The 117,491-nt window shown below is 37.8% G+C and overlaps 9 protein-coding genes across 15 annotated transcripts in view; 3 read left to right on the top strand and 6 right to left on the bottom strand.

Moving 5' to 3' along the window:
* Positions 1-5,189: 5,189 nt before the first annotated feature.
* tspy (testis specific protein Y-linked) lies at positions 5,190-8,870 on the bottom strand. Of its 2 annotated transcripts, none has more exons than XM_082187955.1 (7): positions 7,556-8,870; positions 6,945-7,022; positions 6,737-6,848; positions 6,484-6,638; positions 6,271-6,347; positions 6,022-6,164; positions 5,190-5,887 (listed from the first exon to the last, which is right to left on the bottom strand). In XM_082187955.1, exons 1-7 carry the CDS (start codon positions 8,408-8,410, stop codon positions 5,721-5,723), a joined length of 1,587 nt encoding a protein of 528 aa, XP_082044081.1. In that variant the 5' UTR covers positions 8,411-8,870; the 3' UTR covers positions 5,190-5,720. The 2 variants fall into 2 exon arrangements, with proteins under 2 accessions (XP_082044081.1, XP_082044080.1); XM_082187954.1 differs by having other exon boundaries at positions 6,022-6,167.
* A 133-nt stretch (positions 8,871-9,003) lies between these two features.
* On the bottom strand, positions 9,004-23,648 carry foxp3a (forkhead box P3a). 3 transcript variants are annotated; one of them, XM_082187958.1, is made up of 14 exons: positions 21,805-23,648; positions 18,945-19,013; positions 15,789-15,949; positions 15,471-15,545; positions 13,950-14,031; positions 13,710-13,866; positions 13,492-13,599; positions 13,311-13,398; positions 13,007-13,075; positions 11,752-11,905; positions 11,534-11,610; positions 11,346-11,447; positions 11,045-11,166; positions 9,004-9,529 (listed from the first exon to the last, which is right to left on the bottom strand). In XM_082187958.1, exons 3-14 carry the CDS (start codon positions 15,945-15,947, stop codon positions 9,436-9,438), a joined length of 1,287 nt encoding a protein of 428 aa, XP_082044084.1. In that variant the 5' UTR covers positions 15,948-15,949; positions 18,945-19,013; positions 21,805-23,648; the 3' UTR covers positions 9,004-9,435. The 3 variants fall into 3 exon arrangements, with proteins under 3 accessions (XP_082044084.1, XP_082044083.1, XP_082044082.1); XM_082187957.1 differs by lacking the exon at positions 21,805-23,648 and adding an exon at positions 19,639-21,641; XM_082187956.1 differs by lacking the exon at positions 21,805-23,648 and adding an exon at positions 19,639-21,641 and having other exon boundaries at positions 18,868-19,013.
* Positions 23,649-25,925: 2,277 nt separating this feature from the next.
* On the top strand, positions 25,926-43,546 carry LOC309512396 (uncharacterized protein). Of its 4 annotated transcripts, none has more exons than XM_082187949.1 (4): positions 25,926-27,158; positions 35,836-35,876; positions 35,995-36,083; positions 40,953-43,546. In XM_082187949.1, the coding sequence occupies exons 1-4, from the start codon at positions 26,320-26,322 to the stop codon at positions 42,297-42,299; spliced, it is 2,316 nt and encodes a 771-aa protein (XP_082044075.1). In that variant the 5' UTR covers positions 25,926-26,319; the 3' UTR covers positions 42,300-43,546. The 4 variants fall into 4 exon arrangements, with proteins under 4 accessions (XP_082044075.1, XP_082044077.1, XP_082044078.1 ...); XM_082187951.1 differs by having other exon boundaries at positions 25,926-27,152; XM_082187952.1 differs by having other exon boundaries at positions 25,926-27,152; positions 35,998-36,083.
* Positions 43,547-43,765: 219 nt separating this feature from the next.
* On the bottom strand, positions 43,766-54,142 carry suv39h1b (SUV39H1 histone lysine methyltransferase b). The gene is made up of 6 exons (XM_082187959.1): positions 54,002-54,142; positions 52,501-52,682; positions 47,197-47,850; positions 46,897-47,043; positions 46,573-46,702; positions 43,766-44,973 (listed from the first exon to the last, which is right to left on the bottom strand). The coding sequence occupies exons 1-6, from the start codon at positions 54,018-54,020 to the stop codon at positions 44,840-44,842; spliced, it is 1,266 nt and encodes a 421-aa protein (XP_082044085.1). The 5' UTR covers positions 54,021-54,142; the 3' UTR covers positions 43,766-44,839.
* A 340-nt stretch (positions 54,143-54,482) lies between these two features.
* On the top strand, positions 54,483-57,452 carry tmem9 (transmembrane protein 9). Its single transcript, XM_082187962.1, has 6 exons — positions 54,483-54,567; positions 54,921-55,021; positions 55,128-55,219; positions 55,322-55,430; positions 55,921-56,052; positions 56,401-57,452. Exons 2-6 carry the CDS (start codon positions 54,926-54,928, stop codon positions 56,530-56,532), a joined length of 561 nt encoding a protein of 186 aa, XP_082044088.1. The 5' UTR covers positions 54,483-54,567; positions 54,921-54,925; the 3' UTR covers positions 56,533-57,452.
* A 454-nt stretch (positions 57,453-57,906) lies between these two features.
* cacna1sb (calcium channel, voltage-dependent, L type, alpha 1S subunit, b) lies at positions 57,907-85,476 on the top strand. The gene is made up of 45 exons (XM_082187948.1): positions 57,907-58,339; positions 60,119-60,224; positions 62,689-62,828; positions 63,037-63,170; positions 63,445-63,597; positions 63,769-63,974; positions 65,621-65,724; positions 66,045-66,184; positions 66,330-66,414; positions 66,498-66,658; positions 66,814-67,039; positions 67,479-67,686; positions 67,764-67,884; positions 68,121-68,235; positions 71,587-71,680; positions 71,860-71,929; positions 72,266-72,398; positions 72,538-72,667; positions 72,764-72,823; positions 72,907-73,013; positions 73,748-73,835; positions 74,039-74,146; positions 74,235-74,287; positions 74,382-74,528; positions 74,659-74,860; positions 75,000-75,158; positions 75,883-75,993; positions 76,081-76,164; positions 76,689-76,736; positions 77,118-77,144; positions 77,266-77,391; positions 77,775-77,840; positions 77,960-78,051; positions 78,232-78,391; positions 78,533-78,660; positions 78,781-78,877; positions 79,308-79,410; positions 79,484-79,585; positions 79,667-79,794; positions 80,433-80,555; positions 80,641-80,864; positions 80,944-81,029; positions 81,782-81,867; positions 81,959-82,045; positions 82,129-85,476. The coding sequence occupies exons 1-45, from the start codon at positions 58,134-58,136 to the stop codon at positions 82,357-82,359; spliced, it is 5,565 nt and encodes a 1,854-aa protein (XP_082044074.1). The 5' UTR covers positions 57,907-58,133; the 3' UTR covers positions 82,360-85,476.
* A 137-nt stretch (positions 85,477-85,613) lies between these two features.
* taf10 (TAF10 RNA polymerase II, TATA box binding protein (TBP)-associated factor) lies at positions 85,614-88,502 on the bottom strand. The gene is made up of 5 exons (XM_082187961.1): positions 88,179-88,502; positions 87,852-88,009; positions 87,703-87,767; positions 86,046-86,160; positions 85,614-85,924 (listed from the first exon to the last, which is right to left on the bottom strand). Exons 1-5 carry the CDS (start codon positions 88,312-88,314, stop codon positions 85,835-85,837), a joined length of 564 nt encoding a protein of 187 aa, XP_082044087.1. The 5' UTR covers positions 88,315-88,502; the 3' UTR covers positions 85,614-85,834.
* Positions 88,503-89,040: 538 nt separating this feature from the next.
* On the bottom strand, positions 89,041-108,053 carry efhd2 (EF-hand domain family, member D2). The gene is made up of 4 exons (XM_082187960.1): positions 107,496-108,053; positions 92,674-92,821; positions 92,387-92,521; positions 89,041-92,166 (listed from the first exon to the last, which is right to left on the bottom strand). The coding sequence occupies exons 1-4, from the start codon at positions 107,780-107,782 to the stop codon at positions 92,035-92,037; spliced, it is 702 nt and encodes a 233-aa protein (XP_082044086.1). The 5' UTR covers positions 107,783-108,053; the 3' UTR covers positions 89,041-92,034.
* A 6,687-nt stretch (positions 108,054-114,740) lies between these two features.
* Positions 114,741-117,491, bottom strand: part of opn7c (opsin 7, group member c) — a 7,068-nt gene continuing 4,317 nt past the window's right edge. The window contains 5 exon segments of the mRNA XM_082188570.1: positions 114,741-115,471; positions 115,474-115,531; positions 116,619-116,814; positions 116,904-117,042; positions 117,086-117,150. Of these exon segments, the coding sequence (XP_082044696.1) occupies positions 115,041-115,471; positions 115,474-115,531; positions 116,619-116,814; positions 116,904-117,042; positions 117,086-117,150 (889 nt within the window). The 3' untranslated portion in view covers positions 114,741-115,040.

Below are 117,491 nucleotides of genomic sequence, written 5' to 3' on the forward strand. Positions count from 1 at the left end.
GTTCTCATGTATGGTCAGCAAGTCAATGGGTTTTTGTATTTGGGAAATGATTGTCTTTCTTTCACCATTATAGAGTGTATAAACAGGGATTGTATAAACAGGGATTTGCAGGCTCAAAGCAAGAGTTACAACAACACATTTATCATCGTGAGTTTGTGGCGCTCATCAATCCAGGCCGCTCTTCTATGAAGCACCGCAGGCTATGTGTCAGTGCATGTTTTGGGTTGGGGAGGGATTCATTTTTAAAGTAGACTTCTGGGTCAATAAGATATAAGAGTCTTCACAACAAATGAAGGAAATAAATGTAGTTTAAAATATGTTTTACAAGTTCTTAGAAATTGACTATTTGTACATGTTGGTTTCATATGGTTTATTATTTTCAAAAAAGTTTTCTCATGGATTTTTTTCAAGCAACTACAAATATCATATGAATTCACAAATATCGTTACGTTTTTGGGGAGTCAACCCACATGGTATTATACAACCTGAACTGACCTTGCCTTTTCATAAAAAGGTCAAATTATCAGATATTTTATTGAAGAGAATTATTGACCTTGGTACACAGTTTTGCGGGTATGCTGGGGTCCTCTGCGTGATGTCATTTCCTTTTTTCCTGCGTTTTATGCTTGTTAGACCATGATTTGGCTGACAAAATAAGTTAATAAGCTGCAGTTTTGTTTAAGTATTATTCTTTGCTATTAGAACAGTTGTATCACCCTGACATGTTTTACTTTATGATACACTGTAAAAATTGAATTGTTTCAATTGAATTGTTTAATTGTTAAGATGTTTTATTTCAACTTAAATTACATTAAACTGACTTGAAAAAACTAAACTAAAAAGTTGCTTATAAGAGAATAGAATATATTTATAATAGAAAATTGATGAGTTAAAGCAATGTAAAATATATAGGTTGTCATAACTCATCAATCATATCATTTTTTACAGTGAACAAAACAAAAAATAATTTTACTTCAGATATGAAAATATGCTTATTTGAATTATTAGAGCTCTGCAGTGATGACATATCTTTGTAAGCCAACCCAAAGGTTCCCTCGACTTTCCATTGGCTTTTGGATTATTGCAGAAAATAAGCTCTGTGACTGATAAAAGTTTACGATTCTTACATGTTAATCTTCTCAAATTACACAAAGTGACTACAATCACAAGAAGTAAAAAGCTACAAGTATAGGCTATAAATGAACTATAGCACGCGGTCACATGACTTCTAAGTCACAGCTTTTTCAATCTTTATTTAAAAACATTTTTCCTAAAAGTTGGCATAGTTTGCAAGAGTGCGATTATAAACACAATGAGGCTGTATGAGGCTTATAAAAAGACATAATCTCGGCACCCGTCTGTTGTATTTTAATGCATTTTCATGTCATTAATGTCATGTCACTGACCCTACAACCATTTAACTCCATTAAAGCAAAATGTGTCATTTCCTCAGAACAGTTCTCTCCACCTCCAATAGATTCCCGCACGAGTCAGTATCCAGGGCAGCCCTAGAGCTAACCTCCAAAATGCAGAGAAAAGGAAAGCACACCAGGAACCATGGAAAAGTTAAAAAGCTGGAGGGGTGTGGGAGTGTACAATACATCTGTCTTAGGAGATAAATCTGTCAGCACCTTAGCTGCAGCCCACGGGATGCCCAGGATGGATGAGCGTATAAGCGCCTTGCCTCATCAAAGATGGATGCAGTGCCATGAGATTTTGGGATGATAAAAGTCCCACTGAGGTGCCTTTTCCCTTTTTTCCCAGTGCATTTTCGGTTTCATCTTGATTGCAAACGCAATCGCCCGAGGCGTGATGTTCTTCTAAGAATGGGTAATGGGCAATTTATACACAAAAGCAGAGAAACATGCACACACACTTTGTTTAGCCAAAAAGGATGTTTTTGATGAAATAACAGAATGCACAGAATACTCATATGTCGCCACAGAGTGAGTCAAAACACATATTGGAGAGCAGACGGGTGGAAAGAGTGCAGGGGACGCCTGAAGGCTGCGACTCCTGCTGCCACTGATGATCTTTCAGATAAAAACCATTTATCTGCTCGCCAGGGCTGTCAGAGGCCCTGCTAATTAGCTTTACCATTCATCTCTCTCTTTCTTTCCTTCTGTCTTTCTCGCACTCTTTCCATTCCCTCACTCCATCACACTCTGTCTCCTTCACTCGTTGACCTTCTATATTCAGTTCTGCCTGTTATATTTGAATATTTTAATGCACTTTTTAACCTGCAAGTTATGTGACAGATGATTTTATATCAATTTAAATTGATCTATTTTGATCTAATGGTCTGGTATTATGGATACTTTACTGAAATGTAAAGAGAGACTAATATAGGATTTTTTTTTTAATTATTATTATTGTAAAGGGTAAAAAATTTTTAAATCAAGATATTTGTTCCCCACATATTCTTCCTGACTAAAACAGCGACCTGAGTTATAACTTATATGAGCAAGAGTCTCAACGCTCCCATGATCAACAACATGGAAATAATGTATATAATTAATTCATGATTTGAATGTAAATGGTTTTGAGATTCACTGCACCTACAATAAACACACAAGAAGAGTATGAATGTGGAGCATATTCAGAAAAATATCATAAAATAAAATCTTGCTTATGTAACTTTTTTTTTTTCAATTGAATTGTAAATATTTTTTTATGTTATTATAATCATATATATATATTATATTCAACATATTTTGAAATTTAACAATACATATTTAAATAAAAAGTAAATTAATTATTTTTTTTAAATAACTAATGAAACAAAAATTTTACAAATTCCAAAAAATTCTAAATGACAGCCCAACCTATTTTCTCGAATGCTGATTATAAAATATTTTTCAGATTAAGGGGTGGGACAGTAGCTCATACTCCATGGAAATCACATTGGGGGAATTCAGGTTAATTGGGACACTTTTTGCCATTGAGATGACTGGGAAAAAGTGTCCCACTCAACCTGAATTCACCCCAACTTCCTTCAGTCTTGATAAAGCGTGTGGTATCTAACAGTAGTACGGCTCCACACCCGCTGCCTGCATTTAAAAACAGGGCAGGCCTTTGCTAGTGGAATATTTATAGCATTGCATTAAGCATGAAATCAAAGGTTTTAAGTGTACCATTGCAACATCGGCACTCCTCTGTTGAGGCCTGCCCAAAAATGCCTGCCCTTGGGCTGTTTGCAGTGCAGTGCTGTTTCCATACGAATCTAACCTTCATTACACATTGACCTCTCATGAGTCAAGATCTAAGCTACTGGTTAACATGCAGCCAGGGTGACGAGGGCAAAGTAAAGTTTACCTCATGGACCACGTATTTCCATGTTTTAAAGGAAATATGTGTTGCGTTTAATCCATGCATTTCCTAAGAGATGTGTGCTGGACCTCTGAAGGTCAAATCTCAGATAAAGACGCTTTCGACCTGTAAGAACTGTTGAATTCATCATGAAAACATGAAACGCATCAGTTCACGTGATCAAGCACAGCACAGCTGTCTGAGCACAGGCATCTGAATGGAGATAAGAGCATTTGACAATGACATCACTCTACGCTGCGCTCGGAGGGCTTATCTCATCGCCTTTGCAGTCCCACAGACCCCCATAACTAACCAAGAGCTTGCTGTCTGCAGGTGCTTCACATACACAAGTCAAAACAACGTCTCTATGGGGGGAAAGGCTGGAATCCCAATATTTTGCACCAGAGTTGTTGTTCCGTTTAAAATGAAAGATATTAATCTTGGATATGAAATCCATAAAACAGATTTCTTTTATTAGTCTAACAGCTGAAAACAGAATCACTTCTAATTCAATTATTGTCTTTGCTATACTGCCCCCTTGTGGATAGACATGAAAAACAATGTCTTGAAATGTGTGTGTGTTTTAATTTTTTTTAAAGCAGACGTTCCAGTGTAATTTATGAACAGTTTGGTGCGTATTATATAATTTCTTATTATAGTTTCCAGCTTAGAGGAATTAGAGATGAACACTGCTAGAAATGAACACTAAATATGTGTGTCATCAGGACACAAAGCTGTATTAAATTTAATACATTTTCTGGAGAAACTAAAGAGACAGAATGCCACATTGTGAATGAAAAGACAAAAACTTTATTTGACATGGAAAACAAAAAAACAAACAAAAACAAAACATTTAAAAATTGTAGTTCTCTATAAAATTTAGCACACAAAATATAGCTTTTCTTTGATATTGTAGGTCAAATCTACCCTAATAATTCAATAACATATTATAAACCCTTCATAAGGGAAAGGATTATGTACAAACCACTGGCCTTGCAGGAAAAACAAGTACAATCCAGTATACTTACAATGAGTTAATAGCTTTTCAAATTTTTAAACCAAGCTTTTACAGGTCAACACTCAAAATCAATGTAAACTAAATATGTTTAACACAGTTTCCTTATTACAGATTCCTATGACAAAGATTTTACTCTAATAACTGACTGACCAAAGTTAAGGAAAAATATATTATTGCAAAGGAGCAGAAGTACTAATAGAAAAAAAAAAAAAAAAGATGAATATGAAAAGTCAAAAGGAACAAATGTGTACATACATATTCACTATCTTTACATTATCTAAGCATTTAACTGGACACAAAAAAGTCTGAGTATTGAGTGCACACATCATGCTGTCAAAAGAAATAACACAACGAGATGGCCTTTCCAAAAATTTCGCTCATTTAAATAACATTACAATTGTTATTCAATGCAGTGAATAAATGGTAACGTGCATGTGATGATAGTGTGTAGATATCCAACTCAATTCCTAGAAATGACAAGTTGTTTGAAGTATCACATGACACTGAACCTCATAACAGAGGAATAGTGTCAGGATTTTTAGCTGCTTATGTAAACATGGTGGAATAAACCTACAATGATTCAAATGTTCATCAATAAACAAAATTCATAAAGGTATGTATTAAAGACACAAAATTGAATGAACGCAACTTATGAAGGGAAACGCATCTATAAGGAGGGTAAAAAGAGGAAACATCCCTGAGTTATCTAGTTTTGGTTCAGAATGAAGTGCATTTGAGAATGTTTGACCTTTTCCCTTATACTGTAGCTAAAATGTGGTGGTAGAGTTTATGAACAATAAAAAGATAAGACTATAACAATGCCGTTCATGATGCTAGAATTCTGTAAATGTGGATTTTAAAAAAAAAGTAGTAACAAACAATAATTAACCAAAAATATTATAGCAATGACTGACAAAATATTTTTATAACTGGTCATGATTCTGTATCCTCCTGCAGTGAAAATGTACTTGTTGGTGACAGACGATGTTACTGTATTCCATACAACAAAAGACAACAACAACCAGGACTCTAAACTAGCCAAAAACAACTAAATTAAGTGAAGTCTGTAATCCCCAACTTTAAACAGTCAATTCTGAGATAAAAGAGGTGTCTTATGGGTATCAGTAGCCCTATCTGTGAATTCTGTTAATGCAAAGTTACGTGTAAAATCGTAAAGAAACTACGTGTTTTTGGAGGAGTGCACACACTGAATCTGAAAATTCATCATCTCTGATGTATAGAAAGTACCATCTACAATGAAGATATGGTTAAACCATGATCATCAAGCAACATTAACACTTGTTAATTTATCCAGAAAACAATCAGTAAAATAGATCATAGAAAAATCTAATGATGCTATTCTGCATAAAAAGAAACGGAGACAACACCACACCTAACTCTTCTCTTCATCGACATCAATATCTTCTTCTTCCTTTCCTTTCTCTCTGACCTCACAGCCACTGGAGTCACGTGACTCTTCTACTTCCTCAACATCCACTTCCTCTTCATTTCTCTCCTCATAGGAGGATTCCCCCTCATCTCTGTCATTCTCTTCTGAGCCTGGGAGAAAAATGTGATCAATCATAATTGTTTAGAAATGAAATCCACTTGGGGGGAAATCCACTTTTTTATTGCTTATCATGAAACACTTTATATTACATAATGTGTGATGATTGTGAAAAGGAAAAGCTCACCTCCAACTTGGTCATCACGTTCATCATCATCATCATCATCATCCTCCTGCTCCAAGTTTTGGCTGCTCTGCTCTTCATCTTCGTCTGAATCTGAGATGATCACACACTCGTCTCCGTTATTGCTGCCCTTAGGTTTGGGAGCGCTGCTGGCATGGAAATTGGTTAAAGATAATTCAAGTTTAGGAAAACCTAAAAAGACATTTGGGAGAATCTGGAGGAGGAAATCAAATGTTTTATTCTGGCGATTACCTGCCATTCTCTCGTGGCTCCCACAGTGGAGTCAGGTAATACCTCAAAGGGTTTCTGTACAGATCTTCCTTCAGGATCTAGAGCCAAGGAGATGGAGTCAATGGGTTTATAAAACATCATCCTTACTGTGTGTATTTATTTAAGGATTTGCGTTATAGTGCTTTTTTGTTCATGTATTTTCATTTCCTATACCTAACCTCATGAGAGATGTACCTGTGCTATGTCATCCCTTCCTGGGGTGCTGTGATCACTGAACCAATGGAAGAAGCTCTGGTAGACTCCCTGTGATGTTCGACGAGGTTCTCCACTCCCGACCAGATTCTGTCCTCTGTGCCACAAAATTGGGTTTGAGAAGGACACCGGAGACCCTGAGCAAAAAATAAGCACATACAGATGATAATGCATGATTATCTTATACATGCATACACTCATGAAAAGAGAGGTGCTGTGATAGTGGTCAGCTCACCTCCCATCCCAAGATGAAGTTCTTTCACTATCATTTTGTTTTGAAAGAACGGATTTCGCCGGAAATGGAAGCAGATGCGGTATCCAAGTTTGTTGTTCTTGAAAGATTCAATCTGTTTAATGATAAGCATTTTAAAAATACAAATAATTAGCCATTTTGAAAACAGGTTTAAGCCAAACAAGGGAAAAAAGGCGGGGAAATGTTTTACCTCTAAATTAGTCATGTAACTGAGAGCGTCTTCATCAGACTCGTCGATTTGCGCTGATAGATGTGGGTGATTCAGAAGCTGATTGGTTCCAAGTTAAGTGCACATAGTGTAAATGAAGACGTCAAACTTCTAGAAACCAGCATCATTTGGTTCAAACATTTTGATGCAAATGGAAAAAACAACAACAACACGTAAGGCATATACAGTCTACACATAAACATTGCTATACAAGTACCAAGTGTGATCTTTGGTGGAAATTCACCAGGCATGGTAAAGTGGACATCTAATAACATCAACTTGTGAATCTTTTGACCAATTAAATTCCTTGATTTTTCAGTGACTTGTTTTTGAAAGGTTTTTAAAAACATTTTATAGAGACTGCAGTCAAAATAAGCTTGTTTTTACAAATATATGTAAATACATACATATTGACAAAAATCTATATCTGTATCGGATAGTATATGGACAAAAATAGGTACTGTTACTACTTATCAGACCATTAAGATAAACACAAATGCACAAAAGTAGTTGACAGCGATAGGGCCCACAATGGACGACCTCAGTGACTTCTGAAAGTCATTGAATAACTCGCACACTGTGTTAAAGGATACAGCAGTAACCCAGAAGCCTGGGATCGCTTGCGTGATGGCGCTGCGCTGGTCCAGGTGAGGGCGTCGCTGGCGGCTCACTTTCATCTCCAGACGTTGATGAAGACGCGCGCCTTTCTTCTCCAGCGCATCCAGACGCATCTGTACCTGCGCGAGCAGCGCGACGGACTGCCGCACCTCCGGGGCCATCTTCACCGACACTATGGCACACTCACCGTCCTCGTTATCCTCGTTCTCAGAGGCGACAGACGAACTAGCCGTGGAGGAAGAGCCAGGAAGGGAGTCTTCTTCATCTTCTTCCTCCTCCTCCTCCTCCTCATCCACAAACGATGCCTTCTCTGGATATTCTCTGTTCTCGCGGATCAGCAGGGATGAAGAGCTGTCCGCCGCGGCTGCCTCCGTCCTTCTCTCGCTCTGAGAGCAACCTGGACGATTGGACTTATACCTTGATTTCTCTCGGCTCGGTTTTTTGGACGAACAGGGCATTTCTTTACAGTCTTCGTCCCCGTCTCCGCCGGTCAGACTCGCGAGCGCCTCCGCTGCGGCGATGGCAGCGGAATCTGACGGCTGGCGCGCGCTCTCACCTCCGTCAGCCTGTCTCGTGCTCTCCTGTGCGGCTGCTTCATCCTGAATTACCACCTCCTTCTCTTCAGTTCCTTCAGGGAGCTCAGCTCCGGGTTTTGGCTCACCATTCCCAACTTTCTCGGGTTCTGCATCTTCATGAGACTCCTTTCTTGGTTCCTCGTCACTTACTTTCGCCTGCTTGAGCAGCGTGGTCTCACACTCTCCACTCGGACTTGCGCTTCTTTTCATCTGGTTAATTTCGGACGGCTGGCTGCTGTCCGAGTTTGTACTCATTATACTAGCTAGTTCTAGATTTATCCGACGTATAAGATGGTTTTAAAACAGATTCTAAGTGATAATTGTTAACTGTGCGGGTCTCTATCCCTCGTTCGCATTACAGCACTTCCAATATCCAATTCTGCGCAAATGTCAGCAGGCCTAGATAGCTTCCCAACGCTGAATGAGGCTAGTTCATATTCTCGCTGACTATCGCACATCAATTGTTTCCGTTTGATTTTAACACAGTATTCCCAACTTTAAGCTATTTCTCTCTTAAAAGTCACAATTGGTCTAAAATGTCCAGTTCTGTAGTATTTGTTTACAGTTTGCCCTTCCGTTCGCCATTTATCTGAGGCTTTACATACGAGCGAGAAAACAATGCTCTGATTGGCTGAAATGCACCGCGCAAAAATCTCTCCACCAATCATAGACGCGGTATTGCAGTTGGTGACGAGCCATTTCATTGAGAACATCACTATCGCGTTGCAATTACGCATTATAAAATATTTCTTACTGAAACTGTTTCATATTATATTTTAGTTTATGAGAAGCAAAACTTGATTGTGTATAGTGTGTACAGCTCTGGAAAAAAGTCTAACAGTGCTGGATTACATTTCAGTTTGGATCAAATATTTTATTTTCAAGGAAAATAATGTACAGCAGTCGTTTTACTGTAGCTTTCAACAATAAGTACCATATTAAATGTATTTACATACTTTACGTTGTCATTACTATCATTATTGGTGTACAAATGTTGGTATTTTAAGAGTTATATACTTGTGTGAATTTTTATTACATTTAAATGTGAGAAGGATAATGAAAATTGGCTGAACTTCCATTTCTTAACTTTATCTTTGGATGAAGTTACATTTATATTGATTCTTAAAGAATTCGTTACACAAAAAAGAAAAAGAAAAAGGTCTGAAATAGACTGTCTGCTATACATTTAAAACCACCATGTCTGTAATTTATATCACATTGACTATTCTTTCTAAAGTTGTAAATCTTGTTAGTGATTGAATGTTGTTGCAATCTCGTAATCAGTGTCCATTTGGGCCAGACGTCTGGTAAGTTTCACCTTGTGGAGTCAGGGGAAACAGGTGAAAAGGTGCCATCCAGGCCATATCCTGGTCCCTAGAGGAAAAGGTGCTGTAATTACAATCAATCTATTATGATTCAGAACTAAACAGCATGCCTTTATTAGTCCATGAGGCTGAGGTGTCTCCCAGCTCCAACAATAAAGCCAATTTATTAGATCCATCCAAAGAGCCCAAGGTAGGGTTTTTTAATCTTTACTACTCAGCCATCTTTTTTTTTTTACTTATATTTATACATACAACCAACTCTGTTTCTCCACATGATTTTTTGAGACTGGTGGGAGGACCTTGGGTGGTCTTGGGGCATTCAAATTGTCAAAGTTATATAAATATCTATAGCATTATATAAAGTTAAACTCATCAATCTGGTGCACTGTGAGTACAAAATGAAATGCTCCAAACCATGTTCAGTGTGCAGACTGAACAAAGAAAAAGATAAGTCAATGAATTGACTTGTAGGGGACTCAAACTTCTTTTAGTTGTGATAGTGGCCCAGTCTACATTACATTCACACTGTTGTTTTAGGAAGCCAAACAATTAGAATATAAAATATAATAATACATTTTTATTATTATACCTATGACAGTAATAGTCATATATTGTGAAATAAATGCACTGTAAAATAAATAAATAAATATTTCACAATTATATTATTTTACTTTACAGTAGGGTATTAAAATACTTTTGTCCTAATTTCCTGAGCTTTCATTTTGATGGAAAACTGCAGTTCGGCTTTTATTTTGGTGGAAAACTGCAGGCAGTTTCTCTGAAAACAGGTTTACAAACGCATCTCATTACAAATCTAGTGAAATGTTGTAATCATCTGCCCATAAAAATGTTGGAAATTATGCAAATGTCAAAAAGCATAATTGGTGCCTGTTGCATTCCCAAATCCACACTAAACTCACATGCAGAATGGAGTTTACTGCATTCATTCACTGTGAACCGAGTCGTTCTGAGATGCGGAAAACGAGAGGCTGCTCACTGGAGAGCAATGTGTGAAGTGTGAAGTCCAGCTCCCCCTTTCTGGATGTAATTTGGGTGTAATGGGTGGAGCTTGAAGATAGAGAGAAGATAGAAGAGCTAACCACACCATAACTTTATCCCTCCGCCCCTTAGATCCACAGAGGTTGAGCTAGACTCGGTCAAGGTCAACTCATTTGGCTCTACAGTGAGCACCACTTGCGGAAAACACCAGATCATGAGCTGACCACGTGAACAAAGTGCGCGCTTCGCTTTAAAACACGCAGCGCAACAGACTTAAGTCACAGCCTTTTGTGATTTGATCCATATTGGATTTGGATTTATCCATATTGTGCCTTTGATTTTAGATCGTTTGACAGATACTTTGCATTAGCAATGGCGCAAAACAACATTAAAGACCTTTTATGTTATCAGAAGTTTAAAAATATTTTTGGTTCATAATGAATGGGCCGCCACAGTCTAGTTAATGAACGGGTAAACACTGCAACGATCCACAAACAGTAAAAAACGTGTAAGAATTTACACAAAATTATACTGTCATCCTTACAGAGCAGCAAGTACAGTTTACCTGTGTAACTTTTGTCCTTTTCTCCTGAGAAATTCCTCTTCATCTACAGTCCAAACAGAACCTTTCCTTCCTTCAACGCGCACAAAGCACTTATGAAGACTGAGGTTATGCCGAACAGCATTCTACACACACAAAGCAATAAAATAATGACTTATTCTGTGATTTCACAGCCAGGTCATCACATTGTCATTGATGTGCAAGTTGTGAAAGTTTTCTGGTATGTAAACGAGAGGATGTGGCTTTCAGGATTGGCTTGTTTGTGGGCAGTGAGTCATGGAATGACAAATACTGTATCTCATACCTTCCATGTGGCGGTGTTGTGACGGAAGTAGAAGAACATGCGGGTAAACCAGTGATAGATTTCATTTAGAGTAAGCTGCTTCTCTGGGGATTCCAGGATTGCCTGGCATACAAGACATCTTTAATGTGACTGATAGGAAATTAAAAGGTAATATAGGCCTACAGGATATTTAATTCAGCAGTGCTTACCCATCGTATCATAGAGGCGTAGGTGAATGGTGGCCTCATGTTTGTTAACTTATAATACTCAAAACTGGGGATAATCCCTGTGGACAGAAAAAGAAAAACATCATATGGTGTTGTGTTGTGTGTGGATAATGTTTTAAATTGAATATACACATGTTCAGTTTCTGAATCAGTTTTTGAAAATATGTATAGAACAACAGTGTGTTTGGCTGCTGAATGACCTGGAATAACTTGTGAGGTAGAGATCTGCCAGTATCCTTGTGTTAACGCATCAGCTGCCACTCTCTCACTTTCATAGAGACCATTTGTGTTCTGACATGCTGCAGGTTCCAGGAGTCCTGACAGATGTCCCGGCTTCTCCACACCGTTACCACCCTGAGATCAGAAGGATAAAATTACATCAATACATCATTTTGGGCATAAAACATCTGGACTTCTTCAGGCCCTAAAAGTAGGTTAAAAAAACCTCAAATGACAAACAGAACATAGACAGACCCTGCTGTCATTATGGCACAATTCGATTAATGGCATAATGGTTTTGGCTTGGCTTTTCCAACGCTCCCTTTTTCAGTTTTGTAGCTCAGTGGTTTCTAACCCCAGTCCTGGAATGTCCCCAGCACTGCACATAATGATGTCTTCCTAATCAAACTCACTCTTCCTTATTCAACTCATAAAGACTCCAAGACCTCAAATGGCTGATAAGACAGACATATAAAATGTGCAGTGTTGGGGGTACTCCAGGACCACTACTGTAGATTGGCTGAGGATCATTGTTGTCTGGTGTGACCCAATTTCAGCTCAGATTTAGCTGGCAGACAGATGGCCTTGCATTTGTCTCAAGAATACACTGGTGTGAAGAAAAATCCATAAACCAGTTACAAATCAAGATATCCCTTCATCAGCACGCTTGATGGTTATCTGGTAGAAAACGCTAGTGGGGACAATATTTGGTCCATACTTTCCAGACTTACCATTTTTGCCTGGCTTCCTTTCTATAGCATTATATTAGTTCGATCTTTAACATCGGTTAAATCGTAACATCGGTTAACAACCGTAAAAAAAATGTAGATCAACTGATTACGCTTTTCTCAGAGCAATACCCATCCTTACCGTAGTAAGTGACACAGCACATTAAAATGTATTAACAATCTGTAACTTTACCCAGACAGAATGAGTAACAATCACATTTCTGAGCTTTGTGAGAAGATTATTTTTCCTTTTTTTCTTTATAGAGAATGAACCATTCCCTGATAATCGTTTATCAAGTGTATGTAATTACTAGCACCTGGCTGCTAATTAACGTCTCAACAAGCAATGGTATACCTATTTTTTAGTCATCTGGCTTGGTTAATAATTTTGTTATTGTGTGTGTAAATATATATATATATAGTTATATTGTTATATATTGTTATTCGCAATGCAAACAGCTATATGATATATTTTAAATATACTGTAATTTAACATAAGAGCGCTTACCTCAGAGGTAGATTTGACATCAAACAGGTGTAGCTGCATGGCCTGCAGTTTCTGTCTCTCTGCTGTCAACTAACAGTAACATTTACAAAGTAAATATAACACAGTGTCATAAGCAAGCATTCATTTATCATCCAGTTAATCTTATAACCTCCTGACCACCATGTTCTTTATTTTCACTCTGCATTTATGTACCATTAGCCCCTGTGATACATAATAAATGGGTTCTGTGTTTCCCACGTAAGCTGGTTAAATGTAGAACAAGCCGTTTTCAGTATGTTGATCATGTTTATATATGGTTATTTACCTGATTCTCCATGTATTGTACTTTGTCTTTCTGCACCCTCAGCTGGGTTATACTTCTGTCCCCAGGAGCATGGTCAGTAGAAAGGTGTCTAGATTACGAAAAACACATAAAGATGTACAGATATCGGGTATTGTTGGAATTATTTATTAAATTATAATTAATTTAAATTGTTTTGTCTCACCTTAAGAAATGTCCATATTCTTTGAACACTTCCCTGCTCTTTGAGCACCCCGGCCATCTGCATTGTCCTTTAATACACAGAAAACTGCCTGGAACACTGAATGGATGCCTAGAGATTTATAAAAAAATGCTTAGTTTAGCACAAAACTGAGACCATGTGGACATAATGTATTTTTATTTTCTTGTTTGTGTGTTTGTTTACTCAAACCAGATACTCACTTCCCAGAATTTTCTGGGCTTTCAGGCTGAGGACTTGACACAGAGGCACTGAGTCTGTTTTCAGATTGGCTGGTGTAAAGTTGGCCCAGGTCTGACAGGTTGCTGTCAGGTTCTGTCTTACACACAGTGTCCACAGCCCAGTCATGAACACCACATCCTGTGGAGCATTATGAAAAGTTTAGTTTCAGAGAAAAATTATGTTATATTTTTAAGTTTTGATAGAGTCTACAGTACCAGTACCTTGTGGGAAAGGCTGGTTGCCTTTGCGTAATACTGATGGTCTGTGCTGTCTAAAACACTTGCTTGTATTTTCACTGGCACTCTAGATAAAGACAACAGAAACTCATCATGCATAATTTTTATACTACCCAATGCTACATGTTTCAGTTTTTAAAATGCAATTGTAATGAGACATAATGAGACATCTACTCTTGCATTGCATGTTCGTGCATTTTGGTGGGCGGAGCAATGACAGGTGGGGTGTGTTTGTTTGGCGTTTCTCAGAAATTTCTTACTGCACCTTTAATCCTTTAGTTTTTGAGAAAGGTGTTACCCTGGTAAACCAGAGTTCTTGCGAGAGCACAAGTTGAATTTGCTCAGCGAGTTACTCTGGTGTCGAGCAATGGAGCTCATTAAATATGCCCCTCGATCTGAGCTGCACCAATCACATCGGGTTATCAGATATAGGCGGGCCAGAGGCGAGCTAAACAGATGACGACAGCGCTGTGACGTCGAAGTCATCAGTAAACATTGCAAGATGCCTATGGATGAACACCAATTGTTTGAAACGGCTTTGGCCGCTACAATGAACGAGTTAGACTTGGCTTTTTCCCAAAAGAGGAACAGAAGACGCCGCTCGAATCGTTCCTTTGCAAGAAGGGTGTTTTTGCTGTTTTGCCGACCGGAAGAGTCTAATCTACCAGTTAGCTCCGCTGGTAGCTAAGCGTATGGGGTTTATTGTTGTGATTGGTCGTAGTGTTATCCATATGGCCAGCAGCCATATCACCCTGTAGCCAAAGACTGGTTGCCCACTGAAGCTAAGCAGGGCTGAGCCTGGTTAGTACCTGGATGGGAGACCTCCTGAGAAAAACCAGGTTGCTGCTGGAAGAGGTGTTAGTGAGGCCAGCAGGGGGTGCTCACCCTGTGGTCTGTGTGGGTCCTAACGCCCCAGTCTAGTGACTGGGACACTATACTGTCAGAGAGCACCGTCTTTCGGATGAGACGTAAAACCGAGGTCCTGACTCTCTGTGGTCATTAAAAATCCCATGGCATTTCTCGTAAAGAGTAGGGGTGTAACCCCGGTGTCCTGGCCACATTCCACCCATTGGCCCTTACCAATCATGGCCTCCTAATAATTCCCTTACATTGAATTGGCTCCATCACTCTCTCTCTTCTCTCCACCTATAGCTGGTGTGTGGTGAGCGCACTGGCGCCGTTGTACTGTGGCTGCCGTCGCATCATCCAAGTGGATGCTGCACACTGGTGGTGGTTGGGGAGAGATCCCCTGATATGATTGTAAAGCGCTTTGGGTGTACAGTAGTACATATGAAAGCGATATATAAATGCCTCATTCATTCATTCATTCATTCATTCATTCAATGGCGTGCTGTGAGATTTTCAAATGCATGCTTGGTGCCGCCCCTCGAGCTGGCCGAGTTTCATTGACCGACACCAGACCATTAATCCTTTAGATTTAGGTCTGGATTTCCAGGCTAGAAAGGTGTTGCTATGGAAGTGAAACCTTTTATGATTGGACTGTACCTGCTGTTGTAGAGTGGAATTCTGAATGTGAGATGAGCCAGCACCTCTGAGATCACTCTCCATAGCAACAGATACCTTTGAAATCACAATCACAAAAAGATACAATTTAAAAGTTTGCGGAATGCATTTTTAAATTTACACAGGGATTTTGTGTTATAGCACTTGTATACATTCTTCAGAATGATGTTACTTGAGCTGTGAATTTCTAAAGTTGTCTAACTATGTTTGAGGACTGTTTTTTCATGGAAGAACTTAAATTAACATTATTAATATTCCTTTAATTTCTAAATATAAATATGGCAGTTTCCAGTCTGTTACCTTGGTAGCCATGAGTTTAGCTGAGCTAAGAGGTGATCTGCTTCCTCTGGGCTTCATTTGTATGCTGGAAAATGTGGGATAGTCTTCCTCTTGGTACCGATGTTGGTGAATGCTTCGGTTTTCTTCACCTCTGTATGTTCCAGGACCATTTTGAAGCATTCCTATATAGAAATAAATAGGAAGTTATACTTAACTGTAAGAGCGTACAGTTCATTAACTTTAACGTACTACCAAGGACTGAAAGTGAAATTAATCAGCTCTACAAGTACTAGCACAAAGTATTTCCTGTGCAAATACATTTACCTTTTGCTTTGTTTCCAAATATAGTATAACTAAACTCATTTGAATTCAAAACTGCTAAATGAAATGGAGGTTGTTTTTCTTTCTCTTGTTTCACTGTGCAGGTTCTCTAAACACAAACTACACTTTCCCTTGAGCAGGAACCAAGAGTCAGGAAAAGCAGTGGTGGGCCCTTTGTATTTTAAAGGGGTCATGACATGATAATTTAAATTTGCCTTGTTTTTTGACATATAAGAGGTCTTTGTATCATTAAAACATTAAAATGTCCTCATTTTAAACAAAACATTTATTTAACCAAGCTCCAAAAAACATCTCGTTTGGATATTGTGAAATTTGTGACGTCACACGGGCAAATACATTTGCATGTGACTGCCTCCAGAGCAAGACATCGACGAATAGTTATACACCAGCGCACCATAGGCTCCGCTCACTGGCATTCAGTCGCTTAACGGATGACATTTGCCTACACCGGATGTGAGGGTCACGTCGCATCAAGCAGTTAGAACCCATTATAATCACTGACACTGTCTACACTGGATACAGTATACAGATGTGCGTTCAGTTTCTGACATACTCCATGCACTGGAATCTGTCGACAACAGGACAAATGGAAAAGTGAAAGAACATTCGCTTTGACGTGTCCAATTTAAACAGCTCATTTGCATCTCTGTACAGACTTCAGAAGGATCCCAGCATCAGAAACAAGTGGATGGTTTATTGTAATGACGTCCCGGATCACGTCAGAGGATTATATGTTTGTTCGATGTACAAGTGTTTGGCTACTAAATATTAAAGGACTATATGAGAATCCAACCTGGACCATTTATCTGATTCACCCTCAATGTGTAATACTTCTATATGTGTTTAGATGTAATGCGATAACTTCTGTTTCATGCTTAATTGTGTAAAAGTATGGAATTATCAGTGTTATGATTCTTAAAACCCTGGATGGACTTAAAGCAAGAATCTTGCACATGTAACTTCTGAGAAAGAAAGAAAATTTTAGAGCACCATTGTCATTGCGGTTTTCTGAACTTGTTTAAGAAGTCGTGTGGATGGTGTTGCTTATTTCTCTGACATTTGACATTAACCACATCAAGTATGATAAATGTCAAATTTTTTCACCTGGGGGGTTTTTCAAGTAAGCAACTTGGTTTGATAAGAAGGAGATACAGATGTAGGAAATCAGAGAAGGGTGCATAATAACACCCTTATGTTGGTGCTGAATAGTAACAAATGTTTTAAAATATGCTATATGCTTTTTTCCTCCCTAAAAAATATAAATTACTGCACATTTCTAAAAGAAGCAATGTTATTTAATTACCCTTTTTCTACGCTTCTCAGAACTCTGTATCTTTCTTCATCAAGACTAATTATTAGATGTTCAGTTTATATTGGCTACATGCAAGGGTGCAACTTTCCAGTCATTTGCAATGTTGTGCCATTGTGCCATGTACATTGATACAAATTTGTTCAGCCAAAAGTTGATATTGATGAGGATTACTCAAGGCATTGAAACTCATTATTCATCTCTCAGTCTGAATACAGCCTTCTCTCAGTTCCATTCACCAAGATAAACTCCCTCAAGATATGAGAATAGTCTGGACTGACAGCAAGTTTCATTTATGCCACTATAGAAACTTTAGTATTCAGTCAAATCAGTTTTAGTTTCCATGTTATTTTGTGGAATTCATAGTCGTAATGATAATCATGGAATTAAACCTGAAATCTAATAAAAAAAAAAAATATTACAGATATGGAACAGAGAGCAGGCCTAAATTCTCTCCATTTCATTCTGACTCACTTTTTTTCCACTGTATACCCACTCACTTGTTATAGCGTGTAGCTTTTCTCTTAACCCACATGAATCAAAGACCAATAAATTTGGGGCATGTATTACTGTACATTCAAGAAACAAACAAATAATAGTGTTGAATACTTGGGCACCATGCTCCACCCAGTTCCACCATCTTGGCTTATTGTTTTTGTAGGTAAGAATTAATTGAGGTTAAAGTGGCATCTATTCCATGATCTGTGGCACTTGCTGAAGATATGCAAGTTAAAGCATTAAAAAGTGTTAGATTTCCATGCTTTTGAAAAATGACTAACCAGCATCAATATGAATGTCTCCACATTAGTGTATTTTATAGGAATGCATATACAGCAATTTATCATTTCTTAGTTTACTTAGACAAAATAGTTTGGAATAAGTATCTGCCATTCATTTGTTATTGGCCATAACAGGAAAATAATCATTGTCTTATCATATGCATCAGAATTTTACAGTGCATCTGTAGAATTTTATCTAGTGTTTCTTATCTAAGTTGCACATTTGAACATATTTCCAACATAAAATTTAGTTATCCTGTCACTATCATACAATTATTTTATCATCCTGACTAGCTAATGCTATCACTCTTAAAAATAAAAGTTCAAGTCAAGAAAGATTATTTAACCTGATGTCAAAGCAGAACCTTTTCAATTTCCTCGAAGAACTGTTTGTTCTCTAGCTGTTTCTAAGACCATGATGCACTGATGCATTAAATATCCCAGAAATCAAAATACTGATCTGTAGAACTTTTTGATAAGAAGTAGAAGGTTCCACAAAGAATACTTTTAAGAACAACAACGTGATTTCTTGGTTAAAAACTCTAAATAAAGAGGTGGCCCTTTAAAAGACAAAAACAAAGTCATTTTGTGTTAAAAAAAAAAGAAGGTTGCACCTACTCATTTCTCCTCATGTAGAGCTCTCAAAACTTTTTACAGTTTTGTAACTTACCCTTTATATCTGTTGGCTGGGTGATCCTCCTATGATTTCATTTGCAGTAGTTTAGCTAACACAAAATTATGTTTTACCTCCCACACCTTCTTTGTAGCGTTTTCCTATAGCGTTTTCGTTCTCCTCAGCAAATGTCGGTGGTGCCTCTGAACAGGAAAAAAAAACCAAACACTGAGTTTGTAAGATTCACAGACCTCAACTGCATCTGCAGTTTAGGAAAGGAAAGCACACCATTTGGTTGCTTGTCTCTTTTTCCTAGCTGTGTTAGTCTGTCAGGTTAAACAAAAAACTACAGCGTAATGCAGTGTTGTCAGTACACAGTATGTAAATTGTCACATCACCTTGATTTTCAATGCTATTTTATGTGTAACATGAATAACAATTAATTCAGTGGTTGGTTTGAGAAGTGCGTGATTATTTTAACCAATCAGAAGGCAAAATAATCTAGCTTTGAAACATCTAATGATTATTAAAACACTTGTCATTCAAACTGAAAGCAGATTTTGAGTGTTAAAAATTGACCAAAATGTATCTAAATTTGATGATTTAATGATGTGAGCTTTTCAACAATCATAATCTAAATAGATTTTGAAAACAGTTTTGAAAAAACACACACACATATATATATATATATATGTATGTATGTATGTACAGTATGTATGTGTGTGTGTATATATATATATATATATTAATCCATATTTATTCCAGAAAACAAACAAGTAGCTAATTAATACAACAAGGTTAAAAGAAGGAAAGTAAAAAAGAACTCACCTGTTGGTGCGAGTGTTGGATAGATGTGAGTGAGAGAGCAATTATTAGGGTGAATGCTCTGGAAATGTTCGGGTCACAACCTTTTATAATGTTTAGCATGACATTTAGTGGAAATTAGACAACAGACTGTTTCCTCACTGGGTGTTGGTGTATGTGTGTGTGTGTGTGTGTGTGTGTGTGTGTGTGTGTGTGCGCGTGTGTTCATATTGTATATAGATGTGTGCATTTACAGAGTGAGTTGTTACTGCTAGTCAGACTGTCTCCACAAGAAACGTTTGCTCCTGTTTATTTGTTTTTAATTCACTTTGCACTTTTTGCACTATGCAATCCAGAATTATTTTATTTTATTTTTTTGATAGATTTCTGTAGTCTGTGCTGAATTCAGTGTGTGGCCAGCCACCTTCTGAAGTTCTTCAGAAATTATTTGGCATTTGTTGTTTCTGTTTCTTATTTTAGAAATTCTTCATTGCATCATTTTTTCCCCCCGAGTGTTTACTGAGGGGTTTCTAGGTGTAAATGTTTCATAGATAGTTCATTATTAGGGGTCACATACTGTATGTGTATTGGTAAGAATTATTCCTCTGGTGTGGAGGAGCCAAAGCCCAAATTCATCTCAAACATCTCTTGGTCCATTTAACCACAAGACAGCAAAAGATTCTGCCAATTTCATTTTGACAGATATCTGTCTTTCACCTCATTCATGCTGTTTAATTTGGAAACATCCTACTTATCTTATAAGCTAACTTATCTTCATTGATCAGATGTTTCAGGTCACATTTGAAGTAATAAATAAAATAAAAATAAAATATTAATTGTGCCCTGTGCTTAAAATAAATAAGGGATATTGTGCCACTTTCAAATCAAAACCTGGTGAAGTCCATTCCGGAAGACCGGAAAATGAGATTGCAAAGAAAATAACCCATTACGTGTTTGGAAAGTCCGTTTTCAGGGTGTGTGACGTTGTATTCGGGTTCTGGGGGGAGACTGAACATATGAACATGTACATAGCATGTGTGTCGATTAGAATAACGCAGGAAAAAACATCCTCATCCTGTGGTTGAAAAAGGTTATTTGAGTGTTTTTGAACAAATTGTTCTTCAATAATGGCCCTCCCAAGCACATGTACTGTATATAGACGTGCAAGGCTTTTTTTTTTTTTTACAGTCTTTTATGATACAAGTACATAACTATATACAACTTAAAAATATTTTTGAAGATGAAAACAGAGTAGATTGTTTGAACATGTTTCTCAGCAACAGGCACATTCATATTAAAAACAAATGCTATTTAGGGTCATAATTATATGTCTAAAAAGCTAAAAAGAATTTTGTATAATATAAAAAACACATATTTACATTGTTAACAAACGTTCATAAATAAACATTTGATAACTGGTCATTCTTTTGGACAGAGTTTCATGTTCAGGGATTCAAACCATTTATCTTAATATTTTAAACTTACACGCTGCTATAAATGATTAATTTCAGTGGACTGTTTAAGGGATCAATGCAGAATGATTATGAAAAGACTATTATAACATTTATATACTGAAAATCAGTTATTGTGTCCATAAACTTTGAAAGTCTTTATCTTCTATGATTGCACCTCTTTCTGCTCTTCTACATTAATTTACAAATTTATTAAAAAAAACGTTTTCTGCTTGTTGAATTAAACACCATGTGATGTTATATAAGCCCTGTCGAGACAAATAATGAAACAAAACATTCAACCACTTCCAGGTTGGATGTTTTGCATTATTATTTAACTCTATGTCGCTTATACAACATCATATTCTTAGTCTTCACTCAAGTTTTGTGTTAGCAAAGGAATATAAAACATTTGGTGGGCAAAGAACCAACTGGTTAACAATATAAAAAAGAATCCCGATTAAAGAAAGGGGTCATATGTTTGAGGTGTCTTTAAGCAGGTGAAATCTTAACACAGGGTTAGTTGTAAAAGCACAAGTCACTGGAGTACATACCCACTTTGTTCCTGATGTCACTCAAGTGTTTCGAGACATAAAGCTGTAAGTGATTTTTGAACCAAGTCTGCATAATTGTTTATTCATTTAATTTTTTCATATTAATCATAGAACTTGTGTTTGTAGGGAAATATGGGGATGCATTTAAATCATGATTATTTCTTATCCTCGTTCAACAACAATACCTGACAGGAGTGGGGAGAGTTGTAACAAAACCAATCTCCATGGAAGACTTTTTCTCTATTTTCTTGATTTTTCAGCATGCCTAGACAGTAGAAAAAAGGAAGATGTTTCAGAATACAATTTGAAAAAAGCTGTCAGCAAAGTCAACATGCAGGACAAAGAATCTCTTTTTAAGACGGATAATGTAAGTTTTACAGCAGCTGAAATGCAGACTATGTCAGGTGGTCTTGACTATTTGAGTTATTTGATGCAGGCAGCAGACATGTGCTATGGAGTTATTTTAGATAAATAACATACAAATATAGGTAACATACAACTAAATATTAAAACTGTTACGAGGCGAACTGTATAATGCTTGTTCAATTTTTGCTGTTGTTCTTTTCTGCCTTATTGCAAATGACCCCAACTAGTGTAATACTTACTAATTAGGTTGCAACAATGGAATTCTTTTTATTCAACATCTATTCTTGAAGTCTGCTTTATAATCTTAAGGTTTTATAATCTTTATAATCATAACTGATATTTGTAGCTGACAAGCAGATATCTTGTGTGAAAATATAAGAGTTCAAGGACAAAATGTTATTCATGGTTAGACGAAAAGGGTTTACGATCATCCCCGGTCTCCCTTTATGCACAGCAAGCCAAAGTTCTAATGCTGAACCTGTTGCACATATTGATTTCACTATGTTAAGCAAGACTGATTGCTCCATCTAGGGGTTAAAATAGCTTACCAATCAATATCTTTAAACAGTAATGGTCCGTAATCGAATATGCCAGCTATTCTTTGTCACCATTGGATTTCATTAGCTTAGTGATTATTCTATATTGTTTTTATGGAGCAGTTGCATCAGTTGCATGTCTGTATATAATCTGTGCAATCAATGACAGGTAGGCAAGCTGATGGACTTTTGTGCTTTAATTTTATTTTTTTATGAATGAGGAATCATTCAACAGGAAGCTTTTTTTAACCATCATAACTGCTTTTCTTGATTCACTTTTGTTAGCACTTTTCATATTTTATAACTAAAAACTTCTGTATTAATTCTGCTCTTACGATTCAAACCAAACAATTAGTTGCAGTTGTAGTTTAGGAAAGTGCTGTAGTGGTATTTGCCTTTTTTTTCTAATATTAAGGGAGGCTGTTTCTCCAGGTGGCCTTTAAACTCATTTAACCCTATCATGGAGAAGAGTATGTGTGAGTCTTCTATTTAAAGCTGCATAACATGCTGAAAGGCCATAACTGGTTGTTTAAATACAGGTCAACTTTAAAGGGATAGTTCACTTTGAAATAAAATTTTGGTATGTTTTAGCTTACCTCAAGGGCATCCAAGATGTAGGTGTCTTTTTTTCCGCAGTAGTTTCAATTTTGATATTTTTAGGTCAAACCGTTCTTGTCTGTCAGTCATATAATGCAGGTCTATGGTCCAAATTAAAACAATTCCCCATCGTCCAAATTAAACAATTCCCCATCGTAAGTACACATTGATGGCCCAAGACACGAAACGAGCGGTTTGTGTGAGAAAACGAACAGTATTTATATCGTTTTTACCTCTTGTACACAGCCACGTCCAAGTGATCTGAGAGCGCGGGCGGGTATAGATATATACAATAGAAGTCGCCTTGGCTACTGCAGTTCATTGGAACGAAACCGTAGCCAATGCGACATCTAGTGTATAAATCTACACCCGCCCGCGCTCTCAGATCACTTGGACGTGGCTGTGTACAAGAGGTAAAAACGATATAAATACTGTTCGTTTTCTCACACAAACCGCTCGTTTCGTGTCTTGGGCCATCAATGTGTACTTACGATGGGGAATTGTTTAATTTGGACGATGGGGAATTTTTTTTAATTTCAGACAAGAACGGTTTGACCTAAAAATATAAAAATTGAAACTACTGCGGAAAAAAAGACACCTACATCTTGGATGCCCTTGAGGTAAGCTAAAACATACCAACATTTTTTTTCAAAGTGAACTATCCCTTTAACTCGCAACGGCCACAGATAAAGCACTTTTTAAAATGTATTAAATAATTGTTTTTATAAAAGAAATTGTACTAAAAGAAATTGCTTTGGGTGTACATATTCTTGACAGTGACACAAAGCAATGTAGTATTTACTGTATTATTTGCCGAAAACGTGTGTAAATGACTACAATAGAATGGTTAAAGGGACAGTTCACCCAAAAATGAAAAGTTTGACATCATTTACTCAGCCTCATTTTGTTTAAAACCTGTATGAGTTGAATAATTTTAATTGTTAATATATTTCATATGATAACAATAATGATGATAATAAAAAATTATTATAATCATCCATTTTATTCATCCATTTTGCTGTTGATTATAATGATGACAATGAACTTAAAGGGATAGTTCACCCTCAAGTTGTTCCAAATCTTTATGAGTTTATTTCTCCTGAGAACACAAAAGAAAATATTTTGAAGAATGTTGGTAACCAAACAGTTTTATTTTATTTTATTCTTTATTTGACAGGGACAATGGACCGTAAAAAAACTGCCCCAGAATTAGCTACAAAGCTAAATTACATCTGCTGTCCCTGTGCAGGAGAGTACCAAATCACATTACATGCCAAATGATCAAAAGATCATCACATACGATAAAATCCCCCCACAAATGAAAAATATATACGACATATGATCCATCACATAACAATAAAAACTGCAATCCAAATAACTACCGAATATCCCCCAATATACAAGACATCACACAATGTTGCAAATTCAATCCCCCACAATTATAAAACCAAAACACAAAAGTATTCAATGATCACAAACCTGACTCCTCTTTAACCACATTTTCAAACGTAACTTAAACTGTGCAAAATTAGGACACTGTCTAATATTAATTGGTAAATTATTCCAGTTATTAACAGCTCTTACAGAAAAAGCTGAAGTCACTGCAATCACCTCTTGACGAAGCTCTTGTTTGTCTTATATTTTCTTTACGCGAAGAAACAAATGCTTTTAAGGGTGAGGGTGCAAGATTATTAACAATTTTGTACGTTAAAAAACAATTGTAAAACAAAAGTAAAAAGTAAATCAAAAGTAAAAAGTGCTTTTGAATAATAAAACAATGATGAGATCTATTAGGTTTCTTGTCAAATACTTTTAAAGCACGTTTATATTTACATTTACATTTACATTTATTCATTTAGCTGACGCTTTTATACAAAGCGACTTACAATTGCTATATATGTCAGAGGTCGCACGCCTCTGGAGCAACTAGGGGTTAAGTGTCTTGCTCAAGGGACACATTGGTGTCTCACAGTGGATTCGAACCCGGGTCTCTCACACCAAAGGCATGTGTCTTATCCATTGCGCCACCACCACCCTACCTTTATATATATAAGGTATATAAAGGTCTAAGAGTAGATTTTCCTGCTTGTGACCATGAAGTAATACAGTAAGAAAAGTGAGGGAAAAAAATCAAAGAATGCAATAAATTCTAGCAGCTTTCATTGAAAGTTGACTCTGTATAAATTTAAAATGTCTAAGTTGAGGTGTCACTGCACAGACTATTTTTTTAATATGCTTTTCAAATGTTAAATGAGTGTCTAAGATAACTCCAAGATATTTAAATTCTGGCATAATTTGTCATTTTTCACCATTAACTATAACTGGTAGGATCTCCTCCTTCTTTTTAATTTTAAATACATACAGGCAGTTTTCTGAACATTTAATGTTAACAACACTGCATGGGTAAGCCAGTCCATAATTTTTTCATACTATGGAAGTCTATGGGGTCCATCGACTGTTTGGTTACCCACATTCTTCAAAATATCTTCTTTTGTGTTCACCAAAAAGAAAAACTCATACAGGTTTGGAGCAACTTGAGGGTGAGTAAGTAATGACAAAATGTCCATTTTGGGGTGAACTATCCCTTTAAGTTCATTGTTATCATTATAATCAACAACAAAATTGATAAATAAAATGGATGATTATGATAATTTATTATTATTATTATTATTATCATCATTATTGTTATCATATTAATTATAATAACAATACAAAATATATACTTTTTAATAATAATTATTATTATTATTATTATTAGACAACAGATCGATTATTATGATTTTTTTTGTTTGTTTTTTTTGCATCTAGTATTATAGGGGTATTTATACTCACAACAAACTGCAAGCAAGCAAACAAATTGTCTATAAACTTTAAAACAGAAGTTGGGGGCGTGTGCGGTTTGGAGCGACCAACAAGAGATTAGGGGAGGGATAAACAACAGAGCCCATCTTCCTCCTGACCTCTGGGGAACGATGGACGTGCCGCTTCCTTCTAAATTTAGACACTCATTCGTGTCGGTGCACTATGCGCTTCAAACTGTTGTTCTCGTTTATGTCAATAGTTTAGGCCTAGTTCGGTCGAAACGAGGTGACAGACCCTCGCGGGTCTCCGTTGACACAATGAACGGCAGCTCGATCTGACGAACGCGCACCATCGCAGTAACGGCACCTTTCATGTTTACGTGGCTCAGAAACAAACGTAATGGCGCAGGGGAATAATGGTAATTTTCTTACTATCCCCTCACAAGAGGGTCTTTTCAAGACGGTGAGAGTCGAGCGTTCCGAAGACAACAGTAACGATGAAGAGGAGGAAGAAACAGAGGAAGACGTCCGGCTAATACCGAGGTCTTCTCCTGTTCCCAGAAAGCGAGGCTCCTCGATCGCCGATGAAACCGCCGAGTACATGCGAATTCGCCTGGCGTTGCCGGACAGAAGAGTGTCGTTTGCTGACGGTACTGGAGCCGAGCTGTTTGATGTCAGAACGTTTGTTCCGTTTGATTCAGATGAGGAGGACGATTCAAGATGGGAGGAAGAGGAAGCGCGGTACCAAAAATCCTACCGCGAGCCCACTTACAGAGTGTGGCCAGAGTTCCAGGCACTCGCCGGAACGGAGCTCTTGCTCGCTATCCACACCAACAAGCTGGAAGTGGAGAGCGTGACATCTGTGCCAGATGAGCCGTTGTCCTTCGAGGTGATTATTCGTGTGCTCAACATTTCTTTTCACAAATCAGTCTATGTCCGTTCCACGATGGACGGTTGGATCAATCACTTTGATTACCCAGCCGAGTATGTCCAGGGCTCCAACGACAGCGAAACGGACAAGTTCTCCGTGAAGTTGTCTTTCGCTTCACCGTACCTGTTCAACGGAGCTCGTATTGATTTTGTTGTACGTTATGAGACGTCAGATGGAGAGTTTTGGGCGAACAACTCTGGCAGGAATTATTCGGTAACTCTCCTACAGTCATATGAAGACGAAACAGCCCAGACCACCATAGAGGAGAAAATTGAGCTGAGAGGAATCCTGAAACCTCCCAGGTACCGGTAAGTGGGCGTCAACCGACTTGTGTGACGGAGGTAACGTTAAAACCCTGTTGTTAAATCTCTGTCTTGCCAGCAGTCAGGATTATTCCTTCTAACAACAAGAAGGAATAATTCCTTATCCGCGAAATTTACCTTTCAAACAAAACATACAATACAATTATTCCGCAAAAAAAAAAGTGTCTGTCAACGGAAAGTGCGCAACAGTCGGGTTCCGGAAGAAAAAACTCATGTTTTAACGATAACTTATAGACCTTTAAAGAAAGCTCTACTGTGAGCTACGAGGTTGTTAATCGATAGTATTTGCTTCTGGTGAAACCACCAGTCAGCATTATTTCGACTTCGTTTTCATTTTGTTTAACAGCAGAATTTGTGGTGAAAAACTACATTACCCATGTTGTACAGAAAATTCCAGTAATCAGAGTTGATACAAGAAAAACGCGCCAAAAGATGTCGTTAGCTCCGCCCACTCACCGCAAATTATGTAATGAGCCAATCTCCTTACACACTCAAAATACTTAAATATTCGTATATGCATATTTAAGGGGAAATCCGACTCATTTCCGATAAACGATTCTTTCGAACCGTTCGTTTCGAAGAACCGGTTCCAAAACAGATTCACGTATTATTTTACGTCGGGAAGTAATCGCGCCATCACATGGTCCCTCAAAGACATATCATATCTATATGGTCCATCCTGGCGTGGCATATTATATGCAAACTGCACATATTACGGTTTTATTTTACGTTTTATAAAAGTGTAATTCCAGGTATCCGACTCCTAGCTCAGTTTGTTTTAGACATGATTCGGCTCATTAAAACTAAAGTCATTTTATAATTTATAATTTGCATTTACATTAAACAATGATAAGATTTACATCAGCATTGTCTATTTAAAGTGCTATTATTTTAATAAAACGCTTTTTATTAAAATAAACGGGTTTGAGGCAGTAATATAATCAAATCATAAACATTTTCATTACGATTGTATATTTTGTTTTAGGCTATTAAAATAATATACTTTTTCACCACATCACTCAAAATGCTCTTACTATCACATTACTTACCGGCTTCAACTCCAAACAAAGCGTAAGTTTCTAAAAACGGCTGTCAGTCAGATGTTTTGATCCCGAGAACTGTTCTGACAGATTCCGTCCGATTCGTGAACGAATCGTTCAGACCAATTTTGCGAATCGGTTCAACCAAATCATAAAAGATCCGATTCCAAAGAACAAGTCGTTCATGAATCGGACATCGCTAGTGAGTACTGTTGTACTCTCTAGAGTGGTGCAGGGATGACATCAGAACCCGGAATACTCTGGTTCCTTCGAGATTGGGGTGTTTTATTATGGGGTTTTTCAATTTATCAGTAAAATAAAGCCTGTGGTATACATAACTTGGCGATACTTTGGCGTTTTGTTCTATAACTTAAATAACACAAACCCATACCAAAAACGCAAATTTTATGCATTTATATCATGCATAAACATTTATCATTAATAAATAACTAGATACGACAGTTTGGGGTGTAAGCAGAGAATGTCTAACAAGGGGAGAACTTCCACTCTCAGTAAACTTCCGGCTTCTGAACTGGTTGCAGTTCCACTCTGGTTCCATATGAGGACGCTCACAGGATAAAACTGCAGAATGAATGGAGGTCTATGGAGCTATACCCCTCAAAATCCACTTTTCCCAGGATATAATTTTTTGTCTAGTAATTTGAATGTTGTATTCGAAAGCAGATGCAAAGAAATTACACTTTGCTGGGTGTTAGATTTTTTAGAGTCACTTATTTGCTTTAAAAAGTCTTTTAAAATGTCAATGACGTCATACACATCGTACGACCAGAGATACTGCTTTATGGCAATCCTTCAGTCACTTTGGTGCTTTCGCGCTCTACACTTTCTTTTCTCTCGAGGCATCAACAACACAGCTGACACAGGTAAATACACGTGCTAGAAGAGTTTTTGTTTTGTTGTTTTAAAAGACCGTGCGGGAAATACACACACACACACACACACGATGCCATCAAGCGGCATCTCTGGTCGTAATCAGTAGCCTGGAAATCCAGACCTAAATCTAAAAGATTAATGGTCTGGCGTCGACTAATGAAAATCGGCCAGCTCGAGGGGCGGCACCAAACATGCATTTGAAAATCTCACTGCACGCAATTGGATAACACTACGACCAATCACAACAATAAACCCCATATGCTTAGCTACCAGCGGAGCTAACTGGTAGATTATACTCTTACCGTATCCGGTCGGCAAAACAGCAAAAACTCCCTTCTTGCAAAGGAACGATTCGAGCGGCGTCTTCTGTTCCTGTTTTAGATAAAAAGCCAAGTCTAACTCGTTCATTGTAGCGGCCAAAGCCGTTTCAAACAACTGGTGTTCATCCATAGCCATCATGCAATGTTTACTAATAACTTTGACGTCGCAGCGCTGTCGTCATCCGTTTAATTCGCCTCTGGCCCACCTATATCAGATAACCCGATGTGATTGGTGCAGCTCAGATCGAGGGGCATATTTAATGAGCATGTATTACTCGACACCAGAGTAACTCGCTGAGCAAATTCAACTCGTGCTCTCGTGAGAACTCTGGATTACCAGGGTACGTAATCAGTCCTTCACTGACAAATCAGCGTTCATTAGCAGAATGCTAGCGTGTTATGGGCAACAACAACTCAACCTGTAAGAAATTGAAAGGACATAAGTACTCGTTCATTCAACTTTCAACCTATAACCCATGTTGAACTTGCAAGACCTACAATCAAATCTGAGATTTCTCAACGGCAATCGGGTGAAAGAGACAAATTTAGCCGTCTAGTTCCTTAGACTCCCATTCATTTTGCACTCATGGGTGATCGCCCCCAGTGGAACTCTGGTGGAACTACAACCAAAATTCGGTACAATAGGACTTAATAGGGAGTGGACAGGCTCTCCATAGATGGGCTCTGGTGTAAGTGTGTGCAGTTTACAAAGGAAACAAGCGGCGAATTAGTCTTCCGGATTCGTCATCCCTGCACCACTCTATAGACCTTATGTAGCCCCGCCCCTTTTCAGCGCTGTGCTCGTTGTGTTCTGCCTTCCGGTTTGTATTTCCACAGCATGAAGGTAAGATCTTATGGATTTATGAATGAACCTCTCATTTTAAACCGGTCTGACATTTGTTATGACGTCTGTCTCAAACATTATGCCCATGATAACTTTTGTTAACTCTACAATAAGTAAATCCACTTCACAATCACTAGCTTATTATTCTTTGACAGTGATGCCAGAGACACATACAGAGCTACCGCAAAAATGGAAGTTCAAACACAAAATTCTAAAAATGGCTGCACTCTTGTTTGTCTGTCACATAAGGTCATCTTTGAAGTGGATATCATAGAAAATGTTAGTAGACTGGGAAGATTCTAAAACGAGCGGTTAATTCATAAATCTGTAAGGTCTTACCTTCATGCTGTGGAAATACAAACCGAAAGACGGAACACAACGAGTGCAGTGCTGAAAAGGGGCGGGGCTACATGAGGTCTAGACTCTAGGCTATAGTTTCAAGCTTTTAGATTTGGATGTCGCCAAGCAACGGGCAGACTAAAAGCTTGTCTGGAACACCGTATATAGTGGAGTGGATATATTTAGGCAGTCACTCAGTTCTGTGATCCCTCCACTACAGCTCCACTCCGGGTTTGCATTCCCCACTCCCTGCTTACCTGTGAGAGAGAAACCCTGCTCTGAGAGACACTGAAGCGAGAGAGCGCACTAGTCTGCGCCTTTCAAAAAAGCAATTCCCCTTAAAAATACAAAAATATGATGCTCTAAGCCACCCCAGGCCCTAGTATCAAGTGAAGCAGCATCAATGAAGCTTATGACAGAGTGTATTTTATAACTTATTTTTAGATTCACATTAATGATTTAATCATTAATGATTCTACATTCATTGTTTCATATTTAAAACAAAAGTTAGTGATGTTGTTACTGAAATTTTAAGTTGCATTGCTGCATAACTCTCACGTTCTCTTACGAGATCCTTAATTTTGCATTAGTTTAAAACGCATTGCTGCATAAGCAGACCTAGGCAGAGCGGCTCGCGCGCCTATTGGTTGCTCAGCAGCAACTGCTGCAACCTATCCAGGACCTGCTCGTGACGAAGCACCAATGAGGGCGCGGGCGCCCGTGCGCGTCACGTCCCGCCAGAATGGGCGTGGCTACAGGCTGTAAAAGCAGGCCCGTGAGGTTGATCTCTGATTTTTCAACTCTTCAGCGAAGTGGACACTCACCTCGCTGTTCTCCGGAGAAGCTGCGCCGTCGAAGAGCCTTCAGCGGGACGAGCTTCAAGCCGGCCATCTCGCCGCTTCCTCTGCCGTTCCTGCTGCGCTATCCGCCGCCGAATATCCTTTTCATTACCGCGTGTTACGTTACACACGCTTGCATCTAAAAGAGCGAGGCGTTGTTGCAAATGCCTCTTTTCAAAAAGTGCGGCTCCTGCCGAGCCGATCTCAGCGACGGGGACCGCCACATCCTGTGCGTTTCCTGCCTGGGACAGACACACGCGGACCACGCGCTTTCCTTGGGCGGCTGCCCGGAATGTGAAGTGATGTCTATGGTCAGTGAGCCTTCACAAGCTGGCGGAACGCCTCCTCTTGTGGGCCCATCACTACCTGTGCTCACTGAGAGCATCACATGTCCCGGGCTCCCAAAATGTGGGCCCAGACATGCTGTCCAGGGACAACGTTCCCCCCGGGGAATGGTCCCTGCACCCTCAGATAGCCCAGTTACTATGGGACATCTTCGGCAGAGCGGATGTCGACCTCTTTGCGTCGACGGAGAACGCGCACTGCCCAGTATTCTTCACGAAACAGAGAGATGCGCTGGCCCACGACTGGCCCAGCCGTCCGCTCTATGCGTTTCCCCCGATCGCGATGTTACCACAGGTAATCAAGCGCATCAGGGAGAGCAAATGCTCTGTGCTCCTCGTGGCGCCGCTCTGGAGGAATCAAGTGTGGTTCTCAGAGCTGATGCAACTGACGAGCACGACCCCGTGGCCGATTCCGGTGAGGAAAGATCTCCTCTCCCAGGCCAGTGGCGCGATCTGGCACCCGCGCCCCGACTTATGGGCCCTGCATGCATGGGCCATCAACGGGTACCCGCTGACCTCCCAGCGGCAGTGTTGAACACAATTACTCAGGCTAGAGCACCCTCTACGAGAAGGCTCTACGCCTCTAAATGGTCAGTGTTTTCCGGCTGGTGCTTGGCCCGAAACTTAGACCCACAGCGCTGTAGCGTTGCAGAGGTTCTTTCCTTTCTGCAAGAGCTTTTGGACGAGGGCAGGTTCCGGAGGAAAGATCTCCTCTCCCAGGCCAGGGGCGCGATCTGGCACCCGCGCCCCGACTTATGGGCCCTGCATGCATGGGCCATCAACGGGTACCCGCTGACCTCCCAGCGGCAGTGTTGAACACAATTACTCAGGCTAGAGCACCCTCTACGAGAAGGCTCTACGCCTCTAAATGGTCAGTGTTTTCCGGCTGGTGCTCGGCCCGAAACTTAGACCCACAGCGCTGTAGCGTTGCAGAGGTTCTCTCCTTTCTGCAAGAGCTATTGGACGAGGGCAGGTCCCCCTCCACGCTCAAAGTGTATGTGGCGGCCATTGCGGCGTTTACAAAACCTTTGCATGGCCGGTCACTGGGTAGAGACGACCTCATTGTTAGGTTCCTAAGAGGAGCTAGGAGGTTAAATCCTCCTCAGCCCCCTCTGGTTCCAGCCTGGGACCTCTCCTTGGTCCTGGAAGCCATGAAGGGCGAGCCCTTTGAACCCCTTCAGTCCGTGGATTTGCGGTATCTTTCACTGAAGACCGCTTTTCTCATGGCTCTCGCTTCAGTTAAGCGAGTGGGTGACCTTCACGCGCTCTCTGTGAGTGCTTCGTGCTTGGAGTTTGGGCCTAATGACTCTAAAGTCATCCTTAAACCGAGGCACGGTTATGTCCCCAAAGTGCTTTCCACTCCGTTCAGATCACAGATCATTTCACTGTCAGCTCTTCCGAGATCTGAGGGTGAGGACGATGTGAATTTTCTCTGCCCCGTCAGGGCGCTGAGAATATATGTCGAACGGTGTGATGCTTTCAGGCAGTCAGAGCAGCTCTTCGTTTCGTTCGGTGGCCGCACTAAGGGCTTAGCCACATCGAAACAGAGCCTGTCCAGATGGATAGTTGACGCTATCGCTATGGCTTATAGGTCTAAGAACCTTCATTGCCCTCTGGGTGTCAGAGCGCACTCCACCAGAGGCATGGCCTTGTCGTGGGCGTGGTCTCGCGGAGTCTCGCTCCATGATATTTGTACGTCGGCGGGCTGGGCCTCTCCGTCTACATTTATCAGGTTTTATAACCTGGAGGTGCCTGCCCTACAGGCTAAACTGTTGTCAGTCTAACATACTAGCTCTGTTCGCTCTTGCTGCAGATCGACACAGACTGTGTGTGGTTTGTGTTATACACAGGCTCCAGATCAACAGACCAGGTCTTCCTGTCTGTGATCGTTTTTCACCTGTCCTTCGGGTTCAGGTGGCTGACAGGCAGTGTTATCATTCTTAGTTCAGCCCACGGATGTACCTGGCTGTTTTATTGTATTAAGCACCCATTCCCACACTCTGGAATGGTTATCTCTCCCTGGGCCCAACCCTCATCGGCCCAGATATTACCACTTACGTTTGTCCCCGGGCACATGCCCTTGGGAACGTGCATGTGGACCTTCTCTAGCACGCACGGCGTTTTACATTGGGTTCCCGTAGCGTAAGCTAGCTTACGCAACACAAGAGTACTCTCGTAAGAGAACGCTCTCGGTTACTAACGTAACCTCGGTTCTCTCTAGATGAGGGAACGAGTGTTGCGTAACCCTGCCGTTCTTGTGCTACTTCTGGTTCGCTTCAGATTGAAAAACCAGAGAACAACCTCACGGGCCTGCTTTTATAGCCTGTAGCCACGCCCATTCTGGCGGGACGTGACGCGCACGGGCGCCCGCGCCCTCATTGGTGCTTCGTCACGAGCAGGTCCTGGATAGGTTGCAGCAGTTGCTGCTGAGCAACCAATAGGCGCGCGAGCCGCTCTGCCTAGGTCTGCTTATGCAGCAATGCGTTTTAAACTAATGCAAAATTAAGGATAATTTTTGGCTTCAGTATTCTAGTATTCAGTATTCTAGCTAGCTAGCTAGCTAGCTTACGCAACACTCGTTCCCTCATCTAGAGAGAACCGAGGTTACGTTAGTAACCGAGAGCGATTCATGTTATATATGCAGCCTTTGCAGTGTATGAATGTTACAATTATACAACATCATGATCATATTTTAAAAATTTCTGGTGCTAAAGATGGAACAACACGTCATCTTGGATTATACAGGGCTTGTGTTATACAGCATCGGTATATTGTGTGAGTTTTGGGGTTGCAGTCTCCCCACCCCCTCACTCCCTTTTGAGAATGGCAGCCATTCAAGGGTGTGTGAGGAGGAAGGATGAAAATAGGACAAGGCAGGTGTCGCTTTCAGCTCTGGTGCACTGAGACCTTACCTCTGACTTTTCTGTGGGGGTTGCACAGTAGAGACACAACAAACCACCAAAAGCAGACACAAACCTACGCCGGTTCCCTCTGTACGCCTGGAGACAATCTTTTTACCCACTATTTTCTCTTTTCACATTCTGTCTGGGATACACACAACAACAAAGAAAGTTTGAGGGGAAAAAAGACTGAACCATTTTTTTCATGCTAGACACAACAATGTCTTGGAACTCCTGATTTGTCAGGAGATAAAAATCAGAAGATGAGTTTCGACCTTATGTTCCAAGCAGACTCGCAAGTCTTCCTCGCAACCTTTCCTCAAATGTCAAGCCTTGTTTCTATTATATTGCTCAAACATGCTACAAATAGAAGGTCGTAGAAGAGGATGCCAATTGAAGCGCTTCACGCAACTCAGAATGTGTAGCGACTTCGACGTGAAATGGAAAAGTCTGTACAAAGAGTCACATGACCAGAACATCTGACCATCATGCTCTGCAAAACATTTGGTGACATGTAAGAACACATGTAATATTTGGACAGGTCCTTATCCCATCATAGGATCTATCATGGGGTTTAAGGGGGAGTGTGGACTAGACAGTCTTCACCCACAGCTCTGAAAAAATATCTCAAGCTCTGGAGGCGGTCAGATGTTATTATAGTAGCAAATGTCACAGAGGTCACAGTTATTTTCCATTTAATGGAGCAATCATGTTTAACTCTGGCCAATGGATGATGCTTGTACTTTAAAAGGGATAGTTCACAAAAAAAAAAAAAAATGTTTTTAGAAAAAGAAGATATATTAAAGAATGTTGGTACCAAACAGTTTTAGTTGCCATTGACTTCCATTGAATGGGCAAAAAACAGACATTTCAATTATGTTTCACAAACAAAAAGTTTAGGTTTAGAACGACAAATTCAGGTTTAGAACGACATGAAGGTGACAATTTTAGTTTTTGGATGAACTATCCCTTTAAATATCTAGCATTCTATAATGAACAATTAATAGTCTTATATATATAATAATTTGTAAAACTGATTGTAACTGAGTAAATTCTATACTTTTCATATATTAACTCTGTTTATCAATGTGTGCTGCTGAAGAATGATTGTTTTGGTGTGTATGTGTGTGTCTTCCTTTTAGAGCTGACATTGGTTACGATGACTCTGATGATGGAGGAGATGGTATGTTTTTAAGTGTCATAATGTTATCCAATAGCTTTTTTTACCTTGGGATAAATAAAACAAACAAATGTCAGGTTAGTCGTTTTATGCTTCAGATTCCTCAGTTGTTGTTTTTCAGCAGATCCGAGCAGCACTGAGTGTGAAGAAGCAGATAATCAAGCCTCTTTTGCACAGCCGTCTATTGTCCAGCCAGATATCGACATCGAGGTGAGTGAAGTTTGCTTTATAATCACCCGTTCTGAGTTCGGCTTGGATAGCAGGTGGAAAAAGACACGGTGTATCACAAAAATACAAAAAAAAGTTTAAACAAAACATTGTTTCCCCTTCTGTCTCTAACCTTTACCAGATTTCCATGACGGTTTTCATATGTGGTGTAGCAGCCTTTTTTCTACATTTTTTTTGTTGCGGTCTGTCGGAAAACACATTGACCTCTATGCTGTCTAGACACGCTTACAGTGAGTCTTTGCAAGGCTCAACGATAAGGATTTTTTCTACTGGCCCGGTTGGGTCAGTGGTTCAAAGTTTTACTTGCCCTGCCACTTGACCCCTCCACAGAAAAAGTTATAAAATAAATAAAATAGGCCTAGTTGTTGTATTCGTTGTTTTTGACCCATGTAACCTTAATAAATAAGTTTAGGACACCAAAAACTACTAGCCATACTCTTTTAAATTTCAAATATTTTTAAAGTGAACAATCAGTAATAAAATAAGAAGGATTATGCAGCTTCTAAGCAGCAATGCAACTTAAAATAACAAATAATCAAATAATGAGCAGTAGCACAAATAATTACAATAGAACAAACATACAAATTAAATAAACAGGTTGGTCTAACAGTATTTTTCAGGTACCGAAATTGAATAAAGTAATCAAATGAAAAATAACACAGCAGAGTCTGTGTAAATTAAATATAGATTAATCCTTATTAAAGTTACAAAAGTTATTCAGTTAAGAGCAGTGACTGTTTTTTTTTTCTTTGTCCTTTGTTGTTTAATTAAAGGAACCGTATGTAAGAAATGTATTTCAATTAATCATAAAATGGCCCTGATATGTCACTAGACATTAAGAAATCATGTTCATTTCAAATACTTATATCACTGACAACAGTAACGTTAGTCCGGCCAGGATATTGTCATTTAAAAGTGAAGTTGCAGCCCTCAACTGATGTTGATGTTGTCATGTTGTGTTTTGGCCTGATGCTCCACCCTCCACCTATCTACCAATCACGAAGTCAGTAGTGTTCGGCATCCGGGTTGCCAGCTCTGCTCTAGTTACCACAGCTGCAGCTACAAACGTGTCGGATAAAAAAATGCCAGCCTTTCTGGCCACCTCGAGTCAGGGGGGAGGGGGAGGGGATACACCGCTCTACAGTACCAGTTGTGGCCACAATCTTACATACGGTTCCTTTTAGGGCTGTACTCAACCAAAGAAAATCTTGGTCGACTGAAGTCCTGAAATTTTCGACTAAAAATCGACCAAAATCGACTAAAAATGATGGTAGAAAAAAAAAACGTTAAATTAATTAGATGCGCACTGTACGCAGTACTTGGTAGCCTTGTTGTCCGCCTAAATGAATTATAAATAAAAATAAAAAACTAGTAGGCTATTTGCAGTATATTAAATCGTTTTTGACCTAATTATTTTGCACTGAAATGAGTCTGACACTCGAGTCTGTCGGCTCTGACAGCGTTGCATCACGTGCACCTGCGCAATATCATAGCTTATGATTTCCGAAAATAGTACTATGTTGTCAACTAGTGATATCATCACAAGAACTGTTGAGGAATATGCAACATAATTTAGACAATTATTTTTGTCATACGTTATAATAATAAGTTATAACTGTCAGACACTATCATTTCACCGTGCATGTCCTCGCACCGAGCGAGGCTGAACATGAGCTCAGCTTCGCAGCTGAGACACGAATAGACTATTAACTTAAAGCTTTTACTCTTAATAAACACAAAAGGCTCGTCCACTTTAATAAAAAAATAATATTTATTAAACAAACCAGATCAAGAGCAGAAACGAAATAAAGTGCATAACTGAAAAATAAAGCATCCTAGGCTCAAAGCTAACACAACCAACAGCACAGCGCAATTGCGCATTAGGCTCCAAATAAAAAAGTTAGGTTATCACACTAAAACATTGAAATATGCAAATTCTGATATGTTCATATAGCCTACTCAAAACAGACAGGGCAAGCTAACGCAGACAAGTGAGCTTACCACTTTTAGATGATATGTCATGTTTGTCGTCGAGCTGTGGAAAACTGTTGCTTGCAAACTTTGCATTCGACCTTTTTCCTGTTATCAATTTTAACAAAATGCTGCCACACTGTCGATTTCTTTGTTGTTGACATGTTAGAAGAGGACTAACTAAAACGCTCTCACAATGAAATAAATAATATTCAGCATCAAACCTTCTATAGTTATCGCTCTCTCTTGGGTTGGGCTAATCCAAAAAAGGTGAAAACAAGGGGGGTGTTCTGAAGACAGACTGTTACAGTGAAACAAGGGTACTCTGAAAACACCCCCATTAGCAGTTAGTGCTTTCCACCTGATGAAATGAGCGCGCCTCAGCGCGGCAAAACTGATGAAATAAACACGGCAAAACTGATGAAATGAACGCGGCAAAAAATCGACCAATCAGAATTTTGGTCGAACCAGAACGTATCGACCAATTAATCGACTAATCGACTGGGACAGTACAGCCCTAGTTCCTTTAACATTTAAAAACCCAGACTGCAGCAGGTTTATAGGCTGCTGTCACTTTAAGACCGAATATACTCCCTATATACTGTTACACATACTTTTTCTTAACTGTTTGCATTCACTTGAGACATAATCGACTGTGTTTATGAGGATACTCGCAAAGATGGGCATATTGACAATTCCTTTTTGAGAATATGTTCTAGCACAAGGAAAAGTGCAAGAGAACTCATTTCAGTATTTCTTTCACGCTGGCCCTGGGCCATCAGGCAGTGCTTATTGTAGAGCCCTGGTTACTGTCTATGGTGGTATACAGTTATTTATCTATCAGAGCTGTCGCTCTGTTTTTTCTCTATTTTTATAAGGGATTCCTGTCTGTCACTATTGCAGCAGATGCAAAGCGTTAGTGTTTTTCAGAGCAATTTAGACTAAAGATAAATCAAGAATCTTGATATAAACTAAATTGTCTATTTAATACTAGCTAAAATACTGATAATGTCGGTTTTCATCATACCTGCTTACTCACACTGTTCAATTCGCTTGTTAAAAATCACACCGACATTTCAATGTCCCGATAACCACTTGCTTGTGTCTATTTGCAGTGTGTTGATTTGCAGCTGTTTTAAGTAACTGAATCTGGTATTTATAACAATAGCATCACCATCTCTGTTTCTGGTCTGTGGTCAACCCATTACAATAAATAGACAGACACATTATTATTTCTTTACCAGAGATCTTAAAGGGATAGTTTGGCCAAAAATGTTAATTCTGTCATCATTTGCCATTCCTAATCTGCATGACTTTCTTTCTTCTGCGGAAAAATGAATTGACTTCCATTGTATGAGCAAAGAAACAAAAAAATAAATGTTCAACAGAAGAAGGCAAGCCATACAGGTTTGGAACGATGTGAGGGTGAGTAAATGAAGACAGAATTTTCATGTTTGTATAAACCATCCCTTTAATTGTGAACTACTGCTAAAATATACACAATTTTGATTTTAAAATCTATTTAAAAGTGTATTTTTTCATGTGATGACAATGTCATTTTTGCAAATTAGCTTATGTTAATCATCAAGAATGATTTAACCTATTCTCCAGCATATATTAGATAAAAACAAGATGTGTATTTGTTGATATTGTTATTCTTTTCATCTGTCCACCTGAACAGCTCATTGAAGCTTCAGCATCAACTTAGGTAATGTGCATGTGACTTGCTAACTTAACGCCTTGCTAATGTAACCCATTCATCGTGTTGCATGTAAGGTGCATCCTGTATCGTGACTCATAATACATGATACCTAGATCAACCATGTAGAAGGTATTTGTTTTCATGCTTTGAGTTTTAAAAAAAGCAATAAGCTTAGTGTATACTACATATGTTCATTTAAATAATCAGTTTAGTAAGGTAGTGTAATCTGAATTGAAATTCCTGATATTTTCCACACAAGACAAAAACTGTGGGAATATCTTGTTTTTTAACAAAACATTGGGCTGTTTTATTGGGCTCCTGGGCTGTTTTCCCATTGACCATTTTGGCTGGGAGTCTTTGGAATGAAAAAACCCTGCGTAACTGAAGTAAACAAAACTACCAAAAAAAAAATAAGGTCGAAAAAAAACGGTATAAATTGTATTGCTTTAATTCTGTGTATGTTCTATGTAAATATTGTCAGTATTGTTGCATGTTTGCCATGTACAACTTTAAACAGACAAAATTTTTGGAGCTAAACAACATTTTTGCATTTTCAGCATCACCTTTATAATTTTTTCTTTTTTAATCTTGTGTAATTTTGTCACAAACATTCAGAACAGTCTTTTGAAGGTTTTGTATTCATTGGTGCAATCTTCCCTTTTTGGCATGAGTTTCTGTGAAAAAGGCCAATGGGAACTGGCACACGGTTCATGCTAACACAAATCACTTTCCCATTTGCACTTAGCATTTTAGTAGTTTAACCTTTTCTCTTTTTTTGTCAAAATCTCTAAAAACAGTGATAGACATCTTCATATTCATATAAATTGGTTCTGTTTTTCTTTTTCTTTATAAAATTCTTTTTTTTGTACCAGTTATTAGTAATGATCGATAAACTGATATGGTCTGAAACAACAGCATGTATTAAACATCAGTGGAAAACTATACTAATATTAGTAGTGATGGTGTCAATAATAATAATAATATGCATTAGCAAATTCATTTACTATTGACTATCCAACTACTTGCAATCAAAAAATTATTTCTAATTTCTCTAGCAATGAATATTAAATTTCAAGTTTGTGCCATTCACCTTACATTTTTTGTTAGTCTGTAAAAAAAAGTTCATAAATTATTTGGAATGGAAGCTTTTTTTTTTTTACTTTTCCTCTCTGTTGTAGACTGCCAAAAATGTGTTCAGTTCTCCAGAGTCCACCAGGAATTCCTCCAAGGCTGGATGTTCTCTATCCACTTCAGATACTCCCTTCGGAGAACAACTTCCACTAGAGTCAATGTCATCCAGTAATTCACCACAAACAGAAGAGTCTGGACATCAGCCATTAATTCTATCCATCCCCCAATCACAATCAACCCAGCAGTCCTCTGAGGCACAAGATCAAGTCGATAATGTTGTCCCGTCCGTGTCCCTTTCCCTTCCTGCAGTTCTCATCCACTGCTATGATGATCCAGAGACAACCAAGGATGAATTTAAGGATACCAATAAACCCAACCAATCTCTTCATCCACAGAAGGATGATTTCCAGCTTGAGATCTTAGTGCAAGTGCCTTTCGAGTTTGGCCAACCATCACTGGCTGGGATTCCAGACACGCCACATATCCAGGAAGAAGGTGTGAAGGATGTTAAGGAGAAGGAAGATATTGAGGAAAATGAGGGCACATTGGAAGACATGCTAGAAGAACCAAGTCAGAGTATAGAAGAAGATAAAACAGGAACCAACTTCCACATGTTGGAAGAAGCCAGGCAGCCTCCTTCGGCAAATGAGGTAAACAATACAACTGAAGGCATGGAGAAGCTAAGTCTGTCAAAATTACAGCACACTCTGAAGGAAGGAATTCAAGAACACAAAGTAGAGCTCGTCTCTTTATTCCGAGTCGAGACCACCAAGGCGGTTGAGCTGGAAAGCACCAAGATGGATGATGAGGAAACAGATGTTTTAGTGGCTTCCTGTTTGTCTCCCTCTCATTTAGGTCCCACAAGACAGAACAGAGAAACCCAAAGTTTACTCATCCAATCAACGTCTGATAAACTAGCAATCATGCAACATCAGCAAGAGGAAGTATTTATTTTGGATCCGAGCGTTATCGACTCAGTCCTCCTTGAGGATCCAAAACTTGACAACCTAACAATTTCCATGTGTACTTCAGAACATCCAACAAGCAAACAAGAAAAGCCAAAACTGGTCAGCGTTTCTGAAACATCACCAACAGACTTTGACCTTCAACCTTCAGCTGTTCACTCTTCAGCAGAAGATGATTTAACTTTTCAGGGTGATGAGCCTTCCACTGCTCCATATCAGACATGTAAGAACTCTGAAAACCAGCACGCACTGCCAAGAACCGGCACTGAACAATCTCAAATATCAAAGGATCAGACTGAGGTTACTTTGGACACGTGTCTGATGGTCTCTGTGACCTTCTTCAGTGCTGTTATCTGCCTGGCTGTTGGGATTCGAGAGCCTAGTGTTTTTCTGTATGTGGGATTATTCCTGTTGTCCTTCTGGTTCTAATATATGTGCCAGTTTTCTTTCCCCTTCCATCCATTTCTCTTAAAAAGCCTTAAGTCTTTACCTTCTTCCTTTCTCCCCAGTGCCTTGAGAAATTCCCCCCAAAAAAAGAAAAAAAGAACCATTGTAATGCTAACAGATCTGGTGTTATATTTGTGTTTATGTGGTTGTAAGTAGAGTGAAAGTTAGTTAATGTTTTTAAATTTAGTAGTTGAGCTTCTGCTTGATATATTGTGTATCATTCAGACTTATAGTATAAAATCTGCAGTGGTTAATATACAATCGGAAATAATAGTTTGAGCAAGCAATGTGTATTTTAGCTGAATTACCTCATACATTATTGGTCATTGGAAATGTGGCTCAGCTCATTGATTCATATATTAAATGTCTTTTTTGTGAGTTTCTCTACATATATGAATAGCTACTGGCCCCCTAAAGATTGCATTTGGTTCTTTTATATACAAGCTTGGAGTCATTTGTGAGTGGGATGACTTGATGATGAGTGTATGTAGTTTTGTGTGATAAGAAATGAGTCAAGACTGGACAAACGGTGCAAGTTATTTCAGATAAGAATTTTAGGAAAGTTTGAGTTTTAAATGTAGTTATATCTGAGGTTTTGCTTATGCCACAATGTGTTCTCAGTGAGGAATTTGTAGGTGTCTGTAAATCTAACCAGAACATCTTATGAAGTATTTTAAGATACTAAGTGTGTATGTTTATTCACTTAATGACACTGTGAAATTGTGTTTGATGTTATGTGTGATCATTTTGTAACCTAGATTACAAACTATATACTTAAAACAAGTAAACATTAAGCTTTAAGAGTATGCAACAATTTTGCACCCATCTGCTTCCTAAAGGGTTAAAAAGCATTTAAGGCACTACTATCTTTTTTCTTGTTAGTTAGCAGACAAGTATATGGCCTTTTGCAGTGCTCTTTAGAAGCGTGCCCCAAGCCTCTGATGTCACCCCAAAAGGTCACGCATTGCACTGAAGTCACTGCATCAGGTTACGGGGTGACTAAACACCATTGTAAGTAGAGAAGTTAGAGTTGTTCATTGAAAAAAATCTTTCACACTTGGTTCCCTTCATCCATAAACTTTATGCCTTCGGGTCACTCATTTTATTGCTTTGTCGTCTCGCTGAATTAATGTGCAAACAAAGGTTGTGAACGCATTCTGTTCTCAATAACATATATGTTCACATGTATTTTGTCAATGTCAAGGAAGAAATAAAGTCTATTTAACTGATCAATTTATTTCAGAGCTTTTTTTTGTGTGCAGTCCTTCAATGTTAAAATCAAGCTTGCTGTCAATGTCAGTAAAATTATCCAAACTGAAATGAATCCAAATTTGGTAGTGAAGTTATATTTTCACAGAGCTGTAGAACTCATGATATGATTTAATAAACAAGGACACAGAGTTTGTTGCACATACAGGAGTGTGTGAGAAATGTGAGGTCTGACAAAGTAACTCGATTTTCTTTAATACAAAACATAAAAATAACAAGTGGTAGTCTTTTAATATATACATATGCACAGATTTGGTTGATGATGATAGTTATAATAGAATTGTGTGAATTTAATAAGGAAATGTTCCTGAGCATAAACTAATCCAGAATGTATGTATTATCTCAATCTACAGCACACATTCCAGCTTCACTGTCCAGTTCTGAAAAACCACCTGAGCCGTTTCCCAAAAATATTGCAAACACAAGTAGACTAGAAACAACTGCCACACTTGGTTCATGAGACATTTGGGAAAAACAACCCTGAATAGTAGTCAGACAGATCGGTGAAATAACCACACACTCCCACTCATTTATGCATCCATGAAGTCCAGCTCTCAAATACATTCAATGAAAGACCAGTTTGACAGTATGAATATATTTTGTCATGTGATAAGACTATATTCACATAAAACAGAATAACATTTTGCATGCTTGAAAGGCAACATCTCATGTAGGTCCACCTCCCTTTGCCTAACAAACTTCTCTTCTGTGCATTAATAGTAAAATTTTGCCACCTGGTGGTAATTTAAAGTCATAAAAAAAAATAGAAGGAAGGACATTGACGATTTTGTCATATTTTACACTGGTCTAAAGATATGTGCTAAAAACAGGGCAAAAAGTTACACTACAAAAGTTTGTTTGAAAAAGTAAAAAGAATCTCTCCTATTCAAACAAATAAAACATATGACCATTTAAAAGTTTAAAAAATTTAAATCATTTGTGTAAGACTTTGATACGATTTAAAATATGATTTTAAACAATTACTGAAAAGCCCCTTTTTTTCCCCTTTACACATCTTTTCTAACGGAAAAATCGAAAGATTAATGGCACATTTTATAAGCTATTTAAAGCAGACAACAATTCTGAGGGAAAAAAAAATTATCTTGGGGAAATAAAAAAACTTAAATATATACTTAAAATTCAATGAAGTATTACGAAACACCTGCCAAAACGGTTCCTAAACTGCAGATGCTTTCAACATATTCACTTGAACACATGATCTTCTTTCAGTCCCTCTTCAGCATGAACATCCTCTAAAAGAGGTATTTTCGACATGTCGCCACCCCACATTTGCACTCCATGCGCATACGTTTCTTAGGGGATCCTGGGAGTCCCGTCAGACTGAAATTAGAATCCATCTTCGTGCTCTCTGCATCTACTGGATCAACTATGGGGAAAATGAGAAAGAAAAATTCGATTTACTCCTTCAAATCATTCAATAATTTGGTATGATTCTTTTAGTGTTTTTGAAAGAAGTCTCTTTTGCTCACCAAGGCAGCATTTATTTGATCAAAAATGTAAAAAACAAAGACTTAAAATAACTTTTGTATTTAAATATATTTTAAAATTAGGGATTTAACGGTTCACGGTTCGGTGACTGGTGTCACGGTTCGGTACGTTTTCGATACAGCATAAAGAAAGAAATGCCAGAGAAATTTCCTTGATTTAATTTTTTTTTATTAAAACTAACATCATAAAGTATGATTTTTTTTTACTTTGAACAATGATGGAGCTATACTTGACCCATCTTCTGGGGTGTCTTCTCAGCAGCATATAAAACAAAATCAGCCACCAATAAAAAAATTAAATGTAATATTGAAGTAGTTATAAACAAATACAAAGAAAATAACAATTTTGTATTTATATGGAACTCTGTGTGCTTTTACTAAATTTGTAAGGTTTTTTTTTTCCAAAAAGATGAGAGTGTCCACTAAATGCTGCAGGGATAGTTTGTAGCGTGTTTCTCTCCTTGTTTTCGTCTAGTTCCAGTTATTGACACACTGGGGTGATGTCGGCATAAATGAGTAAACATGTTTAAAGTATTCCCACTGGTGTTAGCCTACTGTCATGTGCAGGGCTTCAGACTTTTGAAAATTTTAGGCGCACAAGCAGAAAATTTAGGGGCACACCTTAAAATCAACCTGTAGCGCAGTTATTCACATTACCCCCCATTTTGACTTTATTACTGACAAATGCCTTGGTAATAAATAGACTTAACTTACAGAAATTATAATGTGCAGTTTTATTTTAAGTTTGCAAGGCTCCAGATTAACATTTGAGGGCAGCATTTTTTATTCATAATGTCGAAATAATAATTCAAAAGCAAAACGATTAAAAATGTATATTTGGGAGTGGAAATGCCAGTCACCTACTGGTTACAATGGTAATTTAATGTTTTTTTAATTGTTAAATAAGTGTGAGTTTTCCTACTTCTGGAAACTTTTAATTTTATAAATGGGGTTTTGAAGGATGAATAAATAATGTTTTGGTCATCACATTAAAAATAACATTTAAATAGGTACGCATTACACGCATTACAAACCGAACGCCTCGTACAGAATGGTTCAATACGAATACGTGTATCGTTACACCCCTATTTAAAATGTAATTTATTTCTGTAATGGCAATGTTACATTTTCAGCAGGCATTATTCCATTATTCAGTGTCACATGATCCTTCAGAAATCATTAATATAGTGATTAATATTGGTTCTCAAGTAACAGATGAATATGAATATAAAGTTCAAAATAACCGCATCTATTGGAAATATAACTCTTAATGACATACTGTAAAATTATAAATGTCTCTGTCACTTTTGATCAATTGAATGCATCATTATTGAATAAAAGTATTAATTTCCAAAAAAAAAAGACTGACCCCAAACTTTTGAACGGTAGTGTATGTCAAGGCCAAGTTAATGACCCCAAATCACTTGTCAAGTTGCAAAGACTACTTTTTTTCTATACAGTGACAGTCCCATACATACTCTTCATTTTGTAGTCAAAGGTGAGCTCCTCTCCTGCCTTTATCCCACGTGTGGCAAAGAACGCTATCCGTGGCAGCCGCTCATCCAGGTTATCAATAAACACATTATATACCTGAAGGTTTGGGTCACACTGAAGACACAAACGAAGAAAACACTTTTGTGACATTCAATTTACTGCCTTTAAATGACAAGCTACAGTTTAAGTGATGTCAAGTAAAATGTGTTGTGATTATTGCTGACATTTAGGGAAATGTAAGATTCAATTCATACATATAAAATAAAAACAAGTCTATTTCAAGTAGATGCAAGCTCAAGTCCACTCACGCTGTGATTGACAAAGTGGGAGATGTTTCCATAGTAAGCAGCATCCACAGTGTACTCGTCGTCCACATAATCCAGGTCAAAAAGGTAGGTGGCGCCTTCTTTATCATATATTTGACCTCTGCGTTCTGCTTCTTCTGTCGTAATGATCTAAAGAAAAACAGAAAAAAGAGAGTTTAACAATCATGAAGCCAGACTTATTAACCACTTGTCTAAACCAAAATGATAAAATGACACAAAAATTCATAGAAGATTTAAAAATATCTGACCACTAACTATGACTGAAGCCTCCGTGCTTCTTACCTCCCCAACGTACTCCATGACGAAAGTGTTCTTGCGAATGCGCTCCATGGTCCGTACCCCCCAGCCCCTGCCATTGTCTGTTCTAAAAATGCAGAGGGAATAGCGAATGCCCTTCTGCACCACTCTGTTGAGGCAGTCGAGCCCGCAGCGGCACCGCTTGTTACATTCATAAATGGGCAACCCGGGCCGAATGCGGACCTGGCCTAATTCATTGTAAGCAAACTTGTGCTGTGATGCTCCGGCACAGCAGCCCTCCACGGGGTTGCCTAGGCAGTCTGTGCATTCGCAGCCCACAGACACCTCATTCAACATGATCCCATCACCAACTTTATAGTCATTTATGTAGGTGAAGTTCTTAGGCGGGCCCTCAAGGTCAACCAGGTTCCGGACATAGATGTGGCCCTTGTGGGCGCCCAAGCTGTTGAGGTGTACCTCCCACTGTTTAAGGGTCTGCCGGAGTTTGGCCCGCTGGATGAGCTGCGACACAGTGAGAGGGTCAAGGCGACGAGGGGCGGAACGCTTATTCTGTCTCCGCATCTCCACATTCAAGTCCTCCCAGAACTGGTTGAGCAGATCTACGCACTTCAGGTTCTTCCGAGGTTCCCATGTGTTGCTGGATTCAGGGAACCCCTTCCATTTCACCAAATATAACTCCTGTGAAGGGAGTAACAGGGATGTTAGGCGAACTTAAATGCATTTAGATCTGGATACATTTTTGCTTTGATAAAACAAATTTTACCCTTCATGTAGTAGAATTTACTTTCACTATATATATATATATATATATATATATATACAGTGAGGAAAATAAGTATTTGAACACCCTGCTATTTTGCAAGTTCTCCCACTTGGAAATCATGGAGGGGTCTGAAATTGTCATCGTAGGTGCATTTCCACTGTGAGAGACATAATCTAAAAAAAAAAATCCAGAAATCACAATGTATGATTTTTTAACTATTTATTTGTATGATACAGCTGCAAATAAGTATTTGAACACCTGAGAAAATCAATGTTAATATTTGGTACAGTAGCCTTTGTTTGCAATTACAGAGATCAAACTTTTCCTGTAGTTTTTCACCAGGTTTGCACACACTGCAGGAGGGATTTTGGCCCACTCCTCCACACAGATCTTCTCTAGATCAGTCAGGTTTCTGGGCTGTCGCTGAGAAACACGGAGTTTGAGCTCCCTCCAAAGATTCTCTATTGGGTTTAGGTCTGGAGACTGGCTAGGCCACGCCAGAACCTTTATATGCTTCTCTCAGAGCCACTCCTTGGTTATCCTGGCTGTGTGCTTCGGGTCATTGTCATGTTGGAAGACCCAGCCTCGACCCATCTTCAATGCTCTAACTGAGGGAAGGAGGTTGTTCCCCAAAATCTCACAATACATGGCCCCGGTCATCCTCTCCTTAATACAGTGCAGTCGCCCTGTCCCATGTGCAGAAAAACACCCCCAAAGCATGATGCTACCACCCCCATGCTTCACAGTAGGGATGGTGTTCTTGGGATGGTACTCATCATTCTTCTTCCTCCAAACACGTTTAGTGGAATTATGCATGGAGCATAATCTTGCATGGAGCACCAGTCCGAGGGAGATTGACAGTCATGTTTAGCTTCTTCCATTTTCTAATGATTGCTCCAACAGTGGACCTTTTTTCACCAAGCTGCTTGGCAATTTCCCCGTAGCCCTTTCCAGCCTTGTGGAGGTGTACAATTTTGTCTCTAGTGTCTTTGGACAGCTCTTTGGTCTTGGCCATGTTAGTAGTTGGATTCTTACTGATTGTATGGGGTGGACAGGTGTCTTTATGCAGCTAACGACCTCAAACAGGTGCATCTAATTTAGGATAATAAATGGAGTGGAGGTGGACATTTTAAAGGCAGACTAACAGGTCTTTGAGGGTCAGAATTCTAGCTGATAGACAGGTGTTCAAATACTTATTTGCAGCTGTATCATACAAATAAATAGTTAAAAAATCATATATTGTGATTTCTGGATTTTTTTTTTCCGATTATGTCTCTCACAGTGGACATGCACCTACGATGACAATTTCAGACCCCTCCATGATTTCCAAGTGGGAGAACTTGCAAAATAGCAGGGTGTTCAAATACTTATTTTCCTCACTGTATATATATATATATATATATATATATATATATATATATATATATATATATATATAGATAGTGAAATTCATTTATGATTTATGAAATTCATGCTATATTGTTTATATCATGGTATGTAAATGTATCCGCATAGCGCCGTACTACTTAAAATTGTTGACACTTTACAGTGATGAAACATGCATGAATTAGAAAATAAGAATGGAACGTGCATGATATTAAAATGAATTAAGCGCAATAAGGCATGGAAAAGAACTCAATGCTGTACTCGTGCTGACTGATACACACAGAAAGTCTCATAGACAGCATGCGATCCCAAATTCAGTTCTCTTTGCACTTGAATGGTCACATTCACTTGTGTCAAAATGCCCATTGTGTGGAATATTTGTGTAAACAGTCAGTTATGTCTTAAAGGATTAATTCTCCAAAAAATTTAAATGATCCCATAATTTACTTACCCTCAAGCCACCCTAGGTGTATGACTTTCTTCTTTCAGCCAAACACAATCAGAGTTATATATTTTTTAAAAGAATAAAAAAAGGCTCTTCCAAGCTTTATAATGGGAGCGAATGGTAACCTAGATTTAACCTAGCAGTAAGTCCAAAAAGCGCATCCATCATTTATAAAAGGTTCAAACAAATAGGGCTGGGCATCAAACTCTATCCTCTCGTTCGTGAATAAAGAAGACTGAAAGAGGAAAGTCATATACACCTAGGATGGCTTGAGGGTAAGTCAATTACGGGATAATTAAAATGTTATCCTATTATGCTTTTTCACTTTTTCAATGTGTGTAATGTTGCTGTTTGAGCATAAAAAAAGATCTGCAAGGTTACAAAGCTCAAAGTCTACTCCAAAAAGAGATATTTTATTTAACAGAATCCACTTTACAAGAACTACAAACGAACGGCTCTTTATTTCGGACAGACTGGGAGAGAGGAGCTGTAATGATGTAAAAAATAATGTGTTTTTTGAACAATCAAGCATGCAAGCATATTCTAGTTACTAGAGTCTAGTACACCCCAAAAACAGGGCTTAATAGGACCCTTTTAAGTGATCCTAAACAGCTGGGAGAAAATCAGATGTGTATCAGTTTATTGGGTCAACGCATGATGTCTTAAAAGTTGACATGAAACGGAAGTTGTGATAGACTTTTATTTTCCTCTTGTGACATATCCAAATGAAACGGCTTCTCAAACTAGAATTTTTTTTAGGGCTGGACTTGATTTTGTCCATTGGGAATTGATTGGATCATTGTGTTTTGCTATTGCTGTGATCTTGCACCAGTAAACATGTCATCACAGAAGAGATGTTGTTGCAAAAGGGAGGGGAAGTTATTTTGATTAAAACTTACAAAAGCACACAGATATTTTAAAAAAAGAAAAAGATGAGCATGAATAAATCATTTATAATGAATACCGCAATGTTCCATTAAAAAAAGGAATCGTCAATTTTAATTTCGTGGTGAATACCTGCTGCTGTCTGTGTCAATGTTAATCAAACAACAAATGATAAAGAGAAAATAACTCACTGCTCTTAACTGAATAACTATTTTATCTTTATTAAGCATCCATTTATATTTAATTCGTACAGTGAAGACAGTCCAGTGTTTTTACTAGGGCTGTAGTACTCGAGTCTGGTCTTGGACTCGAGTCCGGACTCGAGACCGTTTTTCTATGGTCTCGGACACGCTGGCATTCGGACTCGGACTTGTCTCGGCCACTGGTCTTGCCAAATATGGCTTTTGGTCTCGACCGAGTCCAGGTGTCTTTATTATGTTCCCAGTAAGCACACATACGTCGCAGCGATATTAAAACAAAATATTATTGGAGGGAAAGTGAAACACTGGCCACCTAATAACTAGCGATGGGCATTTCGGCTCTTTTTCGTGAGCCAGCTCGTTTGACTCAGCTCACTGAAAAGAGCCGGCTCTTTTGACTCACAAACGGCTCTTTAAAAAATAAATGTTTAAATAAACTCGCTGAAAGTCCACCGCTAGTGCAACGTGAATATTCACATTTTTTATTGTCCTTAACAATCCGAAAACTTGCATGCTTGCCTTGCACATCTAATTAATGGGCAAAGTTTTCCGACTTTTTTTCGTACCTTTTTATTTTTTTATGTGGATGTTATTGAGCTTGTAGAAGTTTAGCTCTAGCGTTCTTCTGAACATCTCGCTGAATGACATCTGAACATTGCCCGATGTAATTTCTGAGTCATATCACTCCATAATCTGCCTCTCTTTTAAATGCCTATTCCACGAGTGGTAGGCTCCTATGACTGGCTGTTTTAAAATATAGCTAATATCGAAACAAAATAACCCAGGCAGTCTCATCTACGAGACGTTTAGGCCTCCTCCAATAGTACTGACAGCTGGGCTCATAGCTTGCAGTTTTGCTTAGTGGCAAACTTTTTTTATTTGATTGGTTCAACCGCCACCTGCCCGAACTTAATTAAAATATTATTTTTCGGCACGTCATCCGCCCGATCCGCATCTCTAGTGTGTGTGTGTGTGTGTGTGTGTGTGTGTGTGTGTGTGTGTGTGTGTGTGTGTGAGTGAGTTGACTCGGCCCTCCCTCATGCAGTTTAATTGGTTGACATTGCGTGTATGATTGACAGGAACAGAATGTGAGGCTGATCAGACAGTCGAAACGAATGTGTGTGCTCCTTTAGGCCTATATAATTATTTTTTTGTTGTTCTTTGAATTAGTCAATTATTTTAAATAAAATTTAAATCATTCATTATTTCATTATTACATAATGATTTAATTTCTATAGGCTATATATTTTAGCAGACTTTTTTTTTCCTGTCCTGGACTCGGTCTTGACTCAAACCTTTTTAGACTCGTTCTTGTCTTGGACTCGAACCTCTTTGGACTTGGTCTTGACTTGGACTCGACAAAGGTGATCTTGACTACAGCCCTAGTTTTTACATTTTATTATCCAATTTCTGGAGTATTTCTTACTACGTTTAATTTGTATCTTTGTTATATTAAGCTATATCTGTCCTACTTTTTATAATTTGCTTCTTTGTTCTTATTTTTTAAATAACACAAATAACTAGGCTATATTGAGATATACATTGTTATCATGCAATAAAATGTATCATATCGTGAAAATAATATTTTGGTCATTCATATCACCCACCGCTAATGTGAGACCACTTACAAGCCAGAGTTTTATGCTCACCTGTACTGTTTGTGTCTTCCCATCGGTGATAACTTTCCTTTTGTAGTCGCAAAGGTATTCTACCTCATAGTCGCACAGGTTGTTCTTGCTGATGCCCAGCTCGCCGCATACCACCCCCTGCTCTCGACAGATCACTTCCAGCTGGTCTGCGTTGGCAATGCATGCTACCCTACACTCTTGACCTACAAGAACAATTAGATGTTAATTGCAGGAAAAACACATGATGAAATTTGTGATGGCAGACGTGGTAAAGTTTTGATCAAAATATGAAAATAAATTTAGAAAATAGCTGAAGTCCACATGCCTGTAAAGCCTGTAAACTAGGAGTCTGCTGAGAATTTGACAGCAAAAATTACTAAATGGATTTTAAGCGTAATATATATATATATATATATATATATATATATATATACACATACACACACGCACACTACTGTTCAAAATTGTTACAAAATATTTATTTTAAGATTTATTAGTTAACTAGTTGTATGGAATTAATTTTGTTTCAAAATGATATTTGTGAAAAGTGCTACCCAAATCATTTTAAATTCAATTAAGAATCTAACATTATAATATTGGGTTTAAAAAAAGATGTTGCAAATACTGTCTGTAAAAAATTTTAACATTCTTTAGTACAATTACAAACAAAAGCCAATTTAATTGATTTTACTATTTCACATAATTTTCCATTTAAACAGGTCATTATATTACTGCTTGTATATTGAAGGAAGGGAATATATAATCCCTGACTAGGGAATCATCATCATAGACCCCTAACTCATGATTATTTTCATTAAAAAGCTTGAAAGACTGCAGTAAACCACGCAGCACCACAGAACAACATGAAAGTTAAACATTTATTAAAATATTGTACAGATAACTGGATCATATTGCCAGTTTGAGATTAAAAAAATCCTTACAGGAAATCAAACATGTATCATCACTAACCACTGGGCCATTTATTAAACTGGCTAAGACTAATCGTAATTATTAAGAATAGACATGAGATGTAAACTTAAACTAAGTGGGTAAACAACGACAGAGGCGTAGATTAACATGTTGAGGGGAAATGTGGTTTTTTTCATTTGTCCAGCGTTCAAACATACGGAGTAACGTTAACGTTAGATCATATTCCTCAAGAGAGCGTTACAACGGGAAAGTTAGCTAAACACTGAAAATGATGCTTGCTAACTACTGAACGTCCACACATTTGAACCAACTGTGACATTGTACAACTTTACAAAGTTAATTCAAGAAAGATGGATGAGTTAAGGCATTCACAATGAGCTTGTTGAACGTGTTCCGTGAGCGCGCGGTGGCCATAACATCGACCATCGATGTGAGTTTTTATCAACAACTTGCAGCAACGATTCTTCCAAAACGGAGTGTTTGTTTCCGGGGTTTCTTTGTAAAGACATAATTTAACGAACAACTCATGTAAAAGAGATGACATATATTAAGTAAACCGTTGTTTCTGAACGATTAAACTATATATTCTTACCTTTCAAATTTTCCGCCATCTTCCGACCGCCGCCAAAATTATATATGATTAAAAGGCTGCTCGATGATTGGATGTGGCACAGTCTGAGTGACGGGTTGGGAAACCAATAGAGACAGAGTAAACTGTTTATGGGAAGTTTGAACAAAGTTGGGTTTATGTATGAACTTATGCCTAGACTTTTTGCGCTTCCTCAGAAGATTAGCTTTCCATTTGCTGATTTATTTCCTTTTTGGTGGTTTACAAAATGACTGCGTTTCTTATTTGTGTGCAGTCAATAAGTAATTATTTTTATTTTTATTATCTCTATTTTATAATATAAATTTGGGGACATTACAACTCATAAAGATATCATGAGTTTTTTTTTCTATGGAACAAATAAATAACGTTATTTCATTTCAGTTCGTATTAAAACCTATTTTTTACAGTCTATGATTAAAACATGTTGTGAAGTCTTTTAATTTGCCTTTCACCGGTCATGAAGGCGGGACATATATCATCACGTGACACAGTCTCAACTTCCGGAGAAAGTCAACATATATTTGATGGGCATTGATGTATTATTAAAGGTGCGTATATGCATTTATTTTTACGTTTGCAGTTGCGCATGTAACATTTAGTTTAAACATTGATTTAAAAAAAAAGATTTAATAGTATTTTCTCTTTAAATACACAATAGAGAAAGGAAAAGGCCTAAACTGTGGAATTGTGTCCCCGGGTGTCTATCATCTTTATACAAATGCTGCATAAGCCACTCAATACACAAATTGATTAGGAGTAACGTTATATTGTTTAGGTCCCACATGAATAAGAATTTCAACCGATGATTAGCCTTGTTTACTTTAATACTGATTGTCCCAGTTCAATTTAAACAATTTCCTTCTGTAAAACAACAAATAAAGTAAATGATGTTTATGTGCAGGCGTCATGTCATCCAGCATTGCTCAAAATCTTCGAGCACCAGCACTCGTTCTGCTGTTTCTTGTTCTCATAGACGTGATATCAGTTGCACATGCAGATAAGGTACAATTATCCCCTGACACATGTCCATTAAATTTATGCTCTTCATATTTTCCCACTTATGTCAAATATTCCCTAAACATGTCACTTCATAATGTTCCTTACACAGAGTTTTGAAGATGTGCGTTGCAAGTGCATCTGTCCACCTTACAGAAACATCAGTGGACATATCTACAAAAGAAATGTGACCCAGAAAGACTGGTGAGAGTTTGCATAAACCTGTGTTGTCTGTAAAGAAAATTATAAATAGATGAATAAACTGTCTTATATGATTTTATTTATTTTTTATGTATTGGTTTATAGTAACTGTCTGCATGTGGTGGAGCCCATGCCAGTGCCTGGTCATGATGTGGAGGCCTACTGTCTGCTCTGTGAGTGCAAGTATGAAGAACGAAGCAGCAACACCATCAAGGTATTGAGCAACTTCCAATAATCAATAAATCCTACTTAAAATTAAAGATATGTTTATTATAATCTGCTTTCTTGCCTTTTATAATGTAGTATAAAGGGTATTAAAGTCACCATGAAAATTTACCGTTTTTTATGGAACATTTCAGTTTGTTATAAATTATTTATCTTTGCACATTAATTTTTTTAATTTTTAATTTATTTAATTTATTTTATGTGCCCTCAAAATCTTTATTCAAAATGACTTCCCTCACACTTGCAGCAACTTCTCTTATCTGGTGATGTGTTTACTGGCGTGAGGGCGGGGCAACCTGTCACTCACATGACATCATAGCGATAGTTAACTACAATCAAATCAATTCCCAAAGGACAAAATCAAGTCAAATGTTCTTTTTCGAGAAGCCGTTTCACTCGGATATACATCACAAAAGGAATGAAAATACTATCGCAACTTCCGTTTCTTGCCTACTTTGATATTTTTGTATATTTCCTAGGTGACCATTATCATCTACTTGTCAGTGGTTGGAGCTCTTCTGCTGTACATGCTGTTCCTGCTTCTAGTTGATCCTCTGATCCGCAAACATGATCAGTACACCATTCCACTGCACAACGAGGAGGATTCTGAGGTATGTCCACATCTGTGCTTATTTGACCTAATTTATTATTTGAAAAGTTTACATTTGACTTGGAATATTGGAAAATAAATCTTTAGGTATATCATTGGGAAATATTTTCTCTAAATAGCACAACATTGCTTAGATACAAGTCTTTCACACACACTTCGCAAAAATGAAGACACGTTTTCTGTTGAATATGTATTTACAGAACAAACACATAACTAACAATAAAGTAATTGTATTACTATTTAACAAGTAAATGGTATTAAGGATAAAATATTTGTGCTATGGTTCATATTTTTGTTGACCATTTTGTTAGGTTTAGATATTAATTGTGCTCATTGTTTCTCCTGACAGGACATGAGGCCGCATGTGGATGGTCGTGGGAACACGGTGCTGGAGAGGGTAGAGGGAGCTCAGCAGCGCTGGAAGAAACAGGTCCAGGAGCAGCGAAAGACTGTGTTTGATCGCCACAAGCTGCTCAGCTAAGCCCTCAGACTCCAGCTGGGGAAAAGGACAAAATGGGCACCACTGACTGAGACAACATTTGCATGTTCGTCTTACAATTTCAGCTTTTATGGCAATGTATTTTCAGTTGGCCTGATGCTTGTGTGTTTTTATTATTATTTTGTACGAAGGCTGACTTGATTGTATTCAGCTTTCAAACTGCAGCTGTGAAAACCTTTAGTAGCTTGCTGTTAACATAAATGATGTGAATCAGCCAGCTCCAGTCTCATTCCAGCGGTCACCTTTACATTTCTCACCCAATAACTTGAATAAATCAGTGCTGCCACTACTTTGCTTTGAAATCACATAGCAAAGGATGAGATTGCAATAAAAATAGTGTAATCTGGGAGCATTGATATGGAACTGTTTGCAATCTAATAAAGATGCACATATGAATGGGTGGAATGTCATTGCACTGTTGTAGTTTCACTTTGAGTTACCAAGAAAATGTATTGAATGATTTCCATTATTGATTTCATTTGATTATTTTCTTTTGCCATTTGATAATACCATTAATGATGGCATATATGCCTCAAGAATATATCTTTTAAAAAATGTCACATTGTAATAACTAATAACCTTATTTCAAGATGTATATACTCTTCGTAAGTCTGAAGAAAATAAGGGTTTGAGTGGTTGTTACTGTTGAATGGTATCCTCATAAGCTTCCTCTTAGATGACTGGCACTTTTGTTGAATAGTCTGATTTACAGACATCCAATTATATTGATTTTGCACCTCAAAATGTGAAGGAATTTGTAGGACTTTGCTTGACTATTGTATTTGTTGCTACAAGAATTGAATTCCAGTATGTATCCAAAATACTTTTAGCTGTTTTACAGCTGGAACATTCTTGCTTATGTGAAAATGCACTGAAATATTAAATATACAGAATATTGTCAACTTTCTTTGTACAGTTATTTTCTTCAGCAAGTTCACAAAGACTTAGAATTGAGTCCTACATCATGAGTGTAACTCAAAGTTTGATGCTAAAATGCAGTGGTGAGATATATTTAGTTGGAAACCACCAACATTGGATCCTGTAAACATTCCCATCTGCTGTTTCATACAGTAAACCACCTAGTAAATAAGCCTGACATATTTCAATAACTCTATTATTCATATTTCCTCCTTTTTAATGTCATATTTCATCTGTTGTAAAAGCAGCTGAATTTCTCTTATGGATCCTTCATTCTCTTTCTTTTTGGTTTCTCCGTCTGCTGCACCCTAAGGCCGCCCTTCCCCTCCCCTCCTCCACCTGCCTCCGCACCCCCAAGAATGGACACTGACTGCCTGTCTATATATATCCCTCAGAAGGGGCCAGCTGTGCCTAAATGTTCCCTGCCCCTCTGATGCCGCCTCGTCTGGTGTAGGTTTGCAGCAGGGGCCAGGGCTAAGACGGTAGACTGTGCCTTCCTCAGAGAGGGCAAGATGGTGGATGAGGCTTAGGACCATGCTGAAGATCTGACCTGGACTTAAGGAGATCAAGGATTTGTTAAACTAGGAATCTCATTTCAGGTTTTTGGGTGAATTTCCATCACATTTTGTGGAAAATAAGAAGATTTTACATTTGGGAGATTCAAAATGGAGTCAGGTGGCGGCGGTGGTGATGGTGGGGTGGCAGCTTTGGCCTCGTTCATCATGAATGAAGAAGAACTGAAGAGAAAGCAGAGGGAGAAGATCAAGAAAATGCAGGCCACTGGAGGAAACCCTCGACCTCCGCGTTCCTTGTTCTTCTTCACGCTCAAAAACCCTTTCCGCAAGACCTGCATCAACATTGTGGAATGGAAGTATCCTTCAAACTAACTTGATTTTTAGTTGGTCAGTTCCCTTTCCATATAGCTTTGGACTGTGGTTTGATGTTCATCTAGTTATCTTATTGAATCGTAAGCTGAGATAGGCATGTATTAGAAAGGCATCCGTCCCCCAGAGAGATGGTTTAGCATGCATGCCAGAAAAAGCACACAGCCACGGCTTTGTATTACTCAGCTTTTTAATTTTCAACAAAACCATAGCGAGATATTTGCTCCATGAAAGATATCTTGATTTGCGAGGTGGAGAAAATAAAAGAGGCGCAGTTGTTTTTCGTAATCCCCAGGTTTAGTGTCTCTTAAGGTGCTGAAATCTCTGTCTCAGTTGTGAACTAAAGGTGTTAAGCTTTTGTCATGTGTCAGACTCAACACGGTCAATTGAAAGCAGTAGTTCCCGGCCTTAACTTAGAAGATGATCAGGATAAACCCCAGACTATTTACAGCCAGTCAGCAAAACACTATTAATAAGACTTTAAACTAGTGTTAATTGTCCCTATTTAGCCTAGAGTTTAGTTTGTTTTAACACGGCTTTATACCCCCAGTTTCACAGAAAAGGTTTAAGCAAGTCCCAGACTAAAATGCATGTTTGAGCTGGTTTAACTGTAAGCAACTTACTACTGAGATATCTTAAAATATGTCACTGTCAGTGCCATTGTTTTCTCTCAAGATTCAGATCAGTAATGTATTTTTGTAAGACACATTTATAACAGCTTAGTCTAAACCATGTCAGTGAAACCAGGCCATAGTGTTTTTAGCACTTAGATTGGCAATTTCGGATATGCAAATATGATTAAATGCACATACAGATATTTGTAAGAATGCTGTCTCTTTCATAACTGTAAGTTCCTTAATTACAACCAAGAACAAGAATCGCCTGTGCTGCAATTAAAACAAAAAGGTGGAGGCGGCTTCTTTGCTTCCTCTTTTGAGATCACCCTTGGAGACAAAACAGCAATATAAGCCTACAATAAATATTTGCTTTACAAACTGAAAACTTTTACTTGATGCGTTCACAAGAGGCATATAAATGGAAGTGTGAATAGGAGGTGTAATTTTGGAGCTATTTGTCTACGTGTATTTATACAGTTTAATAATATTCTGGCTGTGTACAGCTGTTGTGTAGGATCACTAGTGGACATGATGCTGAGTTGGCAGGGAAATTCTGATTCCACCCCCTAGTGGCAGAAATGCACACAGAATTACAGTTAGTTTTGTTTTTGTTGTTTAGAATTACAGTTAGTTACAGTTACAGGCTACATGTAGTGTACAGTTTAAACTCAGCAATAATAGACGATTAGTAAGTATTTCTGAATTCTGAAGCCAAGAGAATTGAGAAAATTTAGAAATACTTCTTACTGGCCATGAAACTATTTCTATCATGATACATAAATTTGTAATATATACTGGATGTATTAAATTATTTATTTATTAAAATAAAAAATATTTTATTTTATAAATATAGCCTATTTAGGTTTTTTTAATCGTATATTTATTATATAATATATATTCTGTCCTAACAAATGTTTATTCGGATGTAAAATCTGATGAGTGAGTCCTTGATTACAATTTACTTACTGACCAAATAACTGTCCAATATCCCTTTCTTTTATTTAAAAACTGTTAATTTATGGTTAAATCTAATGTATGCAAGACCTGCTTATATTCATCACAAAGTTGAATGTGAAAATCTTTACTTCAGTTTTCCAGTGGTAGTTTGTGCCATGTTTGCCCAATGTTTTCCTGAGCAGACTCCATCAGACCCTTTGAGATCATTATCCTGCTAACTATCTTTGCTAACTGTGTAGCTCTGGCTGTGTTTCTCCCTATGCCTGAAGAGGACACCAACAACACTAACCTAACATTGGTGAGATGTTCTTAAATTACATGTAGGCTATCATAGGAGAACATACAGGTTAAACAAATAATCCCTGATTCATTCAATTTACTAGTAATTTGCAGTGATACATCAACTCATGTGGCAAATAAATGATATCATGTTTTATGGCACTACTGGATTAAAGGGATATGTGCCTCAGACGCCTCAAGTGTTGCCAGATAATCTGAGAAACTTCCATTTCCAACATCAAGTGTTGCTCAGATCTATTCAGGTCTTTTAACGTACATGTGTTTTGAAACTGATACATGCGCTAAAGTTTTCTCCCAGTTGGTGTTTGCACCGGTTTGCACTGGATTCCTTTGGATTAATAGCCTATGTGTGATTTATATAAATAAGCTCTTTTTAAGTTTAAGTTAATATAGGCCTACCAACAATGCAATTTAGAACATGTTTTAAAACTGGAAATATACCATGCTAGCAGCAGGTGCTGTTTTGTGTCGTGGGTTTTATATTTAGTCTTTGGTTTGAGATGTGCATGTCCAAAGGTACTAGTGTGGTGTTTAAAAATATACTCAAATCATGGCAGGGGATTTTCATGACGCATTAATCTAGATTTTATTGACATGACCGTAGAGCAGACTTGCAAGATAATGAAATCATTTACCCCATGTGGCCACAGAACTTTGCTGTTGTTGACTTGAAGTCTAGGTGCCAAAATGTATTTCCTATGTGTAACCTTTTTGGTTTTGGCTATATAAACACTTAAAAAGAATGATAAATCCTCTTTACACAAGCTTATTTCATGACTCAAGCTTCATTGGCGGTATGTAGGTCACACTCTTTCCACTAGCGTGTGCAGTCATATTCACCTCTCTCAGAACATAAGGTGTTATTACATTTCAGATTACACAAATCTGAGCCCCACTCACTTATTTACTCCCCTGGGGTTACAGTGACTGTCGGTGTGGGTCATCCATTCCTTAGATAGTAAGTCATGAAAGAGGAGCTGAGAGTGGATCTCAGACATGATCAGAATTATTTTGATATGGCCTGCTAGTGTAGAATGAGAGGCAGTGTGCTGTGTAAACATTCAGATTAGATCCTCACTGCACATCTGAGGAAGGTTGTTTGGTTTGGCAAATGTTAAGGTTCAGGTTTTAGAGCCACTTTGCATTTGTTTTTTTTTAACAAAATGCGATGTAGTTGACAGTGAGTTATAGCTGCTAATAGTCCCTCTGAGATATAAAGTCATTTTAGGATGTGGAAATAACAAAACTTCCATGATATGTCCTTCAGAAAGTCAAAGAAGATGTCCTGTAGTTTGTGCTGTAATTTTTTTTATGTTAATATTCTTCCAATTCAGCTTAATAAATAAGAGTCAGCTAAGAGTAAAAGCTTAAAGTTGGCATGAAACAGAAGTTGCGCAAGTCTTTTCTTCCATATTGTGTCATATATAGTAGTGAAACGGCTTCTTGAACAAGAACAAATTGTAATGGGACTTGTGGTTTGCTATAGTTGTGCAGGTATGACGTAAATTTGTAGGCCAAAACGCGAAAACAAGTTAGCATTTTAGCATTGAAGTTAATGAGTTTTTTTAATGGGTTTTTGGTTAATAAATGGCTGAAATAACAAATAAGGTCTGTGGTGTACTCAAGCTCAAGATACTTTCACGTTTTATTCTACGACATAAAATACATCAGCATTACCCCACTCGCAATTTTTTAAGCTGTTACGTGTCTTGAAAAAGGCGGTTGCTAGATAAAACTGAAGGAGTTGAAAGAAGCTTTGTGGTGATGAGGTTGAAGTTGTGGGACCATGGTTCGTTTATAGTCTGCATTTAGGCTTCAAAATTCATAAAAGTTGTGTTAATCTGAGAAGACCATCTTGATGGACAAAACGTGTAAGTATCATAAACTTTTACTGATCACAGAGCTTGTTTTTTGTGATAATCCAAAAACCTAGGGAAATCCCGTATTGGGTTTCTGTCGAGGGAACCAGTGTGATGCTAACTGCCGTTTGGCCTACAAAGGGATGTCATACCTGCAGCAGTCTATTGCTGTGATGTCATGTGAGTGATAGGTTGTCCCGCCCTTTTGCCAGTAAACACATCATCAGGGAACAAAAGAAATGTCGTTTTTGAAAAGAAAAGTTATTTTGATTAAAGATTACGAGGGAACATGAATTAAAAATAATATGCACAGATAATAATTTATAATAAACACTGGTATGTTCCATAAAATAAAATAAAATGTCAATTTTGATTTCATGTTGACTTTAATAAGCAGAGACAGTTCTGAGTGCATTTTATTTTATTTCCGTACAGTAAAAGTACAGTTTAAACAGATCTTTATACAGATTTAGTTTTTATTGACCAAACCCATCACAGTTGCCATTAAATTACAAACAAAACCTTTAAAAAAAAATGTATTGTTACTGCATCATCTTTTACACCCCATTAATCCCTCCTTTAACACTGTTTGTTTCCTTGCAGGAGAGTCTGGAGTACATCTTCCTGATCATTTTCACTCTGGAGTGCTTCCTAAAGATAGTAGCGTATGGGCTCCTGTTCCATGAAGGAGCCTATTTACGAAATTGTTGGAACTTATTAGACTTTGTTATTGTGTTCATGGGGTAAGATGACTTTCAGAATATCCAGAAGTCACACAAAAATTGTTAAAGAAGTCACACACACAATTGTCTTCTGAAATGATTCTCAAAACTGTCCTGAACTTTTTGTAGAGTTTGTGACATATTAATAATCCATGCAATATAATCTGAAATTGTTTTATTAATTGTTTTATATTCATTAAGTAATAGTCCTTTTAAACTGCTTCCACAGGCTCTTCACACTTTGTGTGGACACCATCAACACAATAGCAGGAGTTCCCAACGAGAAGGGAGGCGGGTTTGACATGAAGGCTCTTAGAGCGTTTCGAGTCTTGCGACCTCTGCGGCTCGTCTCGGGAGTTCCCAGTAAGACTTTTCGGAAAAAATAACATCGCAATAGCACCACAAGTACTGCAACTAGATCCGAAATATACTCACAACATAATATCATAATTACTTTATATATAAGTACACTTACATCATATTTTTAACAAACTGAGTCACTATTGAGTGAAAATTGCATGTTAAATAGGTGCTTACACAACCTATTATACTCATGCTGTTAACTATCATGTAAGATTAGAATATAATGTCTTTGCCAAAAAGGTGGTGTGTTGAAAGTGTATTTGTTGTCATCCAGGCCTGCAGGTGGTGATGAGCTCTATTCTGAAGTCCATGTTGCCCCTCTTCCACATTGCATTGCTAGTCCTCTTAATGGTCACCATTTATGCCATTATGGGTTTGGAGCTGTTCAAGTGTAAAATGCACAAGACATGTTACTACCAGGGCACTAGTGAGTCTTTTTATTTGGAGACTGATAACTGATCTTTAAACATATATTAAAGTGCATCTCATAATTGAAAACAAGTTTTAAATATGTTAAAGAAAATACTTAATTCTAATCATAATGAATTGACAAAGCAATACTTAGATTTGTGATCTAAGCTTTCAACCTCTGTTTCAGACATTGTTGCCACCATGGAGAATGAGAAGCCATCACCCTGTGCTCAGGCTGGACACGGGCGCCGCTGCACCATCAATGGCACTGAATGTCGGGCAGGTTGGCCTGGTCCCAACTTTGGCATCACCAATTTTGACAACATTGGCTTTTCTATGCTCACAGTCTTTCAGTGTATCACAACGGAGAGCTGGACTGATGTGCTCTACTGGGTAATTACTTATAGGCATGATAGTCTTCCTTATTATTATCCTGTAGAGAGACCAGAGGACAATATTTCTGCTATTTTAATATAATAAATAATAAAACTACTCTATGCTGATGTTACATTTTTATTGATAGGCTACTATATATCAATCAGTATAGGCATATATAGTAGCCTATAAATTATGCTGATATTCAGACCAACATTAGGTTTTTATATTGGTTTTATACAACACACTAGTACACAAGAAATTAATATCGGGTACATTTTAGATACAATATTCCCAGTTACTTTGTCTATTTTTGCTCCGCACAGTAAACCTGTATGTGAACATGTTTGTTAAAGAGTTAGTTCACCCAAAAATGAAAATTACCGGTATCCCATAATTTACTCACCCTCAAGCCATCCTAGGAGTTATATAAAAATATCCTGTCTCTTCCAAGCTTTATAATGGGAGTGAATACATCCATCCATCATAAAAGTAATCCATACGGCTCCAGGGGGTTAATAAAGGCCTTCTGAAGCGAAGCGATAGAAAAATATCCATATTTATAACTATAAACAACAATCACTGGCTTCCAGTAACGACCGTACGCAAGTCTAGTTCCGGTGGAAGAGTGACCTCTGACCCGAAGCATTACATATTGATGAACACTAAAGTGCAGAGGATAGAGCAAACCAAAACACGGGTCATGAATTAGAAGTCTAAAAACGAGAAATTTTAGAGACAAATGTTGGAGGAGCTTGAGTTTGTTGCCCAGTTCTATTTGTTTGAACATCGAGAAAAAAAAAAAAAAATTTGTTTGAACATCTACTCTCACCTAAGCTTACGCTACTCCTACTTCCTACGTCATGCGTCAGCCGTCGGGTCAGAGGTCACTCTTCTGCCTGAATTCGACTTGCGTATGGCTGTTACCGGAAGCCAGTGATTATAGTTTTCTTCATATATTTTTTAAATGTTTTATATATATATTATTTATTTTTTTACAAAAACGCATAGCTTCGCTTCAGAAGGCCTTTATTAACCCCCTGGAGCAGTATGGATTACTTTTATGATGGATGGATGTGCTTTTTGGAGCTTCAAAATATCAGGTACTATTCTCTCCCATTATAAAGGTCGGGAGTGGCAGGATATTTTATTAATAAAACTCAAAAGAAGAAAGTCATATACACCTAGGATGGCTTGAGGGCGAGTATTGCATTTTTCATCTCGCGAGTGACACAGTGTTCTAGAAAATAGAACTCAAGTTAAAAGAAGTTCAGCTGAAGACTGAAGACATTTCTTTTCCCATTCCACTACCCTGGGTTCTGCACGCAAAAAAGCGTTCTGTGTGAAAGACCCCTTAACCTTGGCACATAGCCAAGAAATACACAAATGTAGTATTTAATCTCTCAATGAATCGTTTTGATTACTTACTCCTTTTTGATTGAATGTTTAGAAACATTTTGATTATCGCCACCTATTGCTGGAAAGACGTAACCTGTAAACTGAGTCACTGAAAAATCGCCAACACGAATGCACAAGTCTGTCTGGAACGCAATTTACGATCATTTAAAATGACTAAACTACATAAAACATAACTTTAAAAACTAACACTAAATCCTCATCTCATGTTTGTCAAAATCAAATATTGTGATGATTCGATCTTTCAGATTAATGATGCCATGGGGAATGACTGGCCCTGGATCTTCTTCCTGACTCTGATAATGCTGGGCTCCTTCTTCATCCTCAACCTCGTCCTTGGAGTACTGAGCGGGTATTAGGTCTTTTAATTCAAGTTTTTAATGAACAGTTTATATACCAGCTAAATCTCTGGGAGTTAGAGATGAACTTAACAATTGTAGGCTACTTTTTTCCCCCATCCAAATACACTCAGTGGCTAATGAATCATGAAACCTGGCAGAATAAGTTCACTGAAATGGTTTGTGGGACACAGATACATTTAATCAACTTAAATGGTTCATCTAAGCTACTTGTAAGACATATACAAGAATATCACATGACCATGCTGCCATTTCAGCAAATTCAACTACATCGCTAAATGGCCTAATTGAGATGAGTTTTTTCTCTCTACAGGGAGTTTACTAAGGAGAGGGAGAAGTCACGGTCCCGAGGAGAGTACCAAAAGCTACGAGAGACACAACAAATGGATGAGGATCTGAAAGGATACATGGAATGGATTACTCTTGCTGAAGTTATGGATGGAGATTCTGAGGGTAATGGTGCTATACGGTTTATCTGTCTACTTATCTGTCTGTTTATCTATCTATTGTCACATAAATGGTCATTTTAATGTATATTTGTCTAAAAGCGCAAGAACAGCATCATCAAAGTTTCTTACTACTTCTATTTACTCTCCAGCACTTCTTCTTCTTAGAAAGGACACTGATTCAGAGACAGATAGTTTATACCAGATTGCGGGGATCAACAAGGTGGTCTACTTCTAGTGAGTATGCAATCAAAAACAACATTTTTAATCATGATTCAACTGAAGACTGATTCTCCATTGTCTCACTGTGAAAACAACAGCCGTATTGCACGCCACTGGAACATCGTTTTACGGAGGAAGTGTCATGGCTGGGTGAAAGCTAAATTCTTCTACTGGTGGGTTCTCCTTGTTGTGTTACTCAACACTCTGGTCATTGCGACGGAGCATCATAACCAGACTGAGGGCTTAACAAGTTTTCAAGGTCTGTTCCATAAAGCAATACATAGATTCCCAACTCCTATTTAGTTTGTTGGTTGTTGTAAGGAATCTTTAAAGTAGAATCATCCAATAACTTCATATATAATTTGGGGAATATAGTGCCTATACTAATATGCTGATCAATTTTGCTGTTTGCAGACACTGCAAATATAATCCTGCTCATCTGTTTCACGATTGAGATGGTTATGAAGATGTATGCGTTTGGTCTGAGAGCCTACTTTATGTCCATCTTCAACCGATTCGACTGCTTTGTGGTCACGATTGGACTACTGGAGATCTTCCTGGTCGTGTCAGGCATCATGACACCACTGGGGATCTCTGTGATGAGATGCATACGACTCCTACGCTTATTCAAGCTAACAAAGTATGTTCACTTATTTAAACCTACACTAATAGAAAACAATATTAAACTTTAAGTAAAGTTTCCATATAATAATATTTATTAAATTGATTTGTCTTAATTTCCAAATCTTACCCGTCTTAACTTATTTTCCTGCAACAAATCACAAGAACTGTTTTTACTTATAAAGCATAATTGTATCAATATTTTACTGTGTGATAATATATGTTGCTGTGTTAAATATAACATACATTAATTCATGAATTAAATAAATATTTTTTTATTATTCATTCATTCATTCGTTTTTAATGTAGCATTTTTATTTCTGTTAAAATTACTGACATTATTATTGTTATTGTTATTTTTATTATTAATAATATTTTTTTCTACAGTAAATGACCTCCCATACACAAAATGCCTGTTTCCTCCACCAAGGTTGCTGTTTTCTCTCATTGATCTTTAGGTACTGGACATCACTTAATAACTTAGTGGCATCCCTTCTAAACTCAGTGAAATCCATCGCCTCCCTGCTCCTGCTCCTCTTCCTCTTCATCGTCATCTTTGCCCTCCTGGGTATGCAGGTGTTTGGTGGGAAATTCAATTTCCCTGACAGAGTGGTTCAGCGCAGTAACTTTGACAACTTCCCACAGGCCCTCATCAGTGTGTTCCAGGTACTCCGACTGCTATTTTATTGACGTTGTTCTCTGATTACGGAAGCTGTTTATGTGAAGTTGGCCTTTGTTTTCAGGTCCTAACCGGAGAGGAGTGGGACACTATCATGTACAATGGAATCATGGCTCATGGTGGACCTCAATCCCCAGGAATTCTTGTCAGCATTTACTTTGTAATTCTATATTTCTGTGGAAACTGTATCCTTTTGAAGCATGTCATTATTTTTGTGTCTCTGGTGTGCATTTACCAGAAATGCTTGGAGATGATCAATGGAAATGCAGTATGTTTTTTAAAAAGAATATAGCAAAGCACTTAAAATAAATTGTACATTTGCCAATGTTTCTGCTACTAAGTGGGAAGTGTTTCAGATCCAGTAATGTTATATTGTTGTTATAAAGGTGTTTGGGCTGTTCCTTAGCAAGCTGTTGATCAGTCGTTCTCTTGAATGTGTTCTTGGCCATTGCTGTGGACAATCTAGCTGAGGCTGAGAGTCTGACAGCAGCACAAAAAGAGAAAGCAGAGGAGAAAGCCCGAAGGAAACTCATGAAGTAAGAGAAAATCTACAGTATTTAAACACACTTCTGTTCAAAAGTTTGAAGTCAGTAGGCTGTTTTTTTTTTGTTTTTTTAAGAAATTCATACTTTTATTTAGCAAAGATGCATTAAATTGATCAAAAGAGACAGTAAAGACAATTATAATGTTATAAAAGATTTAAATTTCAAATAAATCTTCAATTCCAAATCAGCATATTCGAATGATTTCGGAAGTATCATGTGACACTAGGGGTGGGCGATATGGCAAAAATATAATATCACGATTTTTTTCAGGAAAATCACGATTCATTTTCATGTTGGTTTTAATATTTTGCAAGTGATTGAGCATTATAGCCAAACTAATGTCCCTATTTTAAAAACAAAGCCAAAATTTAAAATAAAAAAGAATGGCAGACATTTAGGCCAAAGTGGTGAAGATAAAAATCTTTGTCATTATTTTCTTTGTTATTAAAAGATAAGAACAAAGATACACATTACATACACACAACATATAATATACAAATGAAATAAACAGTGCTTTATTTTTTCAGCTACAGTAGATATATTTAACAGAAGCATTCAAGAAAGAAATTAAATGAACAAATATAAAAATAAAACACTACATAGACTTACCATACCAATATATCAATTATACATTGATACTTATTAAAGATACTATTAAAGTTATCAGAGCAGTGAGTGATTTTACACAAACAAAACTAGACAAGATACAATTGAAACATGAACCTGAAACAAAACCCAAAACTAAATGTCACAATATTATTACAAATTAAAATAACTGTTTTCTATTTTAATATATTTATATAATGTAAAAATGTAATTTATTCCTGTGATGGTAAAGCGGCACGGAGAAATGTTTAACTTCCAAGGCTTTAAAGCACATGCAAATAGGCAAGGGTTAGGGAAGGCAAGTTTATTTATATAGCACATTTCATACACTATGGCAATTCAAAGTGCTTTACAGAAAGGAATTAAAATAATCACAAAATAAAAGCAAGGAAAATTAAAACAGTTATAAAAGAAATTAATAGAGATATATTATACAGTTTAAAAAAAAAAAAATGTATTAAAAGAGTAAAAAGATGATACATAGATAAACTTCTCATCTGGCACAACTCTGAGATTTTCCCATGGTGATTGCACTGTGTCTGTGGTGTTCTTTTGGCGCGCCTAAGAAATCTATTGGACGTCTCCGATGGACCCGATTTTCCCCTAAAAACGGACAGGAGGAGCTCTAGGACTGACTCACGGTGTAACCTCGGGTTCACTGCCCCATCAGTCCGCACCCCTAAAACCCATTTGTTCGGAAGCTCTAGGAATGGAATCCATCCAGTCCGCACCCCACAGAACCTCGAGTTTAATTACACATCAAACTCACTACTCCACCACAGACACAGGTTGTACTGGCACAGTACTCATTCAGTATGCACAGCTAAACAGATGTGTTTTGAGTTTGGATTTGAATGTGACTACTGTAGGAGCACATCTGATCTCTTCTGGAAGCTGGTTCCAGTTGCGGCTGGCATAATAGCTAAAAGCAGACTCACCATGCTTAGAGTGAACCCTTGGTATTTCTAGCTGATGTGATCCTAATGATCTGAGTGATCTGTTAGGTTTATATTTAGTGAGCATATCTGCAATGTAATGAGGTCCTAGGCCATTGAATGATTTATATACCAGTAATAATACTTTAAAATCAATCCTAAATGTTACTGGGAGTCAGTGTAAAGACCTGAGGACTGGTTTGATATGTTCATATTTTCTGGTTCTGCTCAGAATCCTGGCAGCAGCGTATGAGCTGCAACTGTCTTATGATCTTTTTGGGAAGGTCAGTGAGGAGTCCATTACAATAATCCACCCTGCTGGTGATGAAAGCATGAACAAGTTTTTCTAAGTCTTGTCTGGAAACAAAGCATCTAATTCTTGCAATATTTTTCAGATGATATGCTGATTTAGTCATTGCTTTGACATGACTACTGAAACTAAGGTCTGACTACAAAATCTCACCGAGATTCCTGACTTGATTTTTTGTTGTTTGACCCCTAGCGTCAAGGTATGCGTTCACCTTGAGACCTTCATCTTTGTTTCCAAATGCAATGACTTCAGTTTTGTCATTGTTTAACTGAAGAAAGTCAATGGGGCTGTAGTCGTTAGGCGATAGGGCTAAGTAGATCTGTGTGTCGTCTGCATAGCTGTGGTAAGCAACTTGGTTCTTTCTCATTCTTTGGCTCAGTGGGAGCATATACAGGTTGAACAGGAGTGGCGCAAGCATTGAGCCTTGAGGGACTCCGCATGTCATGGATGTCCACTCAGACTTATGGTCACCTATACTCACATAATAACCTCTCCCTCCTAAGTATGACCTGAACCATTTTAGGGCTATCCCAGAAAGCCCGACCCAGTTTTCCAGCCTGTCAAGAAGTATGTTATGATCGATGCAGCACTGAGGTCGAGTAGTACCAGAATTGATGTTTTGCCTGTATCACTATTTAACAGAATATCATTTATTATCTTTATGAGCGCTGTCTCTGTGCTGTGATGCGGTCGGAAACCAGATTGAAAATTGTCAAAGTATCCATTTGAGATTAGGAAGTTGTTCAGCTGATTGAAGACAACTTTTTCAATGATCTTTCCAATGAAAGGAAGATTTGAGATTGGTCTGTAATTGCTCAATATGTTGCTATCCAGATTGCTCTTTTTCATGAGGGGCTTGACAACTGCAGTTTTAAGGGACTTTGGAAAAGTCCCAGAGAGAAGTGAGGAGATCTGCTTCTAAGCAGTTTAACACACTTTTGAAAAAGGAGGTGGGGAGTGTGTCAAGGGCGCAGGTTGATGTTTTAAGGTGCTGTACTGTTTCTTCCAAAATGTTAGCATTCATTTCTTCAAAATCAGACTTTCTGAGGATGTGTTCTGATCTGTCTTACCTCAGTGCCACACGAGGATATGCTGATCGCCTTTCTGATATTTTTTACTTTCTCAGAGAAGGAAGCAAACTCATTGCATTTGCTGTCTGAGAACATTTCATATAATGAACATTTGTGAATTGCAGTATCCTGTGAGTGTAACTCGACCTCTGCGTCAACATGTGATGTGGTGTACGTCGCATTGTACAGTATGTGGGGGCGGAGGCGCCAGAACTGCAACTGATAGAATACACTGTAGCAAGATACTACGATATTTCTTCAAAAGCAGACCGTGGAGACAAAAATCGTGATATCGCACACCCCTATGTGACACTGACGACACTGATAGTAATGCATGCACAAAAATAAATGACATTTTGAAGTGTATTAAAATAGAAAACAGTTATTTTAAATTGTAATAATATTTCACAATATCACTAAGAATATTGCCAGAGAAGAGTGAGGAGGAGAAGGCCCTTGTGGCTAAGAGACTGATGGAGGCCAGGAAAGCTGAGGGAATGTCCACCACAGCCAAGGTATGTTTGACACCTCTCAGAACATTGCTTATTTTACATAAACCTTCTGCAATGCTTTACTAGTTGGTCTTCTAGCTAATACTGTCAAGATGATCCAAAATGCAACAGCACATTGGATCTTCAATCGGCCACATCAAATTCAAATGCCTAAAACAGTTTCATCATGTGTTTGCCTCCAGCTCAAAATAGATGAGTTTGAATCAAATGTTAATGAAGTGAAGGACCCCTTTCCTCCTGCAGACTTTCCAGGTAAGGTTTAAATAACATCGGAGGGCTCTGCACTTCATAAAATGCTGACACCGCACACACTTCATCTCTAAACATGTAAAGGATGAAGTTCAAAGATAGCTGATCTATTATAAGTAAAATGTATTATTAGCTCCAGCCTCCAAGCTCATTTATGGAGCACATTTCAAACCACACTGCTGGCTATTTTCATGTGGTTCTTGAGCTGTGTAAAACTAAATGATATGTACAGCATCAATGCTAATCAAAATCTTAGTGGATCACAAATACGCACATAGATCTGTGAATGTATGTGATGTTTTTGAGTTGACTGAGCTGTAATCCATCACCCCTGCTCAGGTGATGATGAGGAAGTTGAACCAGAGATCCCTATCAGCCCCAGACCCAGACCCATGGCCGACTTGCAGCTCAAGGAGACAGTGGTGCCCATGCCCGAGGCCAGCTCCTTTTTCATCTTTGGCCCACAGAACAAGTTAGACTTTATGCCCTGTTTTTTAATACAATGTAGAAACTAAATTTAGGACTATACTTGAACTGTGCCTAAATGGCCTCAAAATGAAGTGTTAGTGATTCGCTGTCAGTGGTTAGTAACCGATGCTCTCTGTTGAAAGGTTCCGGAAGCTTTGCCACAGGATCATCAACCACACCACCTTCACCAACATCATCCTCCTCTTCATCCTCCTCAGCAGTATCTCCCTGGCTGCTGAAGACCCCATCGACCCCCGTTCTTTCCGAAACAAGGTACCAACATTTTGATCACTGTATTGCTTTGACTGAACTTTTAGTTATCCGTTCATAAAAATCTGCAAAAATCTGCAATCTTCATTCATCTCACAGGTCTTGGCTTATGCAGACATTGTCTTCACGACTGTCTTCACCATTGAGATTGTGCTGAAGGTAACATGCTTGTTAACTTTATTTAACTTTCAGATTTGTGATTTGCCTGACATGTAATTCAGAATTGACCTGTGTATTTTTAGATGACGGTTTATGGAGCGTTCCTGCATACTGGCTCTTTCTGCCGAAACTCCTTCAACATTCTAGATCTCATTGTTGTGGGTGTTTCCCTCTTGTCCATGGGCATGGAGTAAGTTCAATAATATTTTATGCTGTTTAAGCATCACTCTGTTGGATAAAGCAGTTATTTAGTGGCTGTTTTACCATTTAGCAACACTCAACAGATGGACGGTACAAACCGTATAATCCAATTTTTGAATGAATGACTCAAATGACCCGATTCTATTTGGTGAATCAAAAACATACAGCACGACCAGTGTAGTGTGATTCCTGAACCGAATGACTCTTATGAGCCAGTTCTTTTTAACTAATCAGAAACACACAGCATGCAGTGTCATCCAATTTCTGAACAAAAACAAAAACAAAAAACAAGCGTTACCAACATGGTCCAAATGTTTCTGGAATGAATGACTCATATGAGCCAGTAGCTTTTAATTAACCAGAAACACATAGTGCGACCAATGTAGTCCAAATAATTCTGGAATAAATTACTCTTATTAATAGTTTTTTTAGTGAATCAAAAACACTTAGCATGACCAATGTACTCAAAACGATTCCCAGACAAATTACTTTTATTAGCTGATTCTTTGTAGCAAATCCAGCGTGACCAGTGTAGTCTAAATGATTCCTGAATGAATGACTCATATGAGTAATTTCTTTTTAGTGAATCAAACACATATAGCAACTTACTTCACATGTTAACGTGTAGTTAATGAAAGACATTGTGAATTTTTTGCTGGTTTAATTAAAAAAATAATAATATTCAGTCAAGACCAATAATTGGACTGCATTACTGGATTGCAGGTCTAGTACCATCTCAGTGGTGAAGATTCTCAGGGTGTTGAGGGTACTAAGACCTCTAAGGGCCATCAACAGAGCCAAAGGGTTAAAGGTGTGTATGTGTTCAGCATCCTAACTAAAAAGCTGCTTTGATTTGTGATGTGGCATTTGTCTGTGAATTTATATATGGATAACTGCCATCAAAACAATTTTGAGGACATTTTAAATTCTGATATTAAATGGTTGCATTAGTACTTAAGCAATCTTAAAAGCATTCATGTTAGGCACTAAATATATTTAAATTCCCCTCTCCAGCACGTGGTCCAGTGTATGTTTGTGGCTATAAAGACCATTGGTAATATCGTCTTAGTCACCATGCTCTTGGACTTCATGTTCTCCTGCATAGGAGTGCAGCTCTTCAAGGTGAGACAACCTCCATATTGTGCTATAAAACACTGGGTTTTGAAATGAAAGAAAGCTATTGAATGCTGAACGTTTTATCTTTATTCAGGGGAAACTGTTCTATTGTACGGACCCCTTACAAAAGACAGCAGAGGAGTGTCAGTGAGTATTTTTAGCCACATTTCTTTGCTTTTTCCTCCTCATGTTGCTGCTGATAAGTATCTAAAACATATCTCTTGCTTTTGGTTGTTCTTAGGGGAACATTTTTAAAGCATGTGCAAAATTCTCTTCATGACACGGAGGTCCATCACCGCTACTGGGTAAACAGCGACTTCAACTTTGACAATGTGCTGAACGGCATGCTGGCTCTCTTTACCATTTCCACATTTGAGGGCTGGCCAGAGTGAGTGTGCGAAACATCTCATCCTATTAAGATCTTCATGTGACTATAATTTGAGTTACACTTAAAATATTGTTTCATCTGTCAATAACATGTTACACACACAAAACCTTCCTTCACTCATTTTCAACAGGATCCTCTATAGGGCCATAGACTCTAATGCAGTGGACACAGGCCCTTTGTTCAATAATCGTGTGGGAATCTCAATATTCTTTATCATCTACATCATCATCATTGCTTTCTTCATGATGAACATCTTTGTGGGCTTCATCATCATCACTTTTCAAAAACAAGGAGAGCAGGAATACAAGAACTGTGAGCTGGACAAGAACCAGGTTTGACAAAAATTTGACAAAAAGATTTTTCCTTTAACTCCACTTTTATCGTATTTACACTATCAGGTTTATGCTGTCCATGCATTGTGTTTTGTGGATTTTCACAATAATTTTTTCTTGCTGTCTCACCTCTCACCAGCGTCAATGTGTGCAGTACGCACTGAAAGCGCGACCCCTCAAATGCTACATCCCGAAGAACAGGCATCAGTACCGTGTGTGGTACTTCGTGACCTCCTGCTACTTTGAGTATCTCATGTTCTTTCTCATCATGCTCAACACAATGTGTCTTGGAATGCAGGTAAGCAGTTAAATAGCAGATACATTTATTTACAACTAGTTGTGTACACTACTGTAAAAATGTTTGGGGTCAGTTCGATTTTTTTTAAAGATACTTAAAGGGTAAGTTCTGTCATTCTGTCATTAATTCATGACGTCAGTCCTTCGTTCATCTTCGGAACACAAATAAAGACATTTTTGATGAAATCCGAGAGCTTTCAGTCCCTCCATTGGGAGCAACACAATTTACACATTCAAGGTCCAGAACAGTAGGAAAGACATTATTAAAGTAATCCATGTGTCTCCAGTGGTTTAACCTCAATCTTATGAAGCGACGCAGGTGCTTTGTTTGCGCAAAAAATACATAATTTACCTCTATACACCTCTAGCGAGTTCACAGAACAACTACCAGCCTTGAGTCAATACAACACGCATACGTCGTGGTGCTCCCCCTACTGAATTGCAGGTATCATATGGAGTCACATGGATACTATGTAATTTTATTGCTCCATGTAATATTAACTATCTTTGAGTTCAAATTGTATTGGCTTTAAATTAAAAACCATTATAAAACCGTTAAAAACCCTTATCGTTTACCATTATCTATAACCATGATTTTAAAGTAAAGCTTTATTGTTCCATTCAGTCAGTATGTTGGTCAGAACAATGTTCAGTCTATATAATATTTCATAATACAAAAATGCCTGTTATGTTCATCTCTTGTTTCTCTTCTCTCTGTGGTATAGCACTGCAACCAGTCCGATCATATAACCAAACTCTCTGACACTCTTAACCTCATCTTCACTGTCCTGTTCACTGGCGAGATGGTTGTCAAACTCATTGCATTCAAAGCAAAGGTACTCCTGCTTCCTCAATATGAAACTCTGAATAAATTATGTGCTATATTTTAATACGTTGTTGGTATTTTGTGCGTCTTCATACAGGGTTACTTTGGAGACCCTTGGAATGTGTTTGATTTCGTCATCGTGGTCGGTAGTGTCGTGGACGTGGTCCTCAGTGAGGTTGATGTGAGTATGGCAAAATATTCGAGGCTACGCAATTATGTAAAAATATTGTCGCAGTGATTTAAATGTTTTGTAAATGTCTCTACAAAAAGTCAAGCATTTCAAATGGCGACCAACAATGGCTTGTATTTTAAACCCGTATTTAGCGATACATGAAGCACAGACCACAGCAAGCAGTCAATATCAGCATTAGTGCACAGGAGGTACCGATTTCATCAGCTCCAGCTCGATTTTCTTTTCATCCAACCAACTTCACTCATCAGTGATGGGCTCATTTTCATGATTCATTTCACTTGTGTTAATGAACCACCCTCTTCCCATCTTTCACAGCTGCTTAATACACACTGCTGCACATCCCCGAGAGTGATTTGATGCACTTTTTATTGCCTATATAAATAACCAACTTGTTTTGGAAGTGTGATCCATAATTGTGATGTTATGTTGATGTTTGTCTCTGATTCCCAAGATGCATTGCCGTTTCTCTCATGCACTACATTCACACCTTTCATCTCTCTGTTTCCCCTCAGGCTGCGCTGGAGACCAGCGGAGGAATCTGGTGTCTACATGGTTGTGCTGTAAATATCATTCTGCACTGCATTGGACTGCTGTGAAAACACACACCACTCAAATTATCTCATTCTACAAGACGAACAAAAAGAACTGAATGTGTTAGATAGCCATTAATAATCTTGAGCTCAATCAACAGATTCTTACTAATGGTTTAAAAGCTTTCTAAAAAGTTTAAAATAAAATGCATTTTTGTTTTAGTCCCATTTGTTTGCCTAAATAGTCTGATTTAAAGGGGTATGATTTAGGTAAAGTGTATGTCTTGACTGCATTTTATTTAAAAGCTTAAATATACACAAAATATCTACTATGCATGATACCACATTATGGTGTTGCTATGTATTTTTTTTTTTATATTATATTATATTATATTATATTATATTTTTCAGGAAGTGAATCCAATGCAGGCAATTGCTGTAAGTACATTTTCCTGGTTTGTTTTCTTTTTAAACACTTTTTCAAATGTCTAAAACTTTTAGCATTTGATTTGTTTGTTAGGTGGAGCTAAATATTTATCTCTATTTTACTCTATTACAGGATGCAGAGAATGTCCGAGTTTCCATCACATTCTTCCGGCTGTTCCGTGTGCTGCGTCTCATTAAACTGCTCAATCGCTCAGAGGGGATCAGGAACCTTCTCTGGACATTTATTAAGTCCTTCCAGGTGAGACAAGAGCATTACAAATCAACAACTTGATCACAAAAGAAAACGAAAATGTTTGGGGACCAAACTGTCAGAGAGATTTTTTTATTATTTTTTAAGAAATTAATATATTCAGGTGCATTAAATTGTTCAAAAGTTAAAATGTATAATGTTACAAAAGATTTCCATTTCAAAAATGCTGTTCTTTCGAACTTTCTAATCATCAAAGAATCCTTATTATGTGTTTTGCTGTGTTTGTGATCAAATAAATGGAGCCATGAGAGACTAAGAGACATAAGAGACTTCTTTTTCGAAAACAATGGAAAGGTTTTATGAAAAGTAAACCTTGCTTTAGCTTTAAGCGGATGTTTCTTACATTAAATGATGTTGTGTTCCTCCTTCAGGCACTGCCTCATGTGGCTCTTCTCATTGTCATGCTCTTCTTCATCTATGCTGTCATAGGGATGCAGGTGAGCTTCCCTTATCTGGTTTCTCTCAGTTGTTTAAATGTCCTGTTTTTGCTCTCCTTCTTGTTATAATCTTTTCTCCAATTTTCATTCTTCCTCTTTCTTTCTCCTCCTCTCTATAGATGTTTGGTAAAATAGCCCTGGTCGATGGTACAGAGATTAACCGCAACAACAACTTCCAAACTTTCCCCCAAGCTGTTTTGGTATTGTTTCGGTAAGTCAACCATGCACTTAGGGAAATATTTTTTTTGCTTGTTTGTTCTCTAATGCAAGTCATTCTTTGCAAACCATTTTATGCAATCTCAGCTTGAGAGCTCATATAGTGCAACTCTGAAAAGATAAAATGGCATTTTTGTTGAATAATCAGCTAACTTGTCAATGTGTGGGTTCACAGTGTTGCCACTGGAGAGCAGTGGCCTAGCGTCATGCTAGCCTCTATGTACGGGAAGCTCTGCGACCCCAAATCGGACCACGGCCCTGGAGAGGAGTATACCTGCGGCTCCAGCATTTCTGTCTGCTACTTCATCAGCTTTTACATGCTGTGTGCATTTTTGGTAAGCAAATAATGGAGCTCTTTTTTTCTCAAGAAAATTCAAATACAATAGGATTTTATTGATGTTCAGCAGAGATAGGTTTTTACATGGAAACCAACTCTAAATACTGTATCCAACATTGTTGAAATCATTCTCTGGTAGGTTATCAATTTGTTTGTGGCTGTCATTATGAACAATTTTGACTACCTCACTCACGACTGGTCAATCCTCGGTCCGCATCACTTGGATGAGTTCAAGAAGATCTGGGCGGAGTATGATCCTGAAGCAACGTGAGTTAAATCACATGAGGCTCCAATGCTAATGACATCTTATCATGTAGCTTTGTGCTTCTTGGATGTTGTTAACATTTTATGAATTTTATGAATACATTGTCTTATGTCCTTATAAAGGGGACGAATCAAACATCTGGATGTAGTCACTCTCCTGCGGAGGATCCAACCACCATTAGGTTTTGGTAAATTTTGTCCTCACCGCTCAGCATGTAAGGTAAGAGAATTGGTATTACTTTTTTGGTTTTGTTTAGAGTACACTACCATTCAAAAGTTTTGGGTTGGTAAGATTTCTAAATGTTTTTAATGTTTTCTTATGCTCAAGACAACATTTAATATGAAATATTATTACAATTTAAAATAACTGTTTTTTTATTTGAATATATTTTAAAATGTAATGTATTCCTGTGATGGCAAAGCTGAATTTTTAGCAGCCTTTACTCCAGTCTTCAGTGTCACATGAACCTACTGAAATAATTCTAGTATGCTGATTTGAAGAAACATTTATTATTACAGATACAATTTTTTATAAATTGCTGAATACTAGTACTAATTTTAATTTTAAAAAGTCTTACTGACTCCAGTCTTTTGATTTGAAGTGTATTTCTACACGCATTTTTAAAATGTATTTTGAACTTCCACCTCAGCGTCTGATTTCCATGAACATGCCGCTGAACAGTGACGGCACAGTGACCTTCAACGCCACACTCTTCGCACTGGTCAGAACAGCTCTGAAAATTAAAACTGAAGGTGTGAAATTGAAATCAAATTTAGTTTGCAGTTAATTTCTCAGCATAGTATTTAACTGATATTTTTCTGTTAGGAAACTTTGAGCAGGCCAATGAGGAGCTGAGAGCCATCATTAAGGCGATCTGGAAACGGACCAGTATGAAGTTGTTGGACCAGGTCATTCCGCCCATTGGAGGTGAAGTCATTGAACTCATTCATGTCAAGTTTTTTCAACAATGATCCATTTCTGACTAAAATGAAATTCTATTGGCTGCAGAGGATGAAGTCACCGTTGGAAAGTTCTATGCCACCTTCCTGATTCAGGAACATTTCCGCAAGTTTATGAAGCGGCAGGAGGAATACTACGGTTACAGGCCCACCAAGAAGAACACTGATGAGATTAAGGTGCACTTTATGATACATACCTGCAGTAAATATCAAACCAAGTGGCATTATTTTAAAGATAGAAAAATACTTAAAGGGATACTTCACCGATTAGCATTAAGCTTTGTATCAGTAGAAACCTGGTAGTATTTTCGAATGACCGTGCTTCACCTCCCTCATGTCCCCCTGAGATGAGAGATTTCTGTATTGTGTGTCTGGAAAAAAAAGACTAGAGACTACAGCCAGTAGTAGGAGCTGGTTCCACATGTATTCAACCCGCCCATAGGGGGTGGGATCTCACGATAAAACGGCTTATTTTCAGTTTCCAGTCAACTAGTAGCCTAGTTGTATCATTTCTTCCGATACTGCCCTCTGTAACCGGTAGGCGTGGCTTGGGAGTGGCCTCGTAGGGCAGCGAAGGAAGTGCATTCTGGGAGTTGTTGTCTTTCATCCACATGAGCCAAAAATACATTTTCTGGCTTTTCTCAGTCTAGAAAGTAGCAATTCTACTACATAAATGACCCAATTTAAATACACATTCATCTTTCCAGCGGCAAAATATCCCTTTAACTAAAAGAAGTTTGCTAGGTTGCAAATGATAAAACGATACTATTTGCTTCGCTCTCCTACCCTGTCCATGTGCTGCTCTGGTTTTGCAGGCAGGTCTGCGCAGCATCGAGGAGGAGGCAGCACCCGAACTACACAGGGCCATCTCAGGTGACCTGATCGCTGAGGATGAGATGGACCGTGCCTTGGAGGGAGGAGAGGACGGCATCTATAGGGTCTGCAGTAAAGCATCTTCTTAAGGAAATAGATAAATGTAGATATAGACATCCATCTGGACTTACTGTGTCTCTATCTATGCAGCGGACTGGTGGTCTGTTTGGGATCAACGTGGACCCCTTCTCGTCTGAGCCCAGCAGCCCCCTCTCCACACAGATGACCAGCCAGAGGCCCCTGCAGTTTGCTGAGACTCGACTGGAGGATATAGAGTCCCCTCCAGACTCTGTCTTCCTCCCGAACACTGAGTTCTTCCCTGATAACATGCCAACGAAAACCAACACCAATAACAATGCCAAATTCATTGAAGAGTGAGTGGATAACTTTAATGAAAAAGTGCACTAAATGTGTATCTGTAATGGTCATTATGCTCATCTGATGTTTTTTTAGGATGTCATCCAGGTTTACTTTTGAAAGCGAGTCACGGTCAACTACTGCAAGCAGAAACTATTCATACGAGGACATGAGTGAAAACAGTAGGTGGTCAAAGAAAAATAGAAACAATTATAAAATGAATAAATTTATTTTCCATTGTGATATTATTGTCAAGACAATCCACTATATTTTATACCCTAATGATTCTCATTACTTACTGTAATGATACAGTCATTTGTTTTACAGTACTACATTAAAAGTACTGTTTTATTTTTTTATTAAATGTTATTATTTAATTTTTATTAAATGCAGTATAACAAATGCCTCATTATACAGTACCGTTCAAAGGTTTGGGGACAATACGATTTTTTCATACGAAAAAATTAATACTTTTAATCCGGAAGGACACATTAAATTGATCAGAAGTACTTTGAAATGAACTTTCTATTAATAAAAAGAGTCTACTGTACCAAAAATAATAAGCAGGACAACTGTTTTCAACATTAATAATAATAAGAAATGTTTCTTGGGCAGCGAATCAGTATATTAGAATGATTTCTGAAGGATCATGTGACTCTGAAGACTGGAGTAATGATGCTGAAAATTCAGCTTTGCCATCACAAGAATAAATATATCAAAATATTGCTGTTTAAATGCAGTCTTGGTGAGCATAAGATACTTCCTTCAAAACATTAAAACATTTTGACCCCAAACTTTAACATTAAAAATATATTAATCTATCAAGCCTATCATAATCATCATATCATGAAGAAATTGCATTGATATTCATTATATTGATAGTAATCTACACATTTTATTGTATAAATTACATCATTTCCTGTGCAACCAATAGGAGACTCCCGTTTGTATGTGGGCGGAGCCTCAAGCGTTGATGACAGACAGCTTTCAGATTTCACTGTGAGGACTGATATCACACAGGTGTGGACAAATGTTGCATATCCTTAGCTGAACACAGTACGGTGACTTTTCTGATATTCCTGACAACTGTCTGTGTGTGTGACTCTCTCAGTTCCCATATAATCCCTCATATGGAGCATCAAATAACCAGAGAGCAGCAACAGAAGCTTCACCAGCCACCGACAAACTCATTCAGCAGGTAAATTACATCTCATGTACTGTACATTCATTACAGACCTTCTCAGGGAAGACAATTAAGCTGTATTTCCCATTAATCCGCAGGCACTGAGAGATGGTGGTCTAGACTCCTTGGCTGAGGATCCACAGTTTGTATCTGTGACTAGGAAGGAGCTGGCAGAAGCCATTAATATTGGTGTGGAGGATATGGAGGGCATGGCTCAGGGTATTGTAAACGGGCAGAGCGGCAAGGTAACGAAACGTAAACGGCGTCCCATCCCAGTTCCACCCGGTACCAAGCCAGTCAAACCCAATGAAGACACCAGTGCAGTGTAGATCGATACTGAGAGACATTCAACAAATTCATGAGACACCATCAGCCTGAATCCTCTGCCATTGTACAAAATCACTTGCTTCACAGTTTAGAAACAGGTGCTGTTTGTTTCGAAAGGGTGCTTTTACAAAGATCCGTAGTCTGTCATACAAAGTCTGGTGATTTTTATTTCGACTGGCTACTCCGATTCAGGACTCGTTTGTTTTTTTTGGTGACTGAATTTACCAAACATCCTCAATAAGTGTTCACACTTCTGTTCTGTGAACATTTACTGTTGAGTGACTTGCATAATACAGACAAATGCCTGAAAACTTTGTTATCCGTGGACACAGAGACACGAAGACAAGTCTTTTCTTTTGTTTGTCTCGTGCCTGTGGTTTAAACTGCACATATTTGTAACACTAAAATGGTTGACTGCTCGCTGTTAAGTTACGTTCATAGGACACACATTATTTAAGAAATTATATTTACGTTTTTTTTTGTATTTTAATTATAACATTATTTGTTGTTAAACTGAAGGGGGTTTAAAATCTTGGCATCTTGTTAAGAGAAAAATGTTTAGCAGCTCAAAAGGTGGATATTAGAATGACAGACTGTATACATAAAACATATTGGTTCTAAAAATAAATAGGAAATTTATTTTCTTTTTTGTTAAAAGTGAAGTGTTTGCATGCCTGTGCTCTGTGATTGACATGGCAAGTACAATATGCAAAGCACTTCATTTGTGTTTTTACATTTTACATACACTCAGCAGATGCTTTTATCCAAAATGACTTGCAAATCAAGAAGGTATATTAGGGCTTGTAATGTCTTATAAAATGTAATAGTTTTTTTCTGCGAATTGAAGTGCATGTTCATATGTTTCACATGAGCCTTTACATTCTTCAAAAGAATCTTCCTCAGTGCTCATAATGGGATTGAAAATAAAAAACAGCAAATTTTTCTGAAATATGCTATTAATATATATATATAGGCTATACATATATATTAGGCAACAGTTGAGATAGGGCAGTGGAGGAAAAGAGAGATAATGGGATCAGTATGTGACGCAGGCCAGATTGTCCCTGTGAGGGCAAATGTTTTTTAGTGTAGTGCACTACCCACAGGCACTGACACCTTTATCCTTATGGGCCGTTTACATGACACCTTTTTCATGTGTTTTGGCCGTTCATTTACACAACAAAGGCGTTTTGGGGGCCTGAAAACGCAAACATTTGAAAACGGGTTTCAAAGTGCACGTTTTTGAAAACGATACTAATAAAATCTCTGTATAAACTACAAAAACACAAATTTGTGGAAACGGTGACGTCATGCAGATGCGTATTACGTTTTCAGTCTAGAGGTGCATAGTTTTCCAGTGTTAGGGGTAGTAACAGATTACAAGTAACCCCAGTTACTCAATCAGATTACTTTTTTCAAGTAGTTATTAAAGGAACACAAAATATCTTACTTTTTCAATTAAATAATGGAAGTTTTTTTGTTTTCCGATTTATTGACTCACTGCTCTCCTGTCACCATGTTCAGAGGCGTTGTGTGCGCTGTGTAAACATTTCAGTAATCTAAATGTGAGCAGGCATTTACTCATTTACTTTTTAAAGCAACACTAAGGAACTTTTCCTCTTCGGTCGCCCTACAGGTTGGAAGCGGAATTGTCCATTACCGCTGTCGTAAATAATTTCACCTATCGCTCGCTGTTTATCCAGCACCGGCTTTGGAATGAACGATGTCCACAGATAAGGTTGAGTATGTTGCATGATTTCATGAAAGTATGATGTATTACGACATCAGAAACGAAGGAAAACTAAATAGGCCTAATGACTATTGTAACGCTTGACATAAAGCAAGTCAAATTTGTAGTTTTCTTATGTCTCATTCGAACTACAGAAACGCGACCCGGTTTGGCAAACTTGTATAGTGTGGTTATAGCAGATATAGGGCTGCAAAGCGAATCCAGAAGTGCCTTTCACCCTGTTACGACTTCTTGAACCACTGATACGATTTTGGAAACCTTATTTTAAGGTAAAAAATGTTCCTTAGTGTTGCTTTAAATCCAGAATGGTTTGTTTGTTTGAGCTGCGCCCTCTACTGTACAGACATGCATTTGCATTTTCTCAGCCTGAGGCTTTTTCATTTCATTTGTTTACATTTGCCACAAAAAAAACACAAAGTTATTAAAAAAACAAGTAATTTTCCCCAACACTGGTTTCCACTAATCAAAGCATGCAAAGCATGCACATAACAAATACAGTGAAGATACTTGACTAAAATAATAATGAAAAACTCTGAAAATAATGAAAAAAATATCACTGAGCAACAATGTACCAGTTTTGTGAATCTTCTAAACATAGGGACTACTGACTGTTGCAGCGTTGCACCTTTTTGAAATATAGTTGAACTTGAAAAACAGAAGAATGTATTGAACGATGCCACCGATTGAAGTCTTAAAGCTTCTGTTGTACAAGGTTTGATTTGTCATTTCTGTTCAGAACATGTTTTTATATTTAATTGCAGTACAATATTAAAGTACAATATTTTTTTGATGCATTTGCATTGTGCAGATTCACACATTTTCTCTTTCCACCTCAGCCTGTGTGTCTGTGTCTGAATACATAATGAGGTTAAAAATGCAATTTTATAAACAGGAGAAACATTGTTCACTTTTTTTCTTTGGAAATGGGAAAAGGCTCTCTATCCATTTCAATCTGCAAATCATTTGGGGGTGGTAGTAATGCTTAAAAAATAAAGGATATTAAACCACTGTTTCTCAAATAAACGCAGAGAAATAATCTCATTGCTTTTGTTTTTTATTTCACTGAATGTCTTTAATCATCATAATCCAACTACACTGTCACCCTATTGAGCTTGCAGCTGCATTAATTTTGCCAGTCTGCACATACAGTTAAGAGCAACTGCAAATAGCAAAAAGCAAAGGTTAGTATTTCTGTATTATTATTTATATCATGTTTGCTCTAGAGAGATGGAGTGATGGAGTGATGAGCGTGCAGCTGTACTACACCGCAGAGAGGGAAACTTGAGAGCAGCTCCAGATACTATTAATACTGCGACACGTTACAGCTCAAGCCTCTTATGGCGTGAAACTAAATCCATAAAGCAGAGATGAGAAGTTTAGACAGTGTATGAACGGACGTCACAAATGTAAACTCCCTACAGTAGTTAAATTAAGACTAACTTCTACAATAACTGATCCCAGTAGGCTTCAGTAACAGAAGACATGCAATTCCACAAACAAAAGGAGGAACTTAATTACAGTGAATTTATTTATACAGCATTTTACTGACATTAACTAAAGTCACATGGTGTGGTGTAATCAAACAACTTAAACACGATTAAAGAAAATACAAAAAAGTCGCTAAAAACTCTGGGCTGATGGTTCCCACACTGAGGGATAATGTCTTGAAAGCTCTGATGTGACAAACTGCACATTTCCAGCAGTCCATTTGAATGAGGCACGTCCCCTCAGATGAAGTAGTGAGGTTTCTTGACATTTATGCCATACTCTGTCAGGGCCGGTGTCAGATCTTCCATTGTCAGCGTGTATTTCTTGTCCTGGAGATGAATAGTGTGTACGAGAGATTTTTACACCACATTTTTATTTTGTACAAATTATGACCTGCAGATTAAATATTCATTATATGACAGATAACTGTGAGAATTTGTGAGCACAAACCTTGGCCTTGTTTCGAGAGCTTCCGGATGCCGTGCCCTTCATTTTGCAGTGCTGTAGTGCATCGTTTGCAATATCTGAGATGAACTTCTGTGACGCCAGGGATATGAGACGGATTCTGACAACATACAAGAGGATATTGATGTAAGCAAGATTTTGACACCAGATATTTATATTAAGAAATACAGCATTTCAACATTGCCTAATGTATTAACAACAATGCAATAGAGTACAACCGATGTCGATGGTATTAGTCGATGGTATTTGCTTCTGCTGAAGCCGTCAGCACGCATTATTTCATCTCATTTTTTAAATAATTGTTTAACAGTGGAATTCCTGCTGAAAAACTACATTACCCATGATGCTGTACAGAAAATGAAACCAATCAGAGTCAAAAAAGCAAAATATCTCTTTAGCTCCACCCACTCCCCTGAAGCACTGCAAAAATGTAATTGAGTCGATCTCCCTTCGCTCTCAAAATACTGAAATGTTTATATATATATATATATATATATATATATAAAACTTAAAATGTATTGTTTCCATACATAATCAACGTTCATAAATTAATTAGTGGTTTTATATTTCTCCATTTTTAATTTGATTATGCTTCATGGGATTATAGTTCTTTTCATCACTACAACCATTAAGTCTGGTACCTTTGTCTTTTTGTCCGATTTTCAAATACTTTTTTGGTTAAAATCAAAGTTTATAGTGTTTCTAATACAACATTTCTAATTTTCATTTAAGTTGTATAAACTTAAGTTTCTCACCAAATATTTTTATTTCAGTTGTTTTTCAAATAACTAAAATGTTTTAGTAAACAATATAAACAGAAAGTTAACATTCATTAATGTGGATGCTAATATAGTTCTCGTTCATTATGTTAACCGGCCTCCAAACTACATGCAATATGAACAAACTTATGATCTTGTTAAAAAAAATTATGTTAAAGTTTGTTTTAAGTTGGCTACTCAGAAGCATCAAAGCAAACCTAGAGAATTAATTTAGCACCACAGCCTAAAAGCTTTCTGAGACAACATTCAATGTTCAAAGTTAAAGGGATAGTTCACTTTGAAATTAATTTTTGGTATGTTTTAGCTTACCTCAAGGGCATCCAAGATGTAGGTGTCTTTTTTTCCGCAGTAGTTTCAATTTTACTACTGAAGTGATCTGATCTGACGTGTACGCAGACTGGTGCATAGATATATACACACTAGATGTCGCCTTGTCTACGGCAGTTTATTGGAACGAATGTCTTTAAGGCGACATCTAGTGTATATATCTATGCACCAGTCTGCGTACACGTCAGATCAGATCACTTCGACATGGCTGCGTATAAGTGGTAAAAACGATATAAATACTGTTCATTTTCTCACACAAACCGCTCGTTTCGTGTCTTAGGCCATCAATGTGTACTTACGATGGGGAATTGTTTCATTTGGACGACGGGGAATTGTTTTAATTTGGACTCTGTGCTTGTGTTTTGAGATAATGACCATAGACCTGCATTATATGACTGACAGACAAGAACGGTTTGACCTAAAATATCAAAATTGAAACTACTGCGGAAAAAAAGACACCTACATCTTGGATGCCCTTGAGGTAAGCTAAAACATACCAAAAATTAATTTCAAAGTGAACTATCCCTTTAACTCACATTCTTGGATCTGATGCTTCAAAACCAGCTCGGTTGAGGTAGTATCCTGTGACTGCGTCTGGGATCTGAAACACAGACAGTTTGTTAACAGTGCAACTCACAATAACCAAATAATACACTGCAAATATTTGCAAAATATGCGGACTCACTGTAGGAGTGTAGTCCTCCAACTGCATCAGGAAATCGGCCAGTGGTGTAGTTGAGATGACGGGTTTCACATCTCCATTGGCGATCCCTGTGGGCACATACACCCCGTTTGACACGGTGGAGTCGGATGATGGAGTTGCCATGGCAGCCGAAGTGGGAACTGTGAAGGGGGGGAATTACCACAGACGTTCAGAACTGCACATTTCCACTATAAATACACTCCTACCCATATTTACAATCTTATAAAGACCACTACTAGTATAGCTAAATGCTAGACGACAACAGCAAGTATTTGAGCATTCAAACTGTCGCAAAGAAAGTTGCCCCACCATTACTGCTGCCCACCGCAGGGATGCTGCTGGCGTGCGTGGAGCTGCTGTTCGGGACGCAGTTGCTGCTGGATGTAGATGTGATGGATGCGGCGGCTGCTCCAGTCTGTCCGATTTGAGGATGATCCACGTTCATTTTTCCTGCTTAGTTTCAATATTCGAATGCGCTGGGGGTACTAGACAAAATCTACGTAGTTTAAACTAAGGAAAAGTTAAGTCTAACACTCATTCATGAAGCTAAAACAGCGGGGTCGGGGATCAATCGCTATGTGGAGAAAAATATTTACGCTGGAACCGTGTCACGTGATCATCAACACTTCCGGGTGCAACTAGTACGAAAGTCCGGACAGCTTGAGCTTCATATCAGAAATGTGAACAATAGTTCCTGGATAAATAGCGTTTCAGCTAACTTTTATTTATCAAAGCGTGTTTTGTTTCACTACATTTTAAAGCGCAAACCTTGTGTAAACTATTTTGTATTAAAGTACCTTTTGTAATTTTGCTAAATGGAGATAAAAAAGAGAAACATCTTTCATGCGTCAACCGACGAGGGCTTGCAAATAGCTCCACCTAGTGCTTGACTTCATACTTTTCAAGGTAATTTACAAAACATTAATTTCATAAACTTGAGTACTTTACTCGTGTACACTACCTTCTCAGTGATAGCGTGCCCAGATTATCAAACGTAAGTCTAACAAAACAAATATTTCTAGTACTTTAAAACATTCAATTATATTTGTGTGTGTGTGTGTGTGTGTATAAGTTATATACTACCCAATATATTTCATATTGTTTCTACATTTTATATAAGTGAATGAGTAGGACACATAACATAACCATATCAATGACCAGTATAAACAAATTTTTCCAAATTAAAAGTATTTTTATTGTCACAAGAATAATTATACATTTTAGTAAGAAAATCAAAAATAAATGTGCATATTATAGAAGCCACATTTCAGTATGTATAAGCCTACAAGAGTATGATACCATAACCACCAGTTTCAACTGAAAGAGACAGTGACAGTAAGGTACAGATATGGTCAGGATGGTTCAAGGCCCTTTCAACCATTGTCAAATCGCTGGAATAAAAAATGAAACGATATAAACATGCCATAACATGAAATTGTTTAAGTACACTGTCATTTCCAATCCTCTTGGCATTACATTTCACAGAAATCTAGCAAAATAAAAAGTTTAAAAATGTTGTGCTTTTTGTGTTCTCTAGCTTGGAAGGAGCAGATTTACACGTAAATCCATAGAAGTTAATACTGCCAAAGCTCTATTTAAGTTATTTAGACGTGCAAACATTAATTATAGAGCCAAAACTGTAAAGAGGGATTTTAATGACTAATCATGACTTTTTAAATAGAATCTTAACATTGTAGATCAGTGATGTTTAGTCTAGATTCTAATTAACTGTTCTCATATTAACTCTAATGATATCTGCTGAGGCTGTTGATCAGTATCATGAAGGATTTCAGGAAACTTTACAGCGGAATGTTGTACTAAAACAAGCCTAACACAATACCGAAGTGCGAAATCATTTGGCACAACAATGGAACAGCTAACATCTCTCTCCCTCTCTCTCAAAAAAAAAAAAAGAAGAAAAAAAGACAGATGGCTTCTAACAGAATGCAAAAGTTGTTTGATTGGTGTCATCAGTCGACTCCTCATTCACCAACCAATAACATATGAACTACTATAATAACCCCTTAAAACCCAATATTCAAAATACTTTTCAGTTAAACGGTAGGTAACAAAAGAAAAAGAAAGTAGATGGCTGGAAAGATTGGGAGACAAATATTTATACACCTATTGTTTGAATTTCCACAGAACTAGTGAACAAACAAGAACATTTACCAGTGACACGGAACACAGAAACAAGGAACATGAAGCATAGCAGTTGCCAACAATATTGACTCTAATGTAGAAAAGAATAAAGGTATTTTGCCTTTATTTATTTGATTGTAAAGGATAATCTGATACACGGAGAATAGAAGGGAGACAAGATTGTAGGCAACAAAATACATATTGAAAAATAAGAATGTTTCTTTTCACAAGACCCCTTTCCATACAAAACTAAAATTATTTTTTCATTTTCATCACATGAAAATATAGATTTGTCTTTATACATAGCATCTCAGTTACTTTTGCCACAGTGTACTGCATGTCACATGACCATTAAACGTTCAATTCGTTACGCTTGTGGAATGATATGTTCCCTCATTTTTCAGATGTCACAGTAATCTATTTTTTAAAAATAGATATTTAATAAATAACATTTGTCATTTTGATGCTGGAATTCATGCACCAGGTCTACAGAACAACCATGCCTATATATTATTTTAATAAATCAAAAGCCTTGCTTCTATTAACAAAACACACACGCTGAACTGTGAATTGGGTGTTTTGCAAGGCTTCTAATATTGGTCATAATTTGACAAATATTAAGCAAGCCAGATTTAGGCAGTACTGTTGACACTTGAGAGGTTGTTCACCCAAAAATAATTATCTCACCATCATGTTGTTCCAAACCTGTATGACATTCTTGCTTCAGTGGAACACAAAAGAATATATTTAGAAAATGTTTAAGTGTTTTTTATCCATACAATTAAAGCTAAAATAGTTCTGGACCCCACTGACTTTCATTATATGGATAAAAACAGTTTAAGCATTTTTCTTATGTCTTCAGCAGAAGAGAGTTATACATGTTTAGAACAACATAAGGGTGAGTAAATAAATCTTTGGGTGAACTATCCCTCTAAACAAAAGCTGAGGTGGTGGATTTCACTCATCCATCTGGTATCTGACCAACCCCGTTAGCATTTCACAGTTACTTGTTTAGCACACATGGAAGCTCAATACAGGGGTTCAGAGGTTAAACAGTCAGATGACCTTGTCCTGACAACACCTACATTGACATGAACCACAAAGTTGTTGAAACTAAGTTGCAATTACTTGCTTTTGTAAGCCATTTCAAATTTACAGTCATTTCCCATTTTGATTTTATAGACCAATTGTAAAACATGTGTGTGCCACATTTAATACTGGACACCTTACAGACTGAAGGGAACCATGTATGGACAACGACACCACAGTGATCATGCAAAAAACTATATATAAACACTCAACAAACACCATTACAATCATCACCACACATGCATACACCCAAAACCACCTCTTCATCTCTCTCTCTGCTCAGTAAAAATATAGACTATTTTATGCTCTTAATGTATCTGTGAACAAGAGCAGAGATCTGATGTACACTAATCCTCTCATGTTTAAAGGGTCATTGAGGAAAATTGCATTAGTTACGGTACAGTGTAAAGCATTTCTTGCATAAACAGGAAATTATGCCACTGATATTAATATAACATAGGATATGGCATACTGAGAGTACAAGTCGATTAAAAAATACTTTAAAACCCCTTAAGCGTTAGAATTAAACCTACTGACACAATCGAGAAGAACAAGAAGCAAGATGCCGTTAAAGTTAAAACGATACTGACGCAACGATGAGGTGAATGAACTACAGTACATATATATACTCATGCGACTGCAACAGAACAAATCCAATCCAGTGTACTGAGATCAGTGTCTGGCTTCACATTCAAAATCAGCCTGAGAGAGAGCGAGAGAAAGAGGCAAAGATAAAACTAGACAAGAGATCCGCTCATGAGCACAAACTACACAGGTGTTCCCTCTCTCAGGAAGATGAATCTGCATGAATCTGAGCATTTCACAGCCTTGCATAGTATCTCTGATTGCGGGGGACTCTGAGGACAGACAGACAGACACACACACACACACACACACACAGATGAGTAAATCGAGGCTGTCGAGGTGGATGCGGCTATTTGAAGGCTGACTTCAACTCTTTGAAAGCGGCTTGTCTTTGTTTCCTCTCTTCTGCCTGACGCTTCTTCTCCTCCTGCTCATTACGGATTTCCGCCTCAAACCGGTTTGATTCGTTAATGGCGTGCACCTGTCACAGAGGAAAATATACATTTTAGGTGATCCTAAATTGAATTTTCTTATCAGTGGCATTCAATGCAACTCATCTAGGCAGGAAATTAAAGTCATTATTAAAACACAGAGCTATCATAGACTAAGATGGGTTTAATAATATAAAATAATTTGAGTTTTTTGGGGGGGGTTTGTGCTAAGGGGTGAAAATAAAAGTATTAAATGTCATGATTCTTTACTTTTGCCTCAAAGAATGATTTGGCTCCCTTCACTCCCTCAGTTGACACGTCAATCTCCGACAAACGTGCCAAGACGTGAAGTCCGCTGTCCTCTGCCAGCTCTCCTGCTGCTGCTTTTCTGAAGATAAGGAGAAACTAGAGGAAAGGATGGAGGTGATTAATGTGGGGAATGTTCATCCCAGAAAATACTAGTTTCATGTGAAATACAGCTCTTCATAATATACGTTTTGCTGTAAAATACGGCCAAATCTGCAACCAACTGTTTTAACACACACAGGATTATTTACCTCTCTGAAACTGAGTTTGCCATCCAAGTCTTCATCTACTTCTTTGATCATGTTCTTCAGGCCCAGGTGAGTCTGAGGTGCTCCGAGTTTCTCCATCATCAGCTTCAGCTCCATCAGATCGATGTAGTTATCCTTCTCTGAATCATACCTGCACACACACACAAGAAACCAAATTATTGAAGCAGAAATATCATGGAAAATAAAACATTTTATGCACCATGTTTCTGAAAGGATCTTCCCATTTCATCACTGGTGATATTGCTACAATGCCTCCAATGATCAATAGAGGGCAGTGCTGAAGAATAACTGGCCCCTAGCTTAGAAGGGAAACCTTGGTTGTGTCCGAAATTGCCTCCTATACCTTCCTATGATGGCACAGTCATTTGTAGTGGTGTCGAAACCATAGTGTTGAGTGCACTCATTAAATCCTGTAATGCACCGCACGACGAGTGTACAACTGAAGTGCACTGAACAGCTAGAGAATACCCATAATGCACTGAGGGCATGAATGAATTCCCCTGTCTTGCCAGAAGATGGCACCCACAGCTGAATTATCCATCCATCCATTTTCCAAACCACTGGTCCAATGTAATGTACAACGTAATATTATACAGGTATAAATTCCTTTTTAATTGATTATTATATTGAAAGCTCACCAACATGTATAATCTCAAAATGCTTATAAAAAATGTCAAGAAAATCAATTCAATTCTCAACAAATGAATGAAAACGAGTCTGTGAGAGATAGAGGTACAGTCACAGTCTGTTCAAAATATATATATTTTTATGACATTAATGCAGTGGTGGTGGTTGAATGACCTACACCAGTGGTTCTTTTTTACTCCAAGGCCTGCTTTTTCTAAAACAATATTCTAATATCCGAGCGGATGTGGACCTCTGCTATGTTTCTGGATGTCCGTATAATGTTGTACATCTTTATCTTCTAGTGGGTTTTATTACGTTAATACAACTAAAATTTAACTCATTTTAAAACCATTGGAAGTTTTCTTAGGCCCCTCAGTGGGCTACGACCCCCTGGTTGAGAATCACCGATCTACACCAAGGTAGACTATACATCAGGGGCCAGTTGCATAAACGTAGCCATTATGTTAAAACTGTGTCTTAAGAACTAGTATGACCAACTAGCAGTTAGGAAAAATCAGTCTTACATTTTGCTATCACATTAGACCAATCTACGTTTTTATGTATCTGAAGTTATGAACATTCTTAATCACTAACTTGATGACTAACCTGTAAAATTGATGTCTGACTTGTAAGACTAGTCTAAGCAGTTTATGCAACTGGCCCTAGACCAACCAGTCTTGTTTTCACTTATGTACAATTAGATATGGCATCTACCCTGAGTAATATACATTACGCGCGGAATTTTACAGGAAATAATAAAAGCTGACCTGCCAGCATCAATATCATCAGTCAGAGCAGAAGTGTTTATTAACAGTCACACATTTATTAAACTTGCTGCTGAGGTCATCTTAATGTCTCCGCTGCTTTTTTAATAAATACCTTATGAGCTGTTGGTAATTTATTGAGTTAATAGTGATCCAAGACACCAGTGTGTACATTTGGCAGCATTCAATGTAAACTTTAAACAAAATCTGCAGACTAAACATAAGCTAAACATCAAGTCTTTCTCGTTGATCTTAAATCTCTCTCACAAACGAACACACTTCCTGTGGTACAGCAGAGATGTGATCGCTTATGGCTTATAAAACAAGACGCGTTTTTATCTGCCTCCTTTTCTATCTATAACGAGAAGGTGAGCTGAACTTATCCACAGTTACACATTTTCAGGTGCAAACTAGGTCAGAAAATTGTATGTTGGTGGGTGAGTGGTTGTGTAGCAATGTGTGTTAGTGAGGATGGACTAGTCACTCACAATCATTACGTATGAGACCACTTCCTCCACACGTCCACAGGCAGAAACACGCATATTGCCTGAAGATGAGGTTTTACGTTTCCATGGCAACAGGGCCATTTTATTAAAAGTAGAGGCCAATGTATTTTTTGGATGAGGCTCTTTATCAACTATTCGAAAAATCTTCTTCCTTTGATTCTCACTTCCTTGTCATTTTGTTCTTCCTTCCCTGAAAGATACACCCGATAGTGTCCTAAGATTACTTTACAATGTGTTTTGGAAATCTATATTTTGGACAAAAATAAAACATGAAATTAAATTAAATAAGAGATATTTAAATACATTTAAATATATTAAATTTAAATAAGAGATATTAAAATTAAATAAATATTCTGACCCATTCCTATTTCCTACTGGATTCTGGTGATGAGTTTACCTCCCTCATTAACTCCTAGGCAATCCCAGCATGCACCCTGCTCATGAATATGGAGTGTGTCCATCTGCCTCAAAGACATGGCTATTGTATTCCTGTCTACCGACACGAGACACCCTGCTGATGCCAAGTCTCTCTCACACACATACTGTTATAACTCCTCATTACCCCTGTATCACAGACTAACTGACATCTTCCTATCAGTAATTCAAAGGCCAAAAGAGTCTGTTCATGTTCAGGGGCACAAAATCTCTCAAATGAACTCTTCATGCTGTGGCATCTGACACGTCGGGCTAACCTTGATCACAGGGCTCTGAAAAATGCTGTTTGATGAGGGATCGCTGTTGTGGAGCATCTGAGCCATTGTGAAGGACTGTGATACTGCTATCGTGGGTTTGGGTAAGGATTACAGTAAAGCAGCAGTTAAACACTAATGTGATTTCAAGGCAAGCACGATTGAGTTGGTGGTTTATTTTTAAAAGGCAAAATCAAATCACTTTGGAAACCGGGCAACCAGTGTCCATAGTGGTTTTAAATCAATAATTTACGTTCGCATACTGTTAGTCTGTTTAACAAAAGAAAGGTCAAGCATGCCCAGTGCGATTAAAGGTCAGCTGTAATTTAAATCCACCATGTTTAATTATGCAGTCAAACCTCAATGCCTGAAATCACATGTACGCTTACTTTTGAAAACCTCGTCATGCTCTTCAATGACCCAGATTTGCCAAAGATTACTGCCAAGCTTCAATTTTCAGTGTTCTTTTTATTTTATTGTCATCACTCAAGTTGAATCACTGTGTTAAATAGCGTCACTTCCTCTCTGTCACGCTCAAAAGGTGTTTTTACCCTGACCATGGTCAATTTTATGATCTTTTGTTTGACCCTAACCCCGATTTACATAGAAACTTACATAACCTGCCAGTAAGTTTCCGAATTTACAAAACTCTCATTGCAAAACCATGTTAATCAATATGGCACACTTCCAGCAGACTTGGTTCCAACATTAATATACAAAAACGTTCAAAAGATTAAGAATTCATTAAGATTTTTTTTTTTTTTACTGAAAGGTGTATTCAGCAAGTATGCATTAAATTGATCATTAGTGACAGTGAAGACATTTTTAATATTACAAAAGTTTTCAAATAAATTTATTAGTCAATTAATCACCCTTGGTGAGCATAAAATACTTTTTTTTATTTTTTTATTTTAATCGACACCAAACTTCTCTTTATCATTATTAAACTATCATTTCCTATTTGTTTTCTCCATTTAAAAAATAACTCAGTCTTAAGCCTTGGCTTGAACCAAAGCAATAAGCTCTGAAATAAATCACAACGTTACAATTATTTGAATACAAGTGTTCCATGAACAGTTTGGGGTTATGAAAGGGTCACAAAACAAAAATGAAAACTTCTGCTCTAGGTGTATCTTAGTTTGTGTAAGATCAAGTGGTAAAAAAAATCTGACACCATCTACTCTAACCATGTGTTTCGAGGCACTTCACAGGCCATTTACAGCTCCAGTGTTAAAAACCCACCAAAAACAAAACAATAACAGTTCAGCTGGTTTCACAAATCTGGGACAAAATGCAGCTTTTACAATCTATATGGACATGTTGAGCAGATGCTGACCAAGTGCCGAAATAAATCAATTTCCCCCTTTTCGTCACCAAGTGCAACTTGAGGAAGATCAACATTTTTGCCCAAATAAGTCTTTAACTTGAATACCTCACACTACAGATGATTGAGGAAGCAAATGCAATCAGCACTTCCTTATAATAACCATGAGAGTTAAAGCCATGATCATATTCAGACTTCCTTCTCCCTTGGCAAAAAGGTTTGTCTCATTTGATTGGCTTTGCTGATAGCTGCATTTGAACCCTGAGTGAATTCACATGCCTGTTGTTGGAAAGAAATCAAGTTTGATGAGTAATTATAAAGAAAGTCAAGAGAAGGAACACAAAAGCTAGCATGTAGCTACATTAGTGCTCTTGGTTCGTGCTCTATGAAGAACTCTTGAAACACTTCTCCATGCAAGCCTGAACTTGAATGAAACCTAAGGAATTTTTTCTTGCTCTTTAAAAAGGTAAATGTTTAAACATGCAACATTTTTCCTGTGGAGTCTCAGTGTTGGAGTTGAGCACAGGGACTTCAGCAAATGTGGGTTTAGCTCGGGTATTGCTGACTGCTCCTGAAGATGGACACAAATGTGCTGAATGTATCCTGCATACTTGACATGACACATTGTAGAAAAACAACAACTTAGTCATAAACCAAGTGAGAGAGAATGAGGAACAGGAAATGCATGAATAGTCATATGAGAGCTTCAATCTGTTATTTCAGCACTGACCCCAGAAAAACGTACTTGCTGCACTTCCAAATTCCTTCTCAAAATTAATTTACAAAGGATTTGTTCAAAACGAACATCAGTTGAGCCATCAAAAAGCAGACATCTGACTTAAAGACAATCATTTTGAAATAGGCAACTTAATGAACACTTCAAACCAATGACATTAGCATCAGTTCTTCAGATGGACAACTCAAAGACTGTAAATATAACAAGCCCATTCACTCAAATTACAATGAATGGGAGAAAGTGCAGCATGCAATAAATCTAAATAAAAGAGAAAATCAGTAATTTGTAAAGTCAATGCAACTGTCTTTTAGAAACTCTGGTTCCCATAAACACATATTTGTCACCTGGGATTGCTATTTGAGCATCGGAAACAAATTATGGGACAGTTCAAATCAGATTTTGTTGCTGCTTCAAAACATGTTATTTAAATGCAAGTTTGACAAGCTGATTCTAGTATTTATCCATTCAAGTAGACAGGTGTTTGTCTTGCATGATGCCCAAAATAGCTGCAAGGAACCATTGCAAATATGGCCACAGAGTGAAATGACTTTCCCTGACTGGGACTTTGACAATGCACAAGTGACTCTTCGCTAAGCTCCGCCACCTTTGGTTACCGTTGCTCACTTTGAGACTTTACAGAATATAATTTACAGACTTCACCAAATCTTTTTTTCTGAAAAAACTGAAAAAATGTATATAGTTGTGTAAAAATTTTTTAGTCGACCATGCTTCTCATCGGCTAACATTTAGTCGACTAATGGGGGCAGCCCTATATATAGTGGTAAACATTTTTTTTAGATTGATTATTATTCTTACAAATAATTTGAATCTGCCATAGTTTCTATAAGCACTACAATCACCAGAACCAATTTGAATATTGAAAATTAATTTGACAGTTTAGTCTACAACAATAACTCATATTTATTTATTTAATTTTTGGAGAAGGAAGGTATCCTTATTATATTATCACAATCATTTTTTTACTACTTTTTTATTTTTCTGTAAAATTAAATGTAAAGGTACTGCAAGACTTCTATAAGACAACAGCTTGTCTGATACTTAGCAATCATCAATAGCTGCTAAGTTGGCATTGGTTAATAACATTTTGTGTTTCATTTTCACCTATCAACATGGTAACATCTACACATCTTGATATCTTTAAACACTTGTGTTTGTGTGTGCGCTTGTAATGATGCTGTACTAAAACTCTGAAAGCTTGTGGTAGGACTGAATACAGCTGAGGTTAAACGGGGCTGAGTTTAGTAGTGAAAAACATTTTAGCGAAACTGTCGATGCTAACCCCGGTGTAAAATACCACCAGTAAAATTCATGCAGACTGTTACTTAAAACCAACCATTGGAGCTAAATGGATTGTGCATTGTGGACTTTGAAAGCAACTGTTTGTCAGAATGTGAGGCATGTAACAGGATTTGGGATTAAGCAATTGGCGAAATTTACTAAAATGCTGCCTGATGCTAGTCTTAATACTCATGCCTGTCAGAACAGTCATGCTTTAATGCATGCCTATAGCTACTGCTGATTCAATTATGAACATGTCTGATTAAATTTGAGTAGAATGATGTCTTGGAGCTAAAAAGAGACTGCAGTATTCCAGGCTGCAGCTTAAGGTGGTCTGAAGGACAGTAGCATTTTCTTGTATATCAGCATATCATGGACAAAACTTCATACTGCACTATGACGCACAAGGAGTGACCAACCAACTCTTTTCCATTCTCCCTCCCTTTTCTATCTCTCTTCCTGCCAATCTTCTTAATCCCAGGTTGCCAAGCAACAGCTAACGGGAGAAGTCATGAGAAAACCCTCACAAACACACAATCAATTCAGAGCACATTCTTTATGATGGCCCAGCGTAACAAGCGTGATCAATCAGGACCACACACACCTAAAAAGTTTGTTTGAGCATTTTACATCCACTTCACATCTGTGCAGCGTGTGTGATGACATCATTCACGCTCAATTTAATTTCTGGAGATGGGATGGGATGAGGGAACGGTTCGGAGAGAGACACACAACAGCAAGCCTCAACATAAGAAAGAGAATTAAATCATGGTCAATTACATTAACAGATGATTGGAGAATTTAAACTTCCCCATATTATCAGGCATAAAACTTGATATGCAAATCTGAAATAAACAACCTACACAAAATCATTTCTAAAAGACTGTAACCTATGAAAGGGAAGATACAAACACTTTTGTGATCAGCTAGTTCATGTTCTTATGCGGGACTTAACTGGCAAAGAATAGTCGAAACCACAGCAATTGTTCCCCTTTTTCTTGATTTATACAAATTAAGCTAAATGCATTACTCAAAAAACACAAAAATAACTGTTAGAGAATACATCTCTGCTTTCAAAGCAGAAGCTGACAGCTCCCTGTTCATATTTCTCCAGAACATGGCCTTGCCACCACCATCCGACCCAATTAAATCAGTTTCCCCAAGAATTAGTGGAGATCAATAGCATTCAAGGCACTTCAAACACTTGAGATTCTTGCACAAATGGTTGCTTTGAAACTTCTACAATCAAGAATATTGACAGTAAAATGTTTCAAATCATTTTCAGCTTCTCCACTTGAACCGGAGACTGTAAAATGTAATTATAAAATGAAGATGATGCAGGCTTCTCAATTCTGATATTCAATCCAGCTAGCAATATAAAGACGACATGCTAAAAGCATGAAGGTTTACATTTTGTCAAGATGCGTCATCCACCCACTCCATAGATGAGAGTTACTGCAGTGCAGTACTGATTAACATACAGAAAACAAATAAAATAAGCTGAACCGAACCTGCTTGATGCACGAGAACAAACCTCATTGGTTCTTGTGAAGGCTCAAAAGTTCAGCGTAACACACAAGAATGAACCCTATTGATTCTCGCATGTCAAGCAAACATGCTTAAACTTCGGTTTATAATAGCTGATGTGTGCGTTGATGAATGTTTATATGTGAATAAAACACTAAATTAAATCTGTTCAGCGTATAAAGCAATCGTGTCTCTTTGGACTAAACTGCTCAATTCATATGGATTAGTTTTACGATCTCTTTATGACCTTTTTGAAGCATCAAAGTGGTAGTTGCGTAGCTGTCAATGGAGGGACGGAAATCATTCAGATAAAAAAAAAAAAAAAATCTTCATTTGTGTTCCGAAGATGACTAAAAGTCTTATGGGTTTGGAACGACATGAGGGTGAGTAATTAAGGACAGGATTTGAATTTTTGGGTGAACTACTACCCCTTTAACTATTTCCGTAAACATAGGGTTGCCCCAACTTAAGATTTTTCTAGTCGACTGGTAGTCATTAATTTAAGCCATTAGTAGCCTAGTCACACGTTTATGGTATTCATTTAATTATTTAAATTGAGTGATGGCACTGGAAAAAGTTTCAGGCCTGAGAAAGAATATTATAGGTAACATTGCTAATATTGTTCTACATTACAGAGAAATACTAAGGTAAAACAACGAGCCATTCAAATATTAATTAAGAGCTCAAGTGCTCACATAAAGCTTGCCGCAGCAACACCGGCAAAAGTAATAATTATGAACGTGTCGGGAAAAAACTGAAAGGAGACTGTCTGAATATTTTTATAATTTATTAGAGAAAAATGCACGTTAAGTTAAACGTCATGCAGTGAGCGAGGTAATAATTTAGCTTCCACACTCCGCACGAACACTTGGATATGCGCCTAATAATAGCGCACATTTATCTAGGTTAACGTTAGAGCGAATGGCCATGTAAAGGGGCTAGCGTTATGCCTGGTATGGTGTATGATTTTGGGCTGTCCCAGACGAAAGAGGATCAATCGTGGTGATTTCTGTGATCGTGTCTCCTCAATGGTGGTCCTACAAGGTACAGTTAGAGAGGTTCAAAGACAGCCATTGTCAAACTACTGACCTCAAGCTACGTCTGCTAAATTGGCATGCCAAGTTGACCTCTTTTCCCTAGCCATGACCACGTCCATTTTTTCCCATTTTGCTTCCTTCTCTTTTTTTCAGCACACATAACCACATTTGCAAAAGTGCGATCTTGCTCTATTTGTTCAACACTAGCGCATGCTGATGACGTTTCATTATTCTATACTAACTTGCATCATAGCCTACGATTCAATAGGTGTCATAATTGTACAGTGTGATTTGTAATGATCTCATAGGATTGCTGAAACGTGTTAAATTGATGAATGATACGAGAGAACATCTGGATTTCCTGCCCGACATAATTAACACATGGGCCAGCCGTTTCAACGATAGGTCACAGACTGTGTGATTCGCCAATTCCTGCAGAGTTTATTTCTGTGACTAACTGACTAAATATTTTGTTGACTAATGTTTAGTTGACTATATCAGGGGGAAGCCCTACCTAAAAGCATGTATGTTTCTGTGACTGTACAAATCTCATGAATATTTAATGAGGTAAGTACTGATGCAGTTTTTGTTTGCAGCAAGGCACTGCATTTTCCACCACTGTAGCTGATGATCGCAGGCAACACTAACCTTGATCTGTCGGGATTATAGACCAGGTGACTAACCATTAGTCCTTAAGCAGAATCCTTCACGGATCAGCCAATGGCCACACAATCTCAGAGGTTATTTATAGTGAGCGAAGAGTGCAAAGCATGAACATAAAACATCACAAACAGAAAGAACAGGGAGGAATGGGACAAGAACTAGAAAAGGAGAACTTCTTGATGATGTGCTGAGGTTACATATGGCCTTTCTGAAAACATAACAGCTAATCTAATGCACTTCCTGCTGCCCAAATGAGTCATTATGAGCATGTGATGACTGTGTGTAAAAGCCAAATAATGGTGTGCGTCTAAATAAACCTCACACCTACACAATTACAGGCAACTTCTGAAGAAAAGACACTCCTTGCTTCTGTCTTTTATACTACATATTGCTGTTAAATTGTTAAATTGAATGAAGCAAACCAATAGGGGAACCTAATTAAAAGTTTTAGAGACTCCAATTCAAGATGCGTGCATGGTTTGAGTGATCACTTGCTATCCGTCTTAAATATATGAAGTGACCAAGTGTAAATACCCCCCCTTTAATATCTTATTTGCTGAGACAGCGTGCATTGATTGGCTTCCTTTGTCTTCCTTAACTTTGTCTTATCCTCTTAGGTCACTGTGTCAGTTGGATTTGGCAGCATGCAGGAGATTTTGTGGATAAATTCCTTGGCTGTATTTACTTTTAATGCATCTCCATCATAGAAGCACAACAACATCCTGCTATCCAAACTGAACAACTGCACTAAGGTTTTTTTTTTCTTTTTTTCCAAACACAGGATATTCAGAGATGAGGAAATGGGTGATTTAGAGAATAATCACATCATTCTGTTCTCTGCAGGGAGAAAGGCATAACCATTTAAGGACTTGGCAAATATATGAGCTTGAGAGTGAAGTGTTCATTGCATTCTGCTATAATACATTATGCATGACTACAATGAGTTTATGATGGCCACCAATGAGAAACAAGCTATATTTTTCCTACTGACAACTCTCTCCTACACCTCTGTGCCCTTGCAGATATGTTATGGCTTACGTTTAAACATTCCTAAATGTTCAGATGATGTTATCTTTTCTAGGAAATATGGCCTGGAGAAAAGTGTACAATGAAAAAGAGGCCAGGCAGAAAGAGGAAGAGCACAGAGTTATCTTCTGCTTCCTTCATTACTGGAGGCGACTCCGCAGGAACACGCCTCATCAGGCTAAAGCTTCTCGCTCATATGTAGGCACATGGGGCCTGCACACATAATCTCTCAGCCAATTAGGGCAACCTGCTATTCACATGATCAGAGACAGTATTACCAATGAGCGGGGGAATAAGAAGGGTTGGAGTTCATCTGTTTGAAGTATCTAAGATAGCTGTCCTTTAAAATGTCACACAACTGCATGCAGAAGTGGAATGGATTTCCATTTACTGGTAAAAATCAATCGTTTTAAATACTACAATTAAATTTTGGCATTACAACATTATAATCGACAGTATGAAAAATTAATATCCATATTGAGATTTGTGTTGTTTATTTATAGGTGTTTTTAAAGATTAGATGTAAAAAAGGGGAAATGTGCATGTACATTAAATATTAAATATTAGTCAATGAGGGTATGCATGCACCGATGTCACTTTCCTGCTGGCACGTGCCCCCTCAGCTAGTGAGTGCCAAAGCATCCTGCAACATGACTGGCATGTAAGGGGAAACAGCAAAAATGGGAGTACATTGTAGTATTGTAGACATAACATGATGGCTTTCTGTAAAGCTGCTTGGAAACAATGTGTATTGTGAAGCACTATATAAAATACATTTGAGTTGACCGACCCTTTGGTCGTACTTCAAGACCAGATTTTTGGGCAAAATTAAAGTGAAGAGGAAATCATGGTCGTTTCAATTCTGGTCGTTTCAATATATTTTGTTTAAACTTGTATTACTCATCATAATGGATCTTTTTTTAATAAATGCTGACAAAAACTAGTTACGCAGAATATAAGATGAGTTGTCAACACAATATATAACCAAGTGTATTATTTTACCCCCAAATTCAACATATAATTGAATATATATATTCATATATAATATATATATGACATGACATTTCCCAATATGGTAATGTTATTAAATTATTTGTTTTAAAAAGGTTAGATGAAAAAGTAATGAAGGGGGAAATGAGCATGAAAAATTAATTATCCAATATTAGCAGATATAGGTGTATATTTAATAAAAACTAATGCTGAAAAATGAAAGCAGCCAATAACCTGTATGGTACTGATATATTGTGCATCCCTAGTAAATATATTTTAGTCAGATGGGAGTTTGAGTGTTGAATCTGATGGAAACAAAAGAAAAATCTTGGTGAGGTGAAAATACACAGAAACTTCAAAAGACATGTTCAGACATGAATGAATTCCTCTTGTGAATAATCCTCAATGCTAAACTTGCATCTGCTCAAAATCAATCTTAAGACAGGGTTATGTTCTTTTATGAACTTTGTAGATGTTGCCACCTAAAGAGCAACAACCACAGAGGTTTCAGGTTCAATTCCTTGTACCTTTAAACAAAGCAGGTGCATTCGACAGCTCCTACAAGTATTGTAGTATACTTAGCTAACCGTGAACAATACATGCATTTGTACGCATTATTATCAATTACCACAGATATGTAAACATCTGGGCTAGTCCCTGTTTTTTATTCTGATAAAAATAGAAAATATGCAAATCACTACTTATAACAACCATACCACGAAAGATAAATGACCTACGCACAGTTTTAACAGTTTTACATAAAGATTCCCTACAAAAACCACCCAGGAATGATGGGTTTGAATGCTGGTCCTGAACCAAAAGTTTTGAATCCCTCTCAAAAGTGGCCTGAGGGCAAGGCAAAGCCTGCATTCCTCTTATCAGCTGGACTCTGGCCAGTCTGTGGCTGTTACGCAGTTTTCTTTCTCTCTCCCTGTGTTTTTTTCTGCCTCCCTCTGCACAAAAGCAGTTAGAAAGTAACATTCACAGCAACTGAAGCTTTTGAGCGTTTATTGAGTACTGAATGTGCCTACAGTATGTGATGCAAACCTAAGAACATCAGTATTAGTTTGGAAGGTAATAATTATGAGATAATCAATCAATGAGTTCTTATGACTGCATACAAGTCAAGTCAAGTATATTTGTATAGCGCTTTTCACAATACAGATTGTATCAAAGCAGCTTCACAGTATTAAATTAAAATAATACAACAAGGTTTGTTTCTAGTGGAATTTATTGATTGATAAAATTAAATTCAATATCCCCAAAATATCCCCAACTGAGCAAGCCAAAAAGCATTCCCAACCTGCCTCCTCACTGGCCATGTCTAATCCATGTTTCGTTATCTATATTCAGGGCTTCAGGCAACAGCACAAACATCTATTATATAGCTGGAAACGAAAGTAATAAATCAATTGAAGAGGTGCACAATCCTCTGTTGCCATAAACCTGTATGGAGTTAAACGACATGGAGAAGCAACTAAATGGCATGTTTACAAACCCCTTATCACAAAGATTCTTAAAGGGGAATATACCATGAAAACCCCTAGCTAATGTTTAACTTGTGAAGTAACCAGAGGCTTTGTTTCCACTGTGACAAAGGGATCTATGCACACTTCACACTCTCCTAAAGATGAAACCATCTCACCTGTCTCATTCAGCCCATATAAAGCCAAGGGCTACACCATCAAAGAAACCGAATGAAACTAGTGCTATATCTCACCCTGGGCGAGGTCTTGTAAAGTGAACTCAGCGTTTGGCAGCACAAAGAACTCGTTTACAGACACAATAGAAAAGGTGATACTCTGAAACAATAGTCTATATACAATTATTTAGCAGAAGAAAAAGCTCCAGAAAGCCTTTATCTACGTTTGTAACACCCATGTGGTTATCTAGAGGTGTAACACCCATGTGGTTATCTAGAGGTAACGAAACCATTGCAATATACTGGCATCACATCTATTTTGCAACTAGATTAACCAGTTGAACAGTCATAATTAATTATAGAAAAATGTATTATGACTGTTCAACTAGATTAAACAGAATTTTGGTCATCATTTACTCACCCTCATGTTATTCCAAACCTGTAAGGCTTTCTTAACTTCTGCAGGACACAAAAGATTATATTTTGAAAAGGTTTCAGTTGTTATTGTCCATGGGGTCCAATGTTGTTTTGGACAATGTTGACTTACATTGTGTGGACGAAAAAAAAAAAAGAAAAAAAAATACTGAGACACTTTTCAAAATATCTTCTTTTGTGTTCCATAGAAGAAAGTCATACAGGTTTGGAATTACATGAGGGTGAGTAAATGACAATTTCCATTTTTGGCTGAAGAATCCAAATCAAATTCAATATATGAATAAATACTATAATAGTATATAAATTATACAAAAAAAAAAACAAGAATCTGTGAAAAATATCACATTCTGATAAATTAAATTCATTTGTGACATTACGAAAAATGCTACACAAGCCAACTCATCTAGATGCAAAGGGCTCCTCACACAGATTTGGGCGGCCTGTTTTGGCTAATTTACAACAATGGTAGCTTTGTTTGATAGCAGAAATGGGGAGAGGAACCCATCACTTCCTCAGTGCACTAGTTTCTCAACCAGCCCCCTTTCTCACATCGTTGAGGCCTGTGTGAAACCGACCCTGCAGTCACCGCTTCGGACTGACCACTACACCACAGAGAGCACAAGGGACACATTCCTGGAGCGACTCTCACGAAGATTCGGCTTCCCGTAGCTGCCTCTAGTTCCCAACATTCAGCTCAGAGGAGTTTCTTTTGTTTCTGTCAGTGAAATTAGCCTGACACGAAAGGCCCTGTGCCAACCCCTTATGCAGCAGACAGCATTTACAAAAGCTCTGACAACAGTTGCAAGTCGAACGTGGGGAAAATTCTTAAACTGCCTTCATTCATTAACCATATCGTTAGAGAGCAGTCTCACTAAGAATCTGGCGAAGGTGGCAACAGAATTGTGTCATACTGGGCAGTCTACGGCACGCATTTTGGTTAGAGACGCAATGAAACCTGACCATGACCTAAAGGACTTTCTCAACCCATGGTTCAAAGTCCTACATATATCTATGTGTGAAAGCATGTGGAATAAATGATACAGACTTGGGCGGGGCTGAGGTTATGGTCCTTTCTTAGATGTGTGAAAGAGTTTCAGCCAAAACATTTGCTGCAGAATGGAGTAAACAGAGAGTGACAAAAGTAGCATAGATTAAAAAAACTAGACAGCTTGTTCCTGTTTAAACATTCAGTTAAGATTTAATGGGAAAGAAATATGAGTAAAGACCTTATTAAAAGCATACTCAATAAATAATGGTGAAATGTGAACTTTCATTTTAAAATAATACTGCTACCTAAAACTAAACCAGAGGAAAAATTGTCACCATGTTTCTTTTAGGGCATTTAGGGTAAATTAATTGGACAATTGGACAAATGAATGGATGGATAGACAATTAATGATAGATAGATAGATAGATAGATAGATAGATAGATAGATAGATAGATAGATAGATAGATAGATAGATAGATAGATAGATAGATAGATAGATAGATAGATACTGCAGCAACACTGCAGGTGACAGTTGGTATGAGTAACTTACTCTTTGAACATCTTCTCCATGTCTTTGATCTGCTTCCTCGAGAACTCCTTGAACTCGGTGTAGGGGTTGAACACCTTCATGCTGGGCTGCTGGTGTCCACCGACGCCCTCGTTCAGCTCCCCGCGCCGTTGCAGTTTGGCTCCCAGCTCTGAATCCGCGCTGGCCGTGGCCGGTTTCTCGTGAGCTCCGTTCTCATCATGAGACTCTTCAAAAGCCACCGCGTCGTGGTCGCCGTCCTCGATCTGCAGCCGACGGTTCAGCTTCGATGACAGCTCGTCCGTTGCCATTTCGTCTTATTCTGAAATCTAACGTTAACTATCTACGGGGAAAATACAGTGGGATAAAATGCTGCAAAGCGCGCAGTCCATATAAAGGTTCAGTGGGTTAAATCCAAATTCAGATAAGCATTTGGTTAAATACGCTTTAAAATGCAAATCATTCGACTTATAACTGTGTGAAGGGATACGCGTCTGTAAACCCACTGATTCAAACGGACAGCGCTCGTGCGTATAATGACGCCTCGGTGATCGCTGACGGTTAAATAAGCTCGTGCGTATGCAGTAAGATGGACACAAACCCGCTTCTTTACGCCACGCCTTTTAAAGAGACTCACCGGACACGAAAGACCACTTACAACACCCTTATTGATACCTTTTGATATGCACAATATAATCTCACCGTATGTGTTTTTAGTTTCAGGTTGTTATTAGCCTATTATAGTTATTTGAGATGACGTCGTTTAATTTATTCATGACGATATATTTGAGCAAACCAACTTCTTTTGTCGACCAATTCCAAAGCTGTTACATCATGACATCAATTTAATAGACCAACACCAACCTTAATTTATTATTTTATTTATTTATTTATTTTACTTTTTTATACCAACAAGTGGTTTAAACAAGGTAATGCTAAATATGGATTAATAATGATGATACATATATCTCTTCTCAGTAGACCCACACGGAAGTTATGCCTGCAAAAAGATTTCCGCTGAATTTCCACAAAACACTTGCCATTCAAGTTCTAATTCTTCACATTTTGCATGTACACATATTATTTAATGTATTATTTTTTAACATTAAATTCATGTTTTTGCTAATCTGACTATGTTCTCAATAAATAGGCTAGCTACATTTTACTATGTTTAAATCCATTCCACATTATTCATCAGATATTTCTGAATCAGTTCTGAAAAAACTAAAAAACAAAAACAGCAGATAAGGGAGGTGAGAAAAACATTCATGTATAAAAGATAAACATTACATTGTTTATTTCACAAAAGCAGGAAATTGTGTTTATGTGGATATGTATGTGTTGCCAGTTTAGTAGGTATTAGTAGGCTATGTGAGATATCAGCATTAGATCTGAAGGCATCAGCTGAGTGACTAAAGGCTGATTCATGAAACAGGAAGTCACACACACACACACACACACACACACACACACACACACACACACACACACACACACACACACACACACACACACTCACACACTTATGCACACATACTCTATCTGAGACATCCCCTCTGGTTATAGAGGAGGGGCTGCTACCTGCGTTCTTTCCTAATATGGAGAAAGACAGAATGAAACGTAGGATTTCACCACAGAGAAAGAAGTGTTTAGACCATCACACCTCTCTGAGGAGCTAAATGTGATTTGGCATGCTGTAATACCACCACAAAGTGAAAATCTTTCCTTTGTGTAGTGAATGGTGAAAAACCAGTCGGCATTAAAAGGGTCAGTACTCATGGTTCCAGATGTCTGCTTTATAAACACACACAATTCCCCCAGATTCAGATACATTATGAGAAGCATAAATCACTGGGGACTTCGTTTACTACTCACTGGGAAGGCCTTTTGCCTGAAGGAAATGTGAACTGTAATCCTTTCTGTACTCTTGTGGGATATATCTGGGTCCGACAAAATAAGCAAGGGAGTCGCAGAAACACACACAAAGGAATCTCCCCTTGTCTCTTTCTGTCATCCATCTTATTCAGCCCCTCTTTGTGTTTTTAAGTTTGTTGGTGTTTTATCTCTGACCAATGTGTATGAATGAATAAAAAAAATATAATAAAAGAAGATAAAATAAGAGAAGATTAATAAGACCATGACGTGAAATTACTTGGCAGTAATGCAAATCTCAAATCCTTTAGGTGCCTAAAATCCAAAAACGTAACGTTCGCTAGTTTAGGTCATGGTAATTTCATACTCTGGAGTGTTGACTCATGAAAGTGACATCATTTTTTGACAATGACCTAGAAAAACAAGGTATCACAATTTAGCTAAGCTGCTGTGTTGGTGTGTGTGTGTTTATGTGTGTATTATACAGATTGCACAGCTCTCAGCTATGTAGCGCTATAGCAGTAATTGAGCATCATGCTAGTGCGAGCTGTTTGAATCTGGTCTTTGAATGGTTGCCCAATCTCATAACAGTGCATTTTCTTTGTGTGAGAATAGAAACAGGAAGCCATGCAGAAAAGGGGAGGTTAACTTTTGGATAAAAAAGGAAATAGGCAAATATCCAACATAAATATGCATTGTTATAAAATGTTGCAGCATTATGTTTGACTAAAGTAGCAGATTATCTCATGTATTTTTAATTTACTACCTAAATCTTACATACAGAACTTTTGTCTGCTTTCCAAAATGTATCAGACTGCAATTTAAGGCACAACGTAAAGAAATGTTGCATTCTCAACATTGCCACACAGGGCACTAGCTGTCTGTCAACAGAACATTTTGAAAGAATGGTTTGGAAGGAGCATGAAGAATCATTTTCACACATGAATTGGCACCTCTGAGTCCAGACCTTAAATTCACTGAAAGTCTTTGGGATGTGCTGGAGGAGACTTTACAGAGTGCCTGACTCTTGCATTGTCAGTACAAGATCTTGAACAAAAATGTATGCACCTCTTGATGGAAATAACATCACAACATTTATTTCTTTACTCTGTAAAGTCTCCTCCAGCAGATCCCAAAGACTTTCAATGAATTCAAGATCTGGACTCAGAGGTGCCCATGTGTGAAAATGATTCTTCATGCTCCCTCCCAACCATTCTTTCACAATTTGAGCCAGATTCATCTTGACATTGTCATCCTGGAATACGGCCATGATACGTCTTCCTACATAGTTGTTTAAGAAATCAATTAGGGTTAGAAGAACTGTTGCCAAACTTATAACATGCTAACATAATAATCACTGCATTAATAATCCTAGAATCAAAGCATTTGCCTATTTAAATTTAAACAGCAACTTTTTTTTGGCCGCACTGTGTATATCTAAGTGAAGCGGCTTCTCGAAATGAGAAAAAATGTAAGGACTTGATTTTGTCCGTCAGGAATTGATTGCATCATTGGATCGTTGTTGTTTGCTAATTTAATGTGAGTGAAAGGTGGTTGCTAACAAAATTAGGTTGCTAACAATTTTGCTATAAGGATATATTTGCAGTTTTCTGAAAAATGATGCCACTATGACTGACTAAAGCAGCAAATTATGTGAAATATCTAGACATCTTTGACTTGATCGCAGGCCTGATTCAGTGTGCACTTGCTTAGCGATGGGTGGTCACAGTGAAGCTGTGTTTGTGTCCGCGAGCTTCAGTGAGCTGGGAGCTCTCCTAGCATTTGAGACAGACTGTCTAACTCAAGCCAATTTTACAGTTCTGCTGCTCTTTCTATTCTGGCTCTTTCTTCAAAGTCTGCAGCTCACGCTTTCTCCTTTAACGTCTCCTGCCAGGTCTTTGTTTGCCCCACTAAGGCCATTATAAGCACACACAGTCACAGACACACCCACGCAGAAGGCAATAGGGAATTCAGATTTGGAGTCTGTAATAAAACAACTTCAAGGGAACATGAATGGGGATTAAGGCTCTATTTACAGCAGTGAGTCTTAAAAAGTTATGAGTTTAAAAAAAAAAACACATTAGGCTAAATAATGAATTAGCTAGTGCTGGTGCAGCTGGAGTTGTAAGACCTATTAATGACACAGTGTGATGTTTGGCTATAAAACTCCCTGCAGTCGAGCCTGTGGTGGATGGCATTAGTTCAGGGCCTGAACTAATGCCATCCACCACAGGCTCGACTGCAGGGAGTCTCTACATTTCTCCTGGAATCAAACGCATACATGCACATACACACAAACAGGATAATGGCAGTACTAGTCCCAAAGGAGAACACACTGACAGATCTGCGAGTACAGTACAATGAGGATCAGCTGTTTTATGAATTATTAATGAACACAAGACCAGTGAGACTATTGATTCAGGCTGCTGCCATCAAAGTGAGAAAAGGAGCAGCTTTCTGATGACTTTTACTGGATTCATTCAGAAACAATAGACTGACAGGTCTAACAGCTGTCTGCGCGAGTTTCAAAACACCAGTAGGCAACTACAACAAAATAATGTAACTAGAAACAAAGGGAAAGCTTGTATATCTACAGTTTTTGGCTTAACTTAACCCTTTGACATAATTTAATCCAAAAGCAAATGACTGCGCATTCAGTCCATGTAAACCCTGCAGTTTTGATATGGTCAATCGTGCCAACCATGGCAACGCTATCAGTCCAATCATCTAGTGTAAATAAAACTGGTGCATACAAACACAACTGGCGCCATCATCAGTTAAATATAATACAAATATCAAAATAAAAAACTCATAAGATTAAGTATTTTATTATGTGACCATTACATCAGAGAATTGTGAACATGCAAAAGTGTTGTTAAATTATTTAAATATTAACTAAAAATCTCAGGGTTTACTTTTGTCAAAAGTTTTGTCAGAAAAGTTTTTTGAATCCCTCACTCCATCATTATGTGGATTCCTTGTAGATGTGAGAACTCTATGACCGTATACCAGCTGAGCTGCAGCAATGGTAATTTTTAGTCAGTTTGTTTGTTGAATTATCATTGAATGACATGAAATACAACACACAGCCATTTTCTTCCACATCTGGAACCAATACCTCATCAAAACTAATTACACTAGGTTTTGAGATGAGTCAAGGACAGATGCTGGCTGGACCATGATCACATCTGTTCAGTGTGAGTAAAGGCAAAGAGAAAGAGTGGGCAGTGAGTGAGAGACCTATATTTTGTCCCACCCTTAATCTGTCATGCTTGAGCTCTCAGTCATGAATTCCCTGTATAGATAGGGAAGGGAAAGAGTACGAGAGAATCATAACCTTACAAATGCACTAATTAGTGTATGACATAATTAGGCAGAACTGATGAGGTCTCATGATGTGCCTTGATAAACATATTTATCCTTGTTCATCTATTGGTGTGCTAGAAGACTTAAACATGTTGTAAATCATTTTAAAATGCATTATGTGTAATGATCCCTCCGGCCTTTCTGAGCTAAATTAAATAAAGTACATAAAAGTAAGACAAATATACACATAGAAAGGCAACAACTACAATGTAAACAAGTTAAACAGGGACACGCCTAAGAGGAGGAACAGGATAATGCAGCATCATTTTCTTTTATTTAATTCGTGCACCCAGTGTGTATTCCTTATTAAAATGATGTAAACATAAATGAAGAGTATGTTTGATATATAGGCTGTGTGTGTGTGTGTGTGTGTGTGTGTGTGTGTGTGTGTGTGTGTGTGTGTGTGTGTGTGTGTGTGTGTGTGTGTGTGTGTGTGTGTGTGTGTGTGTGTGTGTGTGTGTGTGTGTGTGTGTGTGTGTGTGTGTGTGTGTGTGTGTGTGTGTGTTAAAGTTTTAAAAGCTGGTCTTACTTTCATGCTCCCCACTGAAACCTGCAGACAAAATGTAGTTACATTTTAAGCTGTTTCCAGAACTCAACACTAAAATAAATGCCCTGAAAACCCTCTCGGATGGCTTAATAAACTAGTGTGATCTTATCAATTGGATTTTATCTCTCTCAGTCAAGGTCTGAGGACAGAGCTAATTGAACAATTGAGTTAACAGATGCCAGTGAATGGGGTGTAGTTTAGCCTGGCTTTTTTCATGACAATTCTCTTACTAAAGCACCGGTTGTTTAAGACAAGTCAGGATTTGGAGTGATTTTCCTGACTTTGCATATAATTCTGTCAGTTCCCACATACAGATCTGTTAGAGGTTTGACCTAAATCTAGGTAAAGTCTCTTTTTGTGTTCTTTCTATTTCAAAGCTATTTCACTGAGATGTTTCCTGATCCCTTCTCTGTTTTTGGTGGGGTGTAGTGACCCCTATAGGTATACATGCTCATTACACAGTACTCAGCTACAAAGCAGCTCACTAAATTAAAAGGGTGCATTTGTTTGGGAGCATCCCATCATCAACCTCACCAACCAATGGCATTTTTTTTTTGCCATTTCCATACAGACTAAGGACTTTTGTAATGAAACCATGTGTGCTGGGAGTGGGAGCCATTCAGATGGGAGTAAACAAACTAGCCTACAAAGTTCATTTGTGTTACAATTAAACTAAGATAGATAATACTGTGTCTAATGTGCCCTTATGTATAGGCTTATGTGTAATTGTATCAATGCTTTAGCAACGAAAACCAACCAGTTTTTCTAAATCTTTTCAGTTGTAATAGTCCTGTTCAGCCAACAGATGACAGTCTTTGTTCATTCAAAGAACTGACTCTTGCTTATCTCACTGTAAACCACCCTGGATGAAACTGACACCCAAACTATGTAAGACCCAGTTGGTGAGTTGAAATTGAATTGTTTTTTAATTTAGAAATCGATAACACACTGGATTTACTCCACATTTGAAATCGATAACTGGACTTACTCCACATCATTTATTTAACTTTACTCACACAATGATAAATCACATGTAGTTTTTTTTTTTTAGGCTCGTTCAAATAATGAAGGCTGGTCTAACAGAACATGTTTTACATTTAAAAATGCATGTTGACACACACACACACACACACACACACACACACACACACACACACACACACACACACACGCACACACACACGAAGAGTTCAGATGCAAAAGCCTCTAAGTGCCATCTGAAATTTTCTTCTAGAATTATCATTTTTATAAAGCTTGTATATTTAAGTTCAGTAATTTCACTTAAATGACAATTAATAGGTAATTTGCATTGCCATTTAAGTGAAATTATTGAACTTAAATATACGAGCTTGATCAAAATGATCATTCTAGAAGAAAATTTCAGATGGCACTTAGAGGCTTTTGCATCTGAACTCTTCATATATATATATATATATATATATATATATATATATATATATATATATATATATATATATATATATATATAAACAAAAAAACTGTATGTTCTGTGTGAACTTGCATTAGTGAAATATGCTTTCTACATCTTTAAAAAAACAACAACAAAAAACAAAGTGGATTTGGTTCAGTAAACGTTAATGAAATCTGTGGGAGGTTCTGAGGACCAATGAGAATCCGGAGACAATAGTGAGAGTTTGATTTTCCTTTCCCTCAGTTTCCCTTGTCCTTGTGTTTGGGCATCTAAGGACATCTGCAATTTTTACACATTACATCATCTTCTCCTTCCTTGCATTTCATGCATTTTCTTTCTTCTTGAGTTTCTCTCACAGGAGGTTGTTTTGCATTCTGTCAGTCAGATGTCTCACTGGTATTTCACTCTGGACGAGTCCCCCCAGAACCCGTACAGTTCTCTGAGGGCTTGTTTGCTGAAAATGTGGCTCTGCTTCTGCATAGACATGACATGCCCCGTAACTCTCTGCCTGGCAGCTGGAAAAGGGTGTAGAGATGGTGGCATTCTTATGGTTGCATTGTTGAGAGCGCTGGGCCTTTATTTCGGGTGTAGGACTGGCCTTACTATGGCTCACACACATCCTGTGGCGGATGTTTTGGGTATCCTGACTCAGGATTTTGCGAAAATTGGGTTTGAAGAGAAGATAAACCATAGGGTTGTAAATTGTGGAGGATTTGGCCAGGATAGCTGCCAGCGCAAAGGCGATGGGTGGGACCTGCTCATTGGCACTGAACGCAGCCCACAGGCAACAACCGCATATGGGCTCCAAGCCGTAAGGAAGCCAATACACACAGCCACTGAGAGCTAGAAAGAAAACACACATTCACATAGTTGACATGCAATTAAATTGAAGAATTTGTTTTAAAATATTTTAAGATCATATTTTGACCTCTGTAACCCATATTTTCTTTCACACAAACTACTTCAGGAACAATGTATTGCATTGATCAAAAGTGACAGTAAAAACATATAATGTTTCAAAATGATTATGTTTCAAATAAATGCTGTTGTTTTGAACTTTCTATTCATCAAAGAATCCTAAAAAAAAAGTTTTTTATAAAACATTGATTATAATGAGAAATGAGAATGATTTCTGAAGGATCATGTCACACTGAAGACTGGAGTAATGATGCTGAAAATGTAGCTTTGACCACAGGAATACATTAATAAAAATAAAAAAATAAAATTGAAATAATATTTTTCACTATTACTGTTTTTACTGTATTTTTGAGCAAATAAATGCAGGCTTGGTGAGCATAAGAGACTTCCTTCAAAAACATTAAATAATCTTACAACCCCAAACTTTTGAACAGTAGTGTACTATGCAATATGAACAGAACAAACTGTTATATTTCTTTATTTATCAGCATTCCGCTAATATTATGTGTTCCTTTTTATGACCCAGATGGCCAAATCTGTGCAAATCTGTGCAAATGTACACATATGTTTTGAGAGGACATTTCTCTGCCTCAATATTCAACATTTAGCACCAGCATAATTAACAGTGCAGCCCTCACTGCCAGCAGCAAAGTTACATGCAGGAATAGTTTATTACCAGGGCTTCAATCATGACACAGTTTTGAAAAATTAGGCTGGGACAGCCAAAGGTATACAGCCAGTCCTTGTCCAGAGGACAGAGGACTGATTAATTTTTGAGGACATTAAGTACATACTCAGCAATAGTATCACGTTCCTGCTGTCTGCTCTACAGGGCAATAAAATACGGTATATTTGCACAGTGAGACAGTGTGGACACCACACATGTTTTTGTGCACTTTTATGTCCCAGGGGTTAATCACAGCTTTTGTTTTGTTACATGAAGGTCACTATAGGCATTAACAATAAAAACCGACAGCAAACAAACCCATCAAATCCCATAAACCCTCTTTACCTTTACAATAAGAGTGTGTGCGTTGGTCACTTTGGTTTTTGGCGAGACATGCTGTTGAACGGCTTGGCGAGACCCCCTCACTCTGAGCAGGATGAAGGTGTAAGATAGGATGATGATGGTACAGGGGACAACGTAACAAAAGATAAAAAGACTAATGATGTAAGACATAGCAAGGGCATCATGGGATGGACTGTACCTTGGAACATACAACATGGAAAAGGCATCATTGTAAAAATCAGTTTGCGTTAGTTTCACATATTAATGCTAAAATGTTTGTTCTCATACCAGTTTATGCAGCAGGCGGTTCCGTATGGTTCTGGTGCAAAACTTCCCCAGCGGACCAAAGGTCCCACGGCAAACACAGACGCATAGCACCAAACCCCAATAACCATCACACAAGCATGGTTGGATGAGAACTTGTTACCTGGGGAAGACATGCAGAGGACAGCATGAATTAATATTTTTACCAAAAATGGTGTGAATGGTCAAAGTGACTAAATTGGTCAGGCTGTATGATTCTCCTGACACAGGTCTGAACAGTAATTATTTTAATTTCATATCCCACAAAGAAAGAAAGAAAAAAACAACCCAGTGTTTCAAGCTCCAGCAACCCCTAAATGTGTGCTCATTAACTGTTCTTCTTCTTTCTTTGGTTAATTTGTTTTATCACCCTGTCTCTCCTATTTTGTCTCATTTCCCCTACATGTTCTGTTTTGTTCCACATGTCCTCTCTTATCCTCTTTTTCATCTTTCTTCATTTCTGTGTCTCTTTCCATTCCTGCTCATTTAAGCCAGAGGGCCTTTTCATTTCACAGTGAACTGAGTGTGACAGTTTTCAGAATCTTCAGACAGAACATGGCGCTAACGGTCCAA

Source organism: Leuciscus leuciscus, assembly GCF_965113295.1.
Source record: "Leuciscus leuciscus genome assembly, chromosome: 13".
Classification (NCBI taxonomy): Eukaryota; Metazoa; Chordata; class Actinopteri; order Cypriniformes; family Leuciscidae; genus Leuciscus; species Leuciscus leuciscus.

Excerpts from the sequence above, each read along its gene's own strand:
- cacna1sb (XM_082187948.1), top strand. The coding sequence starts at position 58,134 with ATGGAGTCAGGTGGCGGCGGTGGTGATGGTGGGGTGGCAGCTTTGGCC. Across the intron at positions 63,975-65,620 it reads GGACTGATGTGCTCTACTGG|ATTAATGATGCCATGGGGAA; the intron begins GTAATTACTTAT and ends TCGATCTTTCAG. Across the intron at positions 74,147-74,234 it reads TAGGAGTGCAGCTCTTCAAG|GGGAAACTGTTCTATTGTAC; the intron begins GTGAGACAACCT and ends ATCTTTATTCAG.
- foxp3a (XM_082187958.1), bottom strand. The coding sequence starts at position 15,947 with ATGCTTCAAAATGGTCCTGGAACATACAGAGGTGAAGAAAACCGAAGC. Across the intron at positions 13,076-13,310 it reads TACAATACATGGAGAATCAG|TTGACAGCAGAGAGACAGAA; the intron begins GTAAATAACCAT and ends TGTTACTGTTAG. Across the intron at positions 9,530-11,044 it reads AAAGGACAAAAGTTACACAG|GGACCAGGATATGGCCTGGA; the intron begins GTAAACTGTACT and ends CTTTTCCTCTAG.
- tmem9 (XM_082187962.1), top strand. The coding sequence starts at position 54,926 with ATGTCATCCAGCATTGCTCAAAATCTTCGAGCACCAGCACTCGTTCTG. Across the intron at positions 55,022-55,127 it reads CAGTTGCACATGCAGATAAG|AGTTTTGAAGATGTGCGTTG; the intron begins GTACAATTATCC and ends TTCCTTACACAG. Across the intron at positions 55,431-55,920 it reads GAAGCAGCAACACCATCAAG|GTGACCATTATCATCTACTT; the intron begins GTATTGAGCAAC and ends TATATTTCCTAG.
- suv39h1b (XM_082187959.1), bottom strand. Across the intron at positions 47,851-52,500 it reads GGAAGACACAAACAGTACAG|GAGTTATATTTGGTGAAATG; the intron begins GTGAGCATAAAA and ends CTCCCTTCACAG. Across the intron at positions 46,703-46,896 it reads CCCACTTTGTCAATCACAGC|TGTGACCCAAACCTTCAGGT; the intron begins GTGAGTGGACTT and ends TTGTGTCTTCAG.
- LOC309512396 (XM_082187949.1), top strand. The coding sequence starts at position 26,320 with ATGGCGCAGGGGAATAATGGTAATTTTCTTACTATCCCCTCACAAGAG. Across the intron at positions 27,159-35,835 it reads CTGAAACCTCCCAGGTACCG|AGCTGACATTGGTTACGATG; the intron begins GTAAGTGGGCGT and ends TCTTCCTTTTAG. Across the intron at positions 36,084-40,952 it reads AGCCAGATATCGACATCGAG|ACTGCCAAAAATGTGTTCAG; the intron begins GTGAGTGAAGTT and ends TCTCTGTTGTAG.
- taf10 (XM_082187961.1), bottom strand. The coding sequence starts at position 88,314 with ATGAACGTGGATCATCCTCAAATCGGACAGACTGGAGCAGCCGCCGCA. Across the intron at positions 88,010-88,178 it reads TGCGGTGGGCAGCAGTAATG|TTCCCACTTCGGCTGCCATG; the intron begins GTGGGGCAACTT and ends CCCCCTTCACAG. Across the intron at positions 87,768-87,851 it reads TGGAGGACTACACTCCTACA|ATCCCAGACGCAGTCACAGG; the intron begins GTGAGTCCGCAT and ends TCTGTGTTTCAG.
- tspy (XM_082187954.1), bottom strand. The coding sequence starts at position 8,410 with ATGAGTACAAACTCGGACAGCAGCCAGCCGTCCGAAATTAACCAGATG. Across the intron at positions 7,023-7,555 it reads CAGGCTTCTGGGTTACTGCT|CTTCTGAATCACCCACATCT; the intron begins GTATCCTTTAAC and ends GGAACCAATCAG. Across the intron at positions 5,888-6,021 it reads ACGTGATGACCAAGTTGGAG|GCTCAGAAGAGAATGACAGA; the intron begins GTGAGCTTTTCC and ends TTTTTCTCCCAG.
- efhd2 (XM_082187960.1), bottom strand. The coding sequence starts at position 107,782 with ATGGCAACGGACGAGCTGTCATCGAAGCTGAACCGTCGGCTGCAGATC. Across the intron at positions 92,822-107,495 it reads ATGGAGAAGATGTTCAAAGA|GTATGATTCAGAGAAGGATA; the intron begins GTAAGTTACTCA and ends GTGTGTGTGCAG. Across the intron at positions 92,522-92,673 it reads GCAAACTCAGTTTCAGAGAG|TTTCTCCTTATCTTCAGAAA; the intron begins GTAAATAATCCT and ends CCTTTCCTCTAG.